Source organism: Adiantum capillus-veneris, chromosome 13, assembly GCF_014529385.1.
Source record: "Adiantum capillus-veneris isolate H3 chromosome 13, ASM1452938v2, whole genome shotgun sequence".
NCBI classification, from domain to species: domain Eukaryota; kingdom Viridiplantae; phylum Streptophyta; class Polypodiopsida; order Polypodiales; family Pteridaceae; genus Adiantum; species Adiantum capillus-veneris.
The window spans coordinates 118,285,402-118,429,580 of record NC_140943.1 but is presented as its reverse complement, the minus strand read 5'-3'; the positions used below and the strand labels follow the sequence as shown (position 1 = coordinate 118,429,580).

The 144,179-nt window shown below is 42.3% G+C and overlaps 1 protein-coding gene across 1 annotated transcript; it reads right to left on the bottom strand.

Moving 5' to 3' along the window:
* Positions 1 to 57,639: 57,639 nt before the first annotated feature.
* On the bottom strand, positions 57,640 to 106,446 carry LOC147444737 (endo-1,3;1,4-beta-D-glucanase-like). Its single transcript, XM_086527280.1, has 7 exons — positions 106,256 to 106,446; positions 58,888 to 58,909; positions 58,679 to 58,814; positions 58,459 to 58,549; positions 58,288 to 58,377; positions 58,068 to 58,168; positions 57,640 to 57,978 (listed from the first exon to the last, which is right to left on the bottom strand). Exons 1-7 carry the CDS (start codon positions 106,398 to 106,400, stop codon positions 57,838 to 57,840), a joined length of 726 nt encoding a protein of 241 aa, XP_086383406.1. The 5' UTR covers positions 106,401 to 106,446; the 3' UTR covers positions 57,640 to 57,837.
* Between the last annotated feature and the right edge of the window lie 37,733 nt (positions 106,447 to 144,179).

Sequence of the window (144,179 nt, the reverse complement as noted above, 5' to 3'; positions counted from 1 at the left end):
GAGTATGGTGGTGAGAGGCATCCCACAACCATAAGACAATGTGTGTGTGTGATGGAAATGGTTAGTTTTCACTAAGCATTGGCTTAATCTTGAGCAATCTACATGAGGTCAGTGTAGCAAACAACATGCATTTGCAAGTCACAAACGAGGTATTTCTCAAATTTCATTCCTCTCTCTCTCTCTCTCTCTCTCTCTCTCTCTCTCTCTCTCTCTCTCTCTCTCTCTCTCTCTCTCTCTCTCTCTTCGCTTTTCTCTAACTCTCTCTGTTCCATTTGGTGTGTGTCTCAATGTATTGCTTGTGTGTGTTTTGTTGCACCTCCCCTTTGTGGTGACAAAATCTCTCTTACATCCTAGTTTGCATCTTATAAACGAGGTGGTACCCCTTCACTTGTTGGATGTGGGTTTGTTGTTTCTTTCTCTTGCTTGTGGTTTCCCAACCCCAATTAAGCAGCACGGGAGCCTTGAGGGGTGTTTAGAGGTTGCCTCTCTTGTTGCCTGCCTTGGACCGCCTTAATTTTGGTACCCACGGAGGAGGTTTTGATGTCTATTGTTGTTACATATCACATGAATGTTTAGCTTTTAGCATAATCAAATAGATTGCATGAATCACAAAAACATGTATGATCCATTTGTTCCCATGCAAGGCAAAAGTGCATATCATTGTTAGTGCTAAATTATAGTTTCAATGAGTAATTCGTAGAATTTTGGGCCCTCTTAGGCTGGCCAAGATAAACACTTCAGTATATAAAAAAAATTGCCTCTCATTAGGTATGACCTTAGTTTGGACGTATATATTTTTATTCTATTTTAATCATTAGGTCATGCATAGACCATGGATAATGGCCCAAGAATAGAGGTTTTTTCCCTTTATTTTACTCCACACATTAGAATAAACATTGCAATTAGTAAAAAGATCCATTCTCAACAACGTAATGTGTTCATGTTTGGTGTCCAAAGAGCATGAAAATTTCTCGTGTCACCAAACCTTGTCATCCTGCCTCTTGTTGACTATCATAAATCATTTGATGTGTATATTTTTATTTTGTTGTAGAATAGATTGCAATTTTGAAAACATTATTGTGTATATTTTTTAAAGAAAGAAAAAAAAATGTGTTATCACTTTGAAATTGATTCAATGGAGATTCAACACAAAATGACAAGATATCCTCTCTTTTGTGGAGAGCTTGGCAAGGATGCCGAGTTATTTCTAGCAAATTTTAAAATGTCTTGCCGCATAAAAAGAGTGATAGGAGATGCAGAATGCTTAGAAATATTTGAGATATTTCTAAGGAAAGGTGCTAGCACTTTGTTTGACTATCTATCAGGAAGTTAAGGGAAAATATACCGAAGTTGTTGATCATTTCAAGTGAAACTTCTTTGACCCCCAAATGTAACATTTAATGGCCTAGTAACTTGTGTATAGCGTAAAATACCATGAACATAATGAGCATTTCATTAGAATAGATTCCTAATGAGAATAACAAGAGTGCTTGGGTGGAAAGAGCAACAAAAGGTATAACACCTAGTTAGATAGCATGAACAATACTTCAAAAGAGAGAGAAATTAAGCTATTGACAACAGTTGAGGACCAGATTTTCATGGAGCCGGTCCCGCCTCCAAAAGGCTTTGTATTATGGTTTCTCCCATCAAGAGAGACATTTTACAATACAATTCTTTGCGTTTCTTCAATACTAGCTAGTGCAATGAAGATGGAAACTTCAAGCACTAAGCAAAACACTTATAAAACACAACATCAATTCCCTCACGGTCTCAAACCCAAGACCTCACACACCTTCAAAGATGGTGAGAGCTAGCGGGATATGAGAGTAGATTGAGAGGAAGAAGGAGTAGTCTTACAAGAAAGATGTACATCTCCTCACATAATCATTCATATTAGCATAGCTTAGCTTAGTAATTAGCATGGTAGAGGAGATGAGCATGCATTGAAGCTTGGCTCTTGGTTGGATTTTCATCACAAAGCCAAGAGTTGTTGATGTAGGCCTCCCATCTCACAAGCTTGGAGTAGGTGATAAGATTTCCATTGAATCTTGAGAAGGAGAGACAGAGAGAGTCTTCTTACTCCACACATGGACTAAAGTGATTGTGTATGCAATAATTCCTTCAGAAAATCAGCCCCCCCTCTCTCTCTTGGTCAACCCCTCTTGCTATTTCTCATCCTGACACCCCATTGGTCCATGCCACGCTTAGCCAATGAAATTTAAAGATCATAAGTGATTTCCCTTTTCTGAGAGCTTTAGGTAATTAATTAATGCAACTAAACTCGCATTGGACCCCTCTGTCTCCTAGCCAATAGGAATCATGCAAGCCATTGGGCTATTGAATGCGCTTTCTAGAGAGCTTAATTCTTATTTGTTCTTTCATTAAGTGTTTTTAAATTAATTAAACTAGATTTACTCTAGCCTAATTCTCATTGGTCCACCTCCATGGCCATCCAATAGGATTTGAGTACACGTTGTGGGCATCTGGGCTAGGGAGCTGACATGTGTACCTCATTCCCTTTGTGTACAGGAGCTTGTGATTGCGTGTGTGTCTCTCTCTCATCCCCTACTTTCAGGGCTCGCTCCCTCCTATGTAGGACTTGTGAAGACTTTTTGAGCACACACAAAAGCATCCAATTTTCCTAGTCTCTTGACCTTTGGACACAACCTTTGAATATTGGAACCTTAGCATTTTGGAAGTCTTAATGGGCTGAACCTTAGGGTCTTTTAAGCCCATTGTTGCACATTGCTCTTTTGTAGATGCACCCTCCTTTGGATCCCTATTTTTCCTCCCTTGGATCCCTATTGTGGCCGGTCTGCCAGCTTAACCAATACTCTAGCTTTTTCTCCCCTGGCACTTCCCCATATTAGATGATCAGTTTAACATGAGAAAATCATTTAGAAGAATTAGATATTAGTTATTATGACATTAACTCTCTCTTGATATCATAGTCGTCCTCGACTATGGGTAGAGAAGATAAATCATACTCATTAGTCCTTTTTCTAGCGGGTAGAGGATCCCTATGGTACCCTACGACATCGTTCCAAAATGGATGATTAGTCTATTTGGTGCTTGAGAGCCTAAGCTGCCACCGCAAGCATGTCTGCACATTAGTCCTATCAATCTTACATAGTAGAGTGACAAGTTCTACTTGGTGTTTGGGAGACGTAGTCTCCGCAAACTTGATCTAAGCATGCATACTATTTCATTTTGTGCACAATAAAGAAAAAGAGAGTCTTATAAGACAAAAACTTTGTTCATTTTTAACATTTGTACATTTTCTTACTCTAGGGAAGCATTGTAAGCATTGACAAGGTTTAGGTTATCCTTTGATTGTATGCCTTGCATCCATATAGCATCTTCAAAAGGATAATTCTTAAACTTAATAAGATATCATCAGATAGTCTTACCACCTCTTAATACCTTGTCTTCATGTCGGAGAATGGACTCAGGCTGCAGCACCTGTTTTTGGTCCTCGATCTCCGGTGGGTCTTCAATAGTTGGTTCTTGGGGTGGCTCTCCTTTGTAATGCTTTGATAGGCTCACATGAAAAGCATTGTAGTGTATGAGCCAATGGCTGGGCAACTTGAGTTGATAGGCCATCTCATTGATGGGCGTAAGAATCTGGAAGGAACCATAGTACCTTTTTGCTAACTTAGCATAGTACTTTTGGTGTTCCATAAGATTCTTGCCCGTCGTGTGCCTTAATCAAGCCTTGGGAAATTTAAGTAAGACCCAATCATTTTCTTTAATGGCTTGGGCTCTTCTGTGCTTATCAGCAGCAGCCTTTTTCCTTTGCTATGAGATAGAGATAGCATCCTTAATCTTTTGGAAATATTCTTGTAGGTCTCAGCTACACTCATCTATAGAGAAGATCTTCCCGTGTACCTTAAGTAGCAAGGGATTTTTTTATCTTCCCTCAATTACCTTGAAAGGTGCTTTTCTCGTGGAAGTATGTACAGTGTTATTGTAGGCATACTTCTCCCATTGGGATGTTTGATCTACTTGTCTACAAGGGTAAGTACTTCTCCCATTGGGATCTTTGATCTACTTCCGTTACATAGGCTTTTAGTAGATCAAGATTATTAGGTTAGCTATTTCACTTCGGCCATCCGTTTGCGGGTGATAGGTCAAAGAGAAATTTAGCCTTGTCCCTAAATTCTCAAAGAGACCCTTCCAAAAATTACTGGTCATTCTAGGATCTCTATCCGACACTATGGACATTGGCAAGCCATGGTACTTGAAGATTTGTGATATGAAAAGAGAGTTGCCATTTGATGGGCTTTGATAGTCTTTTTGACATGTATAAAATGAGCTTGTTTACTGAACCTGTCTACTATCGTCCATATTCCCGTATTCTCATGGATAGACTTAGGCAATCCAAAGATAAAATCCATGGATATGCTCTCCCATGGTGAATTAGGGATTGGCAAAAGTTAAAGCAATTCAGGTTGCTTCCCTCTATCAAACTTCGCCTTTTGGCATACCACACATTTAGAAACATACTCTTGTATGTTTGCTTTCATGGTAGGCCAATAGAAATATGTTTCAATCCCCTTTAAGGTAGACTGAATCCCTCTATGCCCGGCATAAGGAGGATCATGAGATTCATACATTACTTTCTCACGTAGTGAGTTAGTAACACATAGTCTATTGCCATAGAGAAGATAACCATCTTGTAAAGTAAATGGTTCCTCTTTCTTCCCTAATGCAAGGGCTGAAATCACATCTCTAAAATCGGGATCAATAGCATACTCATCTATCATAGAAGATAGATCATTGTGAGTTGTTATGGAAACCACATTCACTCTTGGCGGTCTTGAGAGTGCAACGGCTACTTGATTATGCTTGCCAGCAATGTGATCAATATGAAAATGAAATTGCGAAAGGAAATTTTCCCACCTCATTTGTTTGTATGAGAGCTTGGTCTACATCATGAAGAACTTAAGACTTTGGTGATCCATTCACACAATGAAAGGAGTCCCCAATAAATAGTGCTTCCATGAGTCTAAGGCATGTAGAACTGCGATGAGTTCCTTTTCATATATGCCTAGAGCTTGCTCAACAGGGTTGAGCCTTCGACTTTCATAGGCTGTGGCGTGCCCTTCTTATAGAAAAATAGCTCCAAGGCAATCACCACAAGCATCACATTGGACCTCAAATGGCTTTGAGAGATCCGGTAGTGTATGCACAGGTTGAGAGATAATCTTTTCAAAAGCATTGTTCTCCTTGGTAGACCATGTATACCTAACGTTTTCCTTTGTTAGGTCATGTAATGGTCATGCTATTAGTGAGAAATTTTCTATGAAGCGTCTATACTATGCACACATACCTATAAATCTTCTTAGTTCATGAAGATTCCTTGGTTTAGGCCATCCTTTTATTACCTCTAACTTTGATGGATCCATTTGGATGCCATCTTGATAGATAATGTGACCTAAACACTGAATCTCTTGCATGAAAATTTCACTTTTCTTTTGATTAACATAAAGTTTATTCTCTCTTAGAACTTGAAATATTACCTGGAGGTGTTCCTTGTGTTCATCTAATGAATTAGAGTAGATGATGTTATCATCAAAGAACACTCCAATAAAGGTTCGATGAGGCCTGAATAGCTTCTCCATCAAGCGGCATTGGTCAAGCCAAAAGGCATGACAATATATTCGTAAAGACCAAACACAGTGCGAAATGTGGCTGGTGCATTAGTCAAGCCAAAAGGCATGACAATATATTCGTAAAGACCAAACGTAGTGCGAAATGCGGTCTTTACAATGTCTTGATCAACTATCCTTATTTGATGGTGGCCACTTTTTAGGTCAATCCTACTGAAGTAGGTGGACCCTTGTAGCTTATCAAATAGGTCTAATAGCACAGCTGTGAAAAATGGACTCTATAGGGAGGTTTATTAGGCAGTGAACTTCCTGGAAGAAGTTCAATTGCATGGTCATCATTGCCTCATTTAGGTGGTAGCTCACAATGGATGTCTTCAATAAAGACATCTTGAAACCCCTTGAGAAAATTGGATTACTCTAATTCCTTGTGATTGTTTATATTTTCTTTTGCTAAATCATTAGGTTCATTTTGAGAGAGGAATACCAATCCTCGAGCGAGTACTTCCGAGCGAAGAAGAAACCGAGCGAGCATAAGCAGTGAAAAAGATTAGATCAAGATCTCAATAGTTACTCTATAGAGTATAGTGTAGCAAAGTAACCATGTTGCATCTCAAATAGTCTCAAACAAAAAAGCCATACTCTTCCTTTAATGTGTTCATACACATTAAAATAGTCTGAAACAAAAGAGCCATACTCTTCCTTTAATGTGTTCACACACACATTGATACACAGTCATATCCTTGCTTCTGAACCATCTTCTTGAGCATATTCCAAAACTCTATTTGTGCAAACTTATTCTCCATGGTAAATTCACATGTTGCAATTGTCATAAGTTCATGCACAATTAGATCAAAAGATGGTAACTCAAATGCCACATGTCCATCATAATGCATATGTAGCTCTTGAACTTGAATGATATCCTTTGCTTGCTTGAGTGCCATGTGTAGGCTGCTTTGTGAATTCATTGCATGTAGTATACCAACTACTCTGGAGGGACCATCGGACTATTACTAGTGTGTCCTTCATTCCAATGCCTTGTGTGCTTTCAATAGCAATGTGAACCTTCTAGAATTGACATTGGCCATGATTGAGAAGGAATATTTGTTCACCACTAGCAAGTTCAGTAGCCTTTATCTTCATGTGCTCTCCCATTAGAGTTAATGGATGAAAATTGAATGCATTAGATATTTCATAATGTTGTATCACAAAAGAGATAGAAAGTGCATGGATGCTATCGTCAAACATAAGAACAATCTTGTGACCACATTGTCGTCCATAAATGGTTATGTGACTGCAGGATGAGGAATTTCAAACTCCAAGAAAATACTTTCGAGCAATCATAAAAAAGAGCAAGGGAAATTTCAAACTCCGAGCAAACCTTTTCGAGCAATCATAAAAACGAGCGAAACCCAACAAGATACATATAGAACTTAAATCATATTAGGAAACATTTAGCATCAAATTACATATTATATTGTCCCAAAACACCTTATGGAAACTTCACTCATCCACCCTTATATTAACTCCTTGGAAGTTATGCTCCCTCCTCCGAAGCACAGCTCGTGGTCATAGATAGTCAAGTCATGGTAGATGCTTGGGCAAGTGTGTGTGTGTGAGTGTGTGTGTGTGTGTGTGTGTGAGTGTGTGTGTGTGTGTGTGCACTCGATTGTTGGGGGGTTTGGGTGGGGGGGGGGGGGGGGGGGGGGGGGGGGGTCTCGATACATAATATTATGGAAAGTGCTTGTAGGAAGAGAGCCTTGTTTTTTTAGAAAAAATGAAATGCCTAGTCTAAGGAAGTTATACAAGAAGTAGTTTTTGGCGGAGTCTAAGTGGACATACGAAAAGCAATTGTTTCATATATACCCAATATGGAATGTTTGAATGAAATGATGCAAATTTTTACAATATTGGTTACATTTTTGAGCTCTTTTTGGCTTGTTCTTATTTTAAGTTTTGCATCTTCTACCCTTCTCTCTCTCTCTCTCTCTCTCTCTCTCTCTCTCTCTCTCTCTCTCTCTCTCTCTCTCTCAGACACACACACACACACTCAATGATGCTTTGATTAATTTAAAAATAAATTACCCTTATGTAAGGTGTCTACTGCATCATTCCATCTACCAATGCACATGGTTGTCAACGGCCCAACCTGAAGAAATGGAAGAGCGCCACATTTAATGTGAATTCCACAGGAAGGTTTTGATAAACTGCAAAAGCGAACGAAGAGGCCCTCCACCAACAGCGACACAAACCCAATGTGTACAATCAATAGGTTCAATGAGTTGGATGCCACAACATCCGCGGTAATTCGATCGACTAATTCACCATTGTTAAAATCTCTACATTCTTGACCATAGGATAATCTGCCATCTCTAGATGAGACTCTTACAAGATCGTGACCCCAATATAAGCAACAACTTGAATCTACTCCTCTGGCTTCCTTTAACTTGTATGTTTTCCTCATGCTAGAGCGTCTCCGGCACTACCTTGTGGACTTGTCCCACCCCTATTAGGCGGTGCTCTGTTTAGCAAATTCTGAACAAATTGAAATCCCATTGCGCACCTACCTGAGCACCCCCTAGGGTACCTCCCTCCAAAGAGTGGTTGGATTGTTGGCGATTACAACCAACAACTTTGACACGACGGTGTTGGCTAGGAAAGGCAAATATGAGGGTCCCTATTAGTGTTAGGGAAAAGTGTGCCTAAGCTTTGCCTTAGAATGGTTGAAAACTCAAAACAACAGAGGATTGAAGGAAAGTGAAGAAGGAGAAAATCTACCTTAGAAAATTTAAAAAATAGAGTTAAATTGTTAAAAATGTCGATTATTTAGAAAAAAATCCTCTTTCAATTCATCCTAAAGGGAATTTTGTACATTCGTAAAATTGATTCTAAACATTAGGACTCCCTATTCATAGAAGCCTGCTGGATGTTGGAGGCACACTAGCTGAGGCAAGAAGGTCAACCCTCTTAATCATTTTCACCAAATATAAAGAGAAACCTTTAGAGCATGTCTGCAGGTTGTGGGAGACAGAGCATCGCGTGCATGGAGGAAAGAGAGACAAGTAGCATGCTAGGGAAAGCATAGAGTGCAAGAGGCTGTGGGGTGTATGAGCCGCCTACATAGCGAGAAAAATAACCTTGGACGAGCTACCACATATAAAGAAAAGTGCATCTAGTGTTCGTTGCAAAGCTCTCCAAATGAGGCTATGTTAGCGCATACTCTTTCTGAGAGCTTTTGGAGTTAGTTTTCAGGGCGAGCTGCAAAGAGGAGACCCTTCTCAACGAAGGCTTCGTGGGCAAGGGAGGGGGAGGTGATGAAGATCATGGGGGTACTGCAGCTGACATGAAAGGTAAAGATGGTGCCAAGCTAATTGCAAAATCGTTGCATGGAAGAAGGGACTCTGCTAGAACAGAGATGAAGTCTCTCTCTCTCTCTCTCTCTCTCTCTCTCTCTCTCTCTCTCTCAAAACTGTCAAAAGAGTCTGCACCGGCGTACGCTCTTTAAGAGAGGTTATTTCTATATACATATATATATATATATATAGAGAGAGAGAGAGAGAGAGAGAGGGAAATGGCTCTGAGACTTCTTTTGAATGAATGGGGAGGCGCTCAAAGTTCAAACCCTGACACTGCGTCGAGGATCATAGGACGAGTTTTTTTGATGGACGAGTATTACCTATTGCCTACCACTTACCCACACGCCTCTTCATCAATGCAGTCTCTCTATTATCTCTCTTGGCCTGGCATTGTCTGTCATGAGCTCTCTCTCTCTCTCTCTCTCTCTCTCTCTCTCTCAAAGGCCTCTTTCAGACAATTTTAAGTCCTCAATTTGATTTTGAGTTTTCATAGCCCTCAAAGCTGTAGCTCTCTCTCTCTCTCTCTCTCTCTCTCTCTCTCTCTCTCTCTCTCTAAAAGTCTCTGAAAAAGTGCGCGCCCACGTACTCCTTCAGAGAGCTTATTTTTAAAGGAGTATTGAGGCAAGAAGAAACGTCCCCCATTTCATATGAAAAGAGGCAAGTGGTATTTACCTTTGAGGTAGGTGTGCATGCCGGACGAGGACCCGGTGTGAAACATTACAGTGATTATTGGAGTAATTGGACGCTTGACGAAGCCGATAGCACCAACGGAGTCGACCGTCTGCTCGAGACGCGTCGATGGATGCAAAAATGTACCACGCAAGTCACATAAGTCATGCACAAAATAAGCTGACGTAGCTTACTTGGATTAAAACAAGTAGAAGAGTAAATCATGTGTATGGGTGTTTTAATGTATATCAAGTCCTTGCCATGTCGGTAGAGAGAAGAAGAAGAAGAAGAGAATTTTAACGTCGTAGGAAACTATCCCAAGAGACCATAGAGAGAGGGAGAGGGGGGGAGGGAGTCTCCAAAAATAACCTCTCTGAAGGATCGCGCGCCGGCACGGCTCTTTCTGAGACTTTTAGAGAGAGAGAGAGAGAGAGACTTCATCTCATCTCGGCGCCGGCATGGGACCATTCATGCAGGCATCTCAGAACCTCCAAAGAACTCGGCCTTGCCATCTCTGACGTTTTCTACGTTGAACTTGCCTCAGCCACAACTCTTGTACCTAGCTTATTGGGCCGTGCGCACTGCTTCACGCATCAAACCCCTGCGCCTCAACCTGCCCCCCCTCCCCCGTGTCGATAGCTGCAAATTCTGATCACCATCTGCCGTTCGTCATCTGCAACTCATTATCACCGTCGGCTCAGGACCACTACGCAAGGGTTGGAGAGCACAGAGTGATCCTTCGAACCTCTTCACGAGAGCATGGTGAGAGAGATTGGGATAGAGGAGGAGAAGGGGGGGGGGGTTCAAGATAGAGCGAAACCAGGCCTGGCTTTTCGGGGCCATGTCGAATAAGCTTCAGTAGCTCACAAGTAGAGGGTACCAGCTGAGCTTTATTGGGGAAAAAAAACGAACAAAGTGAGATGAGCGACATGCAGGTTCCGTGAGAAGGAGGGGTGCGCAGACTCGGCCGTGGGGAGGATTGGCTGCCAGCGTGCAAAGAGAGAGAGAGAGAGAGAGAGAGAGAGAGAGAGAGATGGTGGCCGTGTGTATGCCATCATCGCCAACAGTTTAAACCTACTCATGCTGCTGCTCCGCTTTTCAAAGGCCGACTTGGAGCTTGGTAGACACGGAGCCACGCGAGTGTCATTTTTTTGAGGCTTAAGGATTGCAGCTCTCTGCAGATTGAATTGGTAGCATGAGTGGTTACAAGGTCGTATGAGGCCACGGTGAGGGTCAAGTTCGAAACTGGTCCCTTATTTTTTCATGGTAGGAAGAATGTGATTTGCTCCTATGAAGGAGAGGATGGGATTCCACGGCATCTCATAAAGAAATGAATAAAATTAGAACAGACCGTGTAGGAAAACAAAGTCTTTTCCAGTGTTTTTCATACAATGCATAACATCATGAGCTTCTGCTCGAGAGGCACCGCATACCTAGCTAGGGATGATTGGATCGGGCCTCCGGTCCCCTGCCCCCAATCGTACCTAGCTAGGTATACGGTGCCTCCCTCACAAAAGCTCATGATGTTGAAGTAAGTCACAATGTGGAAATTAATAGCAGTACTAGTGATGGCTCCCCCCTCAACTTCAACACTCATACTCTCTAATTTTGGCCCCTGCAAGTTTCTCGCTTTGCCTTAGCCCTTGAATGGTCGACAAATACCAGGCCTAGAGAGCGAACGAGTGAGCGGAGGGGCTTCACAAACTGTTATACCTCTGCCGCTACTCTTCTCTTCTCTTTCATGGTTCGTCTGCAGTTTTCGAACACTTGGAAGGAGGCCTAGAGACTTACTCTCAGAGCAAATGGGAGAAACTATAGCGAGGAGTTGTACGAAGCTCAGCCTCTGAGCAACCTCGATGCCTCGCGATCCTCTGTTCACCAGGGTGCTTTGCATAATTTTGATAATTCCTCGAATCGATCCCCATATCATCCGCGTAAATAAAGCTCCCATATGTGCGTGCGTGTCACTGTGTGTCTCTATTTGAGAGAGAGAGAGAGAGAGAGAGAGAGAGAGAGAGAGAGAGAGAGAGAGAGAGAGAGAGAGAGAGAGAGAGAGGGAGGGAGAATGTTTTTTAACGTCGTAGGATCAATCCCAAGAGCCCTGTCGAGTGCCGCAATTTGCATAATTTGTTGCATTGGCACTTGCATAATTTGTGATGATGATAACGGCACTTGTCTTCTCCACCTTGCTAGTCAACATGTGTGTAGCTCACTGCAAAAGCTCGCTACTGGCCAGCCCTAAGTGCGACGAGAAACCCAATAATGGCAGCTACATCAATATATGATTGTGCCAACCAATGTGCCGTTATGCTTGTCGCATTGGTGCGATAAGGTTTCAAGCACCACCGTCATTAAGCATGCAAATTTGCTATGGTGCTAGCTTTCAGTATCTGATTGTGTCAACCAAAGTGCCTTTATGCATCCCGCATTGGTGGGATATGGTAAATCCAGCGTCAAACGAGAGGGCTTCATTCCACACCTCCTCTCATCATGTGTTCTTTGCTCATACAATGTTCGAAAGCATGTCACATTGGTGTAGTAAGGTTTTGGGCACCAAATGGGGTATGAGGGGGATGCTTCTCCTATCTTGATCCTCATTAGGAATCCTTTGCGCTCTCATCCCGTACGCAAGATAGCATCTAGCGATCATATTTAATTGTCTTTTTGTAATTGCATCATTACAATCACTCAATTTGATAACATTGACGTGTGTCTATCTCATGCAAAATAATTGCACAACTTAATTATATATTAAATTTTACGTACCAAGCTATATTTATCTAAAGGTTATTCAAGAAGATGTGGTGAGAATGCATCAAATTCTTTGCCTATGTGGAGTGAGCATGTTAGTTTGATCACACAACGGGTTAGTTTGGTCGCAGAGACAGAGATTCAAGATGGAAATGATAGTCAAGGTATAGGTTTAGGGTCTCTATATGAGTTAAAATAGGAGGAAACACCAATTAAAGCCTCATTTCAGATAGATCCCTTTGAAACAAGACTTGAAATGTGACCAAGTGTTGTTGATGGGGATGATAGCGCATCACATATGGAGAAAGGGGAGGATATATTGCCCAAAACTAGAGTTTTTAGTTGCCTCCAGTGTCATCATGTGCCACTATGAAGGCTCATTCCACATGCGAGAGTTTGGGGCTTGAGATATGATGTAGTCAATCCTTTAAAGTCTACATTTTCTAGTGAAGGATATATCAAAGGGTAGGGAGCATTCATTGTTTCTTTGAACACATGTCAAAGGAGAAAGCATAAGTGACAGGTACCCTAGATAATCTTTTGATATCACTGCTCTCTTTGCTCATTACAATAGTAGCTTATTTCTTTTTTTTTATTAAAATGCCATTATGGAGGAGTGGGATTTACCATGAGTATCAAGAAGAGCTTGTTGCACACCCTTAGTTGGAGTTCCTTTCTCAAAAGATGTTCCTTTGGGAGGGGAATCGTAGAACTATGGCTTGGCAAGCAGTCATCAAAGAAACGTACACCACTAACAAAAATTGATGCTACAAAGGTGTCAGAGATTTCTCTGTTAACACGTTTGCAGCAAACACACACACACACACAAAAAGTTTCGCTCGGTTTTTCTATTTGCTTGGTAAAGTTCTCTTGGTGTATGGTAAGACTCATTTTGAGAATCTTTAACAAAAATCATGTACACAAAAATAGAGCTCTTTATTGACTTATTAAAAGCTTGCGTATGTACAATGGGTATGGTGTTACCCATTTGCTTAGCATCTATGTACATATCTTTTTCCCTGAACCTAAAATAAATTTTCCTTTTATGGAATTTAACATTGGCAGCCATGCGATCAAACCATGGTGCCCCTAGGATTACATCCTTGTGCTTGAGAGGAGAGATAAAGAAGTCCTCTTTGTCCACATAGCTTTGGACATGGAGCCTCAATTTCTCGATTAAGGGAGTGACTGAAGCTTCTTGCCCCTTGAAAGCACAATCTATGTGTATGACATCTCCCATCTCATAGCTTGGATGCCTAGCTTGGTGGCCAACTTTGTGGATATGAAATTGTGAGTAGAACCAGGGTCAAAAAGAATAAAAGCATCATGTTCTCTTACCTTTCCCCAAGCATGGCATGGAGGAGATCTTTTGGTGAGTTTCCTCCTCTTGGATTTCGACCAAGGTAGCTCTAGGAGGCTCATGGTCGGTGTTCTTTTGGGGACAAGTGCGGTACACATGCCCTTGCTCGTCGCACTTAAAACATCAGTTATCCTTGCGATAACGTTCAAGCTCTTCAGGAGAGAGTCTGTTTTTACCTTTGTAAACTTCCTTCTCCTTAGCTTTGTTGGAATTTCCCTTTGGAGACTTTTGGACATTGTCCTTCCCCTTAGGCTCATTGGAGCCCTTGTTTTCCGTGGGCTTAGAATTTCTTTTAGCCCCTGTTTAGAAATTGATTTGAGAAGCCACCATAGTATGGTGTATAACTGCCAATATGGTGCGTGGCCTTTGGGAGTTGACATACTCCGCCGTTTCTTCAGTTAAGCACGCACAAAATTGTTGCTTTTGCTCTCCAAATTCCAACTTTTTGAAGATAGTGGCTTTGACTTGTAGGTCCCAAAACTTGTCTACATATTTGTGAATGGATTCATACGGAGAGAGCTTCAAGCTTCAACATTCGGTGAGTACTTTGTCTTTGGCATCGGTGACCAAAACCTGCTTCATAATGGAAGCTCTTAAATCTTTTCATGTTCGTGAGATTTACCATTGGCCCATAGGCTAGACCACCATTCCCTGGTGGACTTTTGAAAGTGCATAGCTACATGGCCTATCTTAGAGGACTCTGTGAAGCCCTCATCTCCAAACACCGCATCGAACTATTGGATAAAGGCCAAGACTTTGTCCGTAGCAGCAAAGGTGCAATCGTAGGTAAGGAAAGAGATGCTCTTCCCTCCCTCTTTGAATTTCTTGAGCTTGGACGACCTCTTCCACGTGGTATAGGATTTCCTATGGCCTCTTCTTTTTGATGGTTCAAAAGTTGCACCATCACTTTCTTCAGAAGATGAAGAATTTGAGGAAGATGGAGAAGAGGGTGACCTCTTTCTTGCCTTGATCTTCTTTGTGTGCACCATCACTTTCATAAGAGGAAGAGGATGAAGAAGATGGAGAAGAGGGTGTCCTCTTTCTTGCCTTTTTCTTCTCTTGCTTTTTGTCATCCCTCTTGAATTATGGTGTGGAGAAGTGTGTGATGGTCTTCTCCATTTTTAAGGTGATGGAGAGTGTTTAGCCCACCGTCTTCATGGAGCCATCTCCGTCGAGGTGGCAAGGGACTCACTTATTTCTTGTTCCTTCAATGGAGGCTCTTGATTTCTCCTTTGAGAAGGAGATGCATCATTAAGAAGCAAATTTCTGAGCCCTTCGTATGGATCCTCTTCTTCTTCCCTAATCAGAGAGAGGCCTCTTTTGGAAGTCTTGCAAGGAGGCTTCCTAGGTACTCTCTTGTCATGGTGCGGATCTTGGAGAATCCCATGAGCACAAAGCTGCCATTGCACTTCACTTTGGAGGGATGGATTGCCCATGGCTTGTTGAGGCCTAGAAACAAGGTAGTAAACAAGCAGAAGGGCATCATTAGTAGCCTGCTCATTAGCAAAATCAAAGCTATCAACATTAATTTCACTCTCTTTACTATTGTAAGCCATTCTAACAACTTTTACGTGTAAACTTTTTAGGAGTACTTTGGCACTTCAAGCCCTAGGTTGCTACTCCTCTTTACCCCTTTAGAAAAAGCACTCAAGCTACTGTACTCGTGGCTCGAATACCATAAATTGCAAGGAATAGAAGAGAGGGTCGTTCAACACCAAAACAGCATCAAATCCTGTCAAGCTTATAACAGCTCAATAGTGGTTAAGCCGTAGGCAAGCCCCATAGGACTCCACTATTAAGACCATAGCTCTTGACGGTGATGCCTCATTATCTACACAAAGGCATGCGCACTGCAAGGCTAAAAACTCCCTATTCTACTTACTCAAATGCAATTAATAATACCAACCATTTATAGTTAGCTTGAGGGCATCCCTTCTTGAGCAAGAAAGGAGAAACCTTGGGCTCTGATACCAATGTAACATTTAATGGCCTAGTAACTTGTGTGTAGCGGAAAATAGCATGAACATAGTGAGCATTTCATTAGAATAGATTCCTAATGAGAATAACAAGAGTGCTTGGGTGGAGAGAGCAACAAAAAGTATAACACCTAGTTAGATAGCATGAACAATACTTCAAAAGAGAGAGAAATTAAGCTATTGACAACAGTTGAGGACCGGATTTGCATGGAGCCGGTCCTCCCTCCAAAAGGCTTTGTATTATGGTTTCTCCCATCAAGAGAGACATTTTACAATACAATTATTTGCGTTCCTTCAATACTAGCTAGTGCAATGAAGATGGAAACTTCAAGCACTAAGCAAAACACTTATAAAACACAACATAAATTCCCTCACGGTCTCAGACCCAAGGCCTCAAACACCTTCGAAGATGGTGAGAGCTAGCGGGGTATGAGAGTAGATTGAGAGGAAGAAGGAGTAGTCTTACAAGAAAGATGTACATCTCTTCACATAATCACTCATATTAGCATAGCTTAGCTTAGTAACTATCATGGTAGAGGAGATGAGCATGCATCGAAGCTTGGCTCTTGGTTGGATTTGCATCACAAAGCCAAGAGTTGTAGGTGTAGGCCTCCCTTCTCACAAGCTTGGAGTAGGTGATAAGCTTTCCATTGAAGCTTGAGAAGGAGAGAGAGAGTCTTCTTACTCCACACGTGGACTAGTGTGAGTGTGCATGCAATAATGCCTTCAGAAAATCAGTCCCCCTCTCTCTCTTGGTCGACCCCTCTTGCTATTTGCTCATCTTGACACCCCATTGGTCCATGCCAGGCTTAGCCAATGAAATTTAAAGAGCATAAGTGATAGACTTCTAACATGTGTCCCCCTTTCCCCTTTTGTGAGAGCTTTAGGTAATTAATTAACGCAACTAAACTCTCATTGGACCCCTTTGTCTCCTGGCCAATAGGAATCAGGGAAGCCATTGGGCTAATGAATGCTCATTGGACCCCTTAAGAGACTGCCCAATAGTCTTCTAGAGAGCTTAATTCTTATTGTTTCTTTTGCTAAGTGTTTTTAAATTAATTAAACTAGATTTACTTTAGCCTAATTCTCATTGGTCCACCTCCATGGCCATCCAATAGGATTTGAGTACACCTTGTGGGCATCTGGGCTAGGGAGCTGACATGTGTTCCTCATTCCCTTTGTGTACAGGAGCTTGTGAGTGTGTGTGTGTGTGTGTGTGTGTCTGTGTGTGTGTGTGTGTGTTTCTCTCTCATCCCCTACTTCCAGGGCTCACCCCCTCCTATGTAGGACTTGTGAAGACTTTTTGAGCACACACAAAGCATCCAATTTTCCTAGGCTTTTGACCTTTGGACACAACCTTTGAATTTTGGAACCTTAGCATTTTGGAAGTCTTAATGGCTGAACCTTAGGGTCTTTTAATCCCATTGCTGCACATTGCTCTTTTGCAGATGGCCCCCCCTTGGGATCCCTACTATGGCCGGTCTGTCAGCTTAACCAATATTCTAGCTTTTTCTTCCTTGGCCCTTCCCCATATTAAATGATCAGTTTAACATGATAAAATCATTTAGGAGAATTAGATATTAGTTATTATGACACTAAAACACTCAAAATCTATGTCAAGACATCATTTTTCACAAGCAAAAAGACTTAGATGACTACTACATGTACAAACAAGAGTTTCTACGTCTTTGGGTTGTATGGGTGAGAAATGTTGTTAACCCTGGTGATGGTGCAGAGTTCCTAAAGAAGGAGAGGTTCATAGCTAGTCTCTTTCCCACACTCAAGATAAAAGTTGAGGCGGGTGCACCTGCTACCTTTGATGCAGCTAAAACTAGGTGAAACTAGGGCTATTGAGAAGTATAGAAAACTCAAGTGCATAAGGGGAGAGGATCCTAGACCCAAGGGAAAATTGCAGGCATCAACATTTAGAGATATTCCTGAGGTAATAGCTGAGGTAATTGAAAAGTCAAATGAATCCTTAAGTAACTTGTCAATTCATCTTGCACAAGCTGTAGGTCCCAAGGGACAAACAAAGGAATCTAAGGAGCAAGAGCCACGACCTAGGCGACTTTTGTAATTTTGGAGTTGGAAGGAGTTTGTACATGGGATGTATGATTGTCCTTGGATCCTTGGGGAGCCAGGGAGACCTAACTTGAACTACCTAGTGATGAATGCAGGTGAAATAACTGGTCAACAACCAAGGCTTCTACAAAGGACAAATGGGGCAGGACCATTTCCACTAGGAGTAGAAGGAGTTCCACCTTTGCCAGATACAAATGTGCACTAGAGGTGACAAATTAAAATGAGGTGGATATGGAAGCAAGTGGAATTAAGTGTGGTCATGGAAAAGATAAGGAGAAAGAAGGAGTCACGTCAAAAAGTGACCATGGATGAGAAAAGAAGGCAAAGAAGACCAAGGAAGCCAAGAGTACTCAACGTGGTATCAACTTCCAGGACTTCCCTCTTGGACATGGTATGGCTCCATACAACCTATTGAAAGACATGAGAGTTAAGGGTCCTGATAGCTCATGGCCTCAATTTATTGCATTATGTCCACAAGTTAGGAGGGATTTAACAAAGGAAATTAGCGTTAGGAGAAAGATGAAAGAGAATGTGCCTATTGTGACTATTGCACAAGCTGAAAGGAATGAGGATATTCCACCTGTGCTAGATTGCTACATTAAAGGAAGGTTAATTAGGAAAGGTCTAGTGGATGGGGGTGCACAGATTTGCATCATGACAGAGGGCCTCATGCAAAGACTACGCTTGCACATCCATGAGACACCTGAAATCAAAGTAAAAATGGCAAACAATAGCAAGGCTAAGTGCGTAGGCATTTGTAAAAATGTTTTTGTGGAGGTCTTTGGTATTAAGAAGGCACTGGATTTTTATGTTATGTCAACCAAGGGAAGTGGCTATCCATTTATCATAGAAAGACCATGGCTAATGAAAATTCAAGCTTTACAAGATTAGGAAAGTGGAAATTTGATTTGTAGGAATGACGATCATAAAAAAGATGTTTTCGACATGACGGAGCAATGTCAAGAGGATCTCTATGAAGAATCGTCGCAAAGTGAGATGGAGGAAGAGTGGACTGATAAGCACTACAAAAGAAGAAGGTAGTGGTAGCACTACAGAAGAGGATTCTTCCATTGAAGTCATGGGGGTGAGTTTTTAGCCAAACAACCAAGAGACCTCTTGTCAATTTTTTGAGGAGGTAGGTTTCAAGAGAACCAAAATGTGCAAGATGAAGGGATAATAGACGGTATGCTATCAACAACACTTACAAAGGAAGAAAGAGAGGAGTTCAAATGGGCTTTTTGCTAACGACTACACCGACGTGTGTAGAGTGGATATTGTTCAACACAAAATCAAGTTAAAGCCTGAGGCCACACCTAAGGCACAAAAATTATGAAGGCTAGGAGTCATTAAGGAGCAGGCCGTACTCAAGGAGGTCAGAAAGCTTCTAGCAGCAAAGATTTTATTTATCCAGTGGAGAATTCAGAGTGGGTCTCTCGCATTGTAGTCACTCCCAAGAGGAATGGTAAGTGGAGGGTGTGTGTGGACTATAGGCCACTCAATGAGGCAACCAAGAAAGATCACTTTCCCCTCGCATTTCAAGATGAGATACTAAATAAGGGAGCTAATCATGAGAAGTACACTGTGTGTGATGGATACTCGGGCTACTTTCAAATAGGTATTGCATTAGAGGATCAATTGAAAACAACCCTCATCAGTCCTTGGGGTTGTTATGCTTTTAGAGTCATGCCATTTGGGCTGACAAATGCTCCTGCAACTTTCCAATGCTTCATGAACATGGTGTTTCAAGCATTTTTTGGAAATTCCATTAGGGGTTTTATTGATGACTTTTTCATATATAGTTCAAAATCATTGCACCTACAGAGGGTAGAATAATGTTTGAAGAAATTGTGTGACATGGGAGGTCAACACAATCCTAAAAAATGCCATATAGGTGAGGACAAGGTGATCTTGCTTGGTCACAAGGTTTCCTATGAAGGTATTGAGGTGGATCCTTCAAAATCAAAGGCTCTTATTAAGTTACCATCACCCAAGAATCTCAAACAAGTCATCTCATTCATTCAAAAGGTGAAGTATATGTCCCACTTTATTCACTTAGCCTCGGAGTTACTTCACCCTTTGCAAAAGTTGACACAACAAGTAGAATTTGCATGGTCTAATGAGCTTGAAGAGTACTTTTGTAGCATTAAAGTCATTCTATCAGAGCTACCAAATGTCGTGCCTTCTTGTTGGGAGTACACATTCTTTGTTAGTTCTAGTAGCAATTGGTTTTGTTTGTTGCAGCAAGATCCTCACACTACCAGGATGTGACCCATCTACTTTTCTAGTAGGTTCATGAATGCCTTGGAGAGAGGCCACACAAAAGCACAACTCATGATGCTTGCTCTCATGTTTGCGGTTAGGAAATTTAGATCCTACTTGTTTCCAAAACCCTTTGTAATACTCACTGCCAGAAACTTGTTTCCTTGGGTGTCCTCTCAAATGACACTAAGTTCCACGATCTTAAAGTAGATTATGGAATTTCAAGAATTTTAGTACTCTTTCAAGGTGGAAGATAGTGCATGTGCACAGTTGGCAGGGATTCTCGCCTATATCGTGCCTTAAAGGGATATTAAGGTGCCTGAAGTGAAAAGCCTATCCTTGCAAGCACCTAAAAGCATACCTAATTCATTGACCTTTTCTTTGATGGAGCATTCAGGAAGGCCGCAAGAAATTAAGAGGGAGGGCTTGTGTTGATCCGAATGGTGTGGCTATTGTGAAAGAATATGTGAATTTTCCAGACTCCATAAGCAACAATTAAGCAGAGTATGATATACTACTCCATGGATTGCAAATGTGTGTTGCTCTAAAGATACGACATCTCATGGTAAAAGGGGATGCACTTCTCATTATAAAGAAAATCTTAGTCATTTTGGACATGTAAAAATGAAAGACTAAGGTGAAAGTTTCATTCCATCTGCAAACTCTTCAATCAATTTGAAGAAGTGAAATTGTATCATATTCCAAGGAAACAAAATGAAGATGTTGACTTGCTTGCACAAAAAGCAATTGCATGTGTTGACAAAGAAGTGCATGTTATCATGGTGGCAACTGTGGTAAAGAATCCAAGGTACCAAGGGATGGAGTCCTCAGCTCCCATTGTGAGCTACATTCTGGAAGGCGAGTTTCCACAAGGCTTCCCAAAGGCTCAGAACAGGAGGCTAATAAACAAGGCAAGTGTATATCTCTTTCTAGAAGGCTCCCTCTATTAAAGAGGATAAGATCATGTGTGTAGAAGAGTATCAACAATGGAGCAAATTTCAGCCATTATAGAAGGTTTGCATGAATAAACATATGATGGTCATTTTGCGTGAGAGTTAACTGTGAAGAAGATTTTGCTTGTGGGGTATGTTTGGCCAAGCCTATATGTGGATGTCCAACATTGGTGTAAAAGCTGTCACAATTGTCAGGTAAACAAAATATAAGATTGATACAGGTACAAGGCAAGTTGTACTCAAAAATGGACCCTTTGAAAAGTGGCGCATTAATGCTATGGGACCACTACCTAGAACTAAAAATGCTAAGCTCTACATTTTGGTGATAGTAGACCATATGACTAGGTGGGTAGAGGCTCAAAGTGTGGCAAGGGTAAAATGGAAAACAATGATCAGGTTTGTCTACATTAATATTTGTTGCAAATTTGGCACACCTTTGGAGATTCTCTATGATAATGGTCCAAGATTTAGGAAGGGTTTACTCACAAAATTTTGTGAAGAGCTTCATATTCTACAAGCTCATAGCACACATTCAAATGGTTTGGTGAAGAAGGCTAATGGTGTCATTGCAGGCATCATTAGAAAGATGGTGCAAAACAAGACAAAGTTATGGGATGACTTCTTGGATGGTGCCTTGTGGGCATATCCAATCACATATAGGGAATCCACAGAGTTCACACCATTTCACTTGGTCTATGGTCAAGAGGCCTTGTAGCCTATCGAGCTCAACATTCCAACAATGCGGCTTCACATCAAAGGGGCACAAGATGACAAGAAACATGGATAGATTGACTTCTTACCTTAGTTAAACTTGAGTGGAAGAGAGAAGCGGCTTATGATTGCTATAAGAGGAAAGGATTACAATCAAAAGAAAAGCTCGATAAGAAACTGAAAGACAAAGGCATCAAGGAAGGAGATCTTGTGCCAAGGTATGAAAATTGACTTGATAATCATTTTGATACCAAGTTTGAGACTAGAAAGTAGGGACCATACATTGTCAAAAAGGATTTCAATTCAGGATATTATCAGCTCATGGATTTGAATGGTAAAAAACACTCCAGGAAGGTAAACGAGTATCGGCTAAAGCCCTATTTGAGTCGCCTTCTACCAAAGGATCTACTAAAGAGTTGTCAAACCGAGACTATCTCATGTAAGTTTTGTTGCATGACCCATGAGTGTAGCTTGAGCCAGAGTGATAAGGAGTCACACGATGAAAATCTTATCAAGATACCAACTATCACAAAGGACCAAGAACCACTCTCTTTGGAAAGATTTTTTATGATGGTACATGAATGTACCATCATCTTGAGGGAGGGTTAATGATAGGAATTTTTTGGCTATTTGGAATTGCCATAGTGAGCTACCTCACCCTGTCAAAGTCACTCAAACATTGTGGCTATCCTCCAGTTTCATTGTACACAGGCGTGAGTGAGTTAGGAGATTTTTCCCATATCTACTTAAAACCTTCAACTAGCTAGTCATTGGGCTAGTTGATCCAAATAAATAAATAAAAACAAAGAATAATTAAAATGACACATTTGTGTGTAAATATTCCATTGTATATAGGGCCTAAATATAGAGATTTTTTATTATGATTATTTTGGTATTTATTTAAATATTTTTACATAGGTGGGCATTATTTACCAAAGTATGTTATGTACATTGACTCATCAATTATCATAATTCTCTTACCATTGTACATATTCTTTTTATATAAATAAATATTTTCATGCAAAACTCTGTAAATCTTGGTGTGAATCCCACTCCGAGAAAAAATCATAAAAATACCTTTCACATAGTCATTCCCACTTACTAAATTGTCATTTTCTACATGCATTATTCCGTACTTCCTGTAAATATTTTTAAATCAATAAAAACAATGAGGGCTCTTTCATTTCATTCCCTATATTTCTATGTACTTCTTTTTTCCATTTAATTTTTATATACAACTCATAGTATTCCAGATTCAATGAATTGTTTATATACTAACACATCATATCCATATATCATATTTATCAATAATCCTACTCCATGCATATTTTCAAATCCTCAAAAATCTATAAGGTCATGTTCTCATAGAAGGAGGGGCTCACTCTTGGAGGATTATGCAAATTCAACAAAAGGGGGGCCACTGAAGACTTTTATAGGAGGAAAAACAAGCATTTTGGTGGGCTTTTTGGCGTCCACCTCCACTCTAAATTTGAGGAAGTGATAAAAATGAGAAATTTAGCTCACGAGCTGAATAATCACCTTAAAAGATTTCATAATTTTTGGGGCTACCACCGGTGAGATATGTTTTTTTTGGTAGACCCCAGTCTGCCTAGTTTTTCTCACAAGTCACCCTAGTCTTCTCTCACCTTCCTTCACACTTCCACACACAAACACACTCACTCAATTCTCTCTAGCCCTCCCTGAAATCTGAACCTTCCATGATTTCTCTCATCCTCTTCACCATTAACTTCCCCTCTCACTTCCATCTCTCATATGAGCTATACATATACATACACCATCTCTATGCCTCTCTATATTACTTCTAAATCACAATTCCTTTTACTTCTTCTCTATATACATAAAACTTAGCATGTAAGATCTTGAGTAATCTCTAAAAACTAAGGGATTCTCATCAACCAACATTGTCACTTTCATCATGGTGTTCAACCTTTACACATTCATATAAAGCTTCTTAATTCGTGTAGATTTGTTGGTATTGGCCATTTTTTATTACCTCCAACTTTGCAGACTCCATTCAATGGATCCCTGCTTGAGAGATAGTATATCCTAAGTATTGAATATCTTTTTAGAAAAATTCTCTTTTCTTTTGATTAATGTAAGCTAATTATCTCTCAAAACATGAAATATTACGTAAAGGTGTTGCTTATGTTGTTCAATAGCCTTCAAGTAGATGATAATGTCGTCCAAGAACACTCCTATGAACCTTTGATGAGGTCTGAAGAGCCTTTCTATCATTTGATTAAAGGCAGCTAGCACATTATTATCCCAAAAGGGAGTACCAAGGATTCATATAGGCCAAAAGTTGTTTGAAAGGCCGTCTTATGAATACCTTCAGGCACTATATGTATCTAGTGATAGAAAATTTTGAGATCTATTCTACTAAACTAGGTAGTCCCTTGTAGCTTATTGAATAGACCTTCTTTTAAAAAAAATTCTTTATAGTTGTTTGATCAATTAAGCCCAATACTCCACACACATTCTATAAGTACCATCTTTCTTTTGTACTAGTAGAATGGGTGAACAAAATGGAGATGAACTGGCCCTGAAATCGCTTTTTTCACAAGCTCATTTAATTGCCTCATAATCTCCTCTTGCTAAGCCAGGGAAACTCGATAAGGAGGCTTATTAGGAGGTGAACTACCATGTATAAGCTCTATGGAATTATCATCTTGTCCCCTTTTGGGAGGTAGATCCCTTGGAATGTCAATCGTAAACACATCTTGAAAATCATTTAGGAAACAAGAAAGTTCTAATTCCTCTTTAGTTTCATTTTTAATTTTATTAGGAACACGTGCATCTTTCTTAGACTCCTTGAACAAATCCAAGTTTGCATTTGTACAAGAGGTATAGTGTTGCTCGCACTATTGACATCCAGTGCAACATCCTTGCCTTGATAGGAAAAGAGGACTTTCCTCTCTGTAAACTTCATAGTGCCAGCCATGCAATCAAACCATGGTGCCCCTAGGATAACATCTTCATGCTTGAGTGGAGAGAGAAAGAAATATTCCTTGTTGGCATAGCTTTGCACATGGAGCCTTAGCTTCCCAACCAGCAAAGTGTTTGTTGAGACCTCTTTCCCTTTGAAATCTCCATCCGCTTGTACCACATCTCCCATCTCAAAGTCATGAATTCCTAATTTGGTAGCTAGCTCAATAGAAATAAAATTGTGGGTAGAGCTAGAGTCAAAGAGTATGAAAGCATCATACTCTCTTATAAGTAAAGACATGCTTGCGGCAGCTAAGCCTTCCAAGCACCGAGTGAAATTAGTCTCTCCACTATGGAAGAATGTCAATGTGTAGAAAGATATCCTCTACCCAAAGCAACAGCACTAACTGAAGAGTACGTGTGCATCTAGATGCATGTGTGTGCGGTGTGGATGTAGTGTGGTGTGCACATGTGAGAAGGGGAGAGGGAGAGAGTAGACCGTTGTGTCAGTGGAGTCAATCTCCAAGAATGTGGTGAGGAGCTCCTTATTCTTTTGTGATATGAAGAATAAGGAATGTGTATGTACATACAATGGGCAGTCAGACACCGGACCTCTGGCCCCAGGATACGGTGTAATGCCTTTCCCCCAACAATCTCCCACTTAAAGGTGATGCACCAATAAGTGAGTGCTACTAGCTAAATTACTGTAAGTAAAGAAAATAGGTGAGAGACTCTCTCAACCTATGCCCACTGGCTCACTCAATTGATCTACATGCAACCGTATCAGCTTTAGGGATAGACAAGAGTATGTACTCATGCTAGAGTCTACATGAAAATCCCATAGACAACAGTGTATGGTCTGCAAAAATCCACTATGCATCATGCTAGTGTCAGAAATTGTATGACAAACAATGCATTTGACATTGCAGGTGCACGAGATGTTTGCTTGTCATTGCCCAGTGGTGCATCATATACTCTACGACATGTACGCTATGTTCCTTAGCTGAGACAAATCTCGATCTTAGTGAGACATTAGCAGATTGTGGATGTCAAAATTTGCTTAGAGAGCACTCTTTCTAGATGCATTGTGGATCATCAATGATTGTCGGAGGAGCCCGTGGTGGCTTGGTATATCCTATGCATTTATCTGAGATTTGAGACGACATAGTTTCGGTTTTGTTTTTCTAGCATGCTTTGAGCAAGAGATGAGACATGTCTTCTTGACAGGTGAGTTCCACCATGCTCACAAGATAGAGCAATGCAGGATGTGCCAGTAGAATCTATAGAGACAGAGGTAGAGTGGTAGTGCTCTAGTGAGACACAGCAGGTGTTGTCAGGGTCCGTGCAAGGAGAGGTAGAGTGGGTCCGCTGCATAGAGACATAGGTAGAGATGATAGACATGGAGTCCTTTGATATGCTCATGCTAGAGGCTAATGAGTTGGTGCTAGGACACATAGTTCCATATTTGGGTGAGAGGAACGTAGCCATCCCAGTGTTGACGTTGGCACATCTATACGCAATGGGTAGTCCTAATGATGTAGTACATGTAGATAGCACATAGGAGGCCAGCACCATCAGGTTTGCACAAATTTCATTAGCATTTGGGCATCTCATGTATGACCTACTAGTGTCTAGGCTTGACCTAGCAACTCCAGTGGGAGAATTTGCAGTAGCCAAACCATCACCCAAGTGTAGACAACCAAAGCTCCCACTAGAGATTGTTCTAAACCACTCATGATACGGTGTGATGTGGAAAATTGTATCCTCATCTACCTCTCAAAAACATGTGATCAGGAGGAACACTAAAGGAAAACGTGCAGATGCATGCGTTCATGGTGCGAATGCGGTGTGATGTGTGTGTGCGAGAAGGGGAGAGGGAGAGAGAGTAGACCGCTATATGGGTGGAGTCAATCTCAAAGTAAGGAGCTCCTTATTCTTGGTATATGTACAAGAATAAGGTGAGTAGTGGGCGGGCGCCCATAGTGTTAAGTATGGATCCTGATTTACCCTTGTAATTTTCTGTGGTAAAAGCGCACATTTGTAAGGCCCCCATTATGAGGAGAAGCCATCGTGCGTGAAGGAAAATCACTCACCGGAAACCAAAATTTTCACGGACAAGAATCAGGGGCAACTTTAAAGGCCTCGGGGGCGGAGGCCCTCGCCGGAATATTCTTTTTCGCCGGAATATTATGGCCGGACGACGACCGGAAAGTGGTCGGAAAACAACCGGTCGATTGGCCGGTGGCCGGTAGTCAATGGCCGATGGGCGGTGGTCGGAAGTCAATGGCCGGTGGCCGGTGGCCGAATTCAAAAGCGGACTTGTCTTCTCAAGGGGCGGCCACACATGGGCGGATTGGAGGGTCCGATTTGGACTTATTCACACAAGGGCGGCTACACATGGCTGTCTCTCATAAGAGAGGGCAGCCCTTTTGGCCCATAAAAGGAGGCCATTTCTACACACATTTCATAGTGTGAAGTTGATGCAACAAGGTGAGTGTGAGGTGGTGAGAGTGAAGCAAGGCGGGAGCTCCATTAAGGGTATAATCCCTTTGTAAACTACTTCTTGTTTTGAAGTACTAAAGCCATTGAGTGGCTGCTTTCCCGTGGACGTAGCCCACATTGGGTGAACCACGTATATTGTGTGTACTCTCTCTCTCTCTCTCTCTACTCTATAATCTCGTGTATATAAATCTGTCTCTCTCCATTAAGTAATCTACTCAATTATCTATTTAGCTACGTCTAATTTCCTAACAACTGGTATCAGAGCAAGGTTTGCTCGTAGCTAAATTATCTCAAGGAAAGGATTCCTTGAATTGAGTGGGAGTTATGGCGGAGGAAGGGAAGCTCAAGATTGAGAAGTTCAACGACAAAAACTACCAACATTGGAAGATGCAGATTGAAGACTATCTCTACCAGAAGGACCTCTATTTGCCACTAGGCGGTCTTGCGAAGAAGCCCGCAACAATGGCAGATGAAGCATGGATTTTCCTTGATCGAAAGGCATTGGGAACAATCCGGTTAAGCTTGGCGTCAACGGTGGCCTTCAATGTTTCGGAGATGAAGACCATGGAGGACTTGATGAAGTTACTTGACGACTTCTACGAGAAACCATCGGCATCCAATAAGGTATTTCTTATGAAGCGCTTGTTCAATCTAAAGTTGCAGAACACCTAAATGACTTTAACACAAACATAAGTCAACTTCGATCAGTGAAAATCAATTTCGATGACGAAGTACGAGCTCTCCTTATACTATCATCTCTACCGGATAGTTGGGACAGCCTTGTGATGGTTGTAAGTAATTCTATATCTGGCACAAATACTCTTAAGTTTGATGATGTTGTGGGTGTTCTCCTAAGCGAGGAAATGCGAAGGAGAAGCACAGGAGAATCATCAAGTGATGCACTATCAGTGGAAACAAGAGGAAGGCTTAAGGAGAGGTTCAAAAACCAAAAGGGTCGTGATCGCTCAAGGCAGAGCAAGTCACGCACAAAGTCAGTTCTTGAATGTTGGAATTGCGGCAAGAAGGGCCACGTCAAGAAGGATTGCTGGTCCAAGAAGAAGAAGGAGACAGAGTCTCAAGACAACAAGCCAACATCGGAGGCCAATGTGGCAGGTAAAGTAGAGCAAGATGCTCTAATTCTCTCATTAGACAATGTGTCTAATTCCTGGATAGTAGATTCCGGGGTTTCATTCCATGCGACACCACACAAGCAACATTTCCAAGACTACACCAAAGGTAATTTTGGGTATGTATACTTGGGAGATGATGAAGCTTGTGAGATTGTCGGCAAAGGTACAGTTTCTGTCAAAACTGCTAACGGAAATGAATGGAAGCTTAAAGATGTTAGGCATGTTCCTTCTCTTCGCAAAAATTTGATCTCTACAGGACAATTGGACGATGAAGGTCACAACATTGCATTCGGAAACAAACGATGGAAGATCTCAAAGGGATCTTTGGTGGTTGCCAAGGGTGAAAAAGTCGGTACACTTTACTTGTGTACTGTTAGCACGCAACCTTCAGCTTGTGCAGCAACTACAGAAGTTGACAGTGCGGTGTGGCACTACCAACTTGGGCATATGAGTGCCAAAGGAATGCAAATCCTTCAAACAAATAAGCTTCTACCAGGTTTGAAAGAAGTGGACTTAGAGTTATGTGAAGATTGTGTTTATGGTAAACAAAACAGGGTAAAATTTCAAAAATCAAGAAATGAAAGAAAAAATAAAAAACTTGAGTTGGTTCATTCTGATGTTTGGGGTCCTACAAGTACACCATCACTTGGTGGCTCATTGTACTATGTGACATTCATAGACGATGCGACTAGAAAAACATGGGTTTATGTCATGAAGAATAAATCCGATGTATTTTCCATATTTCAAAGGTGGAAAGCCTTTGTGGAGAATGAAACAGGTACCAAGGTTAAATGCCTCAGATCCGACAATGGAAGCGAATATTGCAGCCAAGATTTTGAAAGCTTTTGTGCTAGCAATGGCATTCGGAGGCAAAGGACAACCCCAAGGACACCTCAACAAAATGGGATTTCGGAAAGGATGAACAGGACAATCATTGAACGAGAACGAAGCATGCGGCTACATGCAGGCCTACCGCTTGAGCTTTGGGCGGAAGCTGTAAGTACGTCTGTGTACTTAATCAATCGGTCACCCTCAACGGCATTGGATGGGGGAGTTCCAGAAGAGGCATGGACAGGTAAACCGGTGAATTATGCATTTCTCAAAGTCTTTGGGTGTGAGGCTTTCATGCACATAGATAGAAGCCTAAGATCAAAGTTAGATGCAAAGTCCAAAAAGTGTTTCTTCATTGGCTATGGAGAAGGAGACTTTGGGTATCGCCTATGGAATCCTGAAGATGGTAAAATCTTAAGGAGTAGGGATGTAATTTTTAACGAACAAAATATATACAAAGATTACTTGGAAAGAAAACAAACAAAAGAAACAGGTGATGAGTACATGGAGCTTGAGGACGGTGAAGACTCAATGACTGCAAACGGTGACAATGTGCAACAACGTCAACCAAATGAGGAGCCTCAACCGATTCCCCGAAGATCTACAAGAGCAAGTAGACCTCCAGAAAGGTTTGTTCCTTCCTTCAACCATCTCTTGATCTCAGATTCTGGAGAGCCGGAATCATATGAAGAAGCTATGCAACATGAATCCAAAGAAGAATGGACGAAGAGCATGCAAGTGGAGATGGACTCACTACATCGCAACCAAACATGGGAGTTGGTTGAGTTGCCTAAAGGTAAGCGGGCACTTCAAAACAAATGGGTGTACAAGCTAAAGGAAGAAGAGGGTGGGAAGAAAAGGTACAAGTCTAGGCTTGTGGTAAAAGGTTTTTCTCAAAAGAAAGGTATTGACTTCAATGAAATATTTTCTCCTGTTGTAAAAATGAACTCAATTAGGCTTGTCTTAAGCCTTGTGGCTGCTCATGATCTAAATCTCGAGCAAATGGATGTAAATACGGCATTCCCTCACGGTGACTTAGAGGAGGAAATCTACATGCTTCAACCAAAGGGGTACGAAGTAAAAGGTAAGGAGAAAATGGTTTGCAGATTAAAGAAGAGCCTGTATGGTTTAAAGCAAGCATCAAGACAATGGTACTTGAAGTTTGATCGATGGATGTTGGATCATGGATTCACAAGATGCAACTCAGATCACTGCGTCTACACAGAGAATTTGGGAGATGGGAAATTCATCATCCTAATGTTGTATGTTGATGACATGTTGATTGCAAGTGCTAACATGCAGGACATCAAAGACCTAAAAGAGGAGCTGTCCAAATCTTTTTCAATGAAAGATTTAGGTGCTGCAAAGAGGATACTTGGTATGAAAATATCAAGGGACAGGACGAAGAAGACAATAAAGCTATCTTAAGAAGATTACATCAAGAAGGTACTAGAAAGGTTTGCAATGCAAAATGCAAAACCAGTTTCTACACCTTTGGCTGGTCATTTTAAACTAACGAAGGATATGTGTCCAAAGACACAAGAGGAGATAGCCTATATGTCTAAAGTTCCATATGCTGCAGCGGTAGGTTCTCTAATGTATGCTATGGTCTGGACAAGGCCAGACATTGCACATGCAGTGGGAGTTGTGAGTAGGTTCATGGACAACTCAGGTAAAGAGCATTGGCAAGTTGTGAAGTGGATACTTAGGTATCTAAAAGGGACAACAACAAATGCTTTGTATTTTGGAGGAACTGATATTTTTCTAGAAGGGTATGCTGATGCAGATATGGCTGGTGACAAAGATACTCGAAGGAGCACTACTGGCTATGTGTTCACGGTTGGAGGCACAGCAGTAAGCTGGGCTTCAAAGCTGTAGAAAGTGGTTTCACTTTCTACCACGGAAGCAGAGTATGTAGCAATGACGGAGGCAAGCAAAGAAATTATGTGGCTTCACAGATTCTTAGAAGAGCTTGGATTCAAACAAGACAATTGTGTCTTGTACAGTGATAGCCAAAGCGCTATCCATCTTGCAAAGAACTCAGCCTTTCATTCAAGGACAAAGCACATTGAGGTGAGATATCACTTCATATGCACTCTTTTGGAAGAGGGACAACTAAAGCTAGGAAAGGTGCATACAAGTGAAAATCCTGCAGACATGTTTACAAAGGTGGTCAACAAGGAGAAGTTGAGCTTTTGCTCATCTTCAATCGGCATTCAAGGATAAGAAGCCAGAATGGAAAGCAGTCACAGGTTTGGTTTGGAGATCAGTCTCCAAGTGGGAGATTGTTAAGTATGGAGCCTGATTTACCCTTGTAATTTTCTATGGTAAAAGCGCACATTTGTAAGGCCCCCATTATGAGGAGAAGCCATCGTGCGTGAAGGAAATCACTCACCGGAAACCAAAATTTTCACAGACAAGAATCAGGGGCAACTTTAAAGGCCTCGGGGGCGGAGGCCCCCGAGACTATTTTTTCGCCGGAATATTCTTTTTCGCCGGAATATTATGGCCAGACGGCGGCCGGAAAGTGGTCGGAAAACAACCGGTCGGTTGGCCGGTGGCCGGTAGTCAATGGCCGATGACCGGTGGTTGGAAGTCAATGGCCGGTGGCCGGTGGCCGAATTCAAAAGCGGACTTGTCTTCTCAAGAGCGGACACACATGGGCGGATTGGAGGGTCCGATTTGGACTTATTCACACAAGGGCGGCTACACATGGCTGTCTCTCATAAGACAGGGCAGCCCTTTTGGCCTATAAAAGGAGGCCATTTCTACACACATTTCATAGTGTGAAGTTGATGCAACAAGGTGAGTGTGAGGTGGTGAGAGTGAAGCAAGGCGGGAGCTCCATTAAGGGTATAATCCCTTTGTAAACTACTTATTGTTTTGAAGTACTAAAGCCATTGAGTGGCTGCTTTCCCGTGGACGTAGCCCACATTGGGTGAACCACGTATATTGTGTGTACTCTCTCTCTCTCTCTCTCTCTCTCTCTCTCTCTCTCTCTCTCTCTCTCTCTCTCTCTCTCTCTCTCTCTCTCTCTACTCTATAATCTCGTGTATATAAATCTGTCTCTCTCCATTAAGTAATCTACTCAATTATCTATTTAGCTACGTCTTATTTCCTAACACATAGCCTGGGCGATCGGGCAAGGCATAGACACCCTTTTTTAGCTAGAGGAGACCAATAGTGAAGATTTGAAAACTAGTATTTTTGCAATAGTAGCCACTTGAACTTATCATGCTATTTTAGCCAAGTCAATGCGAGGCTTGATTTATCACCTCATAAAAAAGTCTTATGAAGTATAGTTTCTAGATCTGGATGGTCGCAGACAAGATATTCATAACACCGACATATCTAGAGAGACCATTATAGGTGGGACTGCCAGCTGGGTCAGTTTCTAGGAAACATATTTTGCTAAAAAACCAAGGTGTGTTAATGTGTAACGGGATTCAAGCAAGTGTGGGCAAGTAATGTGGGGTCTTAGTAAGGATAGTCACTGGATAGCGGTTGCTTTGTGGGTCTATATAAGACAAGAGTATTATACTCCAGAGTGCATTGTAACAGACTGAGAAATTTTTAAGAGTTTAGTCAACACTTTACTAGTTTCTTCAATATCTTATCTTAAGATGTGCTTTATAATTCATCATCTTTGACTTATAGTCAAGATCAGGCATTAGTGATAGCCATTACTCATCTGCAGCAGTCAAGCGAATCCATCAGAAGAAATTCCATACTCCGATATGAATGTCGTCTATTCCCTCTATTAGAAACTTCAGTTGCACAGACGAAATGGTGGACATATCAAAATAGAGTGACACGGGTGACCCTCTGGGGTGGAGATAATTTTAGGAACAATATCCGTCTAGTAATGGTAAAGGAAGCCCTGGGCTTTGGGCCACAGTATTATTATGTGGAACACTTAATGAAGCGTGGATTTTTTGAGCGGTTATATTTGCTAGCGCAGTTTCTACCACATCGTAAGATATTCTTGTATCTCCATTTTGGCCTACCCCTAAAAGGATATTTTAACCACTCTCCCCAGACCAAGGAGTTTAGTGTAATTTTAGCCAATCGTATCTTACCATTGGTAGAGCGTCCAAGCATGTGTTATTATTGTGACAGTTGCCTGTGTGATCATGTAATGGATGGGCTAATTGATATGTAAAGGTGATGACAAAGGGTTTTATTAATTCTACGCCATTCTCTTTTTGTCCAGTTATGTAGTGAAGCTTGAGAAAAGACTCGTGCAATTTTGTGTGTGTGTGTGTGTGTGTGTGTGTGTGTGTGTGTAGCTGTTTTACCATAAATAATAAGACATAATTGAACTTTTTACATTCAAAAGACGGTTGGCTAGAGAGAGAAGGAATGATAAGTACAAAAATAACTCAGTCTTAAAATCATCTTTCTACATTGTTTATATGAATGAAGTTTTATTCTAGTATACAGATATCATAAGTACTTCCCTTGTCAAAAAGTGTCTGTGTAATCATGTAAGGACAACTACTTAAAGCCAAAAAAAAAAAACCTTTAAAGATAAGATAGAGTCCTTACTTGCATCCATCCAAACAAGACAACAGATATGTTAGCCTTGAATGTGTTTTACAGGTCAAATGGACTATACCAGCTCTTATCCATGTCTCGCTTATCCCGACTTGACACGGGAAACTCGTCATGCAGCATGCTGATGACTCTATCTTTTAATTCATTTGGCACTTCACTCCAAGTATTGAGTATGTAGTGTCAAAACACCTGAGAGCAAAGGCTGCGCATGCGTGAGATCACCTTCTTGGCTTCGTCATCCAAGATGATGTCGTCGCTGATGTTGACCGAGTACAATAAGCCCCTTCGCCTGTGACGTGTGGGCCTAGGTGTCTCGGTAGGGGTCGCGAGTGGCATCTCAAGTGGCATCTCAATGGGAGTACGGACGACATGTGTCTCCATTGGAGTATGGGCCCCGAAGCGAGAAGTTTCAACTGGGGTGACTCCCGGAGGAGTAGCAGGTGGTGTGTAGCCAGGAACGGCCGATAGCCACGCAAAAGCTAGAGTAGATGGCGATGCCATGTCTGGTGTGGGGGTGGGCAAACAAGAGGGCGGTAAGGAGCCTCGTTGACTATGAGGCGGTGTCAAGGCATGAGCGACGGCATCTCCACAGTTAAATGCCGCATCCGTGGAGAGGAAGAGAGGGATCACCATAAGCCTAACTCTAAATTTAAACCGTAATCTTGAAGGTAAACTTTTATTATAAAAACTAAATCCAAAATCTAGCCTAAATATAAATCTAACATCAACCTAAATCTAATTTAATCTTAAATCTAACCTAATCTAACCTTAACCTAATCTTAAGTCTAACCTAATCTTAAATCTAACATAAACATAAATCTAATCTAATCTTAAATCTAACCTAATTTTAAGTCTAACTTAATGTTGAATCTAACATAATCTTAAATCTAACTTAAACCTAAACGTATGTAATCTAACCTAATTTTAAATCAGACCTAAATGTAACTTAATTTTAATCTAACCTAAACTTAAATCTAACATAATCTTCAGTCTAATCTAAATCTAAATGTAATTTAACCTAGTCTTAAAACTAACTTAAATGTAATCTAACCTAATCTTAAATGTAAGCTTAAATCTAACCTAAACCTAACTCTTAATATAACATTTCATTTCATATTTTCTCTACTTTTCTCTGTTTTTTAAATCTCTCTCTCTCTCTCTCTCTCTCTCTCTCTCTCTCTCTCTCACTCACACACACACACACATTCTCTCTCTTTGCTTTATATATACATATATATCTTTTCCTCCCTCAATGCGTATGTGTATGCATTCTTTGTTTATGCATGTGTGTTCTCATTCTTTGTACATTCAATGTGTGTGTGTGTGTGTGTGTGTGTATGTGTTTTTTTGTTTATGCATGTGTGTATATTCTCTCTCTCTCTCTCTCTCTCTCTCTCTCTCTCTCTCTCTCTCTCTCTCTCTCTCTCTCTCTCTCTCTCAAGGACACAATGTGTGTGTGTGTGTGTGTGTGTGTGTGTGTGTGTGTGTGAGAGAGAGAGAGAGAGAGAAAGAGGGGAAGGGAACATGAGAGAGAAGAGAGGGAAGGAGCATACTTGGCTCTCCTTCCTCTCCTTGTGTGTGTGTGTGTGTGTGTGTGTGTGTGTGTGTGTGGGGGGGGGGGGGGGGGGGGAGAGAGAGAGAGAGAGAGAGAGGCGTGGGTATACCTGTTTCGTTAGAGCACCGAAACTTAGATCTGAGATCTGAGTTTTTGGCGGTCTCGGTTTTTTTTTTTACCCTATCGGCGTCGCTATGGGCATCGCTATGAGCGTCTCTACGCAACAAACAGTATAGAGACGCCCATAGCGACGCCATAGATTTTCACTTTTGAGCGTCGCACTGTTAGCATCGCTAATATGAAGAATCTCTTGTAGTGCAACTTCCTTTATATTGATTCATGCTGATTGTTGGGGCATGATTCTCTCCTATTGTCTACTGCTATGAATATGATAAATTGATACACAATTAAAAATTTGATGATTTAGATGAGACTTAATATGGTGGTTATGAACCTGCACTTACACAGTTAGAAGGCAATTTAGTGTCTTGACGTTGATGGCTTTTGTGATTGCCTCACGACACAAGACTTAATGTCAATAGACTTTATGGTTTGTTAATGATTAAACCATACCGATTACTTGGTATAGGTAACATGGCTAGGTGGATTTACTAAACTATGGATGTATCATGGTTCTCCAGTTGAGCTGAAGGTTTTGGAAATGTTGCAACTTCATAAACTGCTCTGTTGTTGTTTTGTGCTAGATACATGAAGGATAGTCTTCTAAGTTTGAGGCTCCCTTGAGGTTAGAATGCATGGGCATTCGTATCTCCACTCCTGCCTTGAAAGAAGGCTTAGTATGGATATAGAGCTTCTGAAGCCATGCTCTGAAGCCACGCTCTGAAGCCATGCTAATCTGACATGTTACTTCGCTCACTACCAGACTGACACTACTACCTTTGCTAAAGTTTGCTTTATATACCATGTACAAAATAAATATGGATGATCCAACCATCTGACATAACAGCTGTCATAGTAGCAGTCATGTTGAGATCTACCTTCTCGTGGAAGTGTTATGGATTGTCTACTGATCATTAGAGTAGCTTTGTTTTGTAATAAGAGTTAGCTAATGAAATGAAGTTGGTTGATAATGGGTCTAGATAAGAACTTCTTTTCTTTGGTATATGGGATACCCATATGGTCTACTACTATGTGTCAAATTTGGTAAACCTGTGGAACTTTTGCTGCTAGATTATGCTACTAATAGTTGCAATTCACTGTGACATGGATAATAACTGGGATGCCCATGCATCACCTGCATACAGAGCCAATGCTAACAGAATGTTGTATTGTTTCTATGGGTGCATGTGAGGGCTACCTTCTCTAATGAAAAACATATACTCTTCTATTATGGCTACTGAGTTGAAGCTCATCTTAAAAATCATGGAGTGGCAAGACTCCATCCAGGAAGATCTCTTCTTTCCTTTACCCACTAGGTTTCCCCTCATCTTTGTACAAAATTTATTTTCAATAGGAAATAAATCATTTTTACAAATTCCTCTGTACTTGTCTAGGATTATTGGTCTGTGGACATGTAGTGTTGTTTTGCAAATATGTATTTATTTGTAACTACTACACACACAAAATAAGTGCAAATGAGAGGATGACTTGTCACTCTCTCTTAGACCATGGTTCTAGGATTTAGTGCATGTTATAATATAAGGGATTATATTCTAATAGGCAGGGGTGCTATCACACAATCCTAATGGCCTCTTATGACGTGATTGGTGAAAGGTTGCTAGCACTACTACAATATTTTGACATATTTTATTATAAAAATAATCCACCTCTCTTCCTAACCAATTTTTATTTACCCTATCTTTTCACTTTGTTTACTACTTTTGTCTACCTGGTAACTGAAAAACTTACAAGTCAGAATGAATGTATGCTCTGACCCAGTAAAAGAGCTTTTATTACGGAAAAATTGCAGAAATCTAGAGAATTAGAAACTTTCTTTCTAGTTATCCTACTTAGGACTAGGCCCTATTTTCACAGCGTTGTACAAATCAAAAAAGTTACCTATTGAATATGCTCTAATTAATTTACGTTGTTCCTTTGAGATATTTGCTCTAATATAAGTTATTGGAATCTTTTCACATTATTTCATTGTCCCAGGGCCTTACTCTCCCTATGGAGCCCCTATCCATGGCTTCTCTTCTTTTTCTAAAATGTATCCAGGATGGGGAAGCCTCCTCTCTTATTGTTAATGCCTCACAGGAGGCTAGTCTATCTCTAGTTCATCTGATTACCTTTGACCAGTGGGCAAAAATCCTGACCCTCCTTGTTAAAAATAGGGCTGAAGGCATCAACCTACTACTTGAATATACTTCGAATCTTTCTGGTCTTGCCAAAACCCACAATCAGGATTTAGCTACTTTCTCTTCTAAAGGCTCTGAGTTGTCCAATCTCCTCAGAAAATTATGTGGGCTAAGTCCTAACTTTGTCACTATTCCCTCTACTCCAATAGTCCCTCCTACTAACAGCCTCTTCTGTAGAGATGCTGCTGATTCAGTCAAAGAGTTTCAAAAAGACCTGTGTTCACTTAGTGAGGCATCCCTTTTGAAAATGATACCCAAAGTATCACTTGAGCTTTTCCTTTCTTACCATCTCGACAGATTGAAGTAGAATCCTTGGGAGTAGAACACAAACTCTGGACGCTCCCAAATAAAGGGTTTATGGACCCCATCTCTATGGAAACTTGGGTCTTCCTTGCAAACCTTGCAACCCACGATGGAAGCATGCAAGCTTAAAATACTCAAGGGAATGCAGCTTCTGTATAAAGGAGATTTGATTAAAGCACCATATAACATGTTTTTCCTTGATGGCAAAACATGTGGCTCTAACACTGGGCTTTATGTGAGAACCAAAGGAATAATGACATTTAGTAAAAATAATGCGGAATCCTTAATGGTCATTCTTTTCTTCTTTGCCGGTGACTTCGCGGCTGCCATAGATCCTGTTGCACTCAGTAGTCCGAAGTTAGCGTTTTTTTCATCTTAGCTGAGAAACTGAGTTTTAACTATCCAAATGACTTGAAATTTGAAACTAAAGCTTAAAAGGAACTTGTGAAACTGTGCATGTGCTCACAGTGCTATTCTAGTCAATAATTTCCCTCTAGACATCCTACGCGTAGGATATCTTTTTCATCAGAATTAGGTGATACTTGACATGCTGGTAGTCCTTGGCCTATGGAACATGGCTATGTGCTTGGATATGGATTTGGGCATCAAAAAGTGGATTTTTTGGGCTGATTCAGGCTTTAGGTCACAAATTGGGTAGAAAGTCCATAACAGGTAGCAAGTGATGTCCAAATGGGTTGAAAATTGATATATGGGCTCATTGCACCATGATATTGGCTCCCATGATGTCACTCTTTGCACAGAAGGTCTAAATTATGCTGGAGACATCCTACGCGTAGGATGTCTATTTCATCAAAATGGCATGGGATTTGTTCTATGGGCAGTCCTTGGCCTATGGAACATGGCCATACTCTTGGATTTTGATTTGGACAAGAATTGATGCTTGCAAGAGCCTATGTAGTGTTTTTTGGGCTCCAAAAGTGTATCTTGAAGGTGTTGGGGGTAAAAAATGATTAGAATGGCTTCAAAATTGGTATATGAGCTCTTGAAGATGATGTGATTGGATCTGGGATGGACAAACATCCTCTGTAGGCCAAAAATGTCAAATAGACATCCTATGCGTAGGATGTCTACTTCACCAAATTTTACAGGTGAGTACACAGATGGATTGGTTATGTGCTTGTGAATGTGTTGTGCAAGTTTCATGTGATTTGGACAAGATTTGGTAGGTCTATGTCCCATTATTGCCTCTATGCCCTAACTTTGCGTTTTTCATGCATATGAGGTCAATTTTGGTCCAAATGTGATAAAACTTGGTGGCTAGCATGTAAAGGTCATTCAGAAAATGTGTGTAATGAAAAATGTTGGGATCTGTGCCCAGAAATTCCCTTGAGACATCCTACGCGTAGGATGTCTCCTGATGATTTTTTCATGGATTTTGTCACTAGTGCCTGCCCTTGGTCCCCTTGAGTCCCTTTTAAGTCTAATTTCAACAAAAAAGTCAAATGGATAGAAAGTAACTCCCTCTGTGGACTTCAGAGCCTTCGAGCCATTTTCTGACTTTTGAAGTGCTTTTTGGCGATGAAATTTCTTGATGTTGGTCTCCATAGCTTCCCAATCCCTTGGGGATCCTTGCCGTATGGTTTTTGTCGACTTTGGCTTCTCCGGAGCTTCATTTGGCAATTTGTCGCTCTAGAAGCACCCGTGGTTGCGCTTACATATCTTCGATGATTTGTGGTGGTCTACCACCATAGGACTTGGTTGTTGATGGTCTAGGAAAGCCGCTCGTGAAGTTTGGTGGCAAACGGGCATGCGGTTTGGCCGCGAGAGCTATTTGACGCTTTGTGTGTCTGATGCCGTTTCTGAAGTTTAGTGCCGCTTCGGGTCACTTTTTGGTCATGTGGGCCACATAGACTTGTCGAGCATGTCGAGATGCTCCTACCCATGAATTTTGGTAGCATTTGGGCTCCTTTTCGCCGATTTCCCATTTGGTGACCTCTTGCGGGATTCTAGGAATTAGGGTTTTTCCCGATGGTTTTCTACTGCCTTTGGACATCCAAGACTAGTCTCCTATGCTAGGATAAGCTGCCGATGAAGTCTCGTTGCTTTTGGGTTAGCCGTTAGGTGGCCGCTTCTACTTGTAGGTCTCTACTGCCCGCTTTGTGTGTGAACCCTACGCTAGTTTTCGCGACAAAACGACAAACATGCGCGAAAAGCTCAAGGTGGTGAGCCTACCTCTCATGTCTGAAGCCTATCGGGTAGTCGTGCACATCGTAGAAGCTCCTGGAAGGTCCGTTCGCTCTAGGTGGCAGAAGCTCTCTCCAAAAGGTCAATAGTGAAAATGAGCTAAAAATGAAGTGAAAATTTCTTATAATGGGGGTCTCCGAACCACTTTTCATGAAATTTGACATGTGCTCCCATCTTCTTGCGAGATGCAGTTTAGGCTCAAAAATTTCTTGATTTGGACTCCATTTGCTCTGTTTACCAGAAATTTGGCATTTCGGTCAAACCCTGGCTAAAACACACTTTCCGCTCCAGTCTCATAATTGCACCCCCTCTGTACCATAGGTTGTCCTATAGTCACTGATCATCCCCATATTTTTTGTTTTTCATTACGACCGTTTTTCACCTGCTTTTCGTATTTTTGAAGTTTTTCTGCCGAAAATTAGCAAAATTAAAAGGAAAATAGCAAATCCAACCCACAAAATCCCCAAAAATCATAATAAATCACAAACATCACCGCAAAACATTATATATACTCACATGAAATTTTTATGGCCGGATTCCTCCGTTTTACCAATATTTTGCCCGAAAAATGGCTATTTCTACTTATATACAAACACCTAGGGGCTTGATTTGGCGTTTGGCCCCCTATACCTATAGATACATGCTGCATAAGGGCATATGTACTTGGGTTAGTCCAGAAAAATTTGCAATCAAACAACAACCCTTAAAATAGTCAAAAATCATGCCCTTTTTTGCTCTTTTTGCTATTGGTTCCGCATTTGAGAATGCCTCCCCCCCCCCCTCCTAGCCGGAGTCCTTCCGAACGACAAGGTATCACCTCGGATTATGTGCCGTGCATAGGTTGAAAAATTTGTACTAATGCTTGGCCGATTAATGTGGCATGGAAAAATTAATGATGTGCAAGAGAAGGGAATAAGCAAGATGCTTATTGGCATTCGCCGTCGAGATTTCCTGTTTTCTTTGTAAGTAACAGTTGTAACTCTACTGCTCTCTGTTTAATTGTCTTTTTTGCAAAAGGCAATCGCTGTGCCGCTACTGTTGATATAGCCGTAGTTGTTTCTGTGGAGCGAATTGGCTTGGCCGGAATGGCCGTGGACTGTATTTCTTTTGCTTTCCATTGGTAGCTTGTTTTTGCCGGTTTTTGTAGGTGTTTTGCTACTTCCTTGGTTGTCACTGTTTTGTTGCGGATTGGCATCCACATAAGTCGGTTGTCCTTTTTCAAATGCAGCCGTTTGCCTTCTATTGTTGCTTGTACTGAAGGGAGTTCCTTTGGCTTTTGTTTCGGTATCCAAATGCAAGTAACATTTGGGTTATTGATGAGCATTTTCTTTGGGATCCATATCTGTTTTATGCCCTTGGTTTTTGGTTGAACTATCTGCTTCGATTGAATTCTTTCGTTGCATTGTTGTTTGTCTACCATGTCATTTCTATCCTTTTGCATCCATACTTGTTTCCCTTGTTTTGGTAACCTAGATCTTTGCACTGCGGTTGGTGACTTCGTATGTATGTAGTTAGCATGGTTGGATTTTACCTGTTTGTTAGCCTTGGGTATCATGTTGTTCTTTGGTGGCACTCTTGCTTTTGGCTCTTTTTCCAGTGATTGCATTGCTTGCAGCTGATTATTTCGGTATTGCTGAGCAATGGTTATCACTTGTTGTTCTTGTGCATGCTGAATTTTGATTGCATTCGCATTCCAATCTATCTGCACATTGTACTCTTTTTGCCAAGGTTGTCCCAACATCATTGGGTGTTGTGTGCTTCCATCCTCGACTACATAAAATTTGTGTGGGTAAATATATTGATGTACTTGTACATTCAATATAGTCCAGCCCAATGTTTTCAACGAGTGTGATATACTAGTTTCCATCACTTGAGGAGTAGGATGAAGTTGACCTGTGGATTTGAGCTGTTGGTATGATCCGTAAGAGATCAAATTTGCTTGAGCTCTAGAATCAAGCAATGTCGTCAATTCAACTTGATTGCTACCCAGTTTGACTGCAATTATTGGCTCCACTGTGTTTTCATCCAACTTCGTTAGTCGAATGGCATTGATTCGTATTGGTGCTCCACTTTGTTGTTGTTGTCGCAGAAGTCTTCGTTTTGCAATGCGTTCTTTTGCTTCTGCTTGAGCTTCTTCTCGTACTCTTTGTTTTTCCTTCATTCGTTGTTTTCCTTGATGAATTTGTTGAAGCATATCCTGTGTGAGTGGTAAATGATATTTCTTCAGTCGACATCCACTAATCCAGTTCGGCATTTATTCACCTGCTAATGTAGCAAGCTTGACAGCTCCACTTTGTGATAGATCACTAATCACAAAGGGTCCCATCCCTCACTTTTTAAGTTTCTTGGCATGTTGCTTCAAAGCATAAACAAGTACATAATCGCCTGTTTTGAACTCTTTAGTGTGCACATGCTTGTCAAAAAACTCTTTTTGTCTTCTCTTTTTAGCATAGATTGAAGCTACAGCTCTCAAGCGGAGTTCATCTAGATTTTCAAGATCATCTATTCTTGAAGAGAGCTCATGCCCTGTCCATTCTAAGCGTTTCGCTACTCGTAGAGTTGGAATTAAAAACTCTATGGGTAGTATAGCATTTAGGCCAAACACCATGTTGTACGGTGTTGTTCCTATCGATGTTTTGTAAGCTACCCTGTATGCCTATAGTGTTGAGTGTAGCTGTTGATTCCAATATGTTCTTGACTCTTTAGTGAGAACCGTGCATAGTGTTTTATTTGTGGCCTCAGCTTGTCCATTGACTTGTGGATGGTATGGAGTAGATTTCCTATGTAAGACCATGAATTCCTCTAGCAAATATTCAATGACTTCATTAAGAAAATGTGTCCCACGATCACTGACAATTTCTATTGGTAAACCGTATCGTACAAAAACATTCTCATACAAAAATTGTGCAGTGGTCCGTGCATCTGCTTTTTGCGTTGCCTTGGCTTCCGCCCATTTTGTGAGATGGTCCGTAGCCACAATGATATATTGGGTATGGGTGCGATATGCAGGGGGTGAAATAGGTCCCACAAAATCAATGCCCCATTTTGCAAATGCTCTTGCTCCCATCATTGGCCGTAGTGGCATCTCATCTCTCTTTATCGGCACCTTGGTGCGCTGATATGCGTCACAACGCTTTACAAACTCTTCAGCATCCATATGCAATGTAGGCCACCATATTCCTGCGGTTAAGACAATTTTTACTGTCTTATCGCCCGAAAAATGACCTTCACTTATTCCGCTATGTGCATGTTCTAGAATCAATAAGTATTCACTTTCACTTGCATAGATCCTAAGTTGATTGTCCTTTCCTCGCTTATAGAGTTGGTTCTCAATTAACTGAAAGTCACGAGCTTCTAGCTCTATAGCCCTTTTTCGTGCTCTTGTGATGTTCTCAGGAATGTCCTGGTGGTTAAGAAATCAATGATATATTGACTCCATGCAGATGCAATGTTTACCTGAAACAATGTTGCGTGATCCACTGGTCGTTTGGCACTACATTTAGTACAATTGGTAACATAAGAATGTGTGTCCGCATACATAGTTGGCCAATAAACCCCTAACTATTTTAGTCTCTAGTGTGTTTTCACTGTTGAACAATGAAATGCACAATGTTGGACATGGGCTTCTTCAAGGTAGCACTCGAATTCTTCCGGATTTATACATAATCGTAGGATTTGGTCCGATCCTAGATGATACAGCCGTCCTGCTATCAACTGGAAGTTTTTTGTTTGTCGAATTGTTTGTTGTTTGGATCTGTATTCCGTATTATCAAACCTACTTCCAAAGGAAAGAATGCTAACAATTTCCTGAGACCATTTGGGTATCATTTCGATATTGAAAAGATCAGCATCTGGTATGTCATCATCTACTCCTTCAGGAGCTTCCCCGTTGTGTATCCTTGAAAGATGATCCGCTCGTAGATGGATTTTACCCTTTTTTACCACCACTGTGAAATCAAATTCTAGCAATATAATAAACCAGCGTACAATTCTCCCTGTATTGCATTGTTTATTTACCAGATACAAAAGAGCTTGATGATCTGTGAAGAACACAAATTTGTTTGCGAGCAAATAATGCCGAAATTTCTTCACAGCATAAACCATTCCTAACCCTTCTCGTTCGGTGGTTGTGTAGTTCTTTTCCGCACTGTTTAACTGTCGGCTTGCATAACAAACTGGAAAATCCATTGTTCCATCTCCAGGTTGAGCCAGAATACTCCCGATTGCATATGCAGAAGCATCAATGTGAACATGGAATATCTTTTCCCAATCTGGTGCTTTAAGTACAGGTGTTGATATAAGGTTTTCCTTCAGCTTTTGGAATGAAGTTTCACACTCCTTGGTCCAATCGAAATTGACTAAAAATGATACAAAGGTTGTGCAATGACTACATACATGTATATGATTCTTCTATAATATCTGCAATGTCCCATGAAGGATTGCACTTGTTTCGCATTAGCAGGCCTGGGTAGGTCTACTATGACTTTGACTTTGTCTAGGTCAGTGGTTATGCCATTTCTTGAGACAATGTGTCCTAAGATACAGCCTTGCTTAACCATAAAGATACACTTTTCCGGGTTAAGACAGATTCGATATGTCCTGCATTTTTCAAATACCTTTTGCAAATGGTCAATATGTTCCTCTCGTAGAAGAGAGTGTACACAAAGATCATCCATGTATATTTCTAAGAATATTCTCAGGTATTCTTTGAACGCGTGCGTCATTAACCTTTGGAAGGTAGCTGGGGCATTAGTTAAGCCAAACGGCATAACTCATACGCATAAATTCCCCATTCTGTGGAAAACGCTGTTTTGTGTTGATCCTCCCTTGCAATTGCCAGTTGGTTGTACCCTGAAAACCTGTCCAGAAAGGAATAAGCCCGTTTTCCGACCACCCGCTCAAGTACATGTTCTGTGATTGGCAAGGGATAATTATCCCTTATGGTGGCTGCATTTATCTTTTTGAGATTTACACGCACTCGCAGTTTTCCGTTGTTTTTGGGAACTACCACAATGGGTGACACCCAATCTATATGTTCAATTTCATAGATGAATTCAGCTTTCATCAGCTTATCAATTTCCTCTTTGATTCGTTTAGCAAATGTATCATTGTATGTATAAAGACGTTGTTTGCTAGGTTTTGCATCCAATTTCAAAGGGATTGTATGTTGGCATATCGATGGATCAACTCCTTTGAGGTCTTTATAGGACCATGCAAACACATCTTTATATTTCTTGAGAAGTTGTGTTAGCCGTTCTTCTTCATCGTTTGCTATATAGACCGGCTGAGGCTTCTCACCTGGTTCCGCGAGGTCTATCCTTTTTTGCATTTTCTGGCCCATCGTAAGATTCTTGGTTGGTTCTTTCCCTGACTGGTGGTGTCATGATGATTTTTCTGTCTTGGATGATAAATTTTCGATAGTGTGATGGTACATTCATGTTTCCCTTCTCTGACTCCCCTTTACCATCACTATCTTCTTTAGTAGTCCATATCTCACGTAAAGACCGTTTCAGTTCTTGGTATTTCTGTTTACCCTCCAGTTTGGTCGACTCTTGGTCTTTCGTGGTTTTTTTTTTTTTTGAGATTTTTGTGATTTTGTTTCTGTTTTAGCTTTTCGTACCTATTTTATTTCCTCTCGCGTTCTTTCTCTTCGATCTTTTGAGAATCTTCCTGATATTTGATCTTTTACACAATCCTCTGCTTTTACAAGCATCAAATAGTGAGTTTTACCTTTTATCCTGGGCATCAAGTTCTCTCTCACTTTGTTTCCTGCTCGTTTCCTCCTATAGCGTTCCTGGCGTCTAGGGTGATGATTAACAAAATCATAAAACCTAATATTCTCGGTTTCCCTTCCACGCTCACTTGAGGTGTCTGAACACTCATTATCTGCATCATCATTTACTTCTAGATGTTCACAGGAGTTATAAAACTCTTCTTCTGGTGGTGGTTCTATCGTCTCATCTTTTTTGGGTATAATGCTTACCATGTAGTAGGATAGCACATCATAGCCATCCTTATCGCAAAATTTTGTTGTTGGACTATCTGTAATGGTACAGACATCCAATGTTGCTAGTATGTGTTCCCATTCTAGAGGTTCCAAGGCATCTTCAGGGAAAGGTTCCATAATATACTCCTTGTCCTCAATCGCTCTTTCTAAGACGCATTCCTCCCTTCTTAAGCTTCCACAATGTGAAGCTCCGCACATCCATAGCTCTTTTTGTTGCCCTAACCATGCTGGGAGTTCCGATCCTGCTACTGTAGATGAATCAAACTCTTCCATAGGTGTTTGGTTCACATCTTTGTAACTATGGTCTTTCAGGTGTATTTTAGTTGTTGTCTCACCATGTCTGAGGTATATGTGGTCGTAACCCCAATCTTGGACCATCTTCAATTGTCGCATGAATGGTCTCCCCAAGATGATCTCATAATTGTTCTTTTTGTCAAAATCGACTATTGCAAATGTATGCTCATACTCGATCCGGCACGAAGTGACAATCACTTTTTCTAAGAGTCCTAGAGGCTTCTCCATGAACCCATCTGCCAATTGCAATTTCATTCTGGTAGCTCTTAAAGCTGGTTTTCCCCATTTTTTTCAGATTTCCTTGGTGGCGATAGCAACTCCCGCTCCACTGTCAAGAATAGCTTTGGAAACTACTCCTTGGAATTCTACTGGTAGCGTGGTGTTTCCATCTTCTCCCTCGCAATACTCTCCAACCTTGTTTAATGGTACTGGCCTAGTGTTTAGTTGAGGCCTGTCCAACTCTCTGATCCCTTCCTGTAGCCTCAAGGTGGGGTCTTTCACTCCAAATTTTTCTAGGCATTTACGTATTGTGGTCCACATGTTTGGTCGTAACCTTAGGAGTTCAACTAATGTGATTGTGCATGCGACCGGGGTGGACAATAACTCAATCAATCCTTGTGAATCCATCACTTTGTTAGAAGAAAGTCTTTGAGATGGGATTTCTCTCACTTCAGACTTGGCTTCATACTCTCCTAGGTAAGAGGGTAAATTTTTCAGCGAGTCTGGTTGGCTGTGCCCCGAACTAATTGATCCCTGGTCCCTTGTGAATGTATCTCAAAGTTCATTTGTGACCTTGCCTCAAATTCTTCAATAGGAGATAAGATCACATTCTTCTCTTTTCTCGTGCTATTCTTGTGGTTACTCATCCTGTTAGCCTCATTGACCTCACGGATTTGCTTCCACAGATCTTCTAGACCGTTACAGTCCTTACCCATTTCTGTCAATATTTTAGACTGGAACCCGTCACTTGCCTCATCTGTTGTATTTGGCACTATGATAGGTTCTCCTCTAGACTCATAGGCATTAGTGAGTCTTTCCTTTGTTTCTTCTTGTTCCTCTAAAGTTGGTTGGATAGGGGTTGGAGCTGGTGCTTCTTGCCAATTTGCAAGTTTACTCAGCGGGTAAACCTGCAAATTGGAAGACCCGCAGGTTTACCCAGCGGGTCTTCCATCAATGATTGAGTTGTTTCAATCATCTTTTTACACATTTCCAACCTTTGTTTTTTTATTTCCGTATATGGATAAGTCATCCACCTTTGCTCCTGGGTTTGGTTCTTTTTTAGTTTGGATTCATAAGCTTTTAGAAGCGCATCCAACTGCTCATTTACCTTGTCTGCCAGTACAGATCCTGTTATCCTGCACTTTTGGGCTCTGCTATTTCCTTGGGTGCTATGGTTGCTGTGGTGTGTGAGCTTAAGCTAGTTAGATCCTCTAACCTCTCTAATCTATCCTTTGTATGTTTCAACTCCTCGGATAGAGTTGTTTGCTCTCGTTCTTTCTTGGCTTTCACACGCGCCTTTCTAGCTTTCCAAGTGCTTCTCTGATTTTTCGTTTCTGAACTTTGGGCATCGGTTTTTGGCTCTTCCATTATGGGTTCGTTCGTCATTCTTTGAGCTTGAGCTCGTGTCACCGCCTGAATAGGTATGATTGTTTCATTTTATGACCCTCCACTAGAAGGTACTGTTTCTAGCATGTTCAAAGTGGTTTTTGCTCCTTTGCTCGGGTTTTTAGGGCAATCTGGAATCAAATGAGTAACTCCACACTCGGTGCAATATGCGTTGACTCTAATGATTTCATCATGAGGACAGTCTCTTAGCCAATCGTCTCCACCACACTTGTAGCAGGGTCCCTTGGGTTGTTGAGGTGCTCCTTGAGCTCCCCTTTGTTGGTATGCATGTCTCTATCCGCCCATGCCTCCGTTGGCTATGAACAAAAATGTTCGTTCATCTAAGCTATATCTTCCTTCTCCTGCTGCATGTGCAGTTGTTGGTGGTCATGTACTTCCTATCATGCTCCATGGTTCTGGTATCGAGGGTTCTTCCGGTGGATAATAGGCAGAGTTTGCCGCATATCCATTGGGATCTTCATAATATGCATGCATAGGCACCAAAGCCTTTTCCTCTGATTCGGTTACGGTTGGTGTGTATCTTATACCAACTGGTCGTAATCCTGGTAGGGGTGGTTGTTGCCCCAACACCGGTTGTGGTCTTTCTACACCTACAGGTCCTGGTAGGTTGCCGGCTTGATACCTAGGCATGGGTGGAACTTGAGGAGAAGCTACATGAGCTTGGGGAGCGTAGGGTCTCTCTCACACATATCCTTTGTTATAATAACATTCCTCTGTCCCATGGTTCATCCATTTTTGTTCAATAGCACACCACTTGGGCTATTTAGCATGGGGTTTGGCGTACAAGTTAATCTTTTTTAGCACTCATCTACAAGCAGCTCTTGGTTTACACCTATTTCTCATTTTGGTGCTGACTTAGAAGACTTTCTTCCACTTTGTTGTGAAGATGAATTGTCGTCAAGATCCTTGAAATCCCCCTCTTTGTAGACCGCACAATTGTCCACAAGGTAAAGAGCCTCCTTGGTCAACTCATTCAACGTCGTGCTCCTCTTCATATGTAAGTCTTTCTGGAGATCCGCATTCCTTAGTCCTTGGATGAATATAAGCATAAGTCTGGACTGAGTTGGCAGTTCTTCCACAGGACAGAACTTAACATATCTTTTTAGTCTTAGGGCTGCCTTTCGTACAAATTCCCCATCTTTCTGTTTGAATTTATGGATTTGTGAAACGGTATTATGAGCTATCCTCCTTTGTGAGAATTCCTCGATAAACTCGTCAAACACTTCCTCCATAGACTCAAAGTCTCTACGCTCTACAGAGTCAAACCAAGTGGCAGCATCATCCTCTATGGTTAGTCCAAACCTTGCAAATTGGGTAGGGAAGTCTAACACCTCTTCAGCTCTAATTACACGCACAAAGGCTGCTACATGATCTCTTGGGTCTCTGTTTCCTTTGTATTTCTTGTTTACCCACTTTTGCACTTGAGAAGGTCTAATTCTACGATGGTCTACAAACCTCATCATTGGATCTCCACGTCCTAATCGATATATACCTCCTCAGGTCTTCTGTAGTAAGCTGGTTCCTCTCCCAGTGGTGCTCCTAAGCCATAATTTCTAACAGTTCTCGCCAGAGATGGTTCATCTCTTCGAACTCGTTCTAAGGGTGGTCCTCCAGGCTCTATTGACCCTTGAGTCTTTGGCTTACTCTCTTCTTGATACCTTGAATAGAATGGTGGTTCTTGCAAATCCCTTAGCCCTCGTGCGGCTTGATAACCATCTCGGTTTCGGTCTTGTTCCAATGTTGCACTCTGTCGAAGCCATGCCTGCAATGATGGCTGAGTTGCTGGTTGGTTTTGATAATTGAACGTCTGCAGTCGGGTAGAATGTGAGGTGGCGTCATAATCTTCTGAAAAGGGGTTCGTCGACTTACTAGGGGTGTAGGTGGCTCTTAGCACGTCGTCTGGGGCGTATGTTGATGCTCCTAGAACTGTTGCCTTTTCTACCTCCTCTGGGAGAACACGTTGGTATTCTCGCCCGTATCTATCAACAAAAACTATACCCTTCCCCATAGCAGTTTCATAAGAGAATAAGTAAAGAAACTTGTCTTTGCTTAATTCGTTTAAGTATGGTTATTTGTTGCGAAAGTAAGCGACTATACCCTCACTCTCATGCTTATAGATTCCCACGTTCTCATTATAAGTTGGAACCCTGGTTGTTTCCTTATCATACATAAAAATCGCTCCGGGCCGATCAATGTTTGGTGACAGTTCTTGAGCTTCTGAAACCATTTTCCCTTTCGCCACGTTATCTCCATATCTGTTGTAATCTTCAGGGTTACTGACTATCAAATAGTGGTTCCCCTTTTCATCTCGAAATCTATCTCCATCATCATAGACTCGAATTATCTCCAATCTCTGAGCCGGCCTCTCCTCGATACAAATGCACTTGCGTCCTCGATAGTCAGAATAGACTAGGGCTCCCCTCGAGTTTGTTCCCTCTAAGATCACAGTGAGCTTGGAATCATTCAAAGGATTTAGGGAGGTGCTTCCTCCTGGCATTGGTCCGTCATAGGTTAAAGCTCCTGGCTGTTGACTACCCATCATGAAGAAAGATTTGTTTGAAGAAGTGTCAGTATCACTACCTTCCTCAATAATCGGTGCTAGTGGATCTAGCCTTGCCTGAGTTACACTCTCCTCGGTGGACACTAAGCTACCTTGGTCACCTGCCACCTTCTGGTCTCTAAAAATGTATCTTCGTGATCTTAAATTCATCAAACTTATCAATGCAATTTACCACAAATCCAACCACTCACCTAGCAAAGGATCAGTCTCCGCACAACTTCTTGCTTTGCTGCTGAATATACCTGTACACAAGCGTTTAATTTCAGCAATCGAATCAAATCATTTATCTGCTAGAGGTTATCTTAGTAATGATTGGTATAACTGGAGAGTTAATCTCAACCACTACTGTATTTTATACACTGCTGATGTTCTGAATTCAGTCTTTGCTCCGTCAAATGGACAAACAGGGTCCAAATTCACTTCTGAAAGAAGTTCTGGAACCCTTAAGCCAAATGGAATCTCATTGTCTAAGCCCAGTCAAATTTTCTCTTCAGTAGGCCCCAGTAGACGTCCTACGCGTAGGATGTCTCCTGCTTTGTTTTTCCTGGATTTTTGCACTATGGATTCCCCTTGATGTGCTAAGTCCACAGTTGTTTTTACTTTTTGATTTGGACACCTATAAGTTGGTCAATGGATCAAAAATCTGTTCCGACAGCCTGTTGCTGATCTTGAACAGTCTAATCAACTCCAATTTGGACCAAAATGGACTAGGGGACTTGCCTCAGGCTATACAACACCTTGCTATGCCCACTGTCAGTATCTGGCTTTAATTTCTTGCTTTAGACATCCTACGCGTAGGATGTCTTTTTCATCAGAATGGCTTCAAATTCAAACACAGGCTCCCCTTGAGTTTGCTGATCACTTTGGTATGCTCAAAATTAGGTTTGGAGTGTAAAATCACACAGAAGACATCCTACATGTAGGTTGTCTATTTGGCCTGTTTGACCCCAGACTTGACCCACAGCTTCCCCTTGATATCAGCAACCCAGTGGTATGCTTAGATTTTGGTTTGGATTTCAAAAGTCCCCAATTTTAGCTGCTCTTGCCTTTTTCTGTCAAAAGTGCTAAAGTCTGCTTTGAACCCAATTTTTTTCACCCAAATGAGATGAAATCTCTCTCAGTCACTCAATATATCATGCAGATCATGCTCATGCAGCCATCATATGGTTTTGGTCTTAAAATAATGCTTTGGCACAATTTGGGTAGGATATCTGGCAATTTCAGTCTATCTGGCCTTATCCTCTCAAGATATGGTCAAATTTTCACTTTCCAGTTGAAAATAGGATAAACCCCACCTTCTAAACACACTGGTCAACTCAAAATCCCAAAATTCCCACCAGATTAGCATGTAGACATCCTACGCGTAGGATGTCTCCTGGCTTGAAATTAAAAAAAAATTCTGACAGAAATGCTCATGATGCTCTGCAGCTCTATCAGAAACACTCACAGTAACTTTTGGACTTCACTTAGGCTTTCAAACATACTTTTGCGTCTTTTATAAACTTGTGATGAATTTACCAAGCAAGTATACATGCATGAAGTGCTCTAGATCCTGAATCATGATGTCCTACTTACTCTACTCCTACTCATCATGTGAAATGGTGATAATGGTGTTTTGGTTGCTTTCTGGCCTCTTCGGACTCTCAAGTTCTCCTCTCACCGCTTCTACCACTCTAAATCCTACTCAAGAACTCAACTAATACCTAAAACTATCTTAGTCTACCTAAATCTACTTAAGTCGAAGGATCTAGGCCAGACACACGCTTCCTAGACTCCCTCTAAGACCTAGAAAGTCCTCCACCCTCTGGTCCTATTTAAATGTAAAACGAAACTCTTAGCAAGCCAAAAATCTCTAACCTCAAGGACTAGTCTCGGTCACCTACCTAAAGTTTTCGTCCCCGACAACGGCGCCAATGTTGAACGGATACGCCGCGACGGACGTCAGCACAGCGAGAACTCACCTAACAAGATTTGTCAGCTAAGGACGAAGCTCGACCCGCAGGCGCGTGGAAGCAAGTATGAGGTGTCAACCTACACTCGACCGACTCCTAACTAATTCTTACAGAGGTCTCTACCCAATGTCTAAGTCACAACCTTCAAGAGTGCATAAGAGGAAACTTCCTACAACGCTTTCTAGAGCCGAACACCCATCAAACAATCTCGAAACACCACAGAACTTGAAGGAGACCCTACTATCACCAATAGGTCGTTCTCCCCAAGGCCTATGAATCAAAACCCCAACCCAAAACATCCGGTGCAAAATCACGTAGGATGTCTGACCGAAATTTGCAGGTCTTCGTTTCCAAAATCTAAAGTGCCTAATGTGTAGCTCTACTCAATGTGAACACGTGGATATGCTGCAATGCAAAATCGGACAACGTATGCTCACCAAATCACCAGATGAAGCTCGTAGAAGGAGCTCGCAAAACCAGACCGTACGCGCACAATGTAGGTATCGGCGCGTAGCTCTCGCGAGGGCAACACGCTGCACTTCTCCACACTCAATTCTGACCACCGGTGCACACGTAGCGTCCAGATGAAGCTCACACTCTCTCTCTCTCGTACACAGTACGCTCACTCACAGACTCCAAAAACTTCTTTTAAAAATGACAAAAGGTCTTTCATTAAAGTCAAAAAGTGGTATATATACCTTACAATTCTCAAACCCTAAAGTTCCAAATTAACCAACTACTCAATCTAACTACCAAACCTGGGACACAATCTGGAAACTTCTATTAAGCCCCAATATTTACAAGGTGAAAAATCGGGTTTCCTCAATAAATGAATAATTACAAAAAATGATAATCTTCCGAGTAGTCAGTTTCCGTGGGGTGTGTCCAGCTTCTAACACATGCATTTCCTCGCTATAACATCACTCATTCTTTTCTAAGGTAGTGTTTGTACACAATATAGTGTGTCCATATTTAAGTTGTTATCATCTTGATTTAAGTCAAACTCTCTTAGTTTAGGTGTATTATGGTCATTCTTCTTAATGTAGATCAAGTTAAATATGTGATCATGAGTTTCTACCTTAAACGCAAAGTTCATTGTTGTATGATTATCTTTTAGAAAAAAAATTGGAGAGAAACCTACAATTTGAAATTATGATTAACACACCCAGCCCTATGAGGTCAAGCATCCAAGTCAGATAAGGTAGGCCAACCCATTATGAAGTTTGCACTCTCAACATAATGGACCAATTAAGATCGGCATCAACATGAAGATAAAGATGACGAATAAAGCCAACAACAAAATGACTACGACAAAACAATGACAACAATATTAAGTCTCATTTGTGGGCCATAGTGATGAATCCAATTGAGAACCACTATGATGTATCACGAGACATTGAAACCATGGCGATGAATCAAACCACCATGATGTATCAAGTAGATGAATCATATTAGCATAGGAGTATACCATGACACGAATCCATGAACCAAAATACATGAAGCCTTTGTAAAACCCCAAGTTTGGCTTAAGGGGACGATTGTAAGGGTAAGCCCAACTTGTGGCACCATTTGGGAATGCCCTTTAGCCACCTAGGGAGGATAAATGATGAGATGGCCCAATAGCAAAAGGGTACAACCTCTCTAGCCAATGATTGTAAAGCACCAAGCCTATATTAGAGGCTATTTTCAATTAATCAATTGCACTTTGATTCCTATCATTGTGTACATACTCTCTCTCTCTCTCTCTCTCTCTCTCTCTATATATATATATATATATATATATATATATATATATATATATATATATATATATATATATATATATATATATATATATATATATGCTCTTTCTTTTGGCATAACATAACCCTAATCGCTATCTTTCTAACCCTAACCTTGACACCATGGTTAAACTAAGGCTTCACCCTCCATAGCCTAATCAATCAGACTGGTTGATAGGTTAGTCGATGCAGAAGCGTGCTCCCTAATCACCAATGACTACGATAAACAACGAAAACAATACTAAGTCTCATTTGTGGGCCATAGTGATGAAACCAATTGAGAACCACTATGATGTATCACGAGACATTGAAACCATGGCAATGAATCAAACCACCATGATGTATCAAGTAGATGAATCATATTAGCATATGAGTATACCATGACACGAATCCATGAACCAACATCCATGAAGCCTTTGTAAAACCCCAAGTTTGGCTTCAAGGGACGATTGTAAGGGTAAGCCCAACTTGTAGCGCCATTTGAGAATTCCCTTTAGCCACTTAGGAAGGATAAATGATGAGATGGTCCAATAGCAAGAGGGTAGCCAATGATTGTAAAGCTCCAAACCTATATTAGAGGCTATTTTCAATTAATCAATTACACTTTGATTTCTATCATCGTGTCTATACTCTCTCTCTCTCTCTCTCTCTCTCTCTCTCTCTCTCTCTCTATCTATGCTCTTTTTTTTGCATAACCTAACCCTAATCACCATCTCTCTAACCCTAACCTTGACACCATGGTTAAACTAAGGCTTCACCCTCCATAGCTTAATATCATTGGTGATTAGGGAGCACGCTTACGCATCGACTAACCTATCAACCAGACCTATCAACCAGTCTGATTAATTCTAGTGCATATGGAGCATTGAGAGTTCGTCATTGAACTAGATAATTATGCATGAACTTGTTCAAGATAGATTCATGTGATGCATGCCATGTGTTTTGTACCATTGATACATATAAATGATTGATTGATAAATATCGTTTTGTTACCCTTGTTCTGTTTTGCAAATGTAATTGAGGACGATTACTATTTTCTTAAGGAAAGGGTATGTCGCAGCCCTAAAAGTGAGACGCATAGCACAAATCAGCATTAAAAGTGGGACACCCTATTTTTAATGAGCCAAGGGATCTAACAATTGAAAAGCTAAAGGTCGAACAATTGAAAAGCCAAAGATCAAACAATTTAAAAGGCAAGGGTCAGGGGCACCCAAAAAGCTAAGCTAGTACCTAACAAAGACCTCTTGGAGGCATCTGTAACCATCATCAATTTTTGGGCGATATCTCTCTTTGAACATTTGTGAAGATGGCCAAGGCATTGGGCTTTCTTGAAAATGAGGCCTTGAACACTCATGACAACTTGTATTGACCATCTTTTGCAATATAAAAGAAATATCTTTCAGGAGCACTCATCTTAGGGGCCAACACTTCTAAGGAAAGTATTCCGCCTTCCCGTGCCTCTTGGGTTTGGTGTCTCTCTCTTTCTTCAAATTGAAGTGTTTGCTATTTTGATTCGTCATCTCTTCTTAACATACAAAAAGTTTCACCAAGTCTAAAGCCTAACATCAACCTATGAGACAGAACGATGCATGTATCCTCTAAATATCCAAAAAAGGGACAAAAGTACCAAAAATAAACATGCTTAAACTTACAATAGACCAACGTGGAGGTGTATATACATGTACATGAGGGACAATACGGATGGAGCTCTAACTCAAATAGATGTGAAACTATACGTACAAGGCAATGCAACCATGATAGATATGAAACTATATGTGCAAGGCAATACAACCATTATATGAAAAAGACTAGCTAGCTCCATCCAATACCAAACAAAGGGTGTGGTAGGGCATGCATTGGTTGGTTGAGGCTGAGATATCTCCACAACATAGTAGCAAGATATGAGAACGGCCTCTCCCCCTTTGTGTGGTCTGCTCATGTTGTTGTCAATTTCCCAGATAGCCAATGGGCGCTGGTATTCCGATGCATGGGCACCTACAGGGGCGCCTACAGGTTCGAATAATCTTTGCCTATTGCAGTGAGTGGAGGAAACTATAGTAGCTCTGGCCTATAAATGGTGAATCTAGGTCATATTGAAAGATGGGAGCCGCTCTATATCCATACCATGTTTGCTGAGCTACTTTTATCTTCCTGCATATAAAGATCGACTTCTCACAGTCTTCTACCTGCCACCTGGATGCCTCGAGATCTCTGTATGAGAGTCTATCCTGTGGTAACTCCCTTAATCTCTGTATGAGAGAGCCTCCGTCAACATGCATGGGGCGGCTAGCTCACTTCGATGATGATATATGGAATAGAGGGTTTGCTGCAGATGATGTAGGAGATCATGATGATGTAGGAGATCATTGTCATAGAACTTGAAAACCAAGAAATATAGCTTCCCTATGAAAAGGCCTTCGATGACACTAGTGATTGCGAAGACCGAACCAAGAAAGGTGGAAACCAATTGTAGAAAGCAAGAAAAAGGGCATGTGACGACAAAGCAAGTAGTAGTTGCCTTGGAGATTCTCTCTCTCTCTCTCTCCCAGGATATTCAGACACATTAAAGAGCTCCTTTGCCTCCTCTCCATCACCAGTATTTAGTAAACAAGTAAGGAGAAGTCAGGGGGCTGAGCATCCCAGCCCTCCATCCATTGTACATTGATTGACCGTAATCTCCGAGACCACCGTTGGATGCTGGACAACTCAGCACACATCACCAAAAAACAAGACAATGAGGACTGCCATTACAAAACCTGACACACGAGCAGCCATAATAAGAAAAGGCGACGTCATCCACAACCATAAGCTGACACATCAACTGTGAGAAACTAATGCAGTCTTAAAGCTGGCACATTAGCTGCCAGAAAAAACACACTCACAAACAGTCACAAACTATGCCATCAATCACAATACCAAGCTAAAAGCAAGGATATGCTGTCCACGTGGGCTGCTTTGGTTGGCCCCCCTCCCTTGGACTCTTGACAGCTGGGAAAGGACCTGCAATGTCTTTTCCCCACAATGCAGATCCCCATGGTTCCCCGCCTCCACCAGCTGCTTGAATTATGGGGAGAGGACACTGCAGGTCCCTTCCCTACCCCATAAATACCACCCAATGCATGTATTGTGTGTGTCAACACATGCAAGATATATTTAATATAATCAAAGCGTTTAGAGGGGCCACATGGGGTCAAAACCGTAATGGGTATCTCAAATCTACCTGTAATCTATGTTTTACACCCAAAAGATAATCATCAGTTTTGGCATTACTAAAAACATCTGAGAGTCCAATGATGTGTGCCACAGTATTTACGCCAAGAGCCATTTGTTCAAGCACAAGAATATATGACTTTGAAACCTCTTATTTCGCTCCAATGTTCCAATCTCACTTAGACATTGACTCAATTTCAATCCAGAATTTCAATGATAATATCTTTATAATACCGGTAAATATTACCGTCTACACCAGCTAAATGCCAGTGGTCATAAATAGTTAAATTACCACCAAGAGTTTAGGTCACAGAGTATAATATCTGATTTCCCTTTATTGCAAAAATTTGCCAAACCATTCCAGCATCTTGGAATGGGCCTCCTCTGCATTGGCAACCTCATTAGGATCATCAGGATTGTACCGACAAGTCCATCCATGAGCAACTCCTGGGTAAATGTGCGCGAAGCTTTCCAGCTGCACGTACAAGCAAGCAAATAGTAAAGATCACAGTTACCCTTTGTTTGTTTAGGAAGCCTTATTAGGACAGAATGTTGAGCAAATACCTCTGGTTTGGACTTGAGAGTATCTATGAACTTCTGAGCGAGAGCAGGGGGTGTACTTGTGTCAATCTCTGCAGCAAGGATCGCAATTGGGGTCTTTACATCTGCAGAATGACGACGGATTGAGTGATATAAGCAGGTCTGCAGTCATAACATTCCGCAGTTTCTAAAAATTTTGCCATCACTCCTTATTTGTGGCAAGGCCACATTCAAAATGCTTTACCTTGTATATCCTCAACTGTGACAAACGAAGGATGGGCAAGAACCGCTGCTTTCAGACAATCTCCTTTGGCAAGTTGTACAGCAAGTTTAGCTGCAAAACATTGGATGGCTTATTCAATTAGTGTCATCATCACTTCTATGTACAGTCTGATACGGAAATAAGAAAATATACCTCCCCAACAAAACCCAACAGCTCCAACAGATGAAAAGCCTTTCTCGTGTAAGCATTCAACAACTTGTTTGGCTCCTTCAACCGAGTCCAACTAAAACGACAGATGGTCAAAATTCTTAGCATTCATCAGCCAAAGAAAACCATGCTCCTAAAATTCCTCTGTTGAGCAAGCATATCATGGACTAGAGCAGTTAAACCTATACTTAGGGTAGAGACGCACAGCTTGATGGTTCTTGAACCAGTCACCAAAATTGGCAAAGGGATTCCCAGTATTGGAGGGAACGAAAGGATCCTTATTGAAAAAGTCTGGCACAATAACATAATAACCAGCATATGCCATCTTGTCTGCCAACTTTCTGAGGAGTAATAACACAAGTTACTAGCAGAACATTTGACAAGAAGTAAAATAGAGGGAAGGTTGACGCATACCTCAAAAGTGGAGCATCAAAACCTGCACCAAATACAACAGAACACTCTTAATATCCACAAGAGCAGCTCTTCAATCACTAGAGCGGCCCCTCAATAACTGTCTAAATTGCTTCACATTGCTAAAAGGAATGAATAAATCCAAGCACATGATGCATGCATGACTGTTGCAAAGGGCCCTACATATGAGGCAAACTTGGAACACCAAATGCAATCATGCCAAGAACTGCTAAAAACTCATAATAAGATTGTTGTGATTATTAGGCTACACAAGGTTTTATTTATGGAGAACTAATTGATGAGAGATCAGGAGAGCAAGTGTGATTAATACTGCCACAAGCTTAGAGCCTCTTGATAAACCTACACGATGCATTCAGTACATGCCTATATCCACTACGCCTCTTATCTCCTTAACAGGTCAAAAAAGAGTCACTGACATTCTTCTTCTTTTTTCTGCACAAACAAAGATGCTAGCTTTTATTGCTAAAAATCCCGATTCCCTCAGGATGCCCAAATGGGGCGGATCCTGAAAGGCAAGTACCAATGTCACAATAAAAACATGTTTTGTCCCCTCAAAACGAAACAAACACAAAACGCTCGAAAGCTTTTGAAAAAAACTCGAACCAGGGGGACGAAACACGTTGCTCAAGTTCGAAAGAAAAATGGCCTTTCAAAATTCAGAATTAGCCGTGTAGTGTGTGATGTGAAACATTTTTTACCACTTGTGTGACCATGTTTGTAGGATGTATCCACCTAGACTTCTGAAAATCACTTTTTTCCATAACCTCTAGAAACATGTGTTTCATCTTGGCATTTTTGAAACAAAATAAAGCAAAATGCCTCCAAACACATGAAACTTTTCTTGTTACACTGGCAAGCACAAAGCAGTTGTACAAAACAGGCCAGGAGGAAAACATTGTAAAAGATGATAAAACAGGCCATAACGGTGGAACTGTAAAACTGACTAAGCTGATGACATCAATATGCTTAGTTCGTCCATGAATAACAGGATAATGTGTTAAGAGCAATAGCACTTTTGAGAACCTAAATAAATAGTGGTACAAGATGAAGGTGCAATAGCAAGATGATTCAAAATCTATCAAAGCCATAAATCTTTTGTCATTCTGTCGAGATAAGAGATAAGCCCAATATTTGACTTCTGTAGAAGAAGATGCAGTGGCGTTTTGCTTATCATACGGCGATAATATCAATGGATTACCACAGAGAAAGCAATAACTAGCAGTAGATCTTCTAGTGTGTAACATATCCAGCCCAATCAAAAGTACTACATCCAACAAGAATGTCACCACCAGAATATAAAATACCAGTCAATGCAGTGAAAGCAATGAAGTACTTGATGAGCTCATAGCAAATATCAGGTCGAGTGTTAATCAAGAATAACAATGGCCTATACCCCGTAGCATCTACCAAAGAAATATCATCATCCTTGGACAACTCAGAATTGGGATCCATAGGACGAAAGATGTCACATGCGCACTTCGCTTGCGGTATGTGGACATATTCTGCCACAATCTGGCATGATCCAGTAGCTTAGGATTGAGCCTCGCACCTTTGTGAGCCTCTAGCAGGACGTGCATGTGCAGGCCGGTCATAGTTGCATAACATGAGCATTTTCCACCACATAGACATAGTTTTGTGACTTATGGCTGCTCGACCCAGCATAATTTGGATATATAAGGAGGCCAAAGGCGCTCAAGCAGAAGAAGCAGGGAAACAAGGAGGCAGGCACCCGACCGGCAGCACCTCAAGATCTCTAGCGTTTTCTCTGAGCAAGAACCAGCGTTTTCAGCCACAGACATCAGCGTTTTTAGAACAGCCCTGAACCTTGCCGTACTGCACCCTTCCCGGTTGCAAATCCTAGCCCCAGATCAGCCTAGCGTTTCCAGTTTTAGCACAAACCAGCCAGCGTTTTTGCAGATTCAGATTCATCCAGCTAGCGTTTTTGCATTCTCAGCCTCGCATGCATGGGCGGTTGCAAATCAGCCCCGTAAAACTGCCACAGTAGAAGATCCACAAGAGAAGTACCTAGCGTTTTCAGATTTCAGCCTTGATTGCAAATCAGCCCCGTAAAACTGCCACAGTAGCAGATCCACAACAGAAGTACCTAGCGTTTTCAGATTTCAGCCTTGACCTCGTCATCGTGTCGTCGACATAGACCCCAGCAGTACCTCGTTGTCGACATGGACCCATCATTAGCCAGTACACAGCATCAGTACCCCTTAGCATCAGCACCTCAACATTTAGCAAGGGGGCCCTTGAGGGTTGGGACCCGACATCCATGTGTCGTCTCTTTCCTCTCTCTTGTCTCTCTCTTCCTTTCAGTTCAATTCGGACCTATAGCAGGCTTGCACACTGCAAGTGAGAAATCAATAGCAACACACGCACAGAAACTTCATAATCACTGAACTTTAAGAGAGAGAGAGAGAGAGAGAGAGAGAGAGAGAGAGAGTCGACACGGCCCGGCGTAGTTCCGTGCCCAGAGGTATTGGCTCCAAAGTCTGGCGCCCCTTTCGGTATTTATTTTTCATTAATCATTGCAAAGTACAACTCCCAAGAAACCTCTGCTCTCAGACTCTACGTCCAGACTCTACTCTCGGACTCTGCATCATTTTGGGACCCGACATCCTTGTGTCGTCTCTTTCCTCTCTCTTGTCTCTCTCTTCCTTTCATTTTAGTTCAGTCTTTCTATAACAGGCTTGGACACTCCAAGCGAGAAATCAATAGCAACACACGCACAGAAACTTCATAATCACTGAACTTTGAGAGAGAGAGAGAGAGAGAGTCGACACGGCCCAGTGTAGTTCCGTGCCTAGAGGTATGGGCTCCAAAGTCTGCCGCCCCTTTCGGTATTTATTTTTCATTAATCATTGCAAAGTACAACTCCCAAGAAACCTCTGCTCTCAGACTCTGCGTCCAGATGCTTTGAAGAGTGAGGCCCTTGGGCTCCTTTTATTCTTACAAGGGATTCCAAAAGCAGAGCCCCAAAAGCAACTGGCTCCAAAAACAACCAAAAAGCAGCTTGCGCAAATTACAGAATTCTGTATAGCTACCACGTCATCATGTAAGCGCAAATTGCAGGCGTCCGTACAGCATGCTAGGTCAGCATGTCGTACAGCTTGCCATGTCATCTATTCGTATTGTCCGTCCGTACTGTCTGTCCAGGTGGTCATGCCACGCCACCATTTTGTGACATACCTCCCTCTTCAAAGAATTGTCATCGCCCTCGATTACGCCTACAAAACATACAAAGGCCATAAACCAGTTCAGCAGACATTGACCCTATGTACTCACGCACTAGACCAACACAAATCTAGCACTTGCACATAGACAACAGTTGTCACGAGGACGTGGCAACTGCTAACCTTAGTTGTTGGTATCTTTCCAATGATTTTTGTTTTATTTTTGAGACCCTCTTTTTGAAGTTGCAAACGGTCGGACATTGTATGGCCAATGTGAACGGTAGTTTCACCCGCAGATGGATAGTAGTCGGCACTGGAATTTGTACAGTAAGAGGATGTCTAGGCTCAGAGCAAGATCATGTAGGTCCCCCCGTCGCACTTAGCAAGTTGGTGGATACTAGGAAGTGAACTCAATAAAGGCATAAAGTCAAGGTGAGATCACCAACAGAAAGTATCCGACGGCCACATTGCACTTTTGGATGCGGTCCCAATGAGGATAGATGGTCAGATGACCAATGGGAGTCCAACGGAAGCATCTCCTAAAATTTAGGGAACTGCTATTTTGGGCCGTGAAATGTGTTCGCGTCATTACCTCCGGTATGACAAGGGGAACATTTTATCACTCTGCTGCAAAGTCAACTGATGCACCAGTTGAGAGATTTTTAAGCAAGAAGCCCAATGCGGGGAAATTGCATGTATGAGTGCCAAGTGGCACTTTTTGGTCAATTTACCAAGTTTGAGAGAATAGAACTCGTAACTGACTCTTTGGAGCAGTTTTGGAGCCTCATAACTATGATTTTCAGCCATTTCTCTCCATTTTTGAGCTTCCCATGACTTTGCCTAGGTCTAAGGAGCTCATTTTCAGCATTGGAAGGCATCAGATGCGTGTTTACAGGGCTGTTTTGCTGCGTTTTCAGCGATACACAGGTTTTGGCAGCCATGGAAATCTTCCCCTTTTTGCATCTATGTGTTCACAGATGCATTACAGGTTAAGGGTAGAAGAGGGGGCGCTCGAATTATGCTTGGGGGATGCCTCATTGAGAACCTCTCCGCACAGGTTAAGAGCTATGGAGTGCTTGCTTTCCTCTCTATGTACAGTGTGGTGCTAGGAGTGATGACCTGCACACTACACACTGCTCTCTCTCTCCCCTACGTGCAGTTATGTGATGCCCCACAAGAGGGCTCTTCATTTGACTGATGTACAGCTGTGTGGTTTCATGCTTTTGTGCTGAGGCAAGAGCCTCCTTGAGCAGGAACAGGGGTAGCTAACTGCTACTCCAAAGCAGGCACCGGTGAGGGTCATAACCTCAGCGTACAAGTGCGTTTTCAGCACTGTGTATGCGTTGTAAATTGACTGTTTTTCAGCCATACGGACGCCAGAACCATTGGGAATAGTGCCCCACTGGCAGAGGACAGTTAGGGGACTGTTTGGGGTTGAAAACAGGGCAAAAACCAGTAAATACAGCGTGCTGAATTTACTGGTTTTGGGCAGGAATCAAAGGGTTTATGCCAATGGAAGTGAGTTCCAGCAGGGGAATTGGTTTCGCGCAAGTTTTGGGGCTGTTATGCTACCGAAATTTGGCCAAATCAAGTGGTATCTAGTTGGATATAGACAAAGGATTCCTAGGACTCTACTTTGTAAATTTACCCTCTCAAAGTATAAAGAAATACCGAAAGGGGCGCCAATTTTGGGGCCTACAGGTTGTCGGCGTCTGCTCGGAGCATTCTAGCTCCCGAGCCGTGTGTGTAATTAGGTGTTAATCCCCATTACAGGTTACCTTTGCAAAGTACTTTGTGTGTGTCTAAAGTAAAGAATTTCGGATGAAAGCCAACGCCTACCGCCCCACGGACCGGTTTCAAGGTTTCATTACCGGGACATCAATCACTTTTTCCTCAAGAAGTGAGCCTCGGGTGTTTTGGGTAAAGACACAGCGTAGAGGAACGCGGGATTACACTATGGCCGACAAAGGGAAGGGCATTATGGAAGAGGGTTCCTCTTGACAGGATAGACAAGAAATTCCACATGTATGCCCTGCCAAAAAGTGGTCAAATTAGGGCTGATTTTCTGCTGCGTTTTAAGGGTTTGCAAGTATGAACCAAGATGAGATAGAGAGAGGTCTCACGGTGGTAGATTGGCCACTAGATCTCCTGCGGGAGTGATGTGGGTCTGCCAGGTGGCACGCTGCTCGCCGATTCTCTGAGGCGATTGCTTGGATTCTATGACGCATTGTCACCAGCGTGTGACTACTATCTATCCTTTTTGTTGATTTCTTTCTTATTATCTATTTACTTTCACTTTTTGAAAACACCCCTCGGGAAATCTAACTGCCCTGCATTGCATAGCTAGTGTGGAACTGTCCAGAGGGAGTCCAGGCCTGAGGGCAAGAGAGCACTAAGGTTGGACAAGGACTATGGTTAGCCAAGTGGGGTCATTGACTAGCCAAAGTGGAATCCTTTGCTACAGAGGCTACATTTCAGTTCTGGATGTGGCCACAGTGTACAAAGAGGGTCGGATGACCTAGAAAGATACAATGGCAGCATCTCCTAAAATTTAGGGAACTGCTATTTTGGGACCTGAAAATGTGTTGACGTCATTACCTCCGGAATGACAAAGGGAACATTTTCTTACTCTGCCGTGAAGTCAACTGGGCAACCGGTTGGGATATTTTTAGGCGGCAACCCCGAAACGGGAAAATGCTTGTAAATGTGCCAAGTGGCACCTTCTGGTGCACTTGCCTCATGCATCAAGAAGTGGCGCTGAATTTAGGAGGGGGAGAGCCTCATTTTCAGTTTTTGTCACAGGTTAAGAGCTATGGAGTGCTTGCTTTCCCTCCTATGTACAGTGCGGTGCCAGGAGTGATGCCCTGCACGCTACGCACTGCCCTCTCTCTCCCCTTTGGCAGTATGTTACGCCCCTCTAGTGGGCTCTTCATTTGACCAATGTACAGTTGTGTGGGTTCATGCGCGATTGCCGAGGCAAGAGCCTCTTGCACAGGTACTGGATTAGCTAGCGGCTAATCCCCCCGCAAGTACAGGTGAATTCGGAGAGGTTTCACGCCATAAATCTCGTCCGATTCAAAGGGCAAGTAGCCCTACAGGTGCGGGAGCTCGAGGACTTGCTACGATGCGACCGGCACGCGAAACGGAGCCCGAAACAGTGAATTACAGCCTGCTGTGTATTTTTGCAGGTTTAGGGTTTTGGCCCTAAACGGACCCTAATACCCCCAGGAGGTTCAGGGACGCAAGGGGACCGCTGTACAAGTGATCTGGCGCATTTTCAGGGCTGAAAACAGAGAATTCAGCGTGCTGCAGATTCTCGCCAGGTTTTGCAAAGTGCCCGTATGCGTCGGGAAAGTCGGTCAATGCGTGGGAATACTGACTGTGAAGGGTTCTAGTACAGTTATGCTGCCGAAATCGCGCTGGAACAGTGGAAATTCAGCCGAGTTTGTGCGGGGCAGCTTGTAGGAACCACAGCGTTTATTCCCTCTTTTGAACAATAAAGAAATACCGAAAGGGGCGCCTAAGTTAGGGGCCAATCTGGTGTCCGTCTACTCATACAGGTGCAATCTAGCAGCCTGTATCCCTCTCCCCTTTGTTGTGTCTTGAAAGTACAGGTAAAATAGACGACTAATAATGGGTGAAAGCTAAATCAAGGTTTGAAGTAAAGTCTACCGCCCTTTTTGGATTGAACAGGCCGGTTTCATGGTTCCATCGACGGGATTAAATCACTTTTTCCCATAGAAGTGAGCCTTGGTCAGTTTTGGGCTTGAAGACATAGGGGATCATAGACCAGACACAGGGAATTGCAATTATGGCTGACAGACCAGATGATGTGACTGAAGAGGTTTCCTCTTCACAGGGTCAACAGACACATGAAGTGGGTGAGTCCTCAAGACCACCACAGACAAATGACGATATATTCAGGACCCAGTTGGCTACTGCTGTGGCTATGTTCACACAAGTAATGCAGAACCCGAGGTTTTTAGCCTTTCTGCAACCTCCTGTTCCGTCTCAGCAAGTTGGGTCACTGGATCATATTCAAAAGCCTGTTAAGGCTCGAACACAGGTGATTCATACCGCACAGTCAATGGAAACACCTGTACACTTGACGGAGAACATGCAGTCTCCACAACCTATGCCTAAGGTGCAAGAACAGGTGGCTGAGATGCCAGTTTTTCAAGCTGTACCAATTCAGCCCGCCACCTTTCAGCAGCCTATAGCTGGTTCTAATGGGCAGGGAAGCAACCTACAGGCTATGCAACAGGTCTTCCCACCACCTTCAGTACACCCTGGCTATTTTGGAGGTGGATCCGTATTCCAGAGCATGGCTGGTCATGCACATGGAAATCAGTTTTACACGCCAGGAACAGTGTTCGGGGGTGCTCAAACGATGATGCCTAACCCCATGTACAGTGTCATGGGTATGCAACCAGGGTTTCAAAGCACTCAGGGCCAATTTGGGATGCCACAGGCAAATTTTGGTATGGCTGGAATTACAAATCAGCAGCCAAATATGGCATTTCCAAGTCAAGTTAATAGCGGCCAAGGAACACAGATGAACCCTAATAGTGTTCCCATGTTTCAGTCACTTCCATATGACAATTTAACGCCGCTGGAGAGGCCAACTCCGTACAAAGAAGGTGGCAAAGGTGTGTCATTCACGACCTTTACAGGGTTTGATGACAGGAAGAAGGCTCTTTCATTCCTCCAGCAGTTGGCAGGGCCTATGCAGGGGGAAACTTTACAGAGGCTTCAAAGGTCCGCAAGGCAGCCACTTTCTTGACAGGGAATGCAGGACAATGGTGGACAACTTTATTGCTTCAAGGGCAAGCTCCGTCCACATGGATTTACTTCAAGCAGATTTTTGCAGCAGCATGGTTATCTGATGATTTCGAAGCAGATGTCATGACAGAATGGCACCAGCTAAATGCTGCCACTTGCAGAAATTTGGATGATTATAATCGGAAGTTTTGGAAAGCTCTACTTCCAGTAACTTCCTATAGGTTTGTGCCATTGACAGAACAGATTGAAAAATACTGTTGTGGCCTACCCAAAGGATTGAGAAAATACTGCACGAAGACAAAAGTCACTACTTTGACGCAGCTCATCGAGGTAGCAAACACTGGCAATGGTTTGCTCAAGGGAGAAGATTGTGAATTTAACACTGGCGTCAAGGCAGGATCAGGCAAGAAAAATTCAGCCAAGAAGCACGTTCCCAATGAGGCTCCTAAAGGGACTCAGGAGTCAGCCAACGCAGGGAAAGATAAAGCTACGGCTGAATCAGAAAAAGGATCAGCAAAGAAATGGAAAAGACGTTTTCCTCGCAAGTCAGAAGAGCAAAAGAAGGTTCTGAGGACAGAGAACAAATGCTTTATATGTGAGCAGCCTGGCCACATTGCTTACAACTGTCCTACAAAGAAAAGGCCAGCTGATTCTGATGACAAGGAAGACAAGAAAGGAAAGAAGCCCATGGCTGGTCTAGTGCCAGATATGGTGGGCGACAAGCCAAATTCAGATGCAAGTGAGCTTTGCAGAGCATGGGGAAAGGTCAGGGATCAAACAGTGCTTATCTTCTTTGATCCAGGTGCCAAAGCCAACTTCATTTCCCCAGAATTGGCTTCAAAATTGGGAATCAGACCTGAAGAGATGGGGTATACAGCAGAGGCAGGTTTGGCATGTCCTGGCCATACAGAGGCTGTGACACCCATCATTGGAAAGTTGCCTCTACATATCCAGTCCTATGTAGATGCTGAAGAATTTTACATCATGCCACTGGACGGATGTGATGTGTTGTTAGGTATTCCTTGGTTGTTTCGTGTACAGGGAATCCTGGATGCCTACAACAAAAAGATCACTGTACAAAGCAGGGGAAAGACTCACATTCTGGATGTAAAGCTTAAAGGGGAGTCTATTCCTACTGTATCAGCTTCTGCTATTACTTCTGTAATGAAAAAGCATCTTTCTACGTACTTGGTTTTTGCACGTGAAGTGTCAGATTGTGATGAATCAAATTTATTTGTGCTAGATAAAGAAAGGTCAATGTTTTTACAACAGTACAGTGACTGTTTTTCTGATTCATTACCGTCTCAATTACCGCCAGAGAGACCCGAGGACCATGCGATAGATTTGGTGCCAGGCAATAGCCCACCAAATAAGCCTCCGTACAGGGTTAGTGCGGCTCAGCAGAAAGAGATAATGGGCCAAGTACAGGAGCTGTTAGAAAAGGGGCTGATTCAGCCCAATTCATCTCCATTCTGTTCTCCAGTGTTGTTGGTGCAGAAAAAGGATGGCTCATGGCGTATGTGCATCGACTACCGTGCACTGAACAAGAATACCATCAAGAATAGGTTCCCTATACCTAGAATTGATGATATTATGGACAAATTAGAAGGAGCAATTATGTTTAGCAGGATAGATCTAAAGAGTGGGTACCATCAGATCCGCATTAGATCAGAGGATGTGCACAAGACTGCTTTTAGAACGACGTTTGGCCTTTACGAATTTTTAGTGATGCCCTTTGGTCTCACAAAGGCTCGTGCTACGTTCAATAGGATGATGGACAGAATTTTCCGTCCACACCAGCAGTTTGTTGGTACAATCTTTGATGACATGATAGTCTACTCAAAGAATGAAGAGGAGCATAGGCATCACTTGGCCATTGTGTTCAAAGAGCTACGCAGTCATAGGTTGCTCATCAATGCAAAGAAAAGTGAGTTTTTTCTGGAAGAGATTCACTTTCTGGGACATATTGTCTCAAAGGAGGGTGTCAGAATGGATCCCGCAAAAGTTGAAGCGATCAAGTCATGGCCAAATTTGAAGACGGTGCATGATGTCCGAAGCTTTTTGGGACTATGCTCCTATTACAGAAGGTTTATCCGAAATTTCGCTGAGATTGCTTCACCTTTACATGCTCTTCAAAAGAAGGCAGTCACCTTCAGATGGACACAGAAAGAGATTTCAGCTTTTAATCTCTTAAAGGAAAAGATGACTTCAGATCCAGTCATTGTGTTGCCAGATCTTAGGAAGTCATTTGTGGTCCACTGTGATGCCTGCGGTAGTAGCATTGGTGCAGTGCTAATGCAAGATGGCAGGGTAGTAGCCTATGAGAGCAGAATTTTGCAAGGGCCAGAGATGACCATGCAGGTCTATGAGAAAGAGTTACTGGCTGTGATTCATGCGCTCTTAAGTTGGAAACACTACCTGCTAGGTGCAGATTTCGTTGTCCAAACGGACCATCAGACCTTGCGGTACTTCTTGACACAGACAAAGTTATCTGAGAAGCATATGCGATGGGCAAATATCTTGTCCATGTTCCATTTTCAAATTGTGCATGTGGAAGGCAAGAAGAACGTTGTGGCTGATGCCTAGTCAAGGAAGCCACAAATTTCAGCTGTGTCAATTCCTTATCATCATGAACTTGATGATATGAGAGAACAGTATGCAAATGATGAAGATTTTGCAAGGGTCTTCGAGCAACTAATGAATGCACAACGTCATGAACACTATCTTCTTAAAGACGGGTTCATGATGATGCATGGCAGATTGTGTCACAAAGCCATTGCGACGCAAAGTTATGGAAGAGAGTCATGTCCCACCGTATGCAGGGCATCGTGGTATCGATGCTACAGTTAAAGCGGTTGAGACATTCTTCTATTGGCCTACATTGAGAAGGGATGTGGATGCCTTTGTGCGAGAATGCCTAATATGCCAAAAGGTCAAGTTTGACAGGCAAAAGGCACCAGGGTTATTGCAACCACTACCTATTCCAGATAAACCATGGGAAAGTATTGCTATGGATTTTATCTTTGATCTTCCGAGAACGCAGACAAGAAATGATGGTATTTGGACTATTATTTGCAGATTCAGCAAACAGGCTCATTTTATTCCTGTCAGGAAGAAGATAAAGCCAGATCAGATGGCACGCTTGTTTATGAGCAATATTTTCAAGTATCATGGCATGCCACAGTCGATTGTTAGCGACCGTGATCCACGCATGACAAGTTTGTTCTGGAGAGGCTTGTTTGAGAATATGGGTACCACGCTCAAATTCTCTTCGTCATTTCATCCTCAAACAGATGGGCAGTCAGAAGAGGCAAATTCTACTGTCCTAGATCTGCTGAAGTGCTATGTGTCAGAGCATAAAGGAAAGTGGGAGCAGTATTTGCCATTGGTGGAGTATGCATACAATAATACAGTGCATTTATCAACTGGCAAGGCACCCTTTGAGATAGTTGAAGGTGGCAAGAAAGTTCCTCCCATAATGCATACAAAGGACAAGATATTTGAAGCAGATAAGTATGTTCAGGACATGGATGAAATGTACAAGAAGGTCAAAGTGGCCTTAGAAAGGACTCAGGCAAAGCAAAAGAAAGCAGCTGATCGTCACCGTCGTGAAGTGGTATATTCACTTGGTGATTGGGTGCTTTTACGCTTTGAAAAGGCAAGGTTAAAGAAGATGAAGGGCAAGGAAAGACTGTTTCCAAAGCTCAGCATGCGTTACTATGGGCCTTTTCAAGTGTGCGACATAATCAGTGATGTTGCATATAGGCTGAAATTGCCTGACAGTTGGAAGATTCACAATGCGTTTCATGTGAGTCTTCTCAGACCCTATGTGGGTGATGTGCCAGAAGATATGCCAGCTGAAGATCAACCGGAAGTCGAGGAACTTGACGAGATCTTGGTCCCTGAACAGATTTTGGCACACAAAGAAAGGAAAGTGAAAGGCAAGGTTGCTAGGCGTTACTTGGTAAAGTTCAGAAACTATCCACCAATGGATGCTAAGTGGATGGAAGAAGGTGAACTTGCAGAGTCACCAATTGTGTTATCACTTTACCTTGAAGCCTTCGATTTGCAACCTACCTTGACCCCTTGAGTTTCAAAGCTACATGGATTGTCAGTGTGACAATGGCTTCTGAAACAAATGATGTACATGGTATTTAAAGTGAGCTCAAATCAAATACCTGTTACATGAATGTTAGAGCTGTACAGATTGTCAGTTTGGCAATTGCTCTTATGGAATGTCCAAAAGTTTGGTTAGTGCTATAGAAGTGAGTATTTCTTGTCAGTTTGTCAAGGATACAGTGATTGCTTCTATTAAAGAGTACATGTGTAACTGCATTCTTGAACTGTCGGTTTGGGTATGCTCCAAAGTGTTACGGGATCCAACGTGTACTATAAGACAATGGCAAAATGTGCAGCTACCATTTTGTCATTGGAAAGTTAGTGACTCAAAGCAATGGCAGAGTGCGAAGCTACCACTATGTCATTGGGACAGGGTTCACACGCAGGCAATACATGAGTCGACGAGGTGTTGAATACACCAGGGTTGACAATGAGCATGTATGTGTCGACAGGTGTTGAATACATCAATGTTGACTAGGAGCCTGTACGACATAGATGCAAACGAGGACGTTTGAGATTTCAAGAGGGGGGTATGTCACCAGCGTGTGACTACTATCTATCCTTTTTGTTGATTTCTTTCTTATTATCTATTTACTTTCACTTTTTGGAAACACCCCTCGGGAAATCTAACTGCCCTGCATTGCATAGCTAGTGTGGAACTGTCTAGAGGGAGTCCAGGCCTGAGGGCAAGAGAGCACTAAGGTTGGACAAGGACTATGGTTAGCCAAGTGGGGTCATTGACTAGCCAAAGTGGAATCCTTTGCTACAGAGGCTACATTTCAGTTCTGGATGTGGCCACAGTGTACAAAGAGGGTCGGATGACCTAGAAAGATACAATGGCAGCATCTCCTAAAATTTAGGGAACTGCTATTTTGGGACCTGAAAATGTGTTGACGTCATTACCTCCGGAATGACAAAGGGAACATTTTCTTACTCTGCCGTGAAGTCAACTGGGCAACCGGTTGGGATATTTTTAGGCGGCAACCCCGAAACGGGAAAATGCTTGTAAATGTGCCAAGTGGCACCTTCTGGTGCACTTGCCTCATGCATCAAGAAGTGGCGCTGAATTTAGGAGGGGGAGAGCCTCATTTTCAGTTTTTGTCACAGGTTAAGAGCTATGGAGTGCTTGCTTTCCCTCCTATGTACAGTGCGGTGCCAGGAGTGATGCCCTGCACGCTACGCACTGCCCTCTCTCTCCCCTTTGGCAGTATGTTACGCCCCTCTAGTGGGCTCTTCATTTGACCAATGTACAGTTGTGTGGGTTCATGCGCGATTGCCGAGGCAAGAGCCTCTTGCACAGGTACTGGATTAGCTAGCGGCTAATCCCCCCGCAAGTACAGGTGAATTCGGAGAGGTTTCACGCCATAAATCTCGTCCGATTCAAAGGGCAAGTAGCCCTACAGGTGCGGGAGCTCGAGGACTTGCTACGATGCGACCGGCACGCGAAACGGAGCCCAAAACAGTGAATTACAGCCTGCTGTGTATTTTTGCAGGTTTAGGGTTTTGGCCCTAAACGGACCCTAATACCCCCAGGAGGTTCAGGGACGCAAGGGGACCGCTGTACAAGTGATCTGGCGCATTTTCAGGGCTGAAAACAGAGAATTCAGCGTGCTGCAGATTCTCGCCAGGTTTTGCAAAGTGCCCGTATGCGTCGGGAAAGTCGGTCAATGCGTGGGAATACTGACTGTGAAGGGTTCTAGTACAGTTATGCTGCCGAAATCGCGCTGGAACAGTGGAAATTCAGCCGAGTTTGTGCGGGGCAGCTTGTAGGAACCACAGCGTTTATTCCCTCTTTTGAACAATAAAGAAATACCGAAAGGGGCGCCTAAGTTAGGGGCCAATCTGGTGTCCGTCTACTCATACAGGTGCAATCTAGCAGCCTGTATCCCTCTCCCCTTTGTTGTGTCTTGAAAGTACAGGTAAAATAGACGACTAATAATGGGTGAAAGCTAAATCAAGGTTTGAAGTAAAGTCTACCGCCCTTTTTGGATTGAACAGGCCGGTTTCACGCATTGGTAAATCATCTTGGAATTTGAGCTTGCTTGGTCGTGGGTGGTACGTCAGTGTTGTGGAATTATGCTCGTTTGCAGAGGCAAGAGCCTCTTGCACAGGTAAAAAGTTAAGGGACAAGTTGCAAGATGCTATGTGGTGAAGTTCAAGAACTATCCACCTATGGATGCAAAGTGGATGGAAGAGCATGAACTGTCAGAGTCACCAAATGTATTGCAGCTTTACCTTGAGGCCTTTGGGTTACAACCTACGTATGCCCCAACCCAATGTCTGCAAAGGAGGGGTAATGATAGAGCTAGCACATCAAATGTACTCATGGATTTAGTGCAACAGCAGTGTACAATATGACAAAAGTATGAAGGTCTCATTAAGTCATTTGTACATATGTTTTGACAGTCTTTCTTACGGATACATGCGATGATAAAACAGTACTAACAACACAAGGTCATCAGTGGCATGTATTTATGGTATGCAATCGAGGACGTTTGCGATATCAAGAGGGAGGTATATCACGAGGATGTGGCAACTGCTAACCTTAGTTGTTGGTTTCTTTCCAATGATTTTTGTTTTATTTTTGAGACCCTCTTTTTGAAGTTGCAAACGGTCGGACATTGTATGGCCAATGTGAACGGTAGTTTCACCCGCAGATGGATAGTAGTCGGCACTGGAATTTGTACAGTAAGAGGATGTCTAGGCTCAGAGCAAGATCATGTAGGTCCCCCCGTCGCACTTAGCAAGTTGGTGGATACTAGGAAGTGAACTCAATAAAGGCATAAAGTCAAGGTGGGATCACCAACAGAAAGTATCCGACGGCCACATTGCACTTTTGGATGCGGTCCCAATGAGGATAGATGGTCAGATGACCAATGGGAGCCCAACGGAAGCATCTCCTAAAATTTAGGGAACTGCTATTTTGGGCCGTGAAATGTGTTCGCGTCATTACCTCCGGTATGACAAGGGGAACATTTTATCACTCTGCTGCAAAGTCAACTGATGCACCAATTGAGAGATTTTTAAGCAAGAAGCCCAATGCGGGGAAATTGCATGTATGAGTGCCAAGTGGCACTTTTTGGTCAATTTACCAAGTTTGAGAGAACAGAACTCGTAACTGACTCTTTGGAGCAGTTTTGGAGCCTCATAACTATGATTTTCGGCCATTTCTCTCCATTTTTGAGCTTCCCATGACTTTGCCTAGGTCTAAGGAGCTCATTTTCAGCATTGGAAGGCATCAGATGCGTGTTTACAGGGCTGTTTTGCTGCGTTTTCAGCAATACACAGGTTTTGGCAGCCATGGAAATCTTCCCCTTTTTGCATCTATGTGTTCACAGATGCATTACAGGTTAAGGGCAGAAGAGGGGGCGCTCGACTTATGCTTGGGGGATGCCTCATTGAGAACCTGTCCGCACAGGTTAAGAGCTATGGAGTGCTTGCTTTCCTCTCTATGTACAGTGTGGTGCTAGGAGTGATGACCTGCACACTACACACTGCTCTCTCTCTCCCCTACGTGCAGTTATGTGATGCCCCACAAGAGGGCTCTTCATTTGACTGATGTACAGCTGTGTGGTTTCATGCTTTTGTACTGAGGCAAGAGCCTCCTTGAGCAGGAACAAGGGTAGCTAACTGCTACTCCAAAGCAAGCACCGGTGAGGGTCATAACCTCACCGTACAGGTGCGTTTTCAGCGTTGTGTATGCGCTGTAAATTGACTGTTTTTCAGCCATACGGACGCCAAAACCATTGGGAATAGTGCCCCACTGGCAGAGGACAGTTAGGGGACTGTTTTGGGCTGAAAACAGGGCAAAAACCAGTAAATGCAGCATGCTGAATATACTGTTTTTGGGCAGGAATCAGAGGGTTTATGCCAGTGGAAGCGAGTTCCAGCAGGGGAATTGGTTTCGCGCAAGTTTTGGGGCTGTTATGTTACCGAAATTTGGCCAAATCAAGTGGTATCTAGTTGGATATAATCAAAGGATTCCCGGGACTCTACTTTGTAAATTTACCCTCTCAAAGTATAAAGAAATACAAAAAGGGGCGCCAATTTTGGGACCTACAGGTTGTCGACGTCTGCTCGGAGCATTCTAGCTCCCGAGCCGTGTGTGTAATTAGGTGTTAATCCCCGTTACAGGTTACCTTTGCAAAGTACTTTGTGTGTCTAAAGTAAAGAATTTCGGGTGAAAGCCAACACCTACCGCCCCACGGGCCGGTTTCAACAGTCACATCACATCAAGTCAAATCAATCAGACAAAAAATCATTCTCAATCTCAGACCATGACTGCCAGCAACGTATTTAGTAGTCGCATCTAAATCCACACCGGACCTCACTGATGTCGGATTAACTAATCGTTATTGTGATCATGTCTATAGAGATTGTCAAGACCGAAATGCTGCAGTCTTTTCGTCTTTCAGTCCTGCACTCAAACACAGTCACATGTTAAGAGTGTTCATCAATCAGAATCAGAATCAGTTCCAAAAATTCCCATGTCGAAGTACTTCTTTCATAAAGTCATCCAACAGAATACTATCAACCCATCAGTATCCCTGAAATCCAAAAGAAAACCAGTGACTTTATTCTTTGTAGGTAATCTGTGACAAAGGAGTGGAGTAACTCCTCTCTTGCGCAGTCCCGTCTGCACCAGATTCAACTGGCTGATCTCCGAGAACTCTTGGAATAGCCAAAGCTAGATTAAAAGCATCAAGGTAAAGTTCCAAATCTAAGGGGTATCTGCCAGAGTTTTGGCAACTTCAGTCTGAAGGATAGATAATTTATCTTCTCTTGAATCTAGAAAGGGCCATAGTCATTCTTACCTTTGGCAAAAGCCGCTCCTTTCCTTGTCGTTTCCTTAGGCGTGCTTCTCAAACCATAAGAGCACCCAATCATCTTCCTTTAGCTGCAAGTTGAGTCGAATCTTGTCCGCTTCCCTCTTATGCCCTGCTTGAAACTTCTCAACAGCCTTGTGCACCTTGGCAACAGCCGTATCCACATCGAGAGCATACTGATCTACTTCAAAAACCTTAACCTAGGTCTGGGGAATTCTCTGATCTACCAGGTGATTCCCTTTTTTCTTTCTTTCCTTGTCTAGGACCTGTGGGTAGCGTCTTTCGCTTCCCCTGTCCATTGACACGTCAGTCTCAATCATCGGAACCCTAAGACGCATTCTCATCTGATCCCCTTTCTGTGGAATCCTTTGATGAACTTGCATCTGGTTCCCTTAGTTCGTCGGAACCCTCGGATCTGCCACCATCTGATTCTCAGGAATCGTATGATGAGCTATCATCCGGTTTTCCTGATTCATTCTCATCACTCTGGCGGAGTCTTGCCATGTTGATATGGATACTATCCTGCCGGTAAGACTCTGGCGGAATCTTGCCATATTGATGTGGATACTATCCTGCCGGTAAGATAAGTCAATGAGCCGGCATGCGTTCCAAATCATTCCTTAGCATATTGTATAAGCCTTTGAATAGAGTCACAATTCTTGTTCAGCAAACCACAGCAAAACCGCTCGACCTGGTCTTTCAAAGTAATCTTTCACAACGAAGACACTAATCAATAAGTATCCCCATACACTTGCACGCACAGTGTCCATTCACTTTGTTTATGATCATTGCACTCTCTCATTAAGAACGGCAGGCTCTCCCTTCCATAAGAAGAAAAAGGAACCTTGAGCACAGTTTGGAGCACTCATCTTGAGCAAAGAACAAACATTCATTCCGCTGCACCTTACACTTTGACAATGACGAGATCAACAAGAAAAACAAGGAGTTCAACGAAGGGAGTCAAGCTGTCAGATTTGAGACGTTTTCAGGCTACCAGGACACCCATCCAGCCCTTGAGTTTGTACAACAGATTGACGTCTTCTCTAGAGATCGGTTCACAGGACACGCTAGGGTGCGAAGGGCGGCATCTTACTTGAAAGGAACTGCACAGACTACTCTGTTGTTCGATGCAGAAGCACCTGCGACGTGGTTAAAATTTAAGACAATTTTCATGTCAACTTGGATATCAGATGAATATGCACAAGATATCATCATGGCTTGGCATCACTTGAAAATGATTGAGAAAGATATATTGGATGATTATTGCCAGAAGTCTGAGAGATAGAGAGAGAGGAGAAATACGACACCAGAGACGTTGTAAAACCCTCCTCCAAAGGCCTCACTCTCGTCGGCGAGAGTGGTCTACTATTGATTGCACAAACGGGTACAAACTGCATGTGACTGATGCAAGTCTAGGCTAGATCGATGACGACGACGGGAATGGCGAGACCGATCTAAGGGCTGAAATCTACTACTCTTATACTGCTGTCCAAAAACGCTAATGGCTGAATTCTGTTGCGGCTGGAAACACAAGAGAAAACGCTGCCTTTGCTGGTCATTATGGCTGAAAATCTGCGGTTCCTTGGGGCTGAAAACTGATGGTCTTTAGGGCTGAAAACTACAGGTCTTTGTCTGTTGAAATCGCCATGCACACAAGGTCGATGGAGGTCCAGAAAACTGTAACGGACTTGGACACTCCAAGTCAAGAATCAAATGATGTTCTCTCTCTCTCTCTCTCTTTCTCATTGTGTAGAAGAAAAAGCAATGCTTTTCCGTACTGCTGGCCGCAAAACGCGCCGCAAATCACAGAAATCCGTACCAGCTGCTTCCACGTGGCATCCCGGAAATTTTAGGGTTTGCTGAGATTAGGGTTTCAGCCAGAAATTAATGTTTGCTGCAAATTAGGGTTTTTGGCATATTTTAGGGTTTGCAGGAATTTTAGGGTTTCAGCCAGAAATTAGGGTTTTTGCTATAACCGGCCTATACAACGTAGAGGGCGGTACTGTTTCAATTACCTGTTAACTTTACACAGAGCACTGAGAAGGGAAGAGAACACAGTTGCGTCCAGCGACTAGAATGTCACTGCGCACACGAGACCGACACCCTGTAGGCCCCAAAGACTGGCGCCCCTTTCGGTATTTCTTTATTCAAATTAAGGTAGACGATCCGACCACTTAGCACAAGCTTTCACAAAGCTGTCCAAACCTGGCGAGGGCTGAAAACGCAGGTTTTCGACCGGATTTCGATAGCATAACGACGCAAAAACCCCTGTAGGTCAAAAACACCTGTCTAGGACGGATTCCCTCGATATCTGGAAGCTTTCTGGTGAGCTGTCACAGAAATTCAGCGGGCTGTAATTCTCTGTTTTTCACTGCCGGGAGTCCAAAAGCCTATACACGCATCCCAAGGCTCTCACGAGGCTCCCCCGATGTTCCCTTGCAGTTTAGGTGCGAAACCCTAAACCTGCAGAAAAACACAGCAGGCTGTAATTCCCTGTTTCAGATCGTTTTTAGCGGAGCGAACACGCCTACGCGTGTCCCAAGGGCTCCCGCACGCAATGGGACAGTTCCCCTGTGAATTGGACGAGTTTTCACGCGAGAAAACTCTCCAAACTCGCAATCTTTCGTGATGGAACTGTGCGTACCTGTGGGGGATTAGCAATTAGCTAATCCGGTTCCTGTTCAGAAGGCTCTTGCCTTGGCAAACGCGCATAAACCCCCAGAACTGTACATAGGTCAAATGAGAAGCCCACTAGTGGGGCATAACATACTGTACGTAGGGGAGAAAGAGAGTAAAGTAGTATGTAGCGTGCGGGGCATCACTCCCGTCACCATACTGTGCATAGAGGGCAAGATAAGCATTCAATAGCTTCTGTACCTGCTACAATCCACCTGAGGCTGAAAATGGCGCCCCCTTTGTTGATATGCAGCTCGTTTTTGCCTCCCAGAGTGGCAGAATCGCTCACAGGCTGACACATCGCCCAGTTTCCGAGTTTGGGCTTTCCTTGCTAAAAATATCTCAACTGGTGCGTCAGTTGACTTGACAACAGAGCAATAAAATGTTCCCCTTGTCATTCCAGAGCTAATGACGCGAACACATTTTCCGGTCAAAAATAGCAGTTCCCTAAATTTTAGGAGATGCTTCCATGGCGTCCCTATCGGTCTCCTGACCATCATTGAAGACTACCATTTGACCAACATCTACAATGTGGGTTAATTTACTGGCCCCTTTCAACTTATAAAGTTGCAGTGACTTGACGAGTGGCCCAAATTCCAGTTTGGCGCACACGAGCTTCCATACTCATCAGAATTCAGTCCTAACTGGCCCGGGCAGTCCCTGTCTGACCGACCTAAATCCCCGATGTGAGAAACCCATTTGGCTGCAGCCGTTTCACACTGGCCATGCAATGTCCACTTGCACCTTTTCAAGGGTTTTGGGACAAACAAGTAAAAATAAAATAAATATATCTAATACTTATTTACGGAAGGCAACGGGAAAAATACACCTCTTGGTGACATCTGCTGTCCGCCACGTCATCACTTTGTGACATACCCCCCTCTTGAAAGCATTGTAATCGACCGCGATTACGCTTGCAAAACCGACAAAAGCCATAAATTGTCTTAGCAGACACTGATTGTTAGTACCTACGTACTAGGAACACACATCTAGCACATGTACCAAATCGACAGTCACATCACACGACATCACATGACATTCAACACTCATTCAAATGATTTATCGGCAATGTAGCTAGCAATCACATATAGGCCCAATCGGGACCTCATCGATGTCCGATTGACTAACCCCTATTGCAACCATGTCTATTCGAGATCAACCAGACCAAAATGTTGCAGTCATTTCGTCTATCAGTTCTTGCACTCAAAAGAACTGAAGAAACAAATCAGTATCATAATCAGAAATTCCATTTCATAAAGTCATACAGCAGAATACTGTCAGCTCTCAGTATCCCTGAAGCTCAAAGAGACATCAGTAACTCTAGTATCTAAATCAAGGCATCTGTTGACAAAGGAGCGGAGCGACTCCCCTCTTGTGCATCCCACTGCACCAAATCTCCGGCCAAGCTGAATTTTGGGTTCCATTTGGAGTAGACTATGCTAAACCAAAAGCATCGAGGTAAAGTTTCACAATCTGAGGAGTATCTGCTAGGTCCTCCTCCTCCATCCACTTCGCATCTAGTGCAGGATAATTCTTGAACTTAACCAAGAACCGCCTTCGGACTTTACCTTTAGTCTTTGTATCTTTATGTGCCAAAATCTGTTCGGGAACAAGGATCTCCTCGTTTTCTTCCACTTCGGGTTGCGCATCAGGCTCCCCATCATCAGGAACATCACCTTTAAAAGGTTTCAAGAGACTCACAAGGAATGCATTGTGAATCCTCCAAGTATCTGGCACTTTCAATCGGAAGGAGACATCATTTATCTTTTCAGTTATCTGGAAAGGTCCGTATTATCTCATACTAAGCTTTGGAAAAAGCCTCTCCTTTCCCTTTCTCTTTCGTAGGCGTGCCTTCTCAAAACGTAAGAGCACCCAATCATCCTTCTTCAATTTCATGTCGCGACAATGGCGATCCGCTACCTTTTTCAATCGTTCTTGAGACTTCTGCAAAGTCTCGCGAGCCTTGGCAAAAGCCGTATCCAAATCTCACGTATATTCATCCGCTTCAAAGATCTTATCTTTCGTGCTCAGGAAGGGTGGAGCCTTTGCAGCACCTTCAACATTCTCAAATGGCGCCTTCCCCGTCGAAGAGTGTATCGTATTATTGTAGGCAAATTCTATCAAAGGTAAGTATCTTTCCCATTGAGTCTTCTGATCTGAGATATAAGACTTCAATAAATCTAGAACCACTGAATTTGCAATCTCATATTGCCCATTAGTCTACGGGTGGAACGATGACGAGAACTGCAACCGCGTGCCAATGTTCTCCCAAATTACCTTCCAAAACAAACTCGTAAATCTGGGGTCTCTGTAGGAGACAACCGTCTCAGGCATGCCATTAATCTGAAGATCTGGGCCACAAACAGTCTTGCTAAGTGATTCGGCTTGACTGGTTTCTTCACTGGAATGAAATGAGCTTGTTTGCTAAATCTGTCAATAACAGTCCAGATACCATCGTGACCACTCTGTGTCCTCGGGAGATCCAAAATTAAATCCATCGCAATACTTTCCCAGGGGCGGGTGGGTATGGGTGAAGGCTGTAACAATCCCTGTGCCTTATGCCTGTCAAACTTGACCTTCTAGCATACTAAGCAACTACGCACAAACTCTTCCACATCCTTTTTGAGTCTCGGCCAAAAGAAGTATCTCTCTACCCCCTTCATGATGGTAGCAATGCCGCGGTGACCCGTAAAAGGTGGACAGTGGCATTCAGTCATAACCTTTTCCCTCAACGGCTGTGTAACGCACAACATAGTCTTTTTCATCAAGTAGCCTTCCCGAAGGGAGTATCTAATAACTATCTCCCCATCCTGTATCCGTGTGAAAATATCTGCAAAATCTGTATCTGTGGCATACTAATCGACCATATCCTCGAAGCTCCTATGATGTATCACGGAAATAGCCACAACCAACGGCTCCCGAGACAAAGCATCTGCCACCACATTATTCTGTCCTTGCACATGGACAATCTGGAAGTGAAACTGTGACAAGATGTTTGCCCACCGCATCTGCTTTTCCGAAAGCTGCTTCTGTGACAAGAAGTAGCGCAAACTGTGATGGTCTGTAAAGACAGTAAAATCCGCTCCGAGTAGGTAATGCCGCCACTGAGTAAAAGCATGGATAACCGCCAAAAGCTCTCTCTCATATATCTGTGTTGTCATCTCCGGCCTAGAGAACAATCGGCTCTCGTAAGCAATGACATGGCCTTCTTGCATCAAGACCGCACCCAGACTACGACCACGAGCATCACAATATACTTCAAATGACTTCTGAAAGTCCGGCAAAGTCAAAATTGGTCCCGTAGTCAATTTCTCTTTCAAGGTCCGAAAGGCAGTCACCTCTGTGGATCCCCACGAGAAAGGGACTCCTTTCTGTGTCAAGATATGCAAAGGGGAAGCAACCTCTGCAAACTTTCGTAAAAACCACCTCTAGTACGAACACAGTCCCAAGAAGCTTCTAACTTCATGGACGTTCTTCAAATCGGGCCAATCACGGATAGTCTCTATCTTGGCCGGGTCCATTTGCACTCCAGCTGCTGAGACAATGTGTCCCAAAAAGTGTATCTCTAGTAGAAAAAATTCACTTTTCTTTGCATTAATCACTAACTTGTGATCTCGTAATGCCTGAAAAACTTGAAGCAAATGATCTCTGTGTTCTGCCTCATTCTTGGAGAAAACAATGATGTCATCAAAGAAAGTGCCAACAAATAGTCTGTACTCTCGAAAAATCCTGTCCATCATCCGGTTAAATGTCGCAGGAGCATTGGTTAAGCCAAAAGGCATCACCAAAAACTCAAATAATCCGGAAGGCTGTCTTGTAGACGTCTCCCGACACGATTCGGATCTAATGATATCCACTCTTCAAGTCAATCTTGCTAAAGCACAAGGATCCTTGTAACCTCTCGAGTATATCATCGATCCTAGGAATCGGAAATCTGTTCTTGATGGTGATTTTGTTGAGAGCTCTATAATCGATGCACATCCTCCAAGATCCGTCTTTCTTCAAAACCAACAACACTGGAGAGCAATACGGTGAAGTACTAGGCTGGACAAGACACTTTTCCAAGAGGTCTTTCACTTGGTTCATAATCTCTTCATTTTGTGCTCGGCTCACACGGTAAGGTGGCCGGTTCGGTGGTGTGCTTCCAGGTATCAGATCAATGGTATGATCTTTAGGACGAGCAGGTGGTAACTCTCTTGGTAGGCCCTCTGAGAAGCAATCGGCGTGAGAGTGGAGAAAATCGTGGCATTCTTTATCAAGTTTAGACATATTTGTCCTATCCTTATCGCTCAATTCTTTCATAAAGATCGAGTAAACAAACAGACTGGATTTCATTAATTTTGAAATGGCCGAAGCCGATACAATAGGGACAGATTCGCCCGTCAATTTAATATCAAGTACAATTGTTCTGCCCTTTTCTGTAGTCAAAGTCGCTTTTCTCGCCTGATAATCGACCACGGCGTTGTTCTTGTGGTACCAGGGAATTCCCAAGAGAACATCACAACCCTCCAAAGGCATTATGAAGAAGTCTTCATGCCCCAAATACCCCTGACAATGCAACCGAAGATTGCCAATGACAGGTGTAATGGCTACGTCCCTATCGGGTGCCGCTAGAACTGTCTCTGCAAGTGGTCCCATTTGATCGGGAGTAATCTCGAGCCGCGCCGCAAATTCCGATGAAATGAAGTTGGCCTTGGCTCCTCCATCAAAGAAAATCAAGGCCTCTTGATCTTTCACTTTGCCCCAAGCTCGGCAAAGTTCTGTACTCTCATCCATGGTGTCGGGATCGGTACCCACACAATCTGGAACCGGTCCCGTTTTCATCTTGCCTTTTTGTCCACGTTCCTCAGCTGCTCTCGAACTCTCAAGCCAGTCGTCCTCCTTATCATTCTGTTCTTTCTGTATCATTTTAGGGCACTTCGCGGAGATGTGTCCCGGTTCCCCGCATCCAAAGCACTTCCCTTCTTTGATGAATCGAGCTCGCTCCTGAGGAGTAAGCTTGGGTCGTGCATCCTTTTTCTCTGGGTTGCTCTTTTTCTTTCTACTTTCATTCCCATAAGTCTGTTCGGCTCATTGTGTCATGTTCTCATCTGTGGGGTAAGTCAGACTGCCATGGCAAAGCCTCGCTTCGCATGACTCATCAACTCCTGAATAGAAGCTGACTTCTGCTCCAAGCACTAATCTCGGATCTCTGTAGGTAGACCCAAGGTGAACCGCTCAATCTGTTCTCTGAACGTGATCTTCTTGAATGAAGAGGCGGGTAGAAAAGAGCTCCAAAATCTTTCACAATAAGCATTGATTGTATCTTTCTTGGTCATCCGAAGATGGTTCCAAGCAGCTCGTATATCTCGTTCATATTCTTACATCAACCAAGAAGAAAGTGAGCAGAAGGTTTCTTGAGAGTGGGTGTAGTGGTTTTCTGCCACTGCTCATGCACTGTCTCGCTCATATATTTTGCAAATTTTGGGTCCTTCGCAAAATTGAGCATCATCTTCGTTGCATCGCCGATCAACTGGCGACGCTCCATCTCTCGCCGCTCCGCCTGAGTAGGCCGAGGCGGGCCATACTCTGCCGGAATCTTCGTTGTGATCCCTGCCCGCATCTCCAGATGCAAAGGGAGTCGACTGATCCTTGCGTGAAGCCATACGTGCCGTGGAAAAAAAATTTGGGGATTGGATTTCCCGTAGAAGAGAAATCGGCCATGCTCTAATACCACTGTAACAAACTTGGACACTCCAAGTCAAGAATCAACCGTGACAGCACCAAATAACCACTTCAAACAATTCACAGATCACAATAGATTTGCACTGGCCCACGGAGTGCCGTGCCTAGAGATATTGGCCCCAAACTGGCGCCCCTTTCGGTATTTCTTTTTATATTAATCAGTTCAAACTACAAGGGAGTGACTCGAGATTCACTCTCAGACTCTGCGTCCAGATGCTTTGAGAAGTGAAGGCCCAAGCCACTTATTTAAAGGTTTACAAGGGATGCCCAAAAGCAGAGCCCCAAAAGCCTGAAAGCAAAAGCCTAAAAGCTTCTCTCTCTCTCTCACACAGAGAGTAAAAAAAAAGCAATGATGTTCTCTCTCTTTCTCATTGCGTAGAAGAAAAAGCAATGTTTTTCCGTACTGCTGGCCGCAAAACGTGCCGCAAATCACGGAAATCCGTACCAACTGTTGCCACGTGGCATCCCGGCGGTTTTAGGGATTGCTGAGATTAGGGTTTCAGCCAGAAATTAGGGTTTGCTGCAAATTAGGGCTTCTAGCAGATTTTAGGGTTTGCAGGAATTTAGGGTTTCAGCCAGAAATTAGGGTTTTTGTTGTCCGCCACGTCATCACTTTGTGACAAAAACGCTAGGCTGCATGGAGGAAAAACGCTAGCACTGAGGACTTCTGGCAATGCTTGCTTGGATCAAAAACGCTAGGACTGTGGGGTCTCCTGCGGTGAAGCTTGCTGATGGAAACGCCAAGGGCTGAGGTTGATGAAAAACGCTAGGCTAGGGGAAGTCTTGCTTGGAGGGAAAACCACCAAGGGGGTTCTTGCTGAGAAGTTGCCTGTTGAGCTTGGGCTCCTGCTGCCTCTTCTGCCAATTAGTGCTAGTCTAGGTTTGCTTATATACAAACTTACTCAATTTGCCCTACCTACTTTCCAACAAAAGTCACTTAAAAATAATAAGTGAAAAATGTCAAAAATAGGTAAAATAGCCTAAATGCACTGGAAAATTCCCCAGAAGGATTCTGATGGAAATGCTTATGATCATGCTGTGTGCAACCAGAGGATATGCATCTACACTAAGTGACTGGGCATGCACGGTCTACGAATAGACTCACAAAAGTGCCAGATCACTTCTAAATCTAGACTGACTGGACTGACTGAACCCTTGTCTTGTTGTATCTTGTCCACGGACACATAGGGTTGGATGTGTCACGTGACACAAAGAGAACGAGCTCTCCTCTTTTGAGCGGCTAGATGGCCTTCCATGCCTTCTAAACTTTTTTTTTTCAAAAATCTACTTCAAGAGAATCTAGTCTTCGGTGCTTTATAATTGAGGAACCTTCTTAGCATCCTCAAATACTTCAAATGGCGCCTTCCATGTGTGTTGTTGTAGGCAAACTCTTTTCCCATTAAGTCTTCTGATAAGACGTCAACAAATCCACAACCATTGAATTGGCTAATCTCAAATTGCCCATCTGTCTGTGGGTAAAACGAGGACGAGAACTGCAACCGTGTGCCAATGTTCTCCCAAATTGCCCTCCAAAACAAACTCGTGAATTGGGGATCTCTATCAAACACCATAGTCTCAAGCATGCCATGTAACCGAAGAATCTGGGCGATAAACTATGTTGCCAAATAATCAGGCTTGACCGTTTTCTTCATTGGAATAAAATGAGCTTGCTTGCTAAATCTATCAATGACAGTCTAAATGCCATCGTGCCCACATTGAGTCTTGGGGAGATCAAAGATGAAATCCATAGCAATGCTTTCTGAGGGTCGGGTGGCAATGGGTAAAGGCTGTAAGAGTCCGTGTACCCTTTGCCTGTCAAACTTGACCTTTTGGCATACTAAACATCTGCGAACAAAGTCATCCATATCTTTTTTTAAAGCCTCGGCACATAGAAGTAATGTCCACACCCTTCAAGGTGGTATCTATGCCACGGTGGCCTGTAAAAGGTGGACAATGGCACTCTATCAAAACCTTTTTCCTCAAAGGCTATGTAACACACGACATCGTTTTCCGCATCAAATAGCCATCCCGTATGGAATACCTTGGAACTATCCCCCCATTCTGTATGCTCGTAAAATGTCAGCAAAGTCAGAATCGGTGGCGTACTGATGAACCATATCCTCGAAGCTTCTATGATGAATCGGAAATAGCCAAACCAAGGGCTTTTAAGACAAAGCATCTTCCACTAAATTCTTCTATCCCTAAACATGGACAATCTGGAAGTGAAACTGTGACAGGATGCTGGCCCATCGCATCTACTCTTCCGAAAGATGCTTCTATGACAAGAAGTAGCGCAAACTCTAATGATCCGTGTAAATTGTAAAGTCAGCTCCGAGTAAATAGTGTGGCCATTGTGTAAGAGCATGGATCACTGCCAAAAGCTCTTTTTCATATATATGTGCTACCAATTCTGGCCGTAAAAACATCTGGCTTTCATAAGCAATGACATGGCCTTCTTGCATCAAAACTGCTCCAAGACTACGGCCACAACCATCACAACAGACTTCAAATGGCTTTTGCAAGTCTGGCAAAGCCAACACTGGTCCAGGGGTAAAGATGGACCCGGCCAAAATTGAGACTATTCGTTATTGGCTTGATTTGAAGAATGTTCATGAGGTTGGAAGCTTATATGGGCTTGTGCTCATATTATTGGTGGTTCATTGGAAAATGTGCAAAGATAGTTTCTCCTTTGCATTCAATCACTCAAAAAGGAGTCCCTTTAAGTGGGACGACATAGGTGACTGTTTTTTTCACACCTTGAAAGAAAAAATGACTACTATTGCTGAGAATATATGTCCCAGGAAGTGTATCTCAGGGAAGAAAAATTTGCTCTTTTTCGCATCTATAACCAATTTATGCTTCCGTAGTGCCTATAAACCTCTCTAAAAATCCCAAAAGTCGTCTTGGAAGCTGTTTTGTAGACGTCTCCAAATTCAATCACTCAAAAAGGAGTCCCTTTACGTGGGACGACATAGGTGACTGTTTTTTTCACACCTTGAAAGAAAAAATGACTACTATTGCTGAGAATATATGTCCCAAGAAGTGTATCTCAGGGAAGAAAAATTTGCTCTTTTTCGCATCTATAACCAATTTATGCTTCCGTAGTGCCTATAAACCTCTCTAAAAATCCCAAAAGTCGTCTTGGAAGCTGTTTTGTAGACGTCTCCAGGGGCAATTCAGATCTTATCATAACCACTCTTCAGATCAATTTGGCAAGTAGAACCCTGAATTTAGTCAAGTATACTATCGATCCCTTTAATGTGGAAATCTGTTATGGTTCATTGTTTCTTTATTTTGGCCTTGGCCAACTCTGTAAGGTGGTCGGTTCGGTGGTGTACTACCAAGAATCAATCATGTGATCTTCAGGACGTGAAGGAGGCAACTCGCCTAGTACGCCTTCAGAGAAACAGTCAGCCTCAGCTTGCAGAAAATCTTGTCGTTCCTTTTCGACGTCAAACATATTCGACCTTTCCGGGGTTTCTTTCCCATCGAGTACAATCTCTTTACCCTTCTCATTAGTCAAAGTCGGTTTCTTAGCTCGATAGTCAACCACGGCGTTGTTCTTGTAGTACCAAGGGATTCCTAAGAGGACATCACACCCTTGCAAAGACATGATATAAAAGTCCGCGTGCCCTAAATACCCCTGACAATGCAAACGAAGTTTCCCAATGACAGGTGTAATGGCAACATCCCGTCCGGGTGCCGCGAAAACTACCTCCGCCTGTGGCCTTAGCCTATCGAGAGTAATTCCAAGTCGAGCCACCAATGAAGCTCGCCTTGGCTCCTCTATCAAAGAAAACGAGGGACTCTTGATCTTTCACATTGCCCCATGCGCGGTAAAGTTTTGTGCTTTCGTTCATCTGATTCGGGTCGGTCCCCACGCAAAGTGGTACAGTCTTGCTGTCATCTTTCCTTTTTTGTGCTCGGCTGCTCTGTAGCTTTCTGGCATATCTTCTGGCGGTCCTCTGGTTCATCTTCTGTTCAAGAGTTTTGTTTGGCTCTTCCTACGAGCACAGGTTTCGCTTTTCTACAATCGTCTTTCCACTTTCCTCCCGACATGAGAAGAGAAGCAATGGCCTCACGCCATCTCGAGTAAATCTCATCAATCGGGTAATCCTTCAGGTGTTTCGCAAGTCTCGGGTCTCTGGAATACTTGAGCAATCTTTTCACACATGTGTCAACCTACAGTTGACGTTTGGACTTCGCTCTGGTAAAATTTTCCACCAAGAATCTGCCCAAATCTTCATTCTTTTCTTCAATTTCCGCGCCCGATTTCAACTTTTCTTTTGCCTGCCCAACTAAACATGTTATCTCTATCAGATTCTCCGAAAGAACCCATGAGTAATCTAGAATTCTTTATGACTTATGCCCTGTAAGACAAAGCGATGAAGACGGGAGCACGCCCGATACACGGTGTACGAAGGGTGGGAGTGGCTAACGATTCCGGGGTCACGACACGAAGACTCTTTCACAAAGCCCTACGTGTGCTGCAAAAAAAAAAAGATCGGATCCTCCGTAGAAAAAAATATATATGTGCTATGATACCACTATAACAAGCTTGGACACTCCAAGCGAGCAATCAATAGCAACATACGAATATAAACTTCATAATCACTGAACTTTAAAAGAGAGAGCGAGAGTCGACACGGCCCGACGTAGTTTCGTGTCCAAAGGCCAAAGTCTGGCGCGCCTTTTGGTATTTATTTTTCATTGATCATTGCAAAGTACAATTCCAGAGGGACCTCTGCTCTCCGACTCTACGTCCAAATGCTCTGAAGAGTTGAAAATAATATGTAAGGAAAAAAATGTTTTTTTTTAAAACACAAAAATAATTATCTTAAAAACTTGAATAAAAAATTTTTAAAAATCCTTAAAAATCACAAAAGAACTATAAGGGACGCCAAAAGCAGAGCCCCAGAAGTAGTCAAACTCAAAAGCAATGTGTCCCAAAAACAACTGGCTCCAAAAACTGCCAAAAAGCAGCCAAAGCAATTTACGAAATTCCGTACAGGTGCCACGTCAGCATGTCAACGCAAATTGCGGGCGTCCCTACAACCTACCATGTCAGCATGTCATACAGCCTGTGAAGTTATCTATCCGTACTGTTCGTTCGTACTGTCTGTCCACGTCAGCATGTGGTCGTGCCATGTCACCATTTTGTGACACTTTCAAGTGAAGTAAAGTGTCCCTTGTGTTTGTGCGGAGTACTAGATCCGAGCTAAATCCATAAACACTTCCGCTGCACCTGACATTGGTATCAGATCTCTATGCGTGCTTCGGCTTCGAGAACTCAAGGAAAGAACCAAGAACCTCAAGAACCCAAAGAACCTCTCCGAGTTTTTTGAAAGAATCTTTGAGTCATGACTTTGGACTTAACAGCTCCCATCTTCATTGCCATGGCTTTGAAAGAAGATCAACATCGGATATACGAGAACCCGGATCTTGAGTACCAAGATCTACTAGCCTCTTATGCAGATATGGAAGGAGTGGGAGACAGGATCCCTAAACCTCTTCTGCTTACGCATTCACATGTAGCGTGCATCCCCTTCCGTCAACAAGAAACCCTTGAATTTATTTCCGAGCACCCTTACCTTTCAGCTTAACCTGCAATGTTTTTCACGACAAGACTATTCAAGTGGTCGTACTTGCTTGCAAGCCAGAGTTAGCAGAAAGGCTGGTATTCTGCGACAGTAATAAGGCTACTGGTAACTCGTATGGTAGGTGTTGATGTCGCACCAGATCTACAACCGAAGTATCCACCCGTTTGGAGGAATCTGCATTGGTTATGCATCCACCTGCATCAGAAGCAGTCAGCATCAGAAGTACAAATAGAAGTTCGGCAGTTGTGCCTCACCTTTAACAAGGGGGATGTCACTTGTGCTACGTGGACATGTTCTGCCACAATCTAGCATGATCCAGTAGATTAGGACTGAGCCTAGCACCTTTGTGAGCCTCTAGCAGGACATGCATGTCAAGGCTGGTCGCAGTTGCATACCCTCTCTTGCACACCATGAGCATTTTCCATTGCATGGACCCAGTTTTGTGACAGTAGGTGAACTATCTCTAACAAGTTATTTATTTTAATCAATGACCTTATTCCAGAATAGTGGGGACATTCTTATGGCTGCTCGATCTAGCATAATCTGGATATATAAGAAGGCCCAAGGCGCTCAATAGAAGCAGAAGAAGCAGGGACACAAGGAGACAGGCACCTAACCAGCAACGCCTGAAGATCTCAGCGTTTTCTCAGAGCAAGAACCAACATTTTCTGCCACGGACATCGACATTTGCAGATCAGCCTTGAACCTCGCCGTACCGCACCTTCTCTTCACCCGAGTTCTGCTCTTTTCCGCGGGCGCACCCCTTGGCGGCCTTGCGCTCACACCAAGGTTGCTTTTTCCCACCTCACGTCGATTGGCCGGTCGCTAAGTGCACGGTCCGCTCTCAATGAGTGAAAAGAGGCACAAGGGGAGGCTAAACAAGCCCTTCTTTCTTGGGTTTCCTGTCACTCTTCAAAAACACGATTAGGAATCGACACGCTCAAGTGAACTTGGGTTCGTGCGACCTCAACAAGCAAAATAAAATTATGTGGTTCTTGTGGTTCTTTCCTTGAGTGGTACAGAACACTGCCAAAGCTCTGATACCAATGTAAGGTGCAGCGGAATGAATGTTTGAACTTTGCTCAGGATGAGTTGCTCCGAATTGTGCTCAAGGGTTCCTTTTACTTACGGAAGGGAGAGCCTTCCGTTCCTTTAGTGAGAGAGTGCAATGGACACAAACAAAGTGAATGGACACAGTGAATGGAAGTGCATGAGACTGAGAGATAGAGAAGAGAATACGACACCAGAGACGTTGTAAAACCCTCCTCCGAAGGCCCCACTCTCTATGGCGAGAGTGGTCTACTTATGATTGCACAAATCTCTACAATGCTTGGACTTGCCGACGATGAGGATGACGACGAGACGGGCTGAAATCTGCAAATCTTGTATCTGTTGAATTATGACTCTATATCGATGACGAAGTCGATGGCGACGACGCGCTGAAAACTCAGATGCCGAAATCTGCGTTTTCCGGGCTGAAACTGTAAACCTTGTGGAAACTGACCGTGCGGCGAGGAACTGCTGCGGGAAGGTGAGATCTGCGAGGTTCGGGACTTGATCTGCGGTGTCTAAGGGTTGGAAGCTGAAAATGCTGATGGTTCTTGAGTTTCCGTCGCGGAGAATCTGCAAAACGCTAGGGTGTGAAGCAGATACAAAAACGCTAGGGCTGAAAATCTGCAAATCTGTCGCCGGTTGTCTTGCTAGGCAAAACGCTAGGCTGATCTGCTGTTCTATTGCAAAAACACTAAGACTCTTCCTGTCTTGTGGTAGCGGAGGCTGATCTGCTGAGCAAAAACGCCAGGCTAGTCTTGATGAAAAACGCTAGGGCTAGGGGAGTCTGCTTGGAGGAGAAAACGCCACCAAGGGAGGTTCTTGCTGAGAAGTTGCCTATTGAGCACTGGTGCTCTTGCTGCCTCTTCTGCCAATTAGTGCTAGTCTAGGTTTGCTTATATACAAACTTACTCAATTTGCCCTACCTACTTTCCAACAAAAGTCACTTAAAAATAATAAGTGAAAAATGTCAAAAATAGGGAAAACAAGCCTATGCACTGTAAAAATGCTACTGATGGGATCTGACTGGAATCTGATGGTCATGCTGTGTGCAACCAGAGGATATGCATCTAATCTAAGTGTCTGGACATGCACGGTCTGCGAACAGACTCACAAAAGTGTCAGATCATCTCTAAATCTAGACTGACTGAACCCTTGTCGTGCTGTAGCTTGTCCACGGACACATTGGGTTGGATGTGTCACGTGACACGTCCGCCAGGAAACTGACAAGATTTAAAAATTATAAGTTGTTCTGGCTTATTGGGTCTTGCCCGATGGGACCTTGGAGGACACAAAGGGAATTGCATGAAGGTTGCTGACGTGTCACGCCGTACGGGCAGCCCCCGCGTTTTACGTTCACTGCTGATGTGACAGGATTGTACATATTTTCGTAAATTGGGTTGATGTGCTGATGTGGTAGGCTGTACGGATTTTCGAAAATTACGTTGGTTGCTTTTGAGAGTCCCCAGTGCTAGCTTTTAAAGGCAAATGCTTTTGGGTTTAGTGCTTTTGAACTAAATGCTTTTGGGGCTCTGCTTTTGAGCATCCCTTGTAAGTTTGTAAGAGCCTCGAGGACCTCGCTCTGCAGAGCATCTGGACGCAAAGTCTGAGAGCAGAGGTCCCTCGGGACTTGTACGATTAATGAAAAAGAAATACCGAAAGGAACGCCAAACTTTCCAATACCTCCGGGCACGGAACTACGTCGGGCTCTCTCTCTCTCTCTCTCTCTCTCTCTCTCTCTCTCTGATCAATGAGTTTGAAGTTTCTATTCGTGTGTTGCTATTGATTTCTCACTTGAGGTGTCCAAGCCAGTTACAGTAGTATCGGAGCTCAGAAAGATTCTTCTTCTAAAAAAGATCCAGTCCTTTTTGTAGCACATGCAGTTTTTTTTTTGAAAGAATCTTCGTCCCTTTACCCCGGACTTGGAGTGTCCAAGCCTGTTACAGTGGTATCAGAGCTCCGAAAGATTCTTCTTCTGTGGAGGATCCCATCCTTCTTGTAACCCACGCAGGTTTTCTTTTTGAAAGAATCTTCGTGCCTTTACACCGGACTTGGAGTGTCCAAGACTATTATAGGGTATCAGAGCTCAAAAAGATTCTTCTTCTATAGAGGATCCGATCCTTTTTGTAGCACACGTAGTTTTTTTTTTTGAAAGAATCTTCATGCCTCAACCCCGGACTTGGAGTGTCCAAGCATGTTACAATGGTATCAGAGTTCAAAAAGATTCCTCTTCTATGGAGAATCCGATCGTTTATGTAGTGCACGCAGTTTTTTTTTTTTAGAATCTTCGTGCCTCAACCCCGGACTTGGAGTGTCCAAGCCAATTACAATGGTATCAAAGCTCAAAAAGATTCTCCTTCAATAGAGAATCTGATCCTTTTTGTAGCACACGTAGTTTTTTTTTTTTTAAGAATCTTCGAGCCTCGACCCCGAACTGTGTCCAAGCCTGTTAGAGTGGTATCAGAGCTCAGAAAGATTCTTCTTCTATAGAGGATTTGATCCTTTTTGTAGCACACGCAGTTTTTTTTTGAAAGAATCTTCGCGCCTTGACCCCGGACTGTGTCCAATTCAAGCCTATTACAGTGATATCAAAGCTCAGAAAGATTCTTCTTCTACGTCAATACCCCTGACAATGCAAACGTAGTTTGCCAATGACAGGTGTAATGGCAACATCCCGTTAGGGTGCCTCTAGAATAGCCTAGGCCGGCGGCCCCATTTCCTTGGGTGTAATTCCACATCGAGCTGCCAATTCGATTGAAGTCGGCCTTGGCTTCTCCATCAAAGAAGATCAGGGTTTCCTGGACTTATCTTCTGGTGGTCCTCGGGTCCTTCTTTTCAAGAGTTTTGTCCAGTTCTTTCTTCGAGTACAAGTTCCGCTTTTTTGCACTCGTCTGTTCTTTCAAATTTCCTCCTGACCTGAGAGGAGAATCAATGGCCTCACTCCATCTTGAGTAAATCTCATCAATCGGGTGAGATTTCTTCAGGTGTTTCCTAAATCTCTAGTCTGTGGAGTAATTTATCAATATTCATACACATGTCAACCTGCAGTTGACGCTTGTACTCCACTCTGGCAAACTTCTTTGCTGAAAATTTGCCCAAATCTTTATTCTTTTCTTCAGTTCCTGTGCCGAATTTCAACTTTTCTTTGCCTGCCCACCGAGAGGTGTTATCTTTGTCAGATTCTCCGCACAAACCCATGTGTACTCTAGGGTTCTTTATGGCTTATTCCCTTTGAGACAGAAGGCGAGAGCGCGCCCGATGCGCGATGTACGAAGGGTGGGAGTGCCTATTAAGTCCAAGGTCAGAACGTGAAGATTCTTTCCAAAAAAAAAATATGTGTTATACATAAGGATCGGATCCTCAAGGGTTGCACAAATTTATGAGAGCTTTTGGCAGTTATCCATGCTCTTACGCAGTGGCGACACTATCTACTCGGAGCTGACTTTACAATCTTCACAACCATCAGAGTTTACACTACTTGTCGCAGAAGCAACTTTCGGGAAAGCAGATAAGGTAGACATCTTGTCACAGTTCCACTTCCAGATAGTCCATGTTCAGGGACAGAAGAATTTAGTGGCAGATGCATTGTCTAGACAGCCCTTGGTTATGGCTATTTCCACAAAGCTTCGAAGATATAATAGATCAGTACACCATAGCACCTGATTTTGGATATCTTTCACCAGATACAGAGTGGAGAGGCTGTTGCAGGCTATTCCATACGGAATGGCTATTTGATGCGGAAAACGATGTTGTGTGTTACGCAGCCTTTGAGGAAAAAGGTTTTGGCACAGTGTCATTGTCTACCTTTTTTCCAACCATAGACATGGTAGTCTACTCTGTTGTTCGATAGAGAAGCACCTGCGATGTGGTTAAAAGGAAAGACAATCTTCACGTGAATTTGGATATCCGATGAATATGCAAGAGATGTCATCACGGCTTGGCATCACTTGAAAATGACGGAGAAAGATACATTGGATGACTCTTGCCAGAGGTTTTGGAATACTTATTTACAAGAGAGACTAGATTGAGCGGTTTTGCTGTGGGTTGCCAAGAGAGATTCCAAACTATTGTCTGAACCAAAAGTTTGATTCCATTCAAAGACTTATGGGACATGCTAAGCAACGATTTGGAATGCATGCCGACTCATTGACTTATGGACAGGATAGTATCCACCTCAACAAGGCAAGAGTCTGCAAGATTGAAGAGAATCAATCAAGGGAACCGGATGAAAGCTCATCACAGGATTCTGGAAAAATCTGATGGTAGCACATCCAAAGGTTCCAACGAACTAAAATTAGATGCAAGAAAGGGCATCAGATGAGTGCGTCTCCAAGTTCCGATGATTGAGACTGGCGTGCCAATGGACAGGAGAAGCTAGCGAAGCTACCCACACGTCTCAGGGCACAAGGAAAGAAAGGAAAAGGAAATCAATTGGTAGATCAAAAAAGTTCCCAAATCCAGGATCAGATATTTTTTGAAGCGGCTCAGTATACGAGAGATTTGAACACTGCTTTTGCCAAGGCTCGCGAGGCTCTTGAGAACATAGTTACCAGGAACGCGGAACGAGAACGGCGGCGGGCCTCCCTGCGGAACCGGGGAACGGCAAGGGGTCCGGAACGGGAACGGGAACGGGAACGGCGCGGAACGGGAGGCATTAAAAAACACCCAAAAAACGCAATTTTTAGCGTTAAGTGTTTGAACTTTGAATACAAGTAGTATTAGAGTCCTTTGACTCTAATACTCACCAAAAACATACATTCCACCTTATTATGGCTTGATTGCATCGTGTGGTGATGCGCGGTCATAGTACGTTCACAACAGACACAATGCATGCTTCAGATAGAGAGCTTCAAAGAGGCTTCACTTCTTGAGACGAAGGGAGAGAGAGCTTGAAGCCTTGAGGGCAAGCCCAAGAGAGAGAGCTTGAGAGCTTGAGGCCCGAGCGCGAGGGTAGAGGAAGAGAGAGAGAGCCTTGAGGCTTGTTGTGTCGCGGGGACGTGGCAACTGTTAACTGTCACGAGGACGTGGCAACTGCTAACTTTAGTTGTTGGTTTCTTTCCAAGGGGTTTTGTTTTATTTTTGAGACCCTCTTCTTCAAGTAGCGAACGGTCGGACATTGCATGGCCAATGTGAACGGTAGTTTCACCCGCAGATGGGTAGTGGTCGGCACTGGAATTCGTATGGTAAGAGGATGTCTAGGCTCAGAGCAAGATCATATAGGTCCCCCCCTCGCACTTAGCAAGTTGGTGGATACTAGGAAGTGAACTCAATAAAGGCCTAAAGTCAAGGTGTGACTACCAACTGAAAGTATCCGATAGTTGGGCCACATTGCATTTTTGGATGCGGTCCCAATGAGGATAGATGGTCAGAAGACCAGTGGGAGCCCAACGGAAGCATCTCCTAAAATTTAGGGAACTGCTATTTTGGGCCGAGAAATGTGTTCGCGTCATTACCTTCGATATGACTAGGGGTTCGATATGACTAGGGGAACATTTTACAACTCTGCCGCGAAGTCAACTGACGCGTCGGTTGAGGTATTTTTAAGCGGCAAACCCGAAACGGGAAAATGCTTGTAACTGCGCCAAGTGTCATTTTCTCATGGACTTTCCTCTTGCAGAAGAAGTGGCGCTGAATTTTAAGCTGGGAGAGAGCCTCTTTTGCATTCTGTCACAGGTTAAGAGCTATGGAGTGCTTCCTTTCCCACTTATGTACAGTGCGGTGCCAGGAGTGATGCCCTGCACGCTACGCACTGCCCTCTCTCTCCCCTACGAGCAGTATGTTATGCCCCACTAGTGGGCTTTTCATTTGACCAATGTTCAGTTATGTGGGTTCATGCGCGATTGTCGAGGCAAGAGCCTCTTGCACAGGTACTGGATTAGCTAGCGGCTAATCCCCCGCAGGTACAAGTGAATTCGGAGAGGTTTCACGCCAGAAATCTCGTCCGATTCAAAAGGGCAAGTAGCCCTACAGGTGCGGGAGCTCGAGGTCTTGCTACAGATGCGACCGGCACGCGAAACGGAGCCCAAAACAGGGAATTACAGCCTGCTGTGTATTTTTAGGTTTAAGGTTTCGGCCCTAAACGGACCCTAATACCCCCCAGGACGTTCGGGGACGTAAGGGCACCGCAGTACAGGTGAACTGGCGCATTTCGAGGCAAAAAACAGAGAATTCAGCGTGCTGCAGATTCTCGCCAGGTTTTGCAAAGTGTCCGTATGCATCAGGAAAGCCACCTATTGCGTGGGGATACTGGCTGTGAAGCGTCCTAGTACAGTTATGCTGCTGAAATCGGGCCAGAACAGGTGTTTCTTAGCCTAGATTGTGCGGGGCAGCTTGTAGGAGAACACAGGTTTTATTCCCTCTGTTAAAGAATAAAGAAATACCAAAAGGGGCGCCAATTTTGGGGCCTACAGGTTGTCGGCGTCTGCTCAGAGTATTCTAGCTCCCGAGCCGTGTGTGTACTTAGGTGTTAATCCTCGTTACAGGTTACCTTTGCAAAGTACTCTGTGTGTGTCTAAAGTAAAGAATTTCGGGTGAAAGCCAACGTCTACCGCCCTACGGGCCGGTTTCATGGTTCCATTGCCGGGATATCAATCACTTTTTCCTTAAAGAGTGAGCCAGGATTGTTTTGGGTAAAGACACAGAGTGCAGGAATGCGGGGGTTACACTATGGCCGACAAGGGGAAGGGAATTATGGAAGAGGGTTCCTCTTCAAAGGCCAGGCAAGAGATTCCTATGGTTTTTGAGATTGGCGAGAGCTCACTGCCACGTCAGTCTGTACCTCCTGTCAACGTGAATGTCCCTCCAATAGTACAGGGCTTTATGAATGGGCAACTTGAGGATGATGCGTTCAAGACTCAGTTAGTTGCCGCGGTGAATGTCTTTTCGCAACTGGTGCAGAATCCGAGGTCTACGGAGTTCTTGCAAGCGCCACCAGTGCAACAACAAAATAGGCAACCTACGCCCCGTACGGAGCTTGTTGATGCTCAAGCCCAGGTACTTCATGTGGCGCAAGAGGAAAGGGAACACTCGCATGTTGCGGAGTCGGGGGCTCCAAAGCAGGTTCCTTGAACAGGTGACTAGAACACCTATTCCACAGGTTATGCCAGTTCAGCCCGCCACCTTTCAGAGCCAGCATGCTGTCTTGAATGGACAGGGAGCTGGATACCAAGCAATGCACTCAGTTTTTCCACCACCCACGGTACATCCTGGGTATTTCGGGGGTGGATCAGTGTTCCAAAGTATGGCTGGTTATGCGCCTGGAAGTCAGCCGTACATGCCAGGAACAGTGTTCGAGGGTATGCAAGGCATCATGCCAAACCCCATGTATGGTAGTATCGGCATGCAGCAAGGTTTCCACTGCAATCAAGGCCAGTTTGGGGTGCCACAGGGTCATTTTGGCATGGCTGGTTTTTCTGAACAGCAGCCAGATATTGCACCTCTGACGCAAAATGTGAATGGCCAAGATGTGCCGATCATGCCTACTGCAGTGCCCATGTTGCAGACCATTCCGTATGACAACTTGGGGGCACTAGAGAAGCCGAAGGCTTACAAAGAAGGTGGTGCAGCGGTAAAGTTCAGTACCTTCAGTGGTTTCGAGGGTAAGACAAAGGCCCTCACTTTCCTCCAACAGTTTGATACAGCTTATGCGGGAGGGAATTTTACAAAGGCCTCGAAGGTCAGGAAAGCTGCCACTTTCTTAAAGGACAATGCGCTTACATGGTGGACGACATTGTTAATGCAAGGACAGGCACCCGCCACTTGAGTTTACTTCAAGCAAATGTATGCATCTACTTGGCTGTCAAATGAATTTGAAGCCGACGTCATGACAAATTGGCACCAGCTTACTTCAGCTTCGTGCAAGAGCTTGCTAGAGTACAATAGGAGGTTTTGTAAAGCGTTACTCTCAATGACCTCCTACAGATTTGTGCCATTGACAGAGCAGGTAGAGAAGTACTGTTGTGGGCTGCCTAAAGGGCTTCGCGATTACTGTACAAAGAACAGAGTGGCTACCCTTACTCAGCTTATGGAAGTTGCGAACACTGGTCTTGCCTTGTTGAAAGGAGAGGACAGTGGATTTCCAAGCAGTGACAAAGGAGGGCAACAAAAGAAAAATTCAGCGAAGAATCCCTTTGTGAAAACAGCTTGTGATGCATCACAGGGGTCAGAAAAGGCCACCAAAGACAAGGATTCAGCCGGGACTTCTGGAGCGCAGGCAAAGAAACAGAAAAGGAAGCCTTTTGTGCGCAAGTCGCTAGAGGAAAAGAAGGTCCTAATGGCTGAGAACAAATGCTTTATATGCGAGCAGCCTGGTCACTTTTCTATCAATTGTCCACAAAGGAAAAGACCAACTGACTCAGAGGATAAAGAAGACCAGAAAGGCAAGAAGCCTAAACCCACTGCAGGTTTAGTGCCAGACATGGTGGATGACAGGCCCAGCACAGATGCCAGTGAGTTATGCAGGGCATGGGGTAAAGTTAGGGATCAGACGACACTCATCTTCTTTGATCCAGGTGCCAAAGCTAACTTTATCTCACTAGAGTTAGCTATGAAGCTGGGCATCAGAGCTGAAGAGATGGGATACACAGCAGAGGCAGGGTTGGCATGTCCTGGCCACTCAGAGTGTGTTACTCCCATCATTGGAAAACTGCGTCTACATATTCAGTCGTATGTGGACACTGAAGAGTTTTACATCATGCCGCTGGAAGGTTGTGACGCCTTGTTGGGGATCCCGTGGTGTTCCGAGTGCATGGAGTCTTGGATGCCTACAACAAAAAGATCACTGTACAGCATAAAGGCAAAACTCACATCTTGGATGTAAAGCTTAAAAGAGAGTCAGTCCCTATTGTATCTGCTTCTGCTATCACTTATGTAATAAAGAATCATCTTTCTGTGTACTTGATTTTTGCACGTGATGTCTCAGATAGTGGTCAGTCAAATTTATCTGTGTTAGATAAAGAAAGGTCAGCATTTTTGCAAAAGTTTAGTGACTGTTTTTCTGATTCATTACCGTCGCAATTGCCGCCAGAGAGACCTGAGGACCATCGGATAGATTTGGTGCCAGGGTGTAGCCCACCAAATAGACCTCCCTACAGGGTTAGTGAAGCGCAGCAGAAAGAGATCATGGGCCAGGTTGAGGAGTTATTAGAGAAGGGGCTGATTCAGCCTAGTTCTTCACCCTTTTGCTCCCCAGTGCTCCTAGTGCAGAAGAAGGATGGCTCATGGCGCATGTGTATTGATTACCGTGCATTGAATAAGAATACCATCAAGAATAGGTTCCCTATTCCTAGAATTGATGATATTCTCGATCGTTTAGAGGGTGCTGCAATTTTCAGCAGGATAGACCTTAAGAGTGGGTACCATCATATTCGTATAAGGCAAGAGGATGTGCACAAGACTGCGTTTAGAACGACATTTGGTCTTTATGAGTTTCTAGTGATGCCGTTTGGGCTAACAAATGCTCCTGCCACGTTCAACAGAATGATGGACCGGATTTTCCGCTCGCATCAACAGTTTGTTGGAACGTTCTTCGATGACATGATAGTGTATTCGAAGAATGAAGAGGAGCATAGGCGTCACTTGACCATTGTGTTCGAAGAGCTGCGCAATCACAGGTTACTTGTCAATCCTAAGAAAAGTGAATTCTTCCTCGAAGAGATCCACTTCCTTGGCCACATAGTCTCAAAGGATGGTGTTAGAATGGATCCCGCAAAGGTCGAAGCTATCAAGACATGGCCAGACTTGAAGACTGTGCACGATGTCAGAAGCTTCTTGGGATTGTGTTCCTACTATAGAAGGTTTATCAAAAATTTTGCAGAGATAGCATCGCCTCTTCACGCTTTGCAAAAGAAAGAGGTCGCTTTCAGATGGACCCAAAAAGAGATTTCAGCTTTAGTCTCTTAAAGGAAAAGTTGACTTCAGATCCAGTTATTGTTTTGCCAGATCTCAGGAAGTCATTTGTGGTCCAGTGTGACGCATGTGGCAGTAGCATCAAAGCAGTGCTAATGCAAGATGGACGGGTAGTAGCTTATGAAAGCCGAATTTTGCAAGGGCCAGAGAGGACTGTGCAAGTCTATGAGAAAGAGCTCTTGGCCGTGATTCATGCGCTTTCTAGTTGGAAGCACTACCTCTTAGGTGTTGATTTTGTTGTCCAAACAGATCATCAGACCTTGCGATACTTCTTGACACAGTCAAAGTTATCCGAAAAGCATATGCGATGGGCAAACATTCTTTCCATGTTCCACTTCCAGATTATGCATGTGGAAGGCAAGAAGAATGTTGTGGCTGATGCATTATCAAGAAAGCCACAAATTTCAGCTGTGTCAATTCCTTATCATCATGAGTTAGATGACATGAAGGAACAGTATACTGCTGATGAAGATTTTGCAAGGATCTTTGAACAGTTACAAGAGGGGCAACATCACGAGCACTACCTCCTCAGAGATGGTTTTATGATGATGCATTGCAGACTTTGTGTCACTGAGCCACTGCGACATAAGGTCATGGAAGAGAGTCATGTCCCACTGTATGTAGGGCATCGTGGCATTGATGCAATAGTTAAAGCGGTAGAGACATTCTTCTATTGGCCTACCTTAAGAGGAGAGATGTGGATGCCTTTGTGCGAGCATGCATAGTTTGCCAAAAGGTCAAATTTGACAGGCAAAAGGCACCAAGGTTGTTACAACCACTGCCGATTCCGGATAGGCCATGGGAAAGCATTGCTATGGACTTTATCTTTGATCTTCCAAGGACGCCAACTGGGAATGATGGTATATGAACCATTATCTACAGGTTCAGCAAGCAGGCCCATTTTATCCCTGTCAAAAAGAAGATAAAAATCTGATCAGATGGCACGCTTGTTCATGTACAATGTGTTTAAGTACCATGGTATGCCACAATCGATTATCAGTGATCGTGATCCTCGCATGACCAGTTTGTTCTGGAGAGAATTGTTTAAGAACATGGGCACTACGCTCAAGTTCTCGTCTTCGTTTCATCCACAAACTGATGGACAGTCAAAACAGGCTAATTCTACTGTCTTAGATCTGTTGAAATGCTATGTGTCAGATAATAAGGGCAAGTGGGAACAATATTTGCCTATGCTCAAGTATGCGAACAATAATACGGTGCATTCGTCTACTGGAAAAGCACCTTTTGAGATTGTTGAAGGCGGCAAAAAGATTCCTCCCATTTTGCATACAAAGGACAAGATCTTTGAGGCAAATCGATATGTTGAGAACATGGATGAGATGTATAAGAAGATTAAAGTTGCCTTGGAGAAGACTAAGGCAAAGCAGAAAAAGGCTGCTGATCGTCACCGTCGTGAATTGCTGTTATCACCTAGTGATTGGGTTCTGTTAAGGTTCGAAAAGGCAAGGTTAAAGAAGATGAAGGGCAAGGAACGGCCTAAGCTCAGCATGCGTTACTATGGGCCTTTTCAAGTGCTTGACAAGATCAGCGATGTGGCTTACAGGCTGAAATTGCCTCATGCGTGGAAGATTCATAATGTGTTTCACGTGAGTCTTCTAAGACCCTTCGTGGGTGATGTGCCAAAAAGATATGCCAGATGAGGATCAACCAGAAGTTGAGGAACTTGATGAGATCCTGGTACCTGAGCAAGTTTTGGCACATAAGGACAGGAAAGTTAAAGGACAAGTTGCAAGACGCTATTTGGTGAAGTTCAAGAACTATTCGCCTATGGATGCAAAGTGGATGGAAGAGCATGAACTGTCAGAGTCACCAAATGATTGCAGCTTTACCTTGAAGCCTTTGGGTTACAGCCTACTTATGCCCCAACCCAACGTGTGCAAAGGAGGGCTAATGATAGAGCTAGTACATCAAATGTACATATGAATTCAGTGTAATAGATGGAAATGACAAAAGTATGAAGGCCTCATTAAGTCATTTGTATCTGTATGTTATGACCTTTCTTACAGATACATGCGATGATAAAAGAGTGTTAATAGCACAAGATCATCAGTGGCGTGCATTTATGGTATGCAATCGAGGACGTTTGCGATTTCAAGAGGGGGATATGTCACAAGGACGTGGCAACTGTTAACTATGTCACGAGGACGTGGCAACTGCTAACTTTAGTTGTTGGTTTCTTTCCAAGGGGTTTTGTTTTATTTTTGAGACCCTCTTCTTGAAGTAGCAAACGGTCAGACATTGCATGGCCAATGTGAACGGTAGTTTCACTCGCAGATGGGTAGTGGTCAACATCAGTCGGTTCGGACCTCCACTTAGTCGGTGGTGAAACTCTACCGCGGTAACAATACTGCAGGGGGGGGCCCTGCGGAAAAATAGCTCGACGCTTAGAGCAAGATCATATAGGTCCCCCCGTCGCACTTAGCAAGTTGGTGGATACTAGGAAGTGAACTCAATAAAGGCCTAAAGTCAAGGTGTGACTACCAACTAAAAGTATCCGATAGTTGGGCCACATTGCATTTTTGGATGCGGTCCCAATGAGGATAGATGGTTAGAAGACCAGTGGGAGCCCAATGGAAGCATCTCCTAAAATTTAGGGAACTGCTATTTTGGGCCGAGAAATGTGTTCGTGTCATTACCTTCGGTATGACTAGGGGAACATTTTATAACTCTGCCGCAAAGTCAACTGACGCGTCGGTTGAGGTATTTTTAAGCGGCGAACCTAAAACGGGAAAATGCTTGTAACTACGCCAAGTGTCATTTTCTCATGGACTTTCCTCTTGCAGAAGAAGTGGCGCTGAATTTTAAGCGGGGAGAGAGCCTCTTTTGCATTCTGTCACAGGTTAAGAGCTATGGAGTGCTTCCTTTCCCTCTTATGTACAGTGTGGTGCCAGGAGTGATGCCCTGCACGCTACGCACTTCCCTCTCTCTCCCCTACGAGCAGTATGTTATGCCCCACTAGTGGGCTTTTCATTTGACCAATGTTCAGTTATGTGGGTTCATGCGCGATTGCCGAGGCAAGAGCCTCTTGCACAAGTACTGGATTAGCTAGCAGCTAATCCCCCGTAGGTACAGGTGAATTCGGAGAGGTTTCACGCCAGAAATCTTGTCCGATTCAAAAGGGCAAGTAGCCCTACAGGTGCGGGAGCTCGAGGTCTTGCTACAGATGCGACCGGCACGCGAAACGGAGCCCAAAACAGGGATTTACAGCCTGCTGTGTATTTTTGCAGGTTTAGAGTTTCGGCCCTAAACGGAACCTAATACCCCCAAGAGGTTCGAGGACGTAAGGGGACCGCAGTACAGGTGAACTGGCGCATTTTCGGGGCAGAAAACAGAGAATTCAGCGTGCTGCAGATTCTCGCCAGGTTTTGCAAAGTGTCCGTATGCGTCGGGAAAGTCACCTATTGCGTGGGGACACTGACTATGAAGCGTCCTAGTCCAGTTATGCTGCCGAAATTGGGCTAGAACAGGTGTTTCTTAGCCTAGATTGTGCGGGGCAGCTTGTAGGAGAACACAGGTTTTATTCCCTCTGTTAAAGAATAAAGAAATACCGAAAGGGATTCCAATTTTGGGGCCTACAGGTTGTCGGCGTCTGCTCGGAGCATTCTAGCTCCCGAGCCGTGTGTGTACGTACTTAGGTGTTAATCCTCGTTACAGGTTACCTTTGCAAAGTACTCTGTGTGTGTCTAAAGTAAAGAATTTCGGGTGAAAGCCAACGTCTACCGCCCTACGGGCCCGTTTCATATTGCATTTGGGAAGGAAAGGGATGAGGGGGGAGCAATTTATTAAAAAAACACACACACCCAAAATCTACCCCTTTATGCTTTCTTACCATTCCGGCCCCGTTTCCCCCTGCCGTTCCTGTATTCCCTAGCATGTCGGAACGCCTGGCCGTTCCGGGCACCTGCAACCGGCCGGAACGCCATTCCGACGTTCCAGGCCTTGGTAGGGGCGTTCCCCGGTGACTGCTTGAGAAGTCTCAAGCACGGCATACGAAGACAACCTACAAGAATCAACGCGACTTGCAGCTGAACGAAGATGATTCGGTGCTCTTACGGTTTGAGAAGGCTCGCATAAGGAAACGAAAGGAAAAGGAGCGGCTTTTTCCAAAGCTAAGGCCCTTTCCAAATTCAAGAGAAGATAAATGATGTATCCTTCAGGCTGAAGTTGCCAAATACTTCGAAGATTCACAATGCTTTTCATGTGAGTGTATTGAAACCTTTCAAGAGTAAGGTGTCAATTGACGAGCCCGAGGAGCAACCTGAAGTAGAAGAGAGCGAGGAGATACTTGTTCCCGAACAAATACTGGCTCACAAGGAAAGGAAAGTAAAAGGTAAAGTGATACGAAGGTTCTTAGTGAAATTCAAGAACTTTCAGGCATTGGATGTCTCACAAACTAATGACGTGGCATGACCAACTAATAAGTTGTTTCAACTTATGGACAACTGCCGAGGGGCCAAAAGGACACCTAATAAGTTGTCCCAACTTATGTATAATTGCCGAGGGACCAAAGAGCCGCCTAGGCATTAAAAAGAAAGCGTACGGACTGCTGATGTGGCTGGTTGTACCGACGTCCGTGATATGCCCTGCTGACTTGGTAGGTGTACAGACTTCAGCGAATCGCACTGGCTGCCTTAGGCGGCAGCTTTTGGCACCAGATAGAAACGCCAATTCCTCTTTCTTCAATGTGTGCCAATCTTCTCCCTTGTGATCAACGAGCACAAGGCTCCGATACCATGTCAAACTCGACGATGCGAAAGCGTAGAGCAATGGGGAGAATACGAGAGAGATGGATTGATACAAATACAATGGGGGCATTGGGTGTATATATAGCCACCTGAGTAAATTGCCCTACCCACACTTTGACAAATAAGTGAAATAAATATCTAAAAACCAAAAAAAATATTGGGATCATATTGGGCATTTCACTTGAGATGCATTAACTTTAACAAACATGTGTACTGACAATTCTTTATTAATAAGAAATACTATCGAGGACACTTGACTTGAGGACCAATACTCTCTGAAGAGAAAATCCGCCTCTTCCGTGCCGTCTACAAGTGCTAGTGTGATCTTTTTTGTTTGGCTACTTTCTTCCAAAGCCAGTTTACAGGTTCACGTGAGTCAATCCACCGATGGTCGATTGCAATCTATCTGACCATCAGCTAGTTGCTTTTTCAATCAAGAAAACCAGTCCTACTCACAACCTCTAATTGTCGAGTTGGAAAAGTACACAAAATTTCTTGTCAAGAAGTTGCTTTTTATGAGTCCCAAGGCAATTTACATCACTTGCAAAACTTTCAAGCACCATGGGAGAGGTATAAGGCACATCCTCTCACATACATCTCCATGGTTCAATATGGCTTCACTAGGTCCATAGATAAAATATATGATGTGGAACGTTGGTAGCAGCTGCTAAGACGCAAAGAGCTCTCTCTCTCTCTCTCTCTCTCTCTCTCTCTCAACGTACCAAAGATGTCGTTAACGAGGACAACAGCAGCAGTGGGGGTGTGGTGAGAGGTGATGTAGGCGAGAAAAGGACCGCACGTTTCCTCTTTGCCGACGCAGCAGTGCTCGGCACCGGGGCCTGGGGTGCAGCATTGAGGACCAGCCATCGGTAGAACCTTACTGTAAGCTAAATGAATAACTCATCGTTCGCTAATTTTTTAAGGCACGAGAGTCTCTCTCTCTCTCTCTCTCTCTCTCTCTCTCTCTCTCTCTCTCTAGGGTTTAGAAAAGCGTGGGAATCTCAAGTTTCATGAGTCATTTGCCCCCATCCAATCTGCAATCCCCATGATACAATGTGATCCAGCAACAATCACTTCTCTTGCACATGAACCTCGCACCAATCATGCAATCTACACTTTCAAAACCAAGGTGGACCGAATCAAATTTCTTAAGAAATCAAGGCTTCTCGAAGACACCAAAATGTGGATTGCACAAGATCTTACACCCGCTCAACTCAAGCAAAAGAAGGCAAAACTACAAAAGATGCGAGAAGTGCGCACAGCAGGGAAATGGGCAGTCTATCGAAGAGGTAAAGCCATTATTCAAGAGTTTCGAACTCCCAAACCGGCTCCCTCCTCACCCCCTTCTGCATAGATTTTGTTCATCTTATCTTATCTTACCTTTTTTTGGACCCTCAGTCCTTAATTGAGATGTATCCCAAAATCCCCCCACGTTTGTAATGTTTTGTCTTTGGTCCCATAGGTCATATCTGACCTCCGTGGACTATAATACAATCTATCTATCTATCTATCTCTCTCTAGGGTTTAGAAAAGCGTAGGGTAAGTGGGCCATATTAAGAACCTTTATCGAGGCATTGGGCGTTATCTGTCTATGCTGCATCGTTTCGAGCATGGACCAGTGCATTCAATAGCGCTATGGTAGTCCTATGCACAACAAAAATCTTGACGAGAATGCAGCTCGACACTCGAAGATCGGTGTCGTGTTCTTGTTTCGCGTGTAACAAAAGTGGGAGCCAGTCGCCAACCACGAGCAAGGGGTATTTAAAGACTAAGCAACCAGCAAGGCTCAAACCGTCAATCGGACTGCCAACACTCAATCCCAGTTGTGCTAACCATTCGGCCTCCCACTTCATCGTGTCCTACTCCTAGTGCTTAAGAGTGTTAAATTATTGGGGGCAGGCAGGTCCCATAACTAGACCCCACGGGTCTTATAACTGGCCCGCTTACCCTACCAAAAATCTGGCTTATTTTAGCGCCATCATTGCTCTGTAGGTGGCATAGAGATTCGTCAGCACGATTGGAGCATTTACCTCCACACACGCACACACACACACACACCATAGCTATTAGATCAAGGGCCTATTTCAAATATGCAAAGCAAGTCAATGGCTCACTAGCCTTCTATTACAACATTCCCGCATAAACAATGCAATCTCTGTGTGTGCCTCTCTTGTATTAACCTCTTTTGTATTCGCATATGTATTGTTGTTGGTTATTCATTGTCCAACAAGCTTTGTGAGTGCAAGAGTTGCCTCATTGAACGCCATCCACAGCTAGCCCCTTTTTTGTGTACTGCATTGCTAATAGATCGAGAGGATGGCATGTTTGCACTTGCGGTAAGGTTCATGTTGCACCATCCTTTGTTGTGTCATAAAATCTGCCAAGAAAGAAAACACTAGCATAGCCAAAGCTCCACTCAAGGAGGCTCCATCCCACTCAACTCCAACTCACTCCAAACTGGACAAGGAAGCTACTATGGAACCACCTCCTAAAAAGAGGAAATTTTCTTGTAAAGAATATGCATACTTGCTATTTACAATTATGCACAGGCAACAACATGCTATTTGTTGTTTGATGTTTGCATTTTTTGATGTGATCTAAGAAACGACATGCTGATTCTTTATTGGATAACAACGAGGTCAGCAAACCAAAGACACTCCTCATGCTAGAGGAATTTTGTATGCAATGGTGAAATCTTGTATGCTAGAAGATTTTTGTAGCTTTCAACATGTATGCTGGAGACTTTTTGTTTATTGTAATACATGGCTTGGAATTTTTCCATTGTCAAGAGTTTTTGTTTGTTGGAGTAATCTTGCATGCTTGACAGTTTATTAGTTGCTCATTGGTGTTCTCCCATTTGTTGATGTGTGTTGATAAAGAATGCTCAGATCTCATTTGTCTAGCTCATTGGTTGAGTCTCTTATTAGTATTGGAATGTGCCACTGATTGGATTGCTTAATCGTCTATGCACCTTTGCAAATTTGGTTCTCTACCTCATTGTCTCGTGAGTATATGTGGAGATATAAAGACATTAAATGATGACGCTAGCTAGTGTGTGAGTGTGTGTGTGTGTGTGTGTGTGTGTGAATCTAGTTCTCTTCCTCTTTTTGTCCCATGACAATATGCACGGACATAGATACACATGCGCCCTCCTATAGGGTCATCATTAATGCTGAATTGGAGCATATGCGGGCTCATATATCATAAAAGTATAAGTAATTTAAGACCTTGGTCTACATGCTCATGCAATCAAAATTTAGATACACACAAAATGAAAAAGTGTGTTTTAGTATGGTATTTTGAGGGGCTTTGACTCTCAAAGTTATTTAAGTTGGCCTTGAAGTGCTAAACACCCCGAGGTCTGTCATGTCACATTGCTTGCAGGTAAATTGGTCTCGCACTGGTCCTTATGTTAGCTGCACGCTAATTGGCACGTTTACCCTAGACAGAGTCTCCCTCTTCAACACGTCTTGAGCTCTTTTTGAGGTCTCTTCTTCTTCTTCCTCTCCTTCTTCTTCTTCTTTCATTTCTTTCTCTCTCTCTCTCTCTCTCTCTCTCTCTCTCTCTCTCTCTCTCTCTCTCTCTCTCTCTCTCTCTCTCATGTTCAATTTGAAAACAACTCCCAAGTTCCCAAAATATCCTCAACCAATTGTTCTCCATGGTTTCCCTTTAAAAAAAGAAAGATTTTAAAAAAAATTCTTTCAAGCATTGATCATCGAAAAGTTTTCTCTTCTCTTCTAGTTCTAAAGAAAATATGAAAATTTTGGTTTCATTCAACATCATGCACTATTTTAGTGCATAATTTTTTGATCGAGTAAGTCTATCTAAAGTTTAAGTCAATGCTTGCACTAAGTATTTTATGCTCTCTTTTTGCTTGCGCCCTCTCGTGTTTTGTGTGTGTGTGTGTGTGTGTGTGTGTGTGTGTGTGTGTGTGTGTGTGTGTGTGTGTGTGTGTGTGTGTGTGTGTGTGTGTGTGAGAGAGAGAGAGAGAGAGAGAGAAGATTAGTCGCTTTGCACATCGATCTATTGTTCACCCGTATTACATTTTGATTATCCATAGACATTTCCAAATCTTGAAGATTTGATAGGTGATGTATAAGGAAAGAGATTTTAAACTTGTTTCTCATTCTTAAAAGAGAGTGCAAAGAGCTTAATAAATAGGCACCAAAAGAGCATCTAATCTGACATCATCTATGACGAAAGCATAGAGGTAGTTATCACATAGTATTGGCAGATCTAGGAAATTTTACCCTAGATCTAGCAGGTAGGTAGCTACTCATATGGTGAACAAGTTAGAGAGTGGAATATGGCACACTCCAACAAACCTCCCCTTGTACGTCATGTGTAGCACATTACAAAAGCCTAAAACTTGAATATCCTTCCCTAGAGAATTTAATAGTAGGGTGTAAGAAGCAAATGCCTCCCTAGAGTGATGGAGACATTGAAGGGAACGATTGTGTGGAGAGAGAGAGAGAGAGAGAGAGAGAGAGAGAGAAGAGTACACGGAGATCTGATGGAGCACAAACACAACGATCATGCAACTCTTCATTCTCTCTTATCGATATAGAATAATGTGTTAATGACAAGTGTAAGTAAGGGGATGGGTGGTCGACCATATCCGAGCAAACCCCCATAATGGCCTTTATCCCAACAACTTCTCACTTAAAGGATAGTGTGGTCTTATGTAACTAGAAAACAAGTAATATGAACAAAAACCTATACAAGTGTGAAACATGTCAGTGGCTTCACCCCACACCCATCAAGTCAATGCAATGTGCAAACCACTCCAATGCTAGATTCTTCATAAGAGCATCTACACGGTTGAAAACGAATGAAGTGATACCCCATATCAATGAGTTTTGTTTTCGCATGAAACACATAATTCTTTGTCAAAGCAATGGCTCTTACTATCACAATGTAGCACTAGAAGTTGACCTTTGATGTAAAAATCTCTCACTAACCATGCCAACCATGCTGCTTCCTTGCTAGCATATAATGTTGCAACCTACTTAGACTCTGTAGTGGAAGAGGACGTATAATCTTGAAGACATTACCTCTAAGAAATAGCTCTTCCAACAAATATGAAGACATAGCTAGATGTAGACCTCCTGTTGTCTACATTCCTTACATAATCTACATCTGCGTATCCAACAATAGATGCATCATTGTTCTCAAAGCATAAGCACTTGCTTGTTACTTAGTTAGCATATAGCCATGTTCAAAAATTTGGTTGCACATTCCTTCACGTGTTCTGATTTTGTAACGGCTCCATCGTTAGTTTTTATTAATAACATCTCCTCTCGCTTTTTTAATTGCAGGTAGCACTTGCTTTTTTAATGGCAATAAGTAGTCACAATCTCTCTCTCTCTCTCTCTCTCTCTCTCTCTCTCTCTCTCTCTCTCTCTCTCTCTCTCTCTCTCATGCTACTGCTACAAACTACCGGTGGAGGGTAGGCTACCATGAGGATTACAAGATTATAACATGGTTTCCGGGAAGCCACCACACTGGAGGACGGAGGAGCCAAAGGCCCATGAAGGAGCTCTCTCCATTGCCTTGAGAAGAAGAGTAGGCCTGAGCATTGTTGTTAACAAGCGCAGTTGCTTGGAGCTACATGTAGCCACAAGAGTGCTATTGTGATGCATGCAGAAGAGGAAAATCTACTATCAAGGGGGTGCAACATAGAAACACAGGAGAAGGGTAGAAGGCCACCATGGGTAGGTGGACCGAGGGAGTGAATATATATATATATATGAAGTGAAGGAGGCACCAAAGGCTATTGTGGGCTATAGGGCTTCAAGGCTGCCAACATTTTTTTCCTCTCTCTCTCGCATGTTCTTAGATCGCAACCACCAACCCACCGAATTAGAGCACTCATGAAAATTGAGAAAAATTCTTTTTCTCAATTTTCATGGTTAATAAATATCTTATAGTTAATTTCCAAAATAGATACCTCCGTGATTACATCAATGGTGCCCTTCATCTTATCGTATCTTTGGCTTTGCTTGAGCTTGGTGAAGCTTAGTGTGCAGTGTTATTCTCATGAGAGGTTGAACCTATTGCATGTGTATTAACCAATCTACTTGGTGGGTTGGAGATTAAGGGTGAGAAGATCATGTGGCAAAAAATTTGATGGTAAGGGATCCAAAATGACTTGCTTGATCATCGTATTCATCCTAATTTCAGTTAACCCATTGGTTTGGCGATGATAAGGGGATGTGAAGACTTGCTTTATTCCTATGGAGGTTGAAAATGGCACCTTAGCCCTTATATTTTTGACCAAATGGGTCCAATGCATCCGCTTCTCTACTCTAACAGTCTAGCACTTGCCCTGGCAATTCCTTTGGCTCTCATGCTCCGTAGCATCCTAACATAGACTCAACCAAATTTGGTCATTCACCACCACGTAAATACTCTTCCTCCTGGTATGCATCAAAATCCAATCCTTACTTGCTCTACAACTTTTGGCCTCCAATTTTCCTCACAACATTGTTTGTAGGTTTACGTAGATCCAAGCTCAAACTCCAACTTACTCTTTTCGCATGGAGGAGCTGCTGCCAATGATCAAGCAACTTAGACTTCTTCACAAATTTGTTGGAAGATGATGAGATGGACAAAAGCCCTGGGCTATTTTCAACAGGTGCAAAACGAGGGCATCTCCCCATATGCAATCACCTATGCTTTCATCCTGAAGGCATCCAGAATGCCATCTCTTCAAAAGCGTTTATTGTGAGATACGCACAATAGGGACAAGGCTAAGATGTTGAGGTTGGTCATTGAAATGTCGTCTCTTCAAGTGCATTGATTGCGGGATATGCCCAACAATGATAGGGCCAAGAAACTATGGCTGGCTATTTCCAACATGCAAAGCAAGGACATTTCCCCTAATGCAATCACCTATGCTTGCATCTTGAAGGCATGTGACAATTTGAAAGATGCTAAGATAGGAAAAAGAACTTACAATCATATTGCTAGTCAGGGATTGTCGGAAAAATCTTTATGCTTGAATTGCCTTGGTCGATATGTATACCAAATGTGGCAGTGCTAGGGAGCTCTGGGCTATTTCCACCAGATACAAAGCAAGGGCATCACTCCATATGCAATCACCTATAATTTCCTCTCGAAGTCATGTGGCACTACACAAGATGGTGATATGGGCAACAAAATTCACAATGATATTGTTAGTGAGGGGTTGTTGAAAACAGAAGTTTTGCTTCGCATTGCCTGGGATGACATGTATGCCAAATATAGTGTTCTTCACAAAGCACAAAAGGTGCTTGAGGAGATTCTTGTGCGGAATGTCGCCTCTTGAAATTCATTGATTGTAGGATATGTAGAACATGGGCACGGCTAGGAAGATGTGGTGTACTTTAGAGAGAACAATGACTTTCAACCCTTCACATGCGTCACTCTCTCAAATTGCACTGATTGCAAGATGTGCTAAATAGGGCCAGGGCCAGGAAGCTCCGTACTCTTTTTAGCTAATGTGAAATGAGAACATCTCTCTATATGCAATCACCTATGCTTCCATCTTGAAGGCATGTGGCAATTTGGAAGAGGCTCCTAGCTAAAATTGCACAGATAGATTTGAGACTCTCATAGAATGTTTCAATGCCTGACTATTGCTTTCTACTCGTTCATGTGCATTGCTTTTAGAAGGCATATCACTACACCTCTAATTATATATTGTTTTAGAGGTAACATTCTCAAATGTCACTCTTTTGTACTCAATTTTCTTAAGAGATTTTTTGTGCATGTTTGATTATTAAATATCACATCAAAAATTTTGATAATCTTGTGGGATCAATGATGCCATCAATAATAACTCATCTCACCATAACCATTGAAAATGCATTTATGTGACTTTGGATCAAGTTTTGACCTAAGCGCTTTGGGCACATGAGCATATGCCTCATAATCAAAGACATGTAAATAATCATAATGTCATTTCTTGCCAAACCACATCTCTTTAGGAACTTTGTAATCCAATGGTGTTGTAAATTCTATGGGTTTTGTCATAAAGTCACCATGAGAATCTAATGTTTTACTTTTAGATTCAACGAAAATTAACTATGAAACGAGAGAGTTTTCCTTTAAAAGATAAAGATAGCAAGCAGATCATAGGTTGTTCCGGGATGATTTCTTTACACAAACACACATTAAAACACTTTAACCATGCACATAATTCAAGGAGACATAGTAATTAAGATTGACAACTCATAATGTATTTACTTGGAGCCACTCCCCCCTCCAAAAGGACTTGTATTATGATCCTCTCAAAAGAGAGCTTTGTTATAGCACATGTTTGTGCTCTTGCAGAGCCTTGCTTGAATCAAGAAGATGGTGTCCTCAAAATTTCATGGTATAACCCTCCTTCTCAAACACTAAACACCTTAGCGGGGACAAAGGAACTGTGGGGAAAGAGGAAGATGAAGGTGGAGAGAAGTATCTTTTAAGCAAAAGAATTGATATAGCCTTGCTTGAATCAAGAATATGGTGTCCCCAAGATTCCATGGTATAACCCTCCTCAAACCCTAAACACCCTAGCGGAGAGAAAGGAACAGCAGGGAAAGAGGAAGATGAGAAGGTGGAGAGAAGTATTTTTCAAGCAAAAGAATTGATATTCCATGTATACTTGCTCATGGGAAAGCTCTTAGCATAGCTTAATAATAGAATAGAAGAGATGGAGAAGAAGAAACCTTGGCTTGGATTTGCCTCTATAGCCAAGAGCTTGAGCATAGAGTTCGTTTCTAGAGCTCCCATTAGAGAGAGAGAGAGAGAGAGAGAGAGAGAGAGAGAGAGAGAGAGAGAGAGAGAGATCGATTTTCCAACTTGGATACTTGAGGGAGTGTATGAGAGGAGCAAGAGCTTAAAAAATGCAATGAGCCCTCTCTTATATAGTTATACTAGTGTGCAACTAGTTTAGAATGCTTCACACTTGACCAATGAGATGAGAACACCTCCTAATGAACCTCAAGCATGCCCATCACTTGTCCCCTCTTGCCTTGGCATACTAGAACTTGCCCCCCCCCCCCCCCCGGGACTCATCTTGGCAAGTGGAAACACCACATACACTCACACACACTTGTTTAAGTTCACATAAAGCAAGCATGTGCTACCTTGGACAAGTGGCCTAGTCAAGCTTATCTAGAGTCAACTTACTAAATGAGGAAGGGTTGATCTAACCTTAGTCTTTAGATTTTCTCTTTCATTTAGTAAAAACCATAAGCTTACCTTTTAATTAATTAGCTCAGGTGCAAGACCTTTGCACAAACCTTGGAGGCTTATAAAGATGACACGGAGCTACAACCTAATTTAGGACCTACTAAATTAGAATAATCTTTGGAAAAAATAAAACTCACCCTTCGGGATTTAAAACATTCATCTTCCGTGCACAGTGCTTTGGAGGTGCCGTCAAGCTGCACTTAAAACTTGCTAATTCTAGTCATTTTATGGCATATAGAATTTCACCATAAGGCTTCCCAGACTTCATACTTAGAGTCTAAAGAGTTATTCTTAGGATTTGAGCTTATCACAATCACTTTCTATTTTTATACTCCTATAATTGCTCTTAGTCATTTCTTTTGTCATGTACCTTTGATCAAGGTTGCCCGGGATACATTTATCCTTCCTTGACCTATACCTATGACAGAGATAATTAGTTAGCAATTATCCTTGCTCTTTTAAGAACTATCCCCTTTTGGTCCCAAGCATTGACCGGTTGGTCCATTAGCACTTAATCAATTTTACTTTGCTCTCTTTTTATTTCCCCCATACTTAAGTAGCCAATTTAAGTTGAAAAATACTTTTAGAAGGTTGGAAAATACTCCCTTGAAATCATAGTCGTCCACGACCATGGGATGGAAAATAAAGTCATGGTTAATCGTGTTGCTTTGGGTACAGGATCCCTTTTTACCTGTCAACATTCTTCCATAGTGGAGAGGCTAATTCCACTTGGTGCTTGGAAGGCTTAGCTGTCACAAGCATGTCTTTACTTAGCCCTTACCATCTTTCATAGTAGATTGGCAAGGTCTACTAGATGCTTGAGAGATAGAGCTACTGCAAGTTTGATTCATAGTATGCATACACTTAAAACTCATTAGCATTTCAAAGAAATCTAAGAGCCAAAACAAGACAAAGCTCTTTATAAAATATACTTTCTTTGTACCTAATTCTTACCTTTGATATGAGTCATTGTAAGTATTTACAAGGTTTACATTATCCTTTAGTTGGATGTCTTGCATCCACCTTGTATCTTCAAAAGAATAATTCTTAAATTTGACAAGATATCGTTGGATAGTCTTACCACTTCTTAAAACCTTGTCTTCATGTCATAGGATCCTCTCTAACTACAAGATCTCTTCTTGACCCTCAAACTCAGGTGGTTCTTCAATTACTAATTATTTGGGTTGACTTATCAAAGATATCAACTAAAAGAATTTGAGAGCGAACTTTTCTTTGGAAAAACGTATAATATATAAAAATATAAAATATAGAAGTGAAATTCATCTTTTTATACATATGCATATTTGCACATAATAGAGAAGATCAAAGAAACTTTTACATCTAAAAAATATATGATCCTTACAACACGCAAAAGCTTAAAAGTACATATTGACCGTGGTTAAATATGATTACCTCATATTGTGTGAAGAGTCATGTTTTTTGCTTCTTGTCATCGTGAACAAAACAATTCCTCGTAGATAAGTTAGTCCTCCTCGCAAAACCATAGATAAAATTTCAAAGTCGTTTTTTTCTAGATTTAAAATATAGTAGAGAATAGCTGTACTTTTATGCATGCGCATGCAAATTGTGAGCGGTATGTTGTGCCGATTAAAACCCCTCTTGTGCCGCTTTATGCATCTTTAGTTTTAGAGCCGTACTTATGCTTATTCTATTGCAGCAATTGTTTGATGTAACAAGTAGTTTATAAAGAGTGAAATCTCCTTGTAATCAGCACTCTTGAATGAATCTCGTCAATTGACCTCAAATCCAATGACCTTCAAGATTTGAAATCTCCTTTGTTGGCACTTCCTTTCAGCAGAAAGGGAGTGTAAATACTAGGGAATTTCAACCCGTATACAACGGAGCGCCCTTCCAATTTTTGGAAGGTATATTTTATTTTTCTTCTCTTTGATCTATAGTCTCTTCATTTCCTTCTCTCTCTCTCTCTCTCTCTCTCTCTCTCTCTCTCTCTCTCTCTCTCCAGCCCTTATTCACATGTTGAAGGCATGCGAGATGCATGCACTGTTATGCATCTCTCTCTCTCTCTCTCTCTCTCTCTCTCTCTCTCTCTCTCTCTCTCTAGCCCTTATTCACATGTTGAAGGCATGTGAAATGCATGCACTGTTATGCATTGCAAAGACTAAGGGAGCCACGGAAGACACGGAAACCACATTCACTTTTCAATGTTGCAAATAATGGAGTCCACACACTCAATGAGAAGACCTGCATACGGAAATTTATATATCTTTTTAAAATAGCCTTGCACCAAGTTGCATTGCCAATCATGGGAAGGAGAGAGAGAACCATTGAATCATTCTTTGGCATGCCCTTGTTGTAGATATGCTTTAGTAAAAGGGAACTTGCATCTCAGAGATTTCTTGCATCAACCATGTCACAAATCAACATGTACAAAGAGATTAATTGTGGGCATGATAACATGCAGCACACCATTTGTCTACAACTTCACAAGCTATTCCAATACCAACACACTTTGCATGCATATCTTTTGCATCAAGAGCCGCATAGTTTTTGAACTTTACCAAACATTGGTGGACCAACTTGCCCTTTAGTTTTCCTTTCTTGTGTGCTAGGACTTGTCCTAGAACAAGAATCTATTATGTCTCTTCCACTTCTTGTTCCTCCTCCACCTCCGTGTCCTCCAACACCTCACCTTTGAAAGGTCTCAAGAAACTCACATGGAAAGCATTTTGAATCTTCCAGGTATCTTGCGACTTCAGTCAAAAGAATACATTATTTATCTTTTCCTAAATTTAGAAGGGTTCCTAGTATTCCATATTAATCTTTCGGAAAAGCCTCTCCTTACCCTTCCTCTTCCATAGGCGTTCTTTCTCAAACTGAAGTAGGACCCAATCATGTTCTTCAACTACAAGTCACGATGATGCTTGTCTCATGTGTAACATTTAATGGCCTAAAAACTGGTGTGTAGCGGAAATTAGCATGAACATAGTGGTCATTTCATTAGAATAGATTCCTAATGAGAATTACAAGAGTGCTTGGGTGGAGAGAGCAACAAAAAGCATAACACCTAGTTAGATAGCATTAACAATACTTTCAAAAGAGAGAGAAATCAAGCTATTGACAACAGTTGAGGACCGGATTTACATGGAGCCGGTCCCCCCTCCAAAAGGCTTTGTATTATGGTTTCTCCCATCAAGAGAGACATTGTACAATACAATTCTTTGTGTTCCTTCAAGACTAGCTAGTGCAATGAAGATGAAATCTTCATGCACTAAGCAAAACACTTATCAAACACAACATCAATTATCTCCGGTCTCAGACCCAAGACCTCACACACCTTCGAAGATGGTGAGAGCTAGCGAGGTATGAGAGTAGATTGATAGGAAGAAGGAGTAGTCTTACAAGAAAGATGTACATCTCCTCACATAATCACTCATATTAGCATAGCTTAGCTTAGTAATTAGCATGGTAGAGGAGATGAGCATGCATTGAAGCTTGGCTCTTGGTTGGATTTGCATCACAAAGCCAAGAGTTGTTGGTGTAGGCCTCCCTTCTCACAAGCTTGGAGTAGGTGATAAACTTTCCATTAAAGCTTGAGAAGGAGAGAGAGTCTTCTTTACTTCACACATGAGATTGTGTGAGTGTGTGTGTGATAATCCTTGCAAAAATCAGCCCCCTCTCTCTCTCTTGGTCGACCCCTCTTGCTATTTGCTCATGCTCCACTCTCATTGGACCTCCCTAGGGCTAGCCAATGATAATTAAGCAGTATAAGTAATAGCCTTCTGACATGTGTCCCCCTTTCCCCTTTTGTGAGAGCTTTATGCAATTAATAAATGCAACTAAACTCTGATTGGACCCCTTTGCCTCCTGGCCAATAGGAATCAGGCAAGCCATTGGGCTGCTGAATGCTCATTGGACCCCTTGGGAGACTGTCCAATAGTCTTCTAGAGAGATTAATTCTCATTGGTTCTTTTATTAAGTGTTTTTAAATTAATTAAACTAGATTTACTCTAGCCTAATTCTCATTGGTCCACCTCCAAGGCCATCCAATAGGAATTGGGTACACCTTGTGGGGATCTGGGCTAGGGAGCTGACATGTGTCCCTCATTCCCTTTGTGTAAAGGGAGCTTGTGTGTGTGTGTGTGTGTGTGTGTGTGACTTTGTCTCTCATCCCCTACAAGCAAGGCTCACCCCCTCCTATGTAGGGATTTGAAAATACTTTTGGGACACACACGAAGCATCCAATTCCCCCCATGGTTGACCTTTGGACACAATCTTTGAATTTTGGAACCTTATCATTTTGGAAGTCTTAATGGGCTGAACCTTAGGGTCTTTTTAGCCCATTGTTGCACATGGCTCTTTTGCAGATGGCCCCCCCTTTGGATCTCTATTTTCCCTCCTTTGGATCCCTACTGTGGCCGGTCTGCTAGCTTAACCAATATTCTAGCTTTTTCTCCGCTGGCACTTCCCCATATTAAATGATCAGTTTAACATGAGAAAATCATTTAGGAGAATTAGATATTGATTATTATGACATTACCTCTCTCTTGAAATCATAGTCGTCCTCAACTATGGTGTAGAGAAGATAACGCATATTCATGAGTCCTTTTCTTAGCGGGTAGAGGATCCCTATGTTACCCTACGACATCATTCCACAATGGATGACTAGTCCATTTGGTGCTTGAGAGCCTGAGGTTGCCGCAAGCATGTCTGCACATTAGTCCTATCAATCTTCCATAGTAGAGTGACAAGCTCTACTTGGTGTTTGGGAGACGTCGTCTCCGCAAACTTGATCTAAGCGTGCATACTACTTCATTTTTGTGCACAATAAAGAAAAAGAGAGTCTTATAAGACAAGAACTTTGTTCATTTTTAACATTTTGTACATTTGCTTACTCTTGGGAAGCATTGTAAGCATTGACAAGGTTTAGGTTATCCTTTAATTGTATGCCTTGCATCCATCTAGCATCTTCAAAAGGATAATTATTAAAATTAATAAGATATCGTCGGATAGTCATCACCTCTTAGTACCTTGTCTTCATGTCGGAGAATGGACTCGGGGTGCAGCACCTCTTCTTGGTCCTCGATCTCCGGTGGGTCTTCAGTAGTTGGTTCTTGAGGTGGCTCTCCTTTGTAAGGTTTTAATAGGCTCACATGTAAAGCATTGTGTATGAGCCAATGATTGGGCAACTTGAGTTGATAGGCCATCTCATTGATTGGCCTAAGAATCTGGAAGGGACTATAGTACCTTTTTGCTAGTTTAGCATAGTACTTTTAGTGTCCGGTAGGATTCTTGCCCGTCCTGTGCCTTAATCGAGCCTTGGGAAATTTTAATAAGACCCAATCGTTTTCTTTAAAGGCTTGGGCTCTTCTGTGCTTGTCAGCAGCAGCCTTTTGCCTTTGTTGTGAGATAGAGATAGCATCCTTAATCTTTTGAAAAGATTCTTGTAGGTCTCGAGTATACTCATCTGCAGCGAAGATCTTCCCATGTACTTTAAGTAGCAAGGGACTTTTTGATCTTCCCTCAATTACCTCGAAAGGTGCTTTTCCTGTGGAAGTATGTACAGTGTTATTGTAGGCATACTCCACTAAGGGTAAGTACTTCTCCCATTGGGATCTTTGATCTACTTCCGTTACATAGGCTTTTAGTAGATCGATAATTGTTCGGTTAGCTATTTCACTTTGGCCATCCATTTGTGGATGATAGGCCGAAGAGAAGTTTAGCCTTGTCCCTAAATTCTCAAAGAGACCCTTCCAGAAATTACTAGTCATTCTAGGATCTCTATCCGACACTATGGACATTGGCAAGCCATGGTACTTGAAAATTTGTGAAATAAAGAGGGTCGCCATTTGATGGGCTTTGATAGTCTTTTTGACAGGTATAAAATGAGCTTTTTTACTGAACCTGTCAACTATCGTCCATATTTCTGTATTCCCATGGATAGACTTAGGCAATTTAAAGATAAAATCCATGGATATGCTCTCCCTGGTGAATTAGGGATTGACAAGGGTTGAAGCAATCCAGGTTGCTTCCCTCTATCAAATTTTGTCTTTTGGCATACCACACATTTAGAAACATACTCTTGTACGTTCACTTTCATGGTAGGCCAATAGAAATATGTTTCAATTCCCTTTAAGGTAGACTGAATCCCTCTATGCCCCGCATAAGGAGGAGCATGAGATTCATACATTACTTTCTCACGTAGTGAGTTAGTAACGCATAGTCTATTGCCATAGAGAAGATAACCATCTTGTAAAGTAAATGGTTCTTCTTTCTTCCCTAATGCAAGGGCTGAAATCACATCTCTAAAATCGGGATTAATAGCATACTCATCTATCATTGAAGATAGATCATTGTGAGTTGCTATGGAAACCGCATTCACTCTCGACCGTCTTGAGAGTGCATCAGCTACTTGATTATGCTTGCCAACAATGTGAGCAATATGAAAATGAAATTGCGAAAGGAAATTTTCCCACCTCATTTGTTTGTCGGAGAGCTTGGTTTGCGTCATGAAGTACTTGAGACTTTGGTGATCAGTTCGCAGAATGAAAGGAGTCCCCAATAAATAGTGCTTCCATGAGTCTAAGGCATGTAGAACTGCAAGGAGTTCCTTTTCATATATGCCTAGATCTTGCTCAACAGGGTCGAGCCTTCGACTTTCATAGCCTATGGCGTGCCCTTCTTGAAGCAAAACAACTCCAAGGAAATCACCACAAGCATCACATTGGACCTCAAATGGTTTTGAGAGATCCAATAGTGTAAGCACAGGTTGAGAGATAAGCTTTTTAGCAGACCATGTATACCTAATGACTTTCTTTGTTAGGTCATGTAATGGTCCCGCAATTTGTGAGAACTTTTCTATGAAGCGTCTATAGTATGCACACATACCTATATAGCTTCTTAGTTCATGAAGATTCTTTGGTTTAGGCCATCCTTTTATTACCTCTAACTTTGATGGATCCATTTGGATGCCATCTTGAGAGATAATGTGACCTAAATACTGAATCTCTTGCAAGAAAAATTCACTTTTCTTTCGATTAACATAAAGTTTATTCTCTCTTAAAACTTGAAATATTACCTGGAGGTGTTGCTTGTGTTAGTCTAATGAATTAGAGTAGATGATAATATCATCAAAGAACACTCCAGTGAAGGTTTGATGAGGCCTGAACAGCTTCTCCATCAAGCTGTTGAATGTGGCTGGTGCATTGGTTAAGCCAAAAGGCACGACAATGTATTTATAAAGACCAAATGTGGTGCAAAATGCGGTCTTTACAATGTATTGATCAACTATCCTTATTTGATGATAGCCACTTTTTAGGTCAATCCTACTAAAGTAGGTCGATCCTTGTAGCTTATCAAATAGGTCTTCTACCCGTGAAACGGGAAACCTATTCTTGATAGTGATCCTATTTAGTGCTCTATAGTCGACACACATACAATATGTGCCATCTTTCTTTTGCACTAATAGCACAGGTGAGCAAAATGGAGATGAGCTAGGCCTAACCATGCCCTTTCAACTAACTCATGCACTTGCCGCATAATCTCCTCTTGTTGAGCTTGAGAAACTCTATAAGGAGGTTTGTTAGGCGGTGAACTTCCTGGAAGAAGTTCAATTGCATGGTCATCATTACCTCGTTTAGGAGGTAGTTCACAAGGGATGTCGTCAATAAAAACATCTTGAAACCCCTTGAGAAAATTGGATAACTCTAAATCCTTTTGGTTGCTTTTATTTTCTTTTGCTAAGCATTAGGTTCATTTTGAGAATCTTTAACAAAAATCATGTGCACGGAAATAGAGCTCTTTATTGACTTGTTGAAAGTTGGTGTATGTACAATGGGAATAATGTTACCCATTTCCTTAGCATCTATATACATGTCTTTTTCCCTGAACATAAAGGAGATTCTCCTTTCAGGGAATTTAACATTGGCAGCCAGGCAATCAAACCATGGTGCCCCTAGGATTACATCCTCATGCTTGAGAGGAGAGATAAAGAAGTCCTCTTTGTCCACATAGCTTTGGACATGAAGCCTCAATTTCCCGATTAAGGGAGTGACTGAAGCTTCTTGCCCCTTGAAAGTACTGTCTGCGGGTAGGACATCTCCCATCTCATAGGCTTGTATGCCTAGCTTGGTGGCCAACTCTATAGATATAAAATTGTGAGTAGAACCAGGGTCAAAGAGAATAAAAGCATCATGTTCTCTTACCTTTCCCCAAGCACGGCATAGAGGAGATCCTTTGTGGTGAGTTTGGTGAGTCTCCTCCTCTTGGATTTCAACCAAGGTAGCTCTAGGAGGATCTTGGCGGTTGTTCTTTTGGGGACAAGCGCGATACGCATGCCCTTGTTCGCCGCACTTGGAACACCGGTTATCCTTGCGATAACGCTCAAGCTCTTCAGGAGAGAGTTTGTTTTTACCTTTGTAAACTCCCTTGTCTTTACCTTTGTTGGAGTTGCCCTTAGGATACTTTTGGACATTGTCCTTCCCCTTAGGCTCTTTGGAACCCTTGTTTTCGTGGGCTTATTATTTCTTTTAGCCCCCGTTTGGATTAAGCCCGCACAAAATTGTTGCTTTTGCTCTCCAAAATCCAACTTTTTGAAGACAGTGGCTTTGAGTTGTAGGTCCCAAAACTTGTCTACATATTTGTGAATGGATTCATAGGGAGAGAGCTTTAAGCTTCGCCATTCGGTGAGTACTTTGTCTTTGGCATCGGTGGCCAAAAACTACTTCATAATGGAAGCTCTTAAAGCTTTCCATGTTCGTGGAGCTTCACCGTTGGCTCGTAGGCTAGACCACCATTGCCTGACGGACTTTTGAAAGTGCATAGCTACATGGCGTAGCTTAGAGGACTCCGTGAAGCCCTCATCTCCGAACGCCGCATCAAATTGTTGGATAAAGGCCAAGACTTTGTCCGTAGCACCAAAGGTGCCATCATAGGTAAGGAAAGAGATGCTCTTCCCTCCCTCTATGAACTTCTTGAGCTTGGACGACCTCTTCCATGCGGCATAGGATTTCCTATGGCCTCTTCTCTTTGCTGGTTCAAAGGTTGCACCATCACTTTCTTCAGAAGGTGAAGAATTTGAGGAAGGTGGAGAAGGGGGTGACCTCTTTCTCGCCTTTTTCTTGTCTTGATCTTCATCGTCTTCACCATCACTTTCATAAGAGGAAGAGGATGGAGAAGAGGGTGTCCTCTTTCTCGCCTTTTTCTTCTCTTGCTTTTTGTCATCCCTCTTTGAATTATGGTGTGGAGAAGGGTGCGATGGTCTTCTCCGTTTTGGAGGTGATGGAGAGTCTTTAGCCCGCCGTCTTCGTGGAGCCATCTCCGCCGAGGTGGCGGGAGACTCACTTCTTTCTCGTTCCTTCGATGGAGGCTCTTGAGTTCTCCTTTGGGAAGGAGATGCATCATTAAGAAGTAAATTCTTGAGCCCTTTGTATGGATTCTCTTCTTCTTCCCGAATCGGAGAGAGACCTCTTTTGGAAGTCTCACAAGGAGGCTTCCTAGGTGTTCTCTCGTCATGGTGATGAGCTTGGAGAATCCCATGAGCACGGAGCTGCCGTTGCACTTCACTTTGGAGAGATGGATTGCCCATGGCTTGTTGAAGCCTAGAAACAAGATAGTTAACAAGCATCGGGGCATCATTAGTAGCTTGCTCATTAGCAAAATCAAAGTTATCAACATTAATTTCACTCTCATTACTATTGTCAGCCATTCTAACAACTTTTATGTGTAAACTTTTTAGGTGTACTTTGGCACTTCAAGCCCTAGTTGCTACTCCTCTTTACCCCTTTAGAAAAAGCACTCAAGCTACTGTACCCGTGGCTCGAATACCATTAATTGCAAGGAATAGAAGAGAGGGTCGTTCAACACCAAAACAACACCGGCTCCTGTCAAGCTTCTAATAGCTCAATAGTGGTTAAGCCGTAGGCAAGCCCCGTAGGAATCCACTATTAAGACCATAGCTCTCGAGGGTGATGCCCCGTTAGCTGCACGAAGGCAGGCGCACTGCAAAGCTGAAAAATCCCTATTCTACTTACTCACAGGCAATTAATAATACCAACCATTTATAGCTAGCTTGAGGACCTCCCTTCTTGAGCAAGAAAAGAGAAACCTTGTGCTCTGATACCAATATAACATTTAATGGCATAAAAACTTGTGTGTCGCGGAAATTAGCATGAACATAGTGGGCATTTCATTAGAATAGATTCCTAATGAGAATTGCAAGAGTGCTTGGGTGGAGAGAGCAACAAAAAGCATAACACCTAGTTAGATAGCATTAACAATACTTTCAAAAGAGAGAGAAATCAAGCTATTGACAACAGTTGAGGACCGGATTTACATGGCGCCGGTCCCCCCTTCAAAAGGCTTTGTATTATGGTTTCTCCCATCAAGAGAGACATTGCACAATACAATTCTTTGTGTTCCTTCAAGACTAGCTAGTGCAATGAAGATGAAAGCTTCATGCACTAAGCAAAACACTTATCAAACACAACATCAATTATCTCCGATCTCAGACCCAAGACTTCACACACCTTCGAAGATGGTGAGAGCTAGCGAGGTATGAGAGTAGATTGATAGGAAGAAGGAGTAGTCTTACAAGAAAGATGTACATCTCCTCACATAATCACTCATATTAGCATAGCTTAGCTTAGTAATTAGCATGGTAGAGGAGATGAGCATGCATTGAAGCTTGGCTCTTGGTTGGATTTGCATCACAAAGCCAAGAGTTGTTGGTGTAGGCCTCCCTTCTCACAAGCTTGGAGTAGGTGATAAGCTTCCCATTAAAGCTTGAGAAGGAGAGAGAGTCTTCTTTACTTCACACATGAGATTGTGTGAGTGTGTGTGTGATAATCCTTGCAAAAATCAGCCCCCTCTCTCTCTCTTGGTCGACCCCTCTTGCTATTTGCTCATGCTCCACTCTCATTGGACCTCCCTAGGGCTAGCCAATGATAATTAAGCAGTATAAGTAATAGCCTTCTGACATGTGTCCCCCTTTCCCCTTTTGTGAGAGCTTTATGCAATTAATAAATGCAACTAAACTCTGATTGGACCCCTTTGCCTCCTGGCCAATAGGAATCAGGCAAGCCATTGGGCTGCTGAATGCTCATTGGACCCCTTGGGAGACTGTCCAATAGTCTTCTAGAGAGCTTAATTCTCATTGGTTCTTTTATTAAGTGTTTTTAAATTAATTAAACTAGATTTACTCTAGCCTAATTCTCATTGGTCCACCTCCAAGGCCATCCAATAGGAATTGGGTACACCTTGTGGGGATCTGGGCTAGGGAGCTGACATGTGTCCCTCATTCCCTTTGTGTAAAGGGAGCTTGTGTGTGTGTGTGTGTGTGTGTGTGACTTTGTCTCTCATCCCCTACAAGCAAGGCTCACCCCCTCCTATGTAGGGATTTGAAAATACTTTTGGGACACACACAAAGCATCCAATTCCCCCCATGGTTGACCTTTGGACACAATCTTTGAATTTTGGAACCTTAGCATTTTGGAAGTCTTAATGGGCTGAACCTTAGGGTCTTTTTAGCCCATTGTTGCACATGTCTCTTTTGCAGATGGCCCCCCCTTTGGATCCCTATTTTCCCTCCTTTGGATCCCTACTGTGGCCGATCTGCTAGCTTAACCAATATTCTAGCTTTTTCTCCGCTGGCACTTCCCCATATTAAATGATAAGTTTAACATGAGAAAATCATTTAGGAGAATTGGATATTGATTATTATGACACATGCCTTCTTATGCCGTGCTTGAGACTTCTACAAAGCCTCCTTAACCATGGCAAAAGTAGTCTTCAGATTTTGTGTGGATTGATCTACTTCAAAAATCTTGATCTAGGTGCATGATGGGAATGGGATTGTGCTTGCTAAGGTGGGCGATACAGAAACATAGTGCAAGTGTGTGAGTGTGCGTAAGCAAGATTATCACTCAAGTGAATTAGGTTCTAAGATAGGTTAGCTTGGACTCATAAACACAATCTTGAGTATTGACTTAGCTTAGCACATGTTCACCATAGACAAGCATGTAGTGCAAACTTGAATTGTGTTGTTTATTCATGAAAGTGAGCTTTAAGTAGCTCTACAGCTTGACTCCTTTACATGTGGGACTATGCCACCTTTTCTCTCATTCACTGAGCGTGTAGGACAAAACCCACACTTTACAATCCTCCCCTCGGTATTTGGACTAGGAAAAAATACTGAAGATCCACACATGATGACAAAATGCACACAGGATGATAATATTCACACAGGAAAAGAAAAGTCATCCCCTACAAGTAGAGAGGATGCAATCTTCAAAGTATGTCGTCATAGAAGAAAAGGTTGTTCTTGCCTTTGTCTTCTTCTTGGTCCTCCACCATATGAGATGATCCTCTGATAGGTCTTTTCCCTTTGTAGCTTCTGCTATTGTTGTTACTACTTTTCTTTCTCCACTAGTACTGCCTCCATTTGAGTAGCATGGAGAACGAGGATGCCCCTTCTTACTAGGCTAGCAATGTCCTCCCCTTCAATCATAGTGAGTTTGTAAAGTTGTATTTTGAGACTAACTTTACTTCTGTTAGCCCTAGCTCCAAAATTGCTCTCCAGAACATGCCAAGCTTCATGTGCATGCTTACATTCGTTTATAAAATGCACATAGTTGTCATGCAAGGAGGTGATGATAACTCCTAATGCTTGTTCTTCTTTGACCATATTATTTGCACTTATTATGAGCGTAGATGCCGTAGTGTGCACCCCATCGGTTTCGGCTTGTTGCTTTACGGTTGTGCTGATAACATACCATAAACATTTTTTGTTAGGTAACCCCTTAACTTTGTTTTCCAGGTGTGAAACCCCTCCCAGTTGAACTTTTCTATTCCCTTTTCCCCCATTGTGCTATCAGGTTGGTCTTATCTTGGAGACTCTCCAAGACATTGTCTTATTCCTCTAAGGTGCACAAATACTGCTTAGGAGATGACAGAAAATTTGTTTGCAAATTATTGTGCTTGGATGAGGTTCCTTTTTATTACAAAAGGGGATGTGTGTGTGTGTGTGTGTGTGTGTGAGAGAGAGAGAGAGAGAGAGAGAGAGAGAGAGAGAGAGAGAGAGAGAGAGAGAGAGAGAGAGAGAGAGAGAGAGAGAGAGAGAATTCCTTTTATGAAGCTCCTCTTCACAATAAAGAAATAGTGCCCCTTTGAAGCTTGAGGTAATTTTGAGGCCTTTGTGAAGCCTTGGTAGCTTGATTTTCCTTTTTGAATGCTCGAAAGTGCTTTGTTGCACTAGGGCCTTTGATTTTTATGTTGAAATTTTGTTGCCTGCTGCCTGTGGGAATGACCTCTTGTAAAGATGAGGGTCGTGGGGTCTATTGAAATGCTTCGATCACTTTTGCAGGTGGGAAATACCCCATGGAAAGATGCTCCTAGCAAGGGCTTGATAAAGTTTTGCGGCTACAAAAGGTTTGTGCACATGTGCATTGTCTCCAGCAGACCCGACTTTGGGACTTTCAACCGGATTTGAGAGCTAAATTTCAAGTCCGCCCATGGGGAATAGGCGTAGCACGTGGGAATGCCAACTGTAAACCCGCTAGGGGCTTCAAATCCAATTGAGGAGGGTTTTGAAGTCCGCCCACATTGCCTCGCTCTAAAATTAGAGTGTTGACCTCATGACCTCACAATAGTGAGCTCCAGAGACCCAGTGTGCTAACCAAGTGGACCCATGAGGGGCCTTGTGAAGGACTATTCGAAAAATAAGATTTTATTCTCAATGTTGCAGAGTTTCAAACACAAAGCCTCACACACACAGACACACACACCTAATTTAAGCAAAAGATTAGGAGTTTAATTAGTGGGTATAACGATGTCCGATCGGAGAGCTTGGAGGCTCCTTAGAGAGCTTGTAAGGAGTACTTCAAGATGAGATGTATAGTGTTAGGTGATTGCAAAGATGGAAAAACTAATTGAAGATGTGAAATATGCACAAATGACACTAATCAAATGAAAAGGAGCTCTTAATCAAAACTCGACCTAGCTATGGAAGGTAGTGGGTCAATGGACTTTCACCATGAACTTGCCCACATATAGCTTAGTCGTGAATTGATTAGAGTATAGAGAAACTTAACAGATCTTGCTAATGATAATTAAGGAACGATAATCACACTAACATGCAAATTCATAGCAATAAAACTAGCTAGCACACCAGCGCTCTGATACCACTTGATGGGAATGGGATCGTGCTAGCTAAGGTGGGTGATAGAGAAACATAGTGCAAGTGTGTGAGTGTGTGTAAGCAAGATTATCACTCAAGTGAATTAGGTTCCAAGATAGATTAGCTTGGACTCATATACACAATCTTGAGTACTGACTTAGCTTAGCACAGGCTCACCATAGACAAGTATGTAGTGCAAACTTAAACTGTGTTGTTTATTCATGAAAGTGAGCTTTAAGTAGCTCTACAACTTGACTCCTTTACGTGTGGGACTATGCCACCTTTTCCCTCATTCACTTAGAGTCTAGGACAAAACCCACACTTTATAGTGCACATAATCTATGGAACCTTTCTTCCCTCCTCGACAATTTCAAATGGTGTTGCCTCGTAGACGTGTGAGAAATCTTTTTGTAAGCAAACTCTAACAGAGGAAAACTCCCATTAACTCTGGTTGTCAGAGACGTAAGACTTTAACAATTGCAAAAACATTGATCGGCTATCTCCGATTTCCCATTTGTTTGTGGATGAAATGATGATGAGAATTTGAGTGCATATATTCTCCCACATTACTCTCCAAAAGAAACTCATGAACTTGGGGTCTCTATCTAACACTATAGAAGTAGGCATGCTAAGTGCCTATATTCTCCCACAGTACTCTCCAAAACAAACTCATGGAGTTGGGGTCTCTATCTAAAACTATAGTCTGAATATTCAAGTGATCGGCTCTCACTACCTTCTTTACTGGTACGAAGTGGACCTGCTTGTTGAATCTATCGATTATGATCAAAATAGCATCATGACCACTCTAAGTATTTGAAAGATAAAAAATGAAGTCCATTGCTATATTTTCTCGAGGGATGTCTGGAATAGGGAAAGGTTATAGGAGTCCTACCGATTTGTACATATCAAACTTGATATTTCGACACACCAAGCAAGTGCAGAAAAAATCATCCACACCCTTCTAGAGATAAGGCCAATAAAAATAGATTTCCATCCCTTTCAAGGTATCCTCAATGCCTCTATGCCCAACAAAAAGAGGAATGTTGCACTCTGTCAACACGTTTTGCCTCAATCTAAGGCTTGCAAGACAATGCATCTGCCACAATATTCTTCTTTCCCATGACATATAATCTGAAATGGACTTGCAACAAAAATGTGGCTCTTCTCATCTTCTTATTCAAAAGATGCTTTTGAGACACAAAATACCTCAAATTCAAATGATCTATAAACACTATGAAATCTACTTCACATAAATAATGTTTCCACTAAGTCAATGCATGTTATCGCTGCTAAATAGCTCTAGGTTATACAAATTGATGAGCAAGTATTTTTGAGCAACCAAATAATAAATAAAGTCCCTTCAAACATTCTTTATTATTTAGAGAAAATTGCAGAAGTGCAAGCTCGGGTTTTCCAATGTTGAAAACTAATCCCACTCTACTTATCAACAAAATCATCAAGAAAGAAGACAAGCTGTTGCATTCATTCCATGAAAACATTCATCACAGTAAATATATTGTATGGAACAAGAAAAAGGTCCCAGCTTGCCGTAAGTGTCGGCAAAACCATTTTGCATCAGCATGGGACTGTTATGACAGATCTATCAACGCTTGTGACAACCCAAAGGCACCTATGTCTAATGTTCTAGCACTTTCCACCTGTAGTATCTACTTGGAATACATTTCCATATATAGTCCACAAAATTCTTCCAAGGCCACTTTCCCAACCCATCAAATGACTCCCAAGTGCATACGAAATAGTATTCTATAGTTGTCTATACCATTAGCATAGCTCTCCTATAGGTAACAATTCATCAAAGTGTAAAAAGGTGTCTGAGAGTAGCATGTGATCAACCCCAACCAAGGGCCTGAGCATTAATGAGAAAAATGTAATCAATTAGTAGTCGAGAGTGCCTAGCGTTTTAGAGATTTCCTTATCATTTGCGGGCAAGCTGTATTAAAGAAGTTTATAAGAGCCTCGTCCCGCCCAACAGTTGCAAGAGCTATGGGATTGGAACCACTAGAGAATTGCGGTCATGTGGAGTGCGTGCAATGGTTACGGGGGCTTGTTGAAGCACTACAACCCCCATAAAATTTACAAAAATAGGCAAAACTTCTAACGCTACACAGTGCTTTGCAAAAGACATTGCAAAACTGGCTATATTTGAGCATCTTCCAACATCTCAGGCCCCTTTTATAGAGTGTGGCTTGCATGTCTTGCAACTACTCTTCAAGAAAAATGTATCTTAGCTTAATATTGTTTTGTTTCCAATTTTAGAGATTTTGGTTGAGGGCAAGGGGAAAAGGATAAATAAAATTCCACTAAAAATAGAGAAAAATACTCTAAAAATAAAAACATAACCTTATTTTTTTAACAAATTTTCTCTTACAAAATCCAAGGAAAGGAATTTTGTATGCTTGACAAAATGATTTTTCCCAAACATTGCTAGCAAGCCCTGCAAGTTTATGGTGGGACGCAACTCCAAGTTTAATAATTTCTTGAGCTTGAAGACCAAAGTAATATGGCCAAATTCATTTTTTTAAACACTACATGGTGGCAATGCATATCACTTTTTATGATTTTTTTCAAAAAAATTTACCCTTGCCGTAAACTCTACTTAGGGTGCCACATGCTACAACAGATCCCTGGTCTACTACTGCAAACAGTCCGCGTTGGTACAAACTCGTTGTAGCAGTAGACTAGGGAGCTGCAGAGAAAGGGATCAGACCAGGGAGCTACAGAGAAAGATGTGTTGTAGCATGTCGTTATCATCCTCCTCCTCTTGTGCCTCATGGTTGCAACAACCACAAAACTGTAGTGATGACGATGACTCCAAGCCTGCACCTGCTGTGGATGGCCAAATGATGGCAATGGAGTTCAAGAAACACGCCAAAAACACGCATTGATGCATGTGAAACAGGTCTTCTTCTCAAGGGCTGTTGAAATGGTGGCTGTTGTGGTAGCAATACTGGCGAATCTTTCAGACGGGTGGAAGAAAGAATAACCTACTTGGAGCTCACATGGATTCATCTTTTGTCCTCCTCCTTTGGAATGCAAGAACTCTGCCCTCAACTACTTCTTGCCTTGGTTGATGCAAATCACCATTCGTGTGTGTGTGTGTGTGTGTGTGTGTGTGTGTGTGTGTGTGTGTGTGTGTGTGTGTGTGTGTGTGTGTGTGTGTGTGTGTGTGTGTGTGCGTGCGTGCGCGTGTGTGCATGCATGCGTGCACGTGTGTTAGAGAGAGAGAGAGAGAGAGAGAGAGAGAGAGAGAGAGAGAGAGAGAGAGAGAGAGAGAGAGAGAGAGAGAGAGAGAGAGAGAGAGAGAGAGAGAGAGAGAGAGAGAGAGAGAGAGAGAGAGAGAGAGAGAGAGAGAGAGAGAGAGAGAGAGAGAGAGAGAGAAGGCATGCTATACATGGCAACTTTGACAAGGATAGTTGAATTGAAAGTGGCCATGAATTGCGAAGGTTTTGTTGGTGTAATGAAGAAGCTGCTTGGGAAGATAGATACGCATTGAAAAATAGAACGTCAAGCTAGAGGATGTGCTTTCTATTGTTTCTAAAACTAGAAAAGCTACTCATTTTGTTTAAGTGAAGGAAGTACATCATCATAGTTTCATTTTTAAATTGATTTTTGGCTACTGTGACAAGAGCTACGTTCATGAAGTGGCTAGTGATTTAAAAAAGGAACTCTTGCATACTAGATGGCTTTGTACATTTCAATCCTTTTGCCCATCACATTGTGATCTTACATCGTGTATGGTTGTTTTGAATCATCTTACCTGCTATCCCCTCAAACCAGTGAAGAATAGATTTTTGGATGGGTAGAGAGAGAGAGAGAGAGAGAGAGAGAGAGAGAGCTCTTGGAAGTTCAACAAAATTTGCATCTCTCCGGTCTTTTTTTGCGTGTTAGTGCAATGGAAGCTATGAATCACCGTTGTTTAACTAGGACTAAAAGATTCTTTCAATCTTGTCTTAGATATCCTTGAATTAGATAATTCTCTAGTTGTGCCATGACCTTGGGTGTTTTCAGTAGTGAGAACACTCACATTATAGGATTTTTTACGAAATTGTTAGTTCATGACCTTATCCTTGCATCCAGTAAGCAAATACACCTGAGACTTGGGCCTTTCCTATGTAGAAGAAATTGCATTTGGCTCTAGGTCATGACTCATATCATTTCTACTGATCACGATAGCCTTGCAAGAAATTTTCACTTCCAAGCTTCCATTAAAGAACATCGTTGTCTGTAAATTTGTTTGAGTAAAGGAGACTTTAGGAATCATTTTTTGATGCAATTGAGCAAAGCAACAACTAAACATCTACCTGTTTGACATGAGCCTCATAGAATGGGCCCTAATTTTCTTGTATTCTTATCAGATCTTAACATGGATTAATTGTTAGTCAAGTCTAAGCTGTAGACAAATCATACCTCGAGAATCTGGTTGAGTTGATCGTGAGGTAGTTGGATATGCTTGAGCACATCACATCACTTCATTATCGGCACTACATACGCCATGGATGTAGTTGTAACAGGTGCATCCACACCTCCATTTCAATGCGAAGCTGGCAAGGGAAAGAAAGTGCAGCTCAAGGGTGTTGCACTACGAAGCTGAGAGGAGAGAGAGAGAGAGTGTGCTTGTTTCCATTTACTTTAGGCACTTATTTTTGCTTGCTTACAAAAGTGTAGTTGTTTTAGGTTTCAATAGGTTCTCGGATAGCAATGTAGGCTTACGAGGTTATGTGTTTTTTTTGTAAAACTTAGGTGCCAATTTTTTTGTGGGAAAGTTTTGAGAGGAGATATGCCACATGGAATTGAGTATGAAGAGGTTGCTTGTGTCTTTAGTATTCAATTTTCAAAACGGTTCTAAACTCTCTCTTTTTTTTGATTGAGTGTAATATTTGTGGTAATGAAAGTAATGTGCATGGCATAATTTTTTTCTTTCACCATTTTTGCGCTTGTATCAATTTGCTCAGATTTGTCTTCTCTCTATTTTTCTTGCTCGGTGATTTGAAGCCCCCATAGATATGGGAAACCATCTCATGCCTAGAGAACATTCTACTTCGATAAGCTATTACATGGCCCTCTTGCATTAAGGCCACTCCCAAACTGCTACCACAAGCATCAAAATAAACCTCAAACTATTTTTGTAAATGTGGTAAAATCAAAATAGGACCATCATCAACTTCTCTTTGAATGTCTTGAACATTGCTTTTTTTTGGGGTCCCAAATTGAACAGAATACCCTTCTGAGTTAGGGTATGCAAAGGCAAAGCAATCTTTTTAACAAAACTTTAGTAATACAAGCACACAAAAAAATAATCTTTGACGTTATGCACATTTTTAAGATTGAACCAAACACCCTTTGTTGAGAGGATGTGCCCCAAAAAGTGTATCTCTAGCAGGAAGAAGTCACTCTTCTTCTTGTTAATGATCAATTTGTGTTTCCACATTTCCTAAAAAACCTATCAAAGATGTCTTTTCTGTTCTTCTTCATTCTTGAGGAATACAATAATGTTGTCAAAGGAGGTGCCCAAATATTGTCTATGCTCTCTAAAAATTCATTCCATCATTGTTCTAATGAACATTGTAGGAGCATTTGTGAGACCGAAAGGCATTACCAGATATTCGTACAATCCAAAGGATGTCGTGAATGCACTCTTGTATACATTTCCAAGAGCGGTCCTCATATGATGATGTCCACTTTTCATATCGATTTAGTTAAAACACGAAGAACCCTATACTCTATCAAGTAAATCATCAATCTTGGATATTGCAAACATGTTGTTGATGGTGACTTTATTGAGAGCTCTATAGTCAATGTACATTCTCTAAAATCCATCTTTCTTCAAAACAAGAAGTGTTGGTGAACAAAAGGGCCAAAACTAGGTTGAATCAACCCCTTTTCTAGTTCTTTCACTTGGTTCATTAATTCTTCATTCTAGCTTTGCTCACTTTGTAAGGTGGACGGTTCAATGGCGTACTACGATGTATCAAATCAATCGCATGATCTTTGTGTCTCTTAAGTGGTAGCTCTCCAGGAAGACCCTCGAAAAAACAATCAGCTTGAGCTTGCAAAATCTCTTGCCATTCTACTTCTAACTCTAAAAAATTTGAATTTTTATGTTCTTCCAAATCTCTCAAAAAGATAGAATAATAAAAAGATTGAATTTTCTTACTTTAGGAATGGACAAAACGAATACAAGTGGGACAAACTTGCCCTCTAATTTTACATCTAGGATTATTTCTTGCCCTTCTCATTGTTTAACATTACCTTTCTAGCCCAATAGTTGATCACAACATGGTTCTTGGGTACCAAGGTATCCCAAAACTACATCACCCCTCAAGTGGAATGATATAGAAGTCCTCGTGCACTAGATACCCCTAACAATGCAACAACAATTTTCCTATGATAGGTGTAATGGTGACATCACACCCAAGTGGCACTAAAACCACATCCATTTGTGGTTCCATTTCTTTGAGCATTATTCCAAGTCAAGCCAACAATTTTGGTAAAATGAAGTTGGCCTTGGATCCACCACCAAAAAGTATCACGGGATTTTGATGTCCTACCTTGCCCCATGCTCAATACTCTCATCCTTCTGATCCAAGGTCACCCCACAAAATTTGAAACCAGTTCCACCTTTGTCTTTCCTTTCTTTGCTTGCTCCACTACCGGTTTGGAACTCTCTTGTTTGTCTTTAGCTTTCTCCTTTGATTATTTCTTCGGACACTTTGATAAAAGTTTCCCGTGTTCCCCACAGCCATAACACTTGCCTTCTTTGAGATGCTTTGCACACTTCTCTACTATTAATTTAGACCTTGTGGATTTCTTCTTTTACTTCTTGCACTTCTCCTCCTCTCCTCCTCCTCTTTAAAATACTCCTTCATAGGTGACTTGGACATTGTCTTATCCGTTGTGTAAGTCAAGGAGCTTGAACGCATGGAGTTATTGTCATTGGCATGTTCCACAAGCTTTTGAATGCTCTTGGATTTTTGCTTCAAGTAGTATTGCTAGATCTCTTTAGGTAATTGGCAACAAAACTGCTCCATTTGCTCCAAAAAAGAGAACCTTCCAAAAAGAAGCAATGCACAAAAACGTATCCCCAAATCATTGACACTACATAGCCAATGCATTATCTTCCCATATCTCTAGATGGTTGTATGATGCAGTCACATTGTGTTTGTATTGCTTGGTCAATCATATTAAAGGGAACACTTTCTTGAACTTTACCCATGTTATTTAAGCTTTACTGTATAAGAAGCATGGTTGATAGCCATGCATGAGCATTACCCTCCTTTCAAAAATATCACACCGTTATCTTAACGAAAGAGGATCAACAACCATGTATGAGCATTACCCAAAGATTCTACCTTTTGTTCTTTGGAGGCTTCAGAGAAGTTTTCCTTAGAGAAAGCAATGTCAACTTGCTGAATGTAAGAGAGGGCTAGATGGAAATCCTTGTAGCTCAAAAAAGTGTCAAATCTTACTTCTTGAATCCCATCCTTAAAATCTTTGCTCTTTTTTTTTTTTCTTCTCAAGGTTGTTGTAATGAGAGTCTCTTACGAGGTGATTCTCCTTGTTACTGGGAATCATTATCATAACTACTGGAAGAGGATGACGTGTCTATCAAAGGTGCAACAAAAAAGGGTGAACCAGGTGGTGAACTTGCATGCAATTGCGAGTGAACCTCCTCTCCGTACTGGGAAGCCAATAGATCTTGAATCTACCACAATGGATCTCCTCATCATCATCAAGCTCCTAGCACATATCGTCCATCGAACGGGCATGGGAACTTATCGCACGCAACGCCACACCTAAAGGGTGTGCACACAACAAGGGAGAGGGAGTGCTAGAAGCAGGAAGAAAGATGGGAGAAACACCACAGAGAGAGAGAGAGAGAGAGAGAGAGAGAGAGAGAGAGAGAGAGAGAGAGAGAGAGAGAGAGAGAGAGCAATTGGGAAACACCCCCGGTTTTTTACAATAATTCATGCGCTAAGTGAAAGAGAACAATTGGTATCTTTACCAAGTCTAAAAAAGACCAGTAAACAATAAGGTACAGCTAGTATGCCACAAGCCATTTGGCTAACCCCCAACCAATGTACAATGCAGAGCCACGATAAGCAGTAGCAGTATCATTACCTTATGCTTGCTTAGCCCATTCAACCCTTATCATATAAACTTAGCCAACCCATATGATGGGCTTTACCTGGTTAAGCAGTTAGGAGCTTCAATCCTCAAAAGTGCCATAATTTGTCAAGGCCAACCACACGGTGGTTTATTTCATCAGGCTAAGTGGTTGATTATGCCGCCCAAAAAAAACTTCCAGATTCAGATTTTTGCTTATGTACCCTCATCAATTGTAAAATAAAAAACAGTGAATAACGGGTAAGGAAAACCCCTTTTTTTTAAAAAAAAATGAACACCACGTAACTGCAGTTGAATAATGAGCAGCGGTGAAAAAACCATTAACAGTACCATAGTAATACTAAAAAACAACCTTTACCATATGATGCCAGTCATAGCTGACCACTGCAGTGGTCCTTACCAGGCTGAAGAACGAGGAACAACACCCCTTAGTAATGCTTGTTATTGTCAAACTGAGCCAACCAAACAGAGGTCCACCCATTTATACCTTGCACTGCTAAGTATACCCATCCCTGACCATTTAAGTAAATCATTGCTAAGTACAGGCTTTTTATGCAACAACGCTTACCACTTAATAAAAAAAAAGATAGAAACGAGATCATTGATGCTAAGCTTAGTGACCAACCTGAGTTGGTTGAGTTGTAAGCTCCATGTTTGGTGCAACAAAGGTAGAAAAAACACACAGTCCTCACTCTTAACGCAAGTAAAACACACGCAGAGCTAAGTGAGGGGCAGAATGCACCGTCACCTCTTTAAATAGAAGAAGGAAGACCGCCATCACTCATGGCTAATTGCTTGCAGAGTATAGTGAGTAGATCGAGCTCCCTCTGGGGATTTGAGCAAGAGTAGCCACCTGTGATGCCGTCTGGGATAGTAGGTTAACCATAGTGCCTCATGCCATGGTAAATGAAACTAGTAAGTAGTTATTTTGAACCACGCCATGTAACCATCATACCCTTTTGAGGGTCATATCCCATCTCTAGCAACAAAAGTTGTGGGTCTCTTTTTATAGAACAAAGAGTGTCAACAACCTATGGCATGATATACCTCAATTTGATGCTTAAAAAATCTACTTGCAAGTGGTGAAATGTGTGTGTGTGTGTACCCGCCCTGTCCCAGGTAGTAGACCCATTGTGAATGGGCCTAGTACCTTATTAAAGAGATGAGAATATCAAGGTTAAAATGTAATTCAGGCCTGTCATGTTGAGTAAGTGATAGTAGAATTTTATTAATTTTGTCGTATCTATTGAAGCCATTAAGTCAGTACTTCTTTATAAGTATCTTCATATCTTCCCAAGCAAGGAGGTAATTAGAAGAGGAGTAGATAATTAGATAAAGTAGGCTGATACAAGTTCTAAGAGCTGCTTTGTGGGGACTGTTACTATTCCTTTTTATGAACTCAAAAGGAGGAAGTTCTAGAAGATCTCTCTTCCATATAAATTTTTGGTCATACCCTCCAACACAGGGTATATGAAGCGAAATAGAAAAGTTAAGGAATTGTACTGAAGTTCAGAGAAATCCATTAGGTGTTGTGAACCCTTGCATATAAGTTGGTTCTATTTTCAAGTAGTTAGGATATATGACAGATTTCCTCAAAAAAAATTTTGTTGTTGATGCTCAGTAAGTCATCCCTATATCTATAAGTGTGTCTGAATAGTAGAAGCTTACTACTTTTATCTCCCATGGTTTTGAGAAACCACTTGTGTTTGAAGAAGGCAAAGAATATATTACACATAAGGGGGAGCAGGAAAATCCCATGGAGATGCCAAGGCTTTGGTTAAAACAATTTTTCCCAGAGAGAATGGTACAATTTTCAAGTAACCATGATATATAGAGACATAACTTCTCTTCATTGAAGTGTAAGGGGTGGGAAGTGTGTCTTTTTTATTCTCTAGGTTTTTTGGAAAGAGATATGCAGAAAAACCCTCTTTTGCTAGCATTAACAAAAGCTAGTTTGATAACCTGTGATAGTACATCTTTAAGCCCAAGATCACCTTCTAAGGGAATATTCTCATAACACTGAGTAATATCTGCTGAGAAAAGATGAAAATTATGTTTAGGGAGGTTAAGAGAAACCTCAATAGAGTTTTTCGTTATCCAAAAGGGGTTGTATTATAGTTGTAGAAAGTTATGGCAGATTTTTTGTTTAGATGCACAGATAAGTTCAAACTCTGCTAATATAAGGTCAAGACAAAGAGTGATATCTTTGGTGATATCTGTAAAGATGCCATTTGAAGCATCTGATATCCATCTGAATTAATGTTTATGAATCTTATAGGTGGGGAAAAGTACTGGCAATTTAGTATCCTGAAGAGAATATCCCAAATCCTCTAAGTGTCTGGAGATGTTATTGGTAACTGTTTGTAAAGATGTATTGATTCTTGTGAACTAGAAAGAGCAGTTTTTGAGGCTAAGTTTTTGCAAATAAAAGTGGGGCAATTAGAGCTTTTATCTAAACCAACAATAAACCATATCTTTGATACTTTTTGAAACTCATATGCGAGTTGTGGTGTTAGCTAGGAGTTATCTGTAGACAACCATTTCCTAGGTATTTGTAAGACTTTTTGAAAAAAGCATTCTTCCACTACTTCGGTTAAGTCCAGTAGGATTGTCTTCTCCAATCGGAGAGAATTGGCAAGGTCAATTAAGAAGCTAAGTAAAGCTGATAGAGAAAGATAAGGGTTTGTTGGAAAGTTAGGTATGTGGTTAAGCCCTTTAGCCAAGATTTTCTGGATTTTGATATTTTCAGTGATGGTAAGATCACAAGTACAAACTTGCATACCATATCTACCAAAGTCTTTGCAAAATGTGATAAACTGATTGCAAATGCATTCAGGGAGGACTGAGTTACGTTGAAGAAAGTCATTACTGTAGAACAAATTTTTAATGGGTTTTTTATCTTTCCAGCCGATAAGTACATTGTCCAGTAGTTTGTGATTGCCAAAAAGCAGGTCAAAGCACTCACAAAAAAGTATTTTAGGATGTACCTAGTTGAGAAGCTCATTTAGAAAGAGACAGTGCACGTAAATAAAGTCCTGGCTTGGAACTTTTTTTTTGAAAAACTTCCTTCCACATGGGCTCACAACAACCTGCAGTTTCGTCGATGATTACATTTCAAGAAGGTTCCTAATTGATGTGTTTCTGCCTCTTCCCCTAGTGTAGCTACGAGATTTTCCTTGATTAGAAGAAGAGCTAGGAATCAAAGAGGAAGTAAAAGAGTTGGGGGTAGCAAGAGAATTGGGTCTTTTTAAGGAAGGGGAGTCATCTTCATCAATACAAGGTTTGAGTAAGCTAGTGATAGTCTTTACACCTTTGTAATTGGCATAAGTGGTTAGATAGATCCCAGGCTCATTAGATTTTAGTTCCTTCAGAATATCTTGCATTAGCCCACGAAAGATGTTAAAAGCAATCTGAGCAATTACAGTCTGTTTTGCTTGGCCACCTAATCAAGAGCAAATAAGGGAGAGATGAAAGTCCACTAATTTTTCCGGGAAGAGTAGGTCTAGATGGTTGAGAATAAACCATATGGCATGATCGAACCACATGATGTTGGATTCGCATGAAGCTTTAGGGTCAAGAAATTTGCAAGCACAATTAACATAGGCTTGAAAAACATTCCAAATGGATTCTGTGTAGAAGTCAAGTTGCTTTTGGCAAACTCCAGGTTTCCCTTTTTGTGGATGTAGAAGCCTGTATTGGAAGGGCACTTGGAATGATCGATAAAGTTGAGGTTGAAGGGGGCTTTTATGAGTTCCTCTTTATCAAGGAACTGTCCACCTTTTATGAGTTCCCCTTTATCAAGGAACTGTCCACCTTTCAAAATTTTGAGTCTGCAGTCTTCAATAGTAGAGGCAGGGAGGTTAGCAAGGTAAACCCAGGTTTCACTTAGAATAGGTGCTAAAAAAGCTTTGTTAGGTAAGACCCAAAGCTCATGGTCTACCCCAAAAGATTCAATTTTAATCTGCCTAACAGGTAGGAAAGGAAAGACTTTAGAGATTTTTGGTACCATTTCTAAGAGGTTAGAGTCATTGAGGGAGCATAGATTGCTCTAAAATTTTGACGGCTTCCAAAGTAGCACTATCCCTACAAAAGATGCCACCTGTTAGAGGGATAGTCGGGGTACTTATAAAGGTAGGATTGAGGCCGCATAGTTTTTTCAAAAGGTTGGATAGATCAGCCCCAAAAGATGAGAACGAGGCAAGCTCTTGCTGATATTGTATAGAGAGTATAGGAAGTTGTGTTGTGTATTGGTAAATCAAATTAACACCCTCTTTTGAATCCTTATCCAAGGTAGCCAAAATTTTGACCCAACCATTGAAGGATAACATGTGTAAGATAGACATCTTTTTTTCTGAGGTAAGAGCTGAGTCATAAATTAGTTGAGAAGCATCCACGCTGCTAATACATCTGAAGACAAGAGATGTCGCCACAGAGAGGGGTTCAGAGGATAATTCCAAAGCTTGCGAGAGAGCGAGGGTCTGCAATATACAAAAAAGTTAATGAGGCTATGACTACGTAGTGTAGTAAGTAATACAATATTTGGCTTTTCTTGGCAAAAAGTTTGGGTTCTAACTACTAAGGCATTTTTAGGAGTATGGTCTTTTAGGTAAAACTTAATCTGCTCTAGAATCCTTGTATGATTCTCAGGGTTGTGTTTTACTTTCATGCGGGCTGTCATTCTAAAGTGTTTGTGATCCTAAAAGGAAATATATAAACATAGAATTAGTCCTGTGGATTGGCCTGCAACCCTTAAACTGGCAAAGTCGGAGACTATGATAGCCGTGAGCAGGAGACAAAAAACAGAGTCTATGAAGGGTCAGTCTATGAAGGGCCACCTAACACCAATCAACCGGTCAAGGGTTTATAGACTGTGGGTCCCACTTAGAACTAGGCTCCAAAAATATTCTATAAAGCCAGCGTCCCAGTTTCCCAAAAGAATGGAAAAACCTTATGTTTAGGAAGTGTGTGTATTGGTTTTACCATAAATAATAAGACATAATTGAAATTTTTACATTCAAAAGACAGCTGGCTAGAGAGATAAGGAATGATAAGTACAAAAATAACTCAGTCTTAGAATCATCTTTGTACAATGTTTATATGAATGAAGCTTCATTCTAGTATACAGAAATCAGAAGCACGTCCCTTGCCATAGGTGTATGTGTAATCATGTAAGGACGACTGCTTAAAGCCAAAAAAAACCTCCAAAGATAAGATAGAGTCCTTACCTGCATCCGTCCAAACAAGACAACAAATATATTAGCCTTGAATGTGTTTTACAGGTATCAAATGGACTATACCAGTTGTTATCCATGTCCATCTTTAACAAGTTTTTTTAAAACTTTCAAGACTTAGTCCAAAGTTTTTATTTTATCACCCAAAGTGTAAGGTTTTTTAGAAGGCCCTACTACCTTTAGAACCAAGTGAACTAGCTCCATTGATGAGGCCTCATACTCACTTTTCCATAAAGCAAAAGCAGTTCAAATGACATTTCCTCTAAGAATAACCAACAAGTTTTTTTATGACAGATAAAGTTTAACCTACTTAGGGTTTATGCCCTTTCCCTTCCTCAAATGTTACTACCTTCATTCTCTGATGAGTAAGCCAATTAGCAGAGATATTTAGATATAAACACAATATCTAGCTAGACCAAGTTCATTGAAAAAAGTAAGTGTGTGTGTTTTTTATGCGCTTAAAAAAAAAAAGCCTGTTTATAGGAATGCCGAAACAATATAGCATTACCAAAAAAACCAATAAATCACCAAGTCTAGTGGTAGTACGCATCTGGTGAGGATCTCACCCAGAACAATCCACTGAATCCACTTTTATTAGAAAGTTAGTTACGCAATTGGGAAACACCCCCGATTTTTTTACAGTAATTCATGCGCTAAGTGAAAGAGAACAACTGGTATCTTTACCAAGTCCAAAAAAGACCTGTAAACAATAAGGTACAACTAGTATTCCACAAGCCAATTGGCTAACCCCCAACCATTGTACAATGCAGAGCCACGGTAAGCAGTAGCAGTATCATTACCTTATGCTTGCTTAGCCCATTTAGCCCTTACCATGTAAACTTATCCAACCCATATGATGGGTTTTACCCGGTTAAGCATTTAGGAACATCAATCCTCAAAAGTGCCATACTTTGTCAAGGCCAACCACATGGTGGTTTCTTTCATCAGGCTAAGCAGTTGATTATGCCGCCCAAAAAAGTTTCCAGATTTTTACTTATGTACCATCATCAACAGTAAAATAAAAAAAACTGAATAACGGGTAAGGAAAACCCCTTTTTTTTAAAAAAAATTGAACATCATGTACCTGCAGTTGAATAATGAGCAGCGGCAAAAAAACCAGTAACAATACCATAGTAATACTCATAAACAACCTTTACCATATGATGCCAGTCATAGCCGACCACTGTAGTGGTCCTTACCAGGCTGAAGAACGAGGAACAACACCCCTTAGTAATGCTTGTTCTTGTCAAACTAAGCCAACCAAACAAAGGTCCAACCATTTATACCATGCACTACTAAGTATAGCCATCTCGACCATTTAAGTAAACCATTGCTAAGTACAGGCTTTTTATGCAACATCGCTTACCACTTAATAAAAAAATGACAGAAAGGAGATCATTGATGCTAAGCTTAGTGACCAACCTGAGTTGGTTGAGTTGTAAGCTCCATGTTTGGTGCAACAGAGGTAGAAAAAACACACAGTCCTCACTCTTAACGCAAGTAAAACACACGCAAAGCTAAGTGAGGGGTAGAATGCACCCTCACCTCTTTAAATAGAAGAAGGAAGGCTGCCATCACTCATGGCTAATTGCTTGTAGAGTATATTGAGTAGACCGAGCTCCCCCTGGGGATTTGCGCAAGAGTAGCCGCCTTCGATACCGTCTGGCACAGTAGGTTAACCAAAGAACCTCATGGCATGGTAAATGAAAGTAGTAAGTAGTTATTTTTTAACCATGCCGTGTAACCATCATACCCTTTTAAGGGTCCTATCCCATGTCTAGCAAAGAAAGTTGTGGGTCTCTTTTTATAGAACCAAGAGTGTCGACAACCTATGGCATGATACACCTCAATTTGATGCTTGGAATAGCTACCAGCAAGTGGTGAAACGTGTGTGTG

Bases quoted from the DNA above. Each gene is read 5' to 3' on its own strand.
- LOC147444737 (XM_086527280.1), bottom strand. From the start codon at position 106,400: ATGGCTGGTCCTCAATGCTGCACCCCAGGCCCCGGTGCCGAGCACTGC. The intron at 58,550-58,678 runs GTGCGTCTCTAC...CTGTCGTTTTAG, and splicing joins GGTTCAAGAACCATCAAGCT to TTGGACTCGGTTGAAGGAGC. The intron at 57,979-58,067 runs GTATTTGCTCAA...TTGTACGTGCAG, and splicing joins CTCTCAAGTCCAAACCAGAG to CTGGAAAGCTTCGCGCACAT.